This window comes from Homarus americanus, unplaced genomic scaffold (assembly GCF_018991925.1).
Source record: "Homarus americanus isolate GMGI-L3 unplaced genomic scaffold, GMGI_Hamer_2.0 scaffold24523, whole genome shotgun sequence".
Classification (NCBI taxonomy): Eukaryota; Metazoa; Arthropoda; class Malacostraca; order Decapoda; family Nephropidae; genus Homarus; species Homarus americanus.
Window position 1 is genome coordinate 2446120 of NW_024744357.1, and position 121896 is coordinate 2568015.

General features: G+C 41.4%; 3 protein-coding genes and 1 long non-coding RNA gene across 6 annotated transcripts; 3 read left to right on the plus strand and 1 right to left on the minus strand.

The window, feature by feature from the left end:
• The first annotated feature begins 37419 nt into the window (after nucleotides 1-37419).
• Nucleotides 37420-78843, plus strand: LOC121877896. Its single transcript, XM_042383843.1, has 9 exons — nucleotides 37420-37640; nucleotides 59353-59566; nucleotides 70462-70571; nucleotides 71152-71322; nucleotides 73253-73444; nucleotides 73728-73904; nucleotides 74615-74731; nucleotides 75558-75639; nucleotides 77846-78843. The coding sequence occupies exons 1-9, from the start codon at nucleotides 37586-37588 to the stop codon at nucleotides 77943-77945; spliced, it is 1218 nt and encodes a 405-aa protein (XP_042239777.1). The 5' UTR covers nucleotides 37420-37585; the 3' UTR covers nucleotides 77946-78843.
• On the minus strand, nucleotides 67928-91362 carry LOC121877897 (28S ribosomal protein S10, mitochondrial-like). 2 transcript variants are annotated; one of them, XM_042383845.1, is made up of 6 exons: nucleotides 91129-91362; nucleotides 88431-88619; nucleotides 87773-87912; nucleotides 85994-86192; nucleotides 82717-82775; nucleotides 67928-68231 (listed from the first exon to the last, which is right to left on the minus strand). In XM_042383845.1, exons 1-5 carry the CDS (start codon nucleotides 91171-91173, stop codon nucleotides 82719-82721), a joined length of 630 nt encoding a protein of 209 aa, XP_042239779.1. In that variant the 5' UTR covers nucleotides 91174-91362; the 3' UTR covers nucleotides 67928-68231; nucleotides 82717-82718. The 2 variants fall into 2 exon arrangements, with proteins under 2 accessions (XP_042239779.1, XP_042239778.1); XM_042383844.1 differs by lacking the exon at nucleotides 67928-68231 and having other exon boundaries at nucleotides 80555-82775.
• A 3521-nt stretch (nucleotides 91363-94883) lies between these two features.
• On the plus strand, nucleotides 94884-118274 carry LOC121877798 (4-hydroxybutyrate coenzyme A transferase-like). The gene is made up of 9 exons (XM_042383675.1): nucleotides 94884-95221; nucleotides 98666-98818; nucleotides 103132-103280; nucleotides 106551-106646; nucleotides 107153-107336; nucleotides 110066-110281; nucleotides 113347-113484; nucleotides 117333-117461; nucleotides 117772-118274. Exons 1-9 carry the CDS (start codon nucleotides 95041-95043, stop codon nucleotides 117960-117962), a joined length of 1437 nt encoding a protein of 478 aa, XP_042239609.1. The 5' UTR covers nucleotides 94884-95040; the 3' UTR covers nucleotides 117963-118274.
• On the plus strand, nucleotides 103287-104121 carry LOC121877799. Of its 2 annotated transcripts, none has more exons than XR_006091048.1 (3): nucleotides 103287-103490; nucleotides 103862-103981; nucleotides 104012-104027. It is a non-coding gene; the product is annotated as an uncharacterized LOC121877799 (long non-coding RNA). The 2 variants fall into 2 exon arrangements; XR_006091047.1 differs by lacking the exon at nucleotides 104012-104027 and adding an exon at nucleotides 104101-104121 and having other exon boundaries at nucleotides 103296-103490.
• Nucleotides 118275-121896: the final 3622 nt, after the last annotated feature.

Sequence of the window (121896 nt, forward strand, 5' to 3'; positions counted from 1 at the left end):
ATACTGTACAATAAGGACGTAGTTTTTACTTTTGGTTAATACTGTACTTATAATCGTATACCTGTTAAGTAAGTCGATAGTAAGAACAGACCGCGTGACCAGGGACTCTTACTTTTAAAGATTCTTGCACTTATAAGTAGGTATTAAGTGAGCGAGACTGAGCCGTGATGCCGGAACCTCTACTTTAAGTTGATCTCACACTTATAAATATGCACCAAGTGTGTTTATTTAAGTAAGTGTATATCTAAGTAGGTAATTCGAGAGAAAAAAGGGGGCAAGACAGTGTTATTTGTACGTCTATTTATAAGTATCTTTACACTTATAAACAGGCTATGAATGTGTTTTTTCAAGTCCTCAAACTTTACGCTGGGAAGGGAATTGTGTTCACCCATGTCGCCTGTGTGTGTGTTGCAGGGTATTTCACTGTCTGCAACACAACTCCGAGTTTCCTTGCACCGACGGACGTGATATTGCAGAAGCATGTTTGACCTTATTGATTGTCAGGATCATTCGGTCAAAAGTTAAGGTCACTATTGCATCTCCGGGTCAGGAAGTTAAAAAGATTCTTGTTCCTACACTTCTTGAGGGAGTTAATGTGTCTGGTTAAGTCAGGTTAAAGAACACGTTAATACTTCACATATTGTGTAGCCTCTGTGTGGAAATTTGTCACATAAAAAAATACATATATAATTAATTAGTATAGCTTCGAAATGGAATCGGGTAATATAGAGGCAGGGGGAGGGGGGAACTGCGGGAAGGGGAGGGGAAAGGGGAGAGAAAGGGGAAGGGGGAGAGGAAGGGAGGGAGAGAAAGGGGAAGGGGGAGAGGAAGGGGAAGGCATAAATAAGTCTACGATATTTCTTTGGTTTGTGGTTAAAAGTTTTGGTGTAATCTTGTGGAAGAATTTCGGTGTGACGGAAGTATGGACGTACCACACACACACACACACACACACACACACACACACACACACACACACACACACACGAACACCAAAACGGTAGTTCTTATTTCCCAGTAATCTGATTCCTGATTCTATTCCAGATAGCGTGGGATTCCCGGCATTCCCGTTTACTGCAAATTCCCGGGAATATTGTTTTTTTTTAAACCTGGTGTTTATGAGGTGAATTTTCCATTATTATTCTCAATCATTTTATTTATTTTTATCACCAAGTTTTTTTTACCGTTATATCTAATAGTTTATTATTATTATTATTTAGTGTTATTATTCCACTTATTATTTATCGATTTTCTTATCACTTCCTTCACCATCCACCTCCTGCCCGGGCGACCATTATCCCCACTACGACTGTTGCTACTACTACTACCACCACCACTATCATTGCAACAACCACTACTACTACTATTACCATCAATATCACAACCGTCATCACTACCACCACCACTAGCGCCACTATCAGTACCACCATTGCTACTACCACCACTCCTGGTGGTTAAGGTGAGCGAAAGTGGATGCAGGTGGATGTGATGAATATAGGTGGGTACAAGTGGATGTGAGCGGATATAGGTGGATGCGAGCGGATGTAGGTGGGTGTACGTTCGTACCCTGGGTTGGACAGTGGATGCAGGTGGGTGCAGATGGGAATATAAGTGGATGCAGGTGGATAAAGGTGTAGATATAAGTGGATGCAGGTGGGGACATAAGTGGATGCAGATGAGGATATAAGAGGATGCAAGTGGGAATATAAGTGGATGCAGGTGGATAAAGGTGTAGATATAAGTGGATACAGGTGGGGACATAAGTGGATGCAGATGAGGATATAAGAGGACGCAAGTGGGAATATAAGTGGATACAGGTGGATGCAGGTTGGGATGTAAGAGGATGCAAGTGGGGATATATGTGGATGCAATTGGGTGTAGGTTCGTACCCTGGCATGAAAGTGGATTCAGGTGGATGCAGGTGGGGATATAAGTGGGTGCAGGTGGATGTAAGTGGGTGTAGATTCGTACCCTGGGATGACAGTGGATTCAGGTGGATGCAGGTGGGGATATAAGTGGGTGCAGGTGGATGCAGGTGGGTGTAGATTCGTACCTTGGGTTGGACAGTGGGTGCAGGTGGATGCAGGTTCGTACCCTGGGATGGAAGTGGATTCAGGTGGATGCAGGTGGGGACATAAGTGGATGCAGATTGGGATATAAGTGGATGCAAGTGGGTGAAGATTCGTACCGTGGGATGGAGGTGGATGCAGGTGGGGATGGAAGTGGATTCAGGTGGATGCAGGTGGGTGCAGGTTCGTACCCTGTGTTGGACAGTGTCGTGACCCACTCATCTCATCGGCCGATCAATACAACAGCCAAATGCTCGCCCTCGCCTCTTATTACCCCAAAACTACTCCTACATTTATCTCCACACACTCATTAAAACATATTCCAAATTATTATATACTTTCTACTTTCATCCTTATAAACCCATACATACTTTGGTTTATATTCCGACTACCTGTATAGACATTATTTTTTTATCAACTCTCTCTGTAGTAAAACGTATATGTATCTTATGTCTATAGGTTCATCTTTACAGCTAAATTAAATATAAACTTTGGGTTATTTTTTTAATCTTTATATACTTTTTTTATACATTCTTTTTATATGACCAAATTCGTTCATTACTCGAAAACTATATATCCGGGAAGCTTTTCTTCCTATATATTAACGTTTTACTTATATATATATATATATATATATATATATATATAATATATATTTCATTAGCCCAATAAAGCACGCGGACTTCTACATACAATCAACACCTCAACCCGCTAGGATTCGAACTCACGGCCCACAAGCCTATGACTGTGACCGGGGAACGCTAACCGCTGGACCACCAGGATACTAAAAGCAGTCCTAGACTTTGTTATATTTCACACAAAGTCTAGAACTGCTTTTAGTATCCTGGTGGTCCAGCGGTTAGCGTTCCCCGGTCACAGTCATAGGCTTGTGGGCCGTGGGTTCGAATCCTGGCGGGTTGAGGTGTTGATTGTGTGTGTGTGTGTATATATATGTATAATTTTTCATTTTCTTGAATTCACTCTTAAGAACTATTTGCATCAATTGTGAATTCTTTTAAAAAAATCATTAAATATATACTTTATTTTTTTCACTCGTCATTGAAAAAAAACAAAAACAAATATTTTCTTCACGCATTAATAAAAACAAACAATATTCATTACTTCACTGAAAAAAGAAATCTACAACTTTTAAAAATTTATCAAGCACTTTTTCTCTCGATCAGATGAAAATTTATTTAATGATAATTTTTATTCTCAAGTGTAACACCTCAGAAATCTTCACTTAACACGTACAACACTTAAACACTTAATTGATGCTCATCACTTTATGCGCCAAACGGAATTCTAATGCTCCAGTACACTTTATGCCTTGCCTCAATTTCTGATATTAATGCTCCAGTACACTTAATGCCCGTTCTATAACCTTATGCCCCAGTATACTTTATGCCCACAGTTTATAACATTATGCCCCAGTACACTTTAAGCTTATAACTTTATGCCCCAATAAACTTTATGCTTCAACTTAATTTAATGCCCTAGGACATTTTTATACCACCAGCTTATAATTTAATTTAATGCCCCAGTACACTTTATGCCCCTGCTTATTCTTTAATGCCCCAGTTTACTCTTTAATGTCCCAATACACTTTATGCCCCAACTTAATTTAAAGCCCTAGTACACTATATGCCCAAGCTTATAACTTAATGCCTCAGCCATTATATATCATTCTCTTATAATATGTTATGTACCGTCTGTAATATAATGACCGGGTACATTAAATTTATGACTCATCTGTACCTTAACAAACGACTGTAATGCGTTCACGCAGAATTTTTTGTCTCACTTATAATTCAATGTCTGACGAATTATTTTAGGTTTCACGAATGATTTTGCCTCACGAAAAATTTCATCTCTCATTCACATTCTTATTCTTTATCCAAGAAAGATAAATTATCCATAAATTATGTCTCATTTATACACCCCCCGTATCATTATATGTCTCAACCATTAATTATACACACCCCCTTATATTATGTCTCACCCTTTAGCTCTACACAGACCATTATATGTCTCAACCATAGTTTCAGTTCCCCCATTAGTTATACACACCCCCATTATTTTGTCTCGCCCATAATTTCTCTGCCGGAATGCCAACTTTATGTTCCACTTTCGACTTTATGCCTCACTAATCCACGGCTTAACGCACACGCACGCCATTACTGCCCTCATGCACATTAATACGCCTCTAAGATATTATGCCCCAGGCTTACTACTTTGTGCCATATCTGCTACTTTTTGCCCATGTCCACTATTTTATGCCCAACCAGTAACTTTACGGCCCTCCATCAGTAACTTTACGGCCCTCCATCAGTAACTTTAATCCATTCCCCTCCATCTTCGGGCCCTCCATCAGTAACTTTATGGCCCTCCATCAGTAAATATGGCCCTCCATCAGTAACCCTATGGCCTCCATCAGTAACTTTATGGCCCTCCATCAGTAACTTTACGGCCCTCCATCAGTAACTTTACGGCCTCCATCAGTAACTATCAGTAACTTACTCATCAGTAACTTTATGGCCTCCATCATCTTTAACTTTATGGCCCTCCATCAGTAACTTTACGGCCTCCATCAGTAACTTTATGGCCTCCATCAGTAACTTTACGGCCCTCCATCAGTAACTTTACGGGTCCATCAGGCCCTCCATCAGTAACGGTCATCAGTAACTTTATGGCCCTCCATCTGTAACTTATGGCCTCCATCCATCAGTAACTTTACGGCCCTCCATCATAACTTTACGGCCCTCCATCCTGTAACTTTATGGCCTCCATCAGTAACTTTATGGCCCTCCATCAGTAACTTTATGGCCCTCCATCAGCTTTATGGCCCTCCATCAGTTGTGGCCCTCCATCTGTAACTTTATGGCCCTCCATCAGTAACTTTACGGCCCTCCATCAGTAACTTTTCCATCAGTAACTTTATCCATCAGGCCTCCATCAGTAACTTTATGATCCTCCTCCATCAGTAACTTTACGGCCTCCATCAGTAACTTTACGGCCCTCCATCAGTAACTTTACGGCCCTCCATCAGTAACTATGGCCCTCAGTAACATCAGTAACTTTATGGCCCTCCATCCTTTATGGCCTCCATCAGTTTATGGCCCTCCATCAGTAACTTTATGGCCCTCCATCAGTAACTTTATGGCTCTCCATCAGTAACTTTATGGCCCTCCATCAGTAACTTTACGGCCCTCCATCAGTAACTTTATGGCCCTCCATCAGTAACTTTATGGCTCTCCATCAGTAACTTTACATTCACAAAGAAATTGTAAGTAGTAGGAGATTGTGGTAGATGGTGGTGGAGGTGGTAGATGGTGGTTGTGGTCTGGTCCATTATTTTGAGTTGTGGTTGGAAGTGGTGGTGGGTAAACTGTGGTTGAAACTGGTGGTAGGTGGTAGTGTCATGTGGTAGGTGGCTGTGGTAAGTGGTGGTGGTAGGTGAGCTGTGGTTGGATGTGGTGAGAGGAAGGTGGTAGTTAGGTGGGAGGTGAACCATAATAGGTGGTAGTTAGGTGGTAGGTGAACCGTAGTAGGTGGGAGGAAGGCGGTAGTTAGGTGGTGGTAATGCCAGCAGACAGTCACGAAGGAGCAACAGTGCCTTGTAATCTTCCCTCAAGTTATTTGCTCCACAATTTTCTCACCAATTACTTGTCACAGCTTGGCGTTGATCAGCCTTTATCATCACCTTATGGTAGATGAGGTGCCCTGGGACTCTTAGTAGTATGGCACTCTTAATTGCTTGAAATTTTTAGTATGTGACACTCATAGAACTGTGGCACTCTTAGTAGTTTGGCACTCTTAATGATTGGAATTCTTAGTAGCGTGGCATTATAAATAGCTTGGCACCTTTAGAGCTGTGGCACTCTTAGTAGCGTGGCACTCATAGTAGTGTGGCTCTCATAGTAGCGTGGCACTCATAGTAGCGTGGCACTCATAGTAGTGTGGCTCTCATAGTAGTGTGGCACTCTTAAAAGTGTGGCATTCATAGCAGTGTGGCACTCATAATAGTGTGGCACTCATAGTAGCGTGGCACTCATAGTAGTGTGGCACTCAGTGTGGCACTCTTAATAAAGTAGCACTGTAAGAATTGCTGTACTCGTAGTAGTGTGGCACTCTTAATATTGTGGCAATTTTAGAAGTGTGGGACTATAAATATTGTGTCACTCTCAGTAGTGTGACACTCCCAGAAGTGTGGCACTCTTAGTAGTGTGACACTCCCAGAAGTGTGGCACTCTTATTAGTGTAGCACTCTTAGTAATGTGACACTTAGAAGTGAAAATCTTAGTGATGTGGCACTTTTAGAGTTGCACTTTTATTAGTGTGGCACTCTTAGAAGTGTAGCACTTAGTAGTGTGGCACTCTTAGTAATGTGGCGCTCTTAGAAGTGTTGCACTCTTAGCATTGTGGCACTTAGTATCGTGGCACTCTTAGTATTGTGGCACTCTTTAGTAATGTGGTGCTCTCAGTAATGTGGCACTCTTAGTACTGTGACACTCTTAGTATTGTGACACGCTTAGAAATGTGGCGTTTTTATCATTGTGGCGCTCTAAGTAGTGTGGCACTCTTAGTAGTGTGGCACTCTTAGTAGTGTGGCACTCTTAGTAGTGTGGCACTCTTAGTAGTGTGGCACTCTTAGTAGTGTGGCACTCTTAGTAGTGTGGCACTCTTAGTAGTATGACAATCTTATAAATATAGCACTTAGTAGTGTGACACTCTTAGAAGTGTAGCACTCTTAGAAGTATGGCACTCGTAGAAGTATGGCACTCTTAGTAGTGTGGCACTCTTAGTAGTGTGGCACTCTTAGTAGTGTGGCACTCCTAGTAGTCTGGCACTCTAGGTGGTGGCAATATTGGCGGTGCAGTAATCTCCTAGTAGTTTGGCACACTATGTTATGCCATCCATGGTAATAACTTACTATATTATGGCACCCTAGGACGGGGTACACACTAGGGCCTAGGCCATAAAATTCTGGCACTATACCCCACAACATTCTGGCACTATACCCCATAACATTCTGGCACTATACCCCATAACATTCTGGCACTATACCCCATCACATCAGGCACTATACCATTAATAAAACAATTTTGGCATCAAGGAGGCTTCCATGTGGGACCTCGCAGTGTGCTTGTGGCACTTGCGGCAATTACCAATATTATTTTGCAGCACCTAGCAAATATTGCCCGTGGCACCTAGCAGTGTCTTGGGGTACCTGGCAGTACTCCTGTGACGCCTAGTCATGTTAGGGAGCACCTGTCAATTATTACCTGTGGCGCCAAGTAGTGTTCGTGAAGCGGCACTCATGGGGCCCTGGAAGTACCATTTTATCACGTAGAAGTGGTCTTGAAGCCCCTACCTGTAGTCTTTGAGCTCAATAGTGTTCCTTGTGACACCTAGCAGAGTTCCCTGTGGCACCCAGCAGTGTTCCCTGTGGCACCCAGCAGTGTTCCCTGTGGCACCTAGTAGTGTTCTCTGTGGCACCTAGCATTGTTATCTGTGGCACCCATCAGTGTTCTCTGTGGCACCTAGCAGTGTTCTCTGTGGCACCTACCATTGTTATCTGTGGCACCTAGCAGTGTTCTCTGCGGCGCCCAGCAGTGTTCTCTGTGGCACCAGGCAGTGTTCTCTGTGGCACCTAGCAGTGTTCTCTGTGGCACCTAGCAGTGTTCTCTGTGGCACCGTGCAGTGTTCTCTGTGGCACCGTGCAGTGTTCTGTGGCACCTAGCATTGTTCTCTGTGGCACCTAGCAGTGTTCCCCTGTGGCATCTAGCAGTGTTCTCTGTGGCACCTAGCAGTGTTCCCTGTGGCACCTAACAGTGTTCCTGTGGCACCTAACAGTGTGCCCTGTGGCACCTAGCAGTGTTCTCTGTGGCACCGTGCAATGTTCTCTGTGGTACCTAGCATTGTTCTCTGTGCACCTAGCAGTGTTCCTGTGGCACCTAGCAGTGTTCTCCTGTGCAGTGTTCCTGTGGCACCTAGCAGTGTTCTCTGTGGCACCGTGCAATGTTCTCTGTGGCACCTAGCAGTGTTCCCTGTGGCACCTAGCAGTGTTCTCTGTGGCACCGTGCAGTGTTCCCTGTGGCTCCCAGTGTTCCCTGTGGCACCTAACAGTGTTCCCTGTGGCACCTAGCAGTGTTCTCTGTAGCAGTGTTCTCTGTGGCACCTACCATTGTTATCTGTGGCACCTAGCAGTGTTCTCTGTGGCGCCCAGCAGTGTTCTCTGTGGCACCTAGCAGTGTTCTCTGTGCAGTGTTATCTGTGGCACCTAGTATTGTTCTATGTGGCACCTAGCAGTGTTCCTTGTGGCACCTAGCAGTGTTCTCTGTGGCACCTAGCAGTGTTCTCTGTGGCACTGTGCAGTGTTATCTGTGGCACTGTGCAGTGTTGTCTGTGGCACCTAGTATTGTTCTATGTGGCACCTAGCAGTGTTCTGTGGTACCTAGCATTGTTATCTGTGGCACCTAGCATTGTTCTCTGTCATCTAACATTGCCCTCTGCGGCACCTTGGGGTTTTCCCTGTTATATGTAGCAGTAATTTCCGGGGTGCACCTAGGAGTCACCCTGAGGCACCTAGCAGTGTTCGTGAGGCAACTGATAGTGTCCTTAAGAAGCTTACTGATGTTCTGTGGCACCTAGCATTGTTATATGGCACCTGATTTTACTCCATGTGACACCTAACATTGTTATGGCACCTAGCAGTGTTATGTGGTACCTAACAATGTTAGGATGATCTAACAGAGTTAAGAAGCACCTGGTGGCGTTAAGTGGCACCTATGAATATCATGTGTCACCTAGCAATGTTCTTGAGGCACCTTGTCGCCCATACGTGGTCAGCTACGCCTCCCTTGTGTCACTCGGTATGTACTGGTAATATTTGATCGCTTACCAAGTGTCGTCAAGTGTCTCACGGGCCAGACCTGTGTATAATGCAGTGTATGTGTCCTCCTGTTACACCCAGTGTCTTACACCCTACACAGTGTATACCCGTCCTGCGGGGCCGGGACTGGGCACTGTCCACTGCTTGAGCATCACATCTGGTGTGCTGTACTAGTTGATAGTGCCAGAGGGCCTGGCGGCTACCTGGTACTGACCTGAACAAGCACGCACTTTAACCACAGTTTGTGGGGGTCGACTGTGCCCTAGAGGGGCTGCTGCCCGCCACCACTGACCTGCCCCAGACATGTCTTTAAGGTCATTTACTGGTTGACCCAATTACCAGGTGGAGGTAGTGGGTGCCCCCCCGCTTGCCCCCCTCCCCTCCCCCCCCCCCGGGTGCCACATGAAGGTGGGTGGCCCGGGCGTGGCCGTGGGTGACGGGCTGCGGGCGGTAACCACTGTAGGGCGGACAGGACCAAGGGCAGCGCCCCGTGTTGAGGGCTTACCTTGACCAGGTGACGAGGATGAAGGGATCAAGTAACCACTCCAGAAGGACGCCACAACGGGTCGGTAGTTACGCACTATCCACGTGAGCCTTGCAACTTTGCACGGGGCTGGCAAGGCTAGGGTATTGATTGTGGTGCTGCAGTAGCTACTGGATTACGGAGCAGTGCGCCAGCATCAGGCGGTGCTGCCAGCGGGGCCGCTACTGCTTGTGCCTGTTTTATACCCGGAGGCCTACGACGGCCATCACCAAGTGGTCACTGATACACTGTCACACACGGGCGGCACTGCGGGCGTGTAGGTATGGCACTGGCACTGGACTGGAGGCGCGCGCGGCGGGCGTGCTGGCAGGGAGGGCGGGGGCCGTGTGGCGGGGGAGGCGCTGTCAGCCCCGGCCGGGCCGCCACCTGAGCACACACCCCGCGCCGCTATCGATCCACTGCTCCGCGCAACAGCGAACCCCGGCGCCAGGCCCACTACACCCCGCTCCTGCCGCTGCTATGCCGCTGATGCTGCTGCTGCTGCTGCTGCTGCTGTTCCTACTGAAGGTGGTGGTGGTGCTGCTCACTCTCTGCCACACTCCTACAGCTCAACACACTCCTGAGCCTCAACACCTAGCCTAACACTGGGGGACCTGGGGAAGAGGCACTGACCTGGGCTGTGACTCCTGAAGAAGGTGGTGGTGGTAGTGGATGATGGTAGCACAACCTGAAGGGCGGAGAGCGAGGAACTGGCGGGGCAGGCGGAGGGAGGGAGGGACACCAGGGCCCTGGGGACGCTCGCGCCGCCTGCGGGGAAACTGGGTTAATGGTGAACCCCAACGGCGGACACCACCCACCGCCCTCACCACCCAAAGCTCTGAAAACCCACCGTCCTCACCACCCACCCACCCACCTCCGCCTCACCACCCACCCAAATCCCTCAACACACATCCATGCACTCACCCACAAGCCTGAAAACCCTTCGAAACCAAAGCCCTCAAAACCCACCCACAGCAGCCCTCAAATCCCTTCCGCCCACAGCCCTCATCGTCAACCCACCCACAACTCCCAACACACATACACCCACTAATAACCACCCACCCACAGACCTCATCACCCACCCGACAACATTCCGCACTACACACCACAACACTCACCACCCACAACGCTCACTGCCCACCCACAACGCTCACTGCCCACCCACAACACTCACCACCCACATCGCTCACTGCCCACCCACAACACTCACCACCCACCCCACACCGCACTCACCGCCCACCCACAACACTCACCGCCCACCACAACCCACCACCTCTTAACCCCCCATCATCACCCACCCTTAACCCCCCATCACCCACCCTAACCCCCCATCACCCACCTACCCCCATCACCACCCTTAACCCCCATCACCCACCCTTAACCCCATCACCCACCCCTTAACCCCCATCACCCACCCTTAACCCTTACAAACCCGCCCACAACTCAGACATAGTGTTGAGTACAGGTAATAGTTATAACCACCTGAGCTTACCTGTAATTATCTGGTCACAAGCTCTTTAAATCACTGTGTGTGTGTGTGTGTGTGTGTGTGTACGTTCCTGCTAGTGTGGATCTATACACCTATACAATAGACTGGTTCAAGATCTCTCACACACACACACACACACACACACGACCTGGCTTTGAACCCACGTCGCTCGGTGCCATAACCCAAACCACCACACCACCACACCACACCACACCACACCGCAGGAAATCATCAACACCACCTCTATCTACTCGTATCCATAACCTCAGTAGTTTATCCATCACTAGGGCCTCATTAACTCCCATATAACACAGATCATATCCAAACCTGCATGGCAAGGGAAGAAGCCGAAACCAATCAGACACACACACTCCAATGTACTATCAGAGAGGGGAAATTCGTCCCTCTTTGGCCAATATGAAGTGAAAAGCCCCCCCACCCTCAGGAAAAAAAATTACCACATTCAATTTCAGCTCTGTGTTAAAATCTGTGGCTGTACATAGCAACGACACAGAAGAATAAATGTGTTTTATATGAAGTGAGGCTCCAGTTTTGGAATACCACCTCCGCTGGATTTCAGTTCTTTATCTTCAACACACATAATAATAATAATAATAATAATAATAATAATAATAATAATAATAATAATAATAAGAAGAAGATGAAGGATAAAGACGAAGACAATAATAAGAAACAATAAAAATTAGATTTTCAGTGGCTCTATGTCTAGGCCAAATCACACACATATGGATATTTTCTACCACTGTATTAAAGGCACACCAATATGTATACACACAACAATACTTAAGTTCTCTGGTTTATACAAAAGACACTGTATATTCTCTCTTAACATATGAATTACCCAGTTGTATACAAAAGGGTATATGTAAGAGTTTGTGTCTAAACCTGTATAAATAATCACGTCTAGAAATTAATGATATACAAACACATTTTTCAGTCTGTATGTTTGCGTATACATTAAGAGAAGCAATTTCCTGTGTATTATTCTGTTGGGTTGTGTAAAACAGCGCTAGGTAATAATTATGTTTACTGGTACTCAACTAACACGTAACGTAACGTAACGTAACCTAACCTAACCTTACCAAACCAAATCAAACCTAAAAAAAATAAAAACGTAACTTAATCAAACACCAGAAAAACAAACACTATACTTAAAGATGGTTACTACTTAAAACAACAAGTACTGCATTAAGTGTGATTGTTCTTACTTAAGGAATATCACCACTCACAACCACAATTACTTACAATCACTACTACTTACTACAACCACTACTTACAACCACTTCTACTTACAACCACTACTACTTACAACCACTTCTACTTACAACCACTACTACTTACAACCACTACTACTTACAACCACTTCTACTTACAACCACTACTTACAACTACCACTTATAACCACTACTTACAACCACTACTACTTACAACCACTACTACTTACAACCACTACTTACAACTACCACTTATAACCACTACTTACAACCACTTCTACTTACAACCACTACATACAACCACAACTCACAACCACCACTCAACCACAACTTACAACAAGCACTGTATTAAATGAAGTTGTGAATGAAGCACTTTTAAACCCAAGCAGAGAGCAAGTACCAGCGGCGGGTCGTCTTGAAGGCGTTTACTGGGCCAACACCGCACACACTTGTCCCTAACCTACACACAAACCTAACCACAAACTTAACTTAACCTAACCTAACTTAACTTAACCTAACCAAACCTAATCTAATCTACACACAAACTTAACCTAACCAAACCTAATCTACACACAAACTTAACCTAACCAAACCTAACCTAACCAAACCTACACAGTATTTAACAGAGGCCACAGAATTTAGCAGAGGCCACGGTAGTTATTAGAGGTCACAGTAGTTATTAGAGGCCACAGTAGTTATTAGAGGCCACAGTAGTTATTAGAGGCCACAGTAGTTATTAGAGGCCACAGTAGTTATTACAAGCCACAGTAGTTATTAGAGACCACAGTAGTTATTAGAGGCCACAGTAGTTATTAGAGGTCACAGTAGTTATTAGAGGTCACAGTAGTTATTAGAGGTCACAGTAGTTATTAGAGGTCACAGTAGTTATTAGAGGCCACAGTAGTTATTAGAGGTCACAGTAGTTATTAGAGGCCACAGTAGTTATTAGAGGCCACAGTAGTTATTAGAGGTCACAGTAGTTATTAGAGGTCACAGTAGTTATTAGAGGTCACAGTAGTTATTAGAGACCACAGTAGTTATTAGAGGTCACAGTAGTTATTAGAGGCCACAGTAGTTATTAGAGGTCACAGTAGTTATTAGAGGTCACGGTAGTTATTAGAGGTCACAGTAGTTATTAGAGGCCACAGTAGTTATTAGAGGCCACAGTAGTTATTAGAGGCCACAGTAGTTATTAGAGGCCACAGTAGTTATTAGAGGTGACAGTAGTTATTGGAGGTGACAGTAGTTATTGGAGGTGACAGTAGTTATTAGAGGCCACAGTAGTTATTAGAGGCCACAGTAGTTATTAGAGACCACAACAGTTAATAAAGACCACAGCAGTTAACAGACACTAAAGTAATTCATACATAAGACCACAAAAGTTCAGAGTAGACCACAAAAGTTCACACAAAAGTCCATAAAGGCACAAAGTTCCCAAATGGTCCCACAGATGGCATTAAAGGTCCATTAACTCCCAGAAAATTCCATGAACTAACACATCCATAGACGTCCACAAAAGTCTGGTAACATTTAAAGGCGTATATATAAGACCAATAAAGTCCACAGAAGTTGATAGTAATAATAATAATAATTAACGGTTTATTGAAGAAAAAAAACTCTGCAGTCCGAAGGCTGAAAATATACATTGGACATAAATGACTTATTACATACATTGGTGGTTTAACAAAAGCCTTCATTAGAGAAAGGTGAAGGAACATACAGATTAATGTATGTGTTGAACAGCAAACTCGTAGTGTAGTAACTCCCTCCCAAATGGTGTTAGGAGGAACTCACGTGGTGTAGTAGTTCCCTCAGATGTTGTTATGAGGGACGTGGCGTGGTGTAGTAATTCCCTCGCTGATGGTGTTATGAGGGGCCTCACGTGGTGTAGTAGTTACCTCACAGATGGTGTTATGAGGGACCTCACGTGGTGTAGTAATTACCTCACAGATGGTGTTATGAGGGGCCTCACGTGGTGTAATTGCCTCACAGATGGTGTTATGAGGGGCCTCACGTGGTGTGTAGCTCACAGATGGTGTTATGAGGGGCACGTGGTGTAGTAATTCCCTCACAGATGGTGTTATGAGGGGCCTCACGTGGTGTAGTAACTCCCTCACAGATGGTGCTATGAGGGGCATCACGTGGTGTACGAATTCCCTCACAGATGGTGTTATGAGGGGCCTGACGTGGTGTAGTAATTCCCTCACAGATGGTGTTATGAGGGACCTCACGTGGTGTAGTAATTCCCTCACAGATGGTGTTATAAGGGACCTCACGTAGTGTAGTAATTCCCTCACAGATGGTGTTATGAGGGACCTCACGTGGTGTAGTAATTCCTCACAGATGGTGTTATAAGGGACCTCACGTAGTGTTAGTAATTCCCTCACAGGTGGTGTTATGAGGGGCCTGATGTGGTGTAGTAATTCCCTCACAGATGGTGTATGAGGGGCCGGATGTGGTGTAATAATTCCCTCACAGATGGTGTTATGAGGGGCATCACATGGCATAGTAATTCCCTCACGGATGGTGTTATGAGGGGCATCACGTGGCGTAGTAATTCCCTCACAGATTGTGTTATGAGGGACCACGTGGTGTAGTAATTCCCTCACAGATGGTGGTATGAGGGACCTCACGTGGTGTGGTAATTACCTCAACGATGGTGTTATGAGGGGCCTCACGTGGTGTAGTAATTCCCTCACAGATGGTGTTATGAGGGGCCTCACGTGGTGTAGTAACTCCCTCACAGATGGTGTTTTGAGGGGCATCACGTGGTGTACGAATTCCCTCACAGATGGTGTTATGAGGGACTTGACGTGGTCCAGTGTGTGTGTGTGTGTGTGTGTGTGTGCCAATGCATTACGTCTTGACATGAGAGAGAGAGAGAGAGAGAGAGAGAGAGAGAGAGAGAGAGAGATACTTTTGTTAAGGCATCATCAACTTGACCTACAACGTTTACTATGTCTATTATGTCTCAGCTTGTCTAGACGGACCTGACCACTCCCATGAGCTGTACTGATCTGTTTTGACGGACTTGCACACTGTCCTGAATGTAAGGAAGAGCTTAGTATGCCCTTAGCAAAGTTGTTTAACATGTCCTCAAAAACGGGTGTAGTACCAGAATCCTGGAGGATAGCGAATGTAATACCGATTTTCAAGAAGGGAGATAGATCACTATTTTCTAATTACCGTCCAATCAGTTTAACATCAATTGTAGGCAAATTATTAGAAACAATAATTTAAAACTCTATTCCAAATCACCTGGAGAAGCACAAGTTGATCAATGATTCCCAACATGGCTTCACAAGTGGGCGTTCATGTCTAACTAATCTATTAATATTCTTTTCAGCTGTTTTCGAATCAGTGGACGAGGGGCACGACTATGATGTGGTATACCTCGACTATAGCAAAGCCTTCAACAGAGTTCCCCACGAAAGACTAATAAGAAAAGTGGAGGCTCATAGCATTGGAGGAGATATTCTAAAATGGATTAGGGCGTGGTTACAGGACAGGGAACAGCGACTGAGCATTAACGGTACTAAATCCGATTGGAGTAACGTCACTTGTGGAGTACCCAAAGGCTCAGTACTCGGACCATGATTATTATTTTACTATATACATAAACGACACAGATATTGGTCGTGAAAGAAAATATGTTGCTCTATAAGGGGTGACGCACTGTCTTGGAATCCTGGGTGACTTCATGTTGCCATTACTAAAAGGAAATAATTTTCCCTAACATACGTAAATTTGCTGACGACGCTAAAATAGGGTGTGTAATTAAATCTGACGAGGACTCGGCAAAACTACAGGAAGATCTAAGCAAATTTTTCGAATGGTCTGAAAAATGACAGACGAAATTCAATGTGGACAAATGTAAAGTACTCAGTATAGGAGATGTAAACAGAGAAACCAGATATCAGATGAATAACGGTGTTACAGAGAAATCCGACTGTGAGAAAGATTTAGGAGTAATGAGAAGTAGGAATCTTAGTCAAGTAAACAATGTGTATTTGCTCGAAACAAGGCTAATAAAGTACTTGGGTTCATACAAAGGAGTGTTGGTTACAAGACTAGCGAGGTCATCCTAAAACTATATCTTGCGCAGTTCAATTCTGGTCACCGTATTACAGAATGGATATAGAATCCCAAGAAAGAATTCAGAGGAGAATGACAAGACTAATCCCGGACATTAGGAACCTTGAGGACAGAGACAGGTTAAAGCATCTTAATTTGCACTCCCTCGAGAGATGTAGAGTGAGGGGCAATATGATCGAGGTGTATAAATGGAAGTCAGGGCAAAAGAAAGGTGATATAACAAAGGTACTCAAACTATCCAACCAGGAGCGAACTCGTAACAATGGTTTTAAATTATACAAATTCAGATTTAGGCGCGAGATAGGTAAACACTGGTTTGGAAATATAGTAGTGGATGAGTGGAACAAGTTACCAAACATCATCATTAACTCTAATACGCTGGATAGCTTCAAACATAGGTTGGGTGGATATATGAGCAATAGGGGTTGGGTGTTAAACCTGGCTGCCCAATATGGGCCAATAGGCCCGCAGCAGTTTCCTCCATTCTTGTGTACTTATGTATCTAGACGGACGTGACCACTACCCTGACCTGTTCTGACCTGTCTAGATGGGCCTGACCTGATCTGTCTTGACGGACCTGCCACCTTTCCCACCCTGAACTGTCTAAATGGGACATACTCATTGCCCTGACCTGGCTTGGTAGAGATGACCTGGGATGTGACCTGTAATGACAAAGCTAAATGAAGGTGACCTGGTGGATAACAGGTCATCAACACGCACTATCATTCTCGAGCCGGAGTTATGGTGATGTTGTCAGTGTTATGGTATTATGCCTGTGTCAGTGTCACATTAGTGTCAGGTCGATGTCGCAAGTGTGTTATGTCAAGTGTCATATTGGTGTCAGTGCCAAATCAGTGTCATAGTAGTGCCATATCAGTGTCATACCAGTGTCATGGTGGTTGGCATGTCTGTCATACGGTAAACTAGCTCTTTGTAACTGAAGAGGAGGAGAGAAAGTGAGATAATAGAGACAACGACATAAAAGTGAAATAAAGAATGAGAACGAGAGAGAGAAACGCGGATAAAACTTTTGAGAGAGAGAGAGAGAGAGAGAGAGAGAGAGAGAGAGAGAGCCATTGTTGACATCCCGAGCTGTACTCAACACCACAATATTCCAGTCAAGCGAAGCGAATTGTCCGGACAGTGACGCCTGGTGTTTGTGTTGTGGGGAAGAATTGAGAGGAGGTGAGGGGAGGTGAGGAGGGGGAGAGGTGAGGAGGGGGGTGGCGGAGGAGGAGGGAGAAAGAGTAGGGGTTCAAATTCGTCCGGCCATGTAGCAGAGGGGGGAGGGTGAAGGTGAGGAGGAGGAGGGTGAAGGTGGCTGGAGGGGGGTGAGAGAAGAGTGAGGAGGGGGGTGAAGGTGAGGGAGGAGGAGAGTGAAGGTGAGAGGGAGAGAGTGAGGTATATAAATATGACAAACAAACAAATAATAATAATAATAATAATAATAATAATAATAATAATAATAATAATAACAACAACAACAACTACAACCATAACACCCACAGTATATTAAACCTCCATTCATAATCATAACCACAACAATAACAATCGTATATTTCACCCCATTCATAAGTCATCAATGGTAAATAACCTCAGTATATAAACAAAAACAGAGTAAAACGTACCCATTTAGCGGTACTCATTCACCACAACACCACCACCATAATAACAAAGACAATAATAATAATTCTGTAGTCCATTCACAAATCATCAATTGTATAATCATCGTCAATTAAAAACAATAACAATGTTTAAAGTGTCAGTAGTAAACGTCTCCATTCATAATACTAATAATTACAGGAGTATTTTTCTTAAGTAATTCATAAGATTAATCGTTTTCTGGTTCTTTCTCAGCATTACCACTACTATCTGGTATACTGTTTGTCGTCTGGTCAGCGAGGCGACACACACTGGGTTGTTTTCTAGGTACAGTCACAAGGGGGGATCGATCCTGTGGCCCTGACATGACTACACCACACGCTAGGAACCAACTGTGCCACGGAATACACCCCCACCATCCAACACTCACCCACACACTCACCCACACCCACACACCCACCCACACCTCCGTATCTCACATACCTCCTCCTCCACCACACACATCCCTCCCCACACCCCTCCTCTCCCCTCCCCACAGTCGTCTCCTCGCTTTCCCACACACCTACCCTTTCCACAGCCATCGCCTCCCCTCCCACACCTTCACCGCCCCCCTCTCTTCCCCTCACCCAAACTCAAAATACAATTGTCCTCTGTGATACACTGTGACACTCTCCCTGACACACTAACCCTTCTTAACACACTTACCATCCTTGACAGACTCACCCTCCCTAACACACTTACCATCCCTGACAGACTCACCCTCCCTAACACACTTACCATCCCTGACAGACTCACCCTCCTTAACACACTTACCCTCTCTGACGCGCTCACTCATTCATGTCACCCACTTACCCACCAATGTACCATGAACACCCGCCACGGACAATGCTGCCACAGGAAGCCCCCTAAAACGGACACATCACGTACAGGTCTTGTATATTTCAATAAGCTGGGAACTGTATGTCTGTCTGTCCCCAAAATAACTCAAGAACGGGAATGAGGATTTCCATCTAACTTGACAGCTTTGACCAACATGTCATGAGGTCCTCGCGATATAATTTTGGTGCAAATCGCGCTACATTTGACCAAGTTGTGCCATGATTAAGGTTCGCTCAAGGATATACACATAGACATTAAAGAAAACGATGGCATGAGACAGTCTCTAGCAGTGACTACGTTAATTTACAGTAACAGCGTCATTATTTTTAATTTACCCAGCCATGGTAAGCTTGGATGATTTTTAATTACTCTTAATTTTACCAGTAGCCTCAGTAAAGACTATTATTAGTAGTAGTAATAGTGGTGGTAGTAGTGGTGGTAGTAGTGGTGGTAGTAGAAGTAGTAGTGGTAATAGTGTCATATAATAACAGTAATATTATTGTTGACATTATTATTATTATTATTATTATTATTATTATTATTATTATTATTCCTGTAGAGTTCCAGCACAAATCTGACGCCATCTTGGTCATTCTGCCATAGCCTCAGTGAACCAGTTAGTGGTGTTGTCAGGGGCTACAAAGAACAGTTAGTGGTGCTGAGCTACAGTTAAGAACAGTTAGTGGTGTTGTCAGAGCTACAGTTAAGAACAGTTAGTGGTGTTGTCAGAGCAGTTAGGACAGTAATGGTGTTGTCAGAGCTAAGTTAAGAACAAAGTTAGTGGTGTTGTCAGAGCTACAGTTAAGAACAGTAAATGGTGTTATCAGAGCTACAGTTAAGAACAGTAAATGGTGTTATCAGAGCTACAGTTAAGAACAGTTAGTGGTGTTGTCAGAGCTACAGTTAAGAACAGTTAGTGGTGTTGTCAAAGCTACAGTTAAGAACAGTTAGTGGTGTTATCAAAGCTACAGTTAAGAACAGTTATGGTGTTGTCAGAGCCACAGTTGAACAGTAGTGTGTATCAAAGCATAAGACAGTTAAGAACAGTTGTGGTGTTGTCAGAGCTACAGTTAAGAACAGTTAGTGGTGTTGTCAGAGCTACAAAGAACAGTTAGTGGTGTTGTCAGCCAGTTAAGAACAGTTAGTGGTGTTGTCAAAGCTACAGTTAAGAACAGTTAGTGGTGTTGTCCAAAGCTACAGTTAAGAACAGTTAGTGGTGTTATCAAAGCTACAGTTAAGAACAGTTAGTGGTGTTGTCAGAGCTACAGTTAAGAACAGTTAGTGGTTGTCAGAGCTACAGTTAAGAACAGTTAGTGGTGTTGTCAAAAGCTACAGTTAAGAACAGTTAGTGTGTTGTCAAAGCGTTAAGAACAGTTAGTGGTGTTGTCAAAGCCAGTTAAGAACAGTTAGTGGTGTTGTCAGAGCTACAGTTAAGAACAGTTAGTGGTGTTGTCAGAGCTACAGTTAAGAACAGTTAATGGTGTTGTCAGAGCTACAGTTAAGAACAGTTAGTGGTGTTGTCAGAGCTACAGTTAAGAACAGTTAGTGGTGTTGTCAGAGCTACAGTTAAGAACAGTTAGTGGTGTTGTCAGAGCTACAGTTAAGAACAGTTATGGTGTTGTCAGAGCTACAGTTAAGAACAGTTAATGGTGTGTCAGAGCTACAGTTAAGAACAGTTAATGGTGTTGTCAGAGCTACAGTTAAGAACAGTTAATGGTGTTGTCAGAGCTACAGTTAAGAACAGTTAATGGTGTTGTCAGAGCTACAGTTAAGAACAGTTAGTGGTGTTGTCAGAGCTAAGTTAAGAACAGTTATGTGTTGTCAGAGCTACAGTTAAGAACAGTTAGTGGTGTTGTGAGCTACAGTTAAGAACAGTTAGTGGTGTTGTCAGAGCTACAGTTAAGAACAGTTATGGTGTTGTCAGAGCTACAGTTAAGAACAGTTAGTGGTGTTGTCAGAGCTACAGTTAAGAACAGTTAGTGGTGTTGTCAGAGCTACAGTTAAGAACAGTTAGTGGTGTTGTCAGAGCTACAGTTAAGAACAGTTAGTGGTGTGTCAAAGCTACAGTTAAGAACAGTTAATGGTGTCAGAGCTACAGTTAAGAACAGTTAATGGTGTTGTCAGTACAGTTAAGAACAGTTAATGGAGAGCTACAGTTAAGAACAGTAATGGTGTTGTCAGAGCTACAGTTAAGAACAGTTAGTGGTGTTGTCAGGCTAAGTTAAGAACGTAAGGTGTTGTCAGAGCTACAGTTAAGAACAGTTAGTGGTGTTGTCAGAGCTACAGTTAAGAACAGTTAATGGTGTTGTCAAAGCTACAGTTAAGAACAGTTAGTGGTGTTGTCAGAGGTACAGTTAAGAACAGTTAATGGTGTTGTCAGAGCTACAGTTAAGAACAGTTAATGGTGTTGTCAGAGCTACAGTTAAGAACAGTTAGGGTGTTGTCAGAGCTACAGTTAAGAACAGTTAGTGGTGTTGTCAGAGCTACAGTTAAGAAGTAATGGTGTTGTCGAGCTACAGTTAAGAACAGTTAGTGGTGTTGTCAGAGCTACAGTTAAGAACAGTTAGTGGTGTTGTCAGAGCTACAGTTAAGAACAGTTTGTGGTGTTGTCAGAGCTACAGTTAAGAACAGTTTGTGGTGTTGTCAGAGCTACAGTTAAGAACAGTTAATGGTGTTGTCAGAGCTACAGTTAAGAACAGTTTGTGGTGTTGTCAGAGCTACAGTTAAGAACAGTTAATGGTGTTGTCAGAGAGCTACAGTTAAGAACAGTTAGTGGTGTTGTCAGAGCTACAGTTAAGAACAGTTAGTGGTGTTGTCAGAGCTACAGTTAAGAACAGTTAGTGGTGTTGTCAGAGCTACAGTTAAGAACAGTTAGTGGTGTTGTCAGAGCTACAGTTAAGAACAGTTAATGGTGTTGTCAGAGCTACAGTTAAGAACAGTTAATGGTGTTGTCAGAGCTACAGTTAAGAACAGTTAATGGTGTTGTCAGAGCTACAGTTAGGCAGTTGATGGTGTTGTCAAAAGCTACAGTTAAGAACAGTTAATGGTGTTGTCAGGCTACAGTTAAGAACAGTTAATGGTGTTGTCAGAGCTACAGTTAAGAACAGTTAAGTGGTGTTGTCAGAGCTACAGTTAAGAACAGTTAGTGGTGTTGTCAGAGCTACAGTTAAGAACAGTTAATGGTGTTGTCAGAGCTACAGTTAAGAACAGTTAGTGGTGTTGTCAGAGCTACAGTTAAGAACAGTTAATGGTGTTGTCAGAGCTACAGTTAAGAACAGTTAATGGTGTTGTCAGAGCTACAGTTAAGAACAGTTGGTGGTGTTGTCAGAGCTACAGTTAAGAACAGTTAATGGTGTTGTCAGAGCTACAGTTAAGAACAGTTAATGGTGTTGTCAGAGCTACAGTTAAGAACAGTTAATGGTGTTGTCAGAGCTACAGTTCAGGACAGTAAACGGGTCTGCCCCACACGAGTAACTCTACCATGACAGAGTGCCAGTGTAAGCGAACGTTAGCCAGGCTATGCTCCCATGTGTGTTAATAAAAAGAAATGAATAGAAAGCTAGCGAACATTAGCCAAGCGAAGCTTCCGTGTGTGTTAAAAATAATGAATGAAGGGAAGGCGAGCGAACGTTAGTCTGGCGATGCTTCCAAAATGTGGGTATTCGCCAGTTGGAAAGAAGACGAACGATCGTTAGCCTGGCGTAGATAGTTTCCACAAGAAAGTAAACGCTAGACGCTGCTGATTGCTCGTTTTGGTGATGCTTACAGTATGGTGGAGAGAGAGAGAGAGAGAGAGAGAGAGACCAAAACAAAGTAACAATAACGAACATAAAAAGAAAGGAAAACAACAACATAAAATAGGAAAGGTAAAACAAGCAACAAGAGAAACAAAGAAAGAGAAAGTAACACAAAAATACCTAAACTTTCTCCAGCAAAAGATAAAATTCCAAAACACTTTTTTTAAAACTGTTTCCACAAAATAGAGATAAAGTGACCCAGGTGTTGTTCAGGGAGCAGAGAGGAGACAACAAGATCGCCGATAATAATGATGAAACGAGGGAAGGAAGTGCTTAACTGTGTGTGTGTGTGTGTGTTGACAGTCATTTACCCCCAGAGAGAGATTTATAGACAGACAAAAGATCGAAAATAGACAGACACCCATTAGAAAGACAGACAAATTGACATACAGAAAGACAGACAGAGAGAGAGAGAGAGAGATAGAGACACACACACACACACAATAGGCGGAGGTTATTAGTTCACCCAGTGACTCCATCTCTGGCCACCAACATCCTCTTATCTCCTCATATCTGGGTTGACAGCATCCTCTCCTTCCTCTTCTTTCTTCCTTTTTCCTTTTCTCCCTCTTCCTTTCTTCCTTCTACCTTCTTCCTCTCTGCCTCCTTTTCTTCTACCCTCTCCTGCTTCCTAATCTCTCTCTCTCTCTCTCTCTCTGGGGGTAAATGGCTGTCAACACACACACACACACACACACACTTCTACTACTTTGCTGTCACTCTGAATCGAGTATGACGATCATCCAGCTGTGATACAATGATATGAGTTATTAGGGATGTGAGTTTTGAAGTGACCAAAGAGACCGATACGGGACCCGCAGCGTCGTTCACATTCGTTGCACATGTGGAGGGCTCCATCTACTGCGGGAAGGGCGGTGACAGCGTCTTTCCGGCGTTGGCGCTTGTCTGCCTCGGTTTGCAGTCGGGCTAAATCGAAAGAATTGACGCCTTCTCGTGTGGTGCTCCTCCAAGCGTTACGATGTGGAATAATCATCTCCCAGGTGAGGGGGTCGATTTGGCACTTTTTCAGGTTTGTCTTTTGACTATTCTCATACCTTTTCAATTGCCCGCCGGCATTACGTTTCCTGTTCGTTAGGCGACTGTAAAGTAGCTGCTTTGGCAGTCTACTGTCGCCCATGCGGGTAACATGGCCAGTCCAACATAGTTGATAATGGTAGCCTCGATGCTCCTACAGTTGGTGTCAGCAAGAATATTTGCATTTGTTCTCTTGTCTTCCCAGTGAACTCGGAGGATGGAACGTAGACTACGTTGGTGAAAGCTTTCAAGTGCCTTGAGGTGCCTCCTGTATGCGACCCATGTCTCACTGCCATATAGCAGGGTGGGCAGGACCACTGCTCAATATACGTGCAGCTTTGTAGATAATTTCAGCTCCCTAGAGCTGAAGACACGATTTCGGAGTCTGCCAGATACACATCTGATCCGATGCTGAATCTCTTCATCGATGTCTGCGGTGGTGGACAGGTGGGAGCCGAGATACCGAAAGTGGGCAACATTAGAGAGGGTAGTACCGTTAAGCTGGATGGATGGTGAAGGTGTGGCTGAACCAGTGGCAGGTTGAAAGAGAATTTGAGTCTTATGTACATTCACCTCAAGGCCGAAGTGTGCATACGCGTCTGTGTAGGTGTTCAGGATCTCCTGTAGGTCGCGTTCAGTGTGAGCAACAAGGATGAGGTCGTCTGCATACTGAAGTTCAATAATGGAAGCTGCCGACACCTTTGTTCTTGCCTGGAGTTGATGTTCACCCGCTGGCTAAATTGGCACTGGCACGAGTAAGGAAGGCAGCCAAGAAGATGGAAGAGAGAGTTGGTGCCAGTACACACCCTTGTTTAACCCCCGTTTGGATGGGGAAGAACTTTGACTGGGTGCCGTTGTCCAGGACACTGCCATTCATGCCATCGTGGAGTTGCCTCACAATGGCGATGAATTTTGGTGGGCAGCCAAAACGGCTGAGGGTCCACCAGAGGGCTTCCATGTTGACCGAGTCGAAAGCCTTAACACTAACATAATGCTGCCCCTCTAGACGCATTTCACCACCCTACACACACACACACACCTCATTAGCGGCGGGGTACTTCAAGCCACTACAGCTACTAACACCGTAAACAGCGTAGACACGGGGGCCATTACCTTCCTCCTCCGCTGTCAAAAGACGACCACCTCATCTATGACAATGGTCCCTCTCTTAACTCTTATCCTGACCTCCTTCCCAATCCCTCCCTCTCTCTCTCTCATGGCCTCTTACAACCTCTCCTTGGCCTAGTAAACAGTCTCCCTGGCCTACTACACCCTATCTGGCCTCCTAAACCCTCTCCCTGGCCTCCAAAACCCTGTATCTGGCCTCCTACACCTCTCCCTGGCCTCCTACACCCTCTCCTGGCTGGCCTCCCACACCCTCCCTGGCCTCCCCACCCTCCCCTCCTACACCCTCCCTGGCCTCCCACACACCCTCTCCCTGGCCTCCTACACCTCTCCCTGGCCTCCCCACCTCTCCCTGGCCTCCCACACCCTCTCCCTGGCCTCCACACCCTCTCCCTGGCCTCCTACACTCTCCTGGCTTCCTATATCCTCTCCCTGCCAACGCCTCAAGTGAGAAATATCAGCCATCTTGATTCTAAGATTTGTCGCCTGTTTTAGTCAATCTGTCATTTTTAACTGACGTGCCTTCCTTCCTTCCTTCCTTCCTTCGCTTGGCGTAAGTAGATCAAGAGCTAACCTGACCTCACCTAACCTAACTTACTCTAGTCTAACGCTAACATAACCTTACCTCATCTAACCTAACTTAAGCTAACCTAACTTACTCTAATCTAACGCTAACCTAACCTTACCTCACCTAACCTAACTTAAGCTAACCTAACCTAACTTACTCTAATCTAACGCTAACCTAACCTTACCTCATGCCCAAATAGTATTAGTGTGGTTAATCTATAGGTAAAATTAGCTGAGGTGGCGATTCTTCAGGTGATCCTAAGTATCACCTACGCACAGAAATCTGCAACCATAGCCGCCATGCTTGCAAGTGACCGAATTGAATCTAAGATGCGTACTGACGTCATTAGCGCCGTCATTAGCGCCGTCAGCCTCGACCAGTAGGAACAATTGCCGGACAAATACCGGAAGTAAGTAAATATTCGTGACAGGACAAATAACGACTTCGCTAAATTATATAGAACAAAGGTTTTTACAGTTACATGTTTATTAAAATCTTATTACTGTATTACGTTATGGACTCTTCCTGCACACAGGCGACGGGTCGAAGGTTGTACTAAGAAGTTCCGGCCCCCTACAAATGGCAGAAGCCGAGCAAACACTTCAAGCGACGCCCCAAGCTACAGTCTCCGAAATGGCAGTCGTTATCAGGATGAAAATTGTCCAACATAATGTCCTACACTGGTCCCTTAATAGACGTAACGAACTGTCTAACTTATACTATCAATTAGACCCAGACATCATTGTGTTAAACAGTACGGGCATAAAGGACGAAAGTAAGCTGAAAATTTTTGGCTACACTGTACACCAGAGGAACATGACGGGTGAGCTGAACGATGGTGTCGCTGTGGCCATCAGGTAACGGCTGAGTCACAGAGTGTTGCTAGACTTGGAGGATTCAGTTCTAGGAGTGCAGGTGGAGACCACCAGGGGACCTGTTATCATATGCACGATGTACCTACCTCCCAGACGTCCTTATTTACCCGAACAAGACCTCAACTAGCTGCTACGCCACAGAAAACCATACAGGCAAGGCTTTTGTGTGGAATAACAACTAGCACAAAGACAGGCAACGAAGTGTGGTAATAAATGGAGTAAATCCTGAATGGAAAAGGTTCTCAGTGGAGTACCACAAGGCTCCATCCTTGGACCCACCCCGTTTGTGATCCACATAAGTGACATAGATGAAAATATATTGAGCCACATTGTCAAGTTTTTGGACGACACAAAGATATTTGGGAAGGTAGCAAATTAAGACGATGCGGCAACAATGCAGAAAGATCTAAATGAATTGCTCAAATGGTCCCGAGATTGGCAAATTTTCTTTAACATGACGAAATGCAAGACCTACCTTTCTTGTTCTTTTTTTTTTTAACGGGGATTAGCCCACCCGAGCACAGGTCACAACAGGGCTTGGGGGGCGAAACAACAACAACAACAACAACAACAACAACAACAACAACAACAACAATAATAATAATAATAATAATAATAATAATAATAATAATAATAATAATAATGATAATGATAATGATAATGATAATGATAATGATAATGATAATGATAATAATAATAATAATAATAATAATAATAATAATAATAATAATAATAATAACTTGTTAAAACTTTCCTTTGCGTTGTGATAGATCTTTCAGTGAAGGCCGCGGAGCAAGTGGAGGCAGCAGTGAGAGTAGTAAATCAAAATTTGGGAATAAAAAACCGTATTTTCGAACACGAAGATAGGAAAATGATACTTCAATTGTACAAATCTCACATAAGTGCCAGTGTAGATTACTGTACACAGGCATGGAAACCCTGCCTCCAGAGACACCTAACATCCCTAGAAAAGGTGCAACACAGAGTGACTAAGATGATTCCTGAATTTTGTCATCTCGATTATCCAAGTAGAGAGAGGGCCTCTGGACTAACAGCCCTTCAGACACGATAGGGCAGCTCACATACAGACATTTAAAATCCTGAAAGGTATGGTAAATGTGAACCCGGGCCATTTCTGTATGGTGTCACGCACCACCAACACGAGGGGACATAACTACAAGCTGACCAAGTTATCATGCAGAACGAATATAAGGAAATATTTCTTCACACAGAGGGCAGTAGACCTATGGAACGGCCTACCAGCACAACCTGTGGAACCAAGAACAGTACTGGACTTCAAGATCGCCCTTGATAAAATTATCAAGAACAATGGAGGGATCCTACACAGGCCACTGACCTCCTTCCCCAGGCATGGCCTCCTATAGTGGGTGAACATTAGGCCAATAAGGTTAGTTAAACTTAAAAGTGCCTGAAACAACTTACTTTTGCCGCCACATCTTAAAATTTTACTAATAAACTGTATAATGCACTTGTAATCTAAACGTGTTGTCACATTACCAACAAGTCAGACGGTCAATCCCATCACTGTTATTAGTATACTGTATTATACTCCTGGACTTATAATTGACAGGACAGGACGCCAGGCTGTATCATTATTACCGACAGCAAGTGTGACATAAGCTTTAAGTAAGTTTACGATGTAAAACCCTCAGAGAAAACGATTCTATTCATATCCGAGAAATACTGTTGGGTTGACTCAAGTATTTACCAAGTGCCATTATCTCTCGTGTCTTTTAGTATTTATTTCACTTATTCCTAAAGAGAAAAGTTATTATAAAAATCATAACTTTTTTATTTTGTCTACTTAGATAAATAATGAACATCTTCATAATGGTGATCCCATGTTTTGGCCTCTAGGATAACTACAAAATGGCCCATGTTAGACGACTACTACAGAATTAAAGATCAGGTAACCTCCGGCTGTGAAAGGGTTAAAGTGATTAATCATAACCCCTTCACTAGGGGACACCTCTTTAAGATTTTTGGCAAAAGCCAGACGATCTTAGTCGGCACATAAGGGATCCCGTAAACAAGTAGTTAGGTGAAACACGCTGGGCGGCTTGTAATAAAAGGGACGCCCACGATAGCCAGCCGTTAGAGGGGGACTTGAAAGTTGACTTGTGGGGACCTGTGTTTACAAGTGCCTGTCAAGCAACAATTACCCCAATTCGTCACCATTTGCTTCCCTCTGAAGGGGGACCAGATGCCTATACCAAGTGCCAGATAACTCCGCCCATAGAACTGACTTGACTACGCCCACATTTGTCAACGAGACAATCAGTGACAAAAGCGCCTGAGGATTCTTTTAAAGACAGTCCTGATTGGTCACTCAGAATATACTTCTTACTGCTAAGAGATAATGTTAGGTGTACAGTCAGTTTACCTTGGGTGTGGTGTGGTCTGGTGGGACATCTCACGTGGGTAGCAGTACTGGGCGCGGTAAAGCTTGATGGACGTCACTCTGTAATCGTAAGGGTATATAGTGAGTTCTTCCCAGGGAATATCTAGTTTATATATAAGGATAAGACATATAACATTAGGAACGCACATATCTCTCTATATGTCCCTTGACAAATACAATAATAATGAGTTCCCAGTAATAGATGGAGTACAGGTAAACTATATTAAGGTAAAGAAAGAAACAAGCAAACTCGGCTTAATTAATATAACCAGTACACACACGAGTACACAAAGTAAAGACACAGTGTATTACAGTGACTTACCTCGTGCAGTCCTTAGTGTTCACTCTAACACACCGTCACTGTTCACTCACTATCACCGTAATACAGTGTTCACTATCAACGTCACTATCACATACCATAACAAGCTGATTTCACTGTGCACCGCAAAACATAACACGAAACATGACGACATAACGAGAAACATCACTACATAGAGAAACATGACGACATAACGAGAAACATCACTACAAAACAAATATTTTCCCGGGAAGGCGACACCTATTCAGTTGTTCTCACTTTTCTCATGGTAAAGAAAGAACGAAAATATTAACACGAATTAAACATAAAATAATCAAAATCGAAATATATGTATAAACCCATCTTGATCAAATCGACCATTGATTGTACACATACACATTCTACATACTGTACAGGTTCACTTCTGTACAGTCAGGGTCAACAGTTGGTGTGAAGAAGTGAAACTGGGTCACGGGAATGAGTCTCCAAACTTACTGTTGTCTGGGGTCGATACTGCTTCACAGGAACTATTGACGAGTACGTAGTGGCTATCCACGACTTCTGATACGCTGACCAGTGACGCGGGGAAATGTCGCGTTGGCGTATTTTTACTTTAATCAGTATTATGTGATCTATAGTATTTCCTACCCAATCATAACCTCGACCCTTCTTAACATTTACAGTAGTCAAATCACGTCATATTTCTACCATTCATGCACAAGGTCCTGCTTTATCAGGCAATAAAGACAGCGGGTCGAAACTCCATAGCTTCGTAACGCACAGCTAGGAATTCAACTTGAATTACGTGAAGGTTAGCCCTCAGCTTAATTTATTGCACCTTAAGAAGAGTACCGTACCCTAACTTAACCTAACCTAACCTAAAATGAAAGACGTAACTAATACTCTTTAAATTGCCAAACGATATATATGAATACAAAATAATGTCAGGATATATTCGTTAAATTATATCCAGAGAAGTCAACTTTTTTTTTTTTATCCTCTTCGCCACTGATCAGCTCGTTAGCCGCTTAGGCGGTCGGTCACGTCTCTGTTGCGCACTGTTGGTAAGTGCTGGACATGCACTGGCTCCTGAATGTATCTGAACCTGCTCCAGTGTCTTTGATAGAACTCACACTCGGTGCCGTCACAACACTCTCTGGCAGATTGTTCCTAGAGTTCATAACTCTCACTCCGAAAAAGTTACCCCTCACAGTTTCCTGGGCTTGCGGCTTCTTCAACCTTGAGCTGTGACCCCTTGTGGGGGCGAGCGTCCGCCAGCTCCAAGTATGGACACTCGACCCATTAGTGCCCTCTGAGATATTTATACACCTCAATTAAGTCCCCCCTTGCCCGTCTGTAGTATAAGCTAGGCAGTTGCAGGCACTGTAATCTCTCTGGATAACTGAGGTTCCGTAGAGCAGGCACCAGTCTGGTGGCCCTCCTTTGGACATTTTCAATCAACTGACAGTCCCTAGCATATCTCGGGGACCAGACAGGGTGACAGTACTCCAGGCGGGGAAGCACTTCACTCTTGAAGATCGTTACGAGGGACGGACCGTCTAGACATCTGAACGACCCTCTTATAAGACTACTAGTTTAGTTACTTGATTCACCTTCTCACAATGGCCAGAGAACTTCAGTTCATTGTCGACATACACACCCAGGTTCTTTTCCCATTCGGTTTCTATTAAAGCAGTTTCTTCGGCCCGTTGGGACATGTGATACGCCTCCTTACCGTTGGTACGTCCCAGGTGCAGCCTTACATTTCGTGACATTGAATCTTTGCAGCCATTTCTTCGATCACTCTTGCAGCTTGCAGAGATCTTTCAGTAGCTCTTCACTGTCTGTTTGGTTCTTAATTTCTCTGAATAAATTGGCATCGTCCGCAAAGTATTGTATGGAGGAATGTACAGTGTCAGACATGTAATTTATGAAACAAACAAGCAAACAACAGTGGGCCCAATACACTGATCTGTGGTGCCCCGCTTTTCACGGGTACACATGACGATTTCGTGTCATTAATCACCACACACTGCTTGCGATCCTAGAAAAAGTCTCCAATCCACGCTGGGGCACTTCCCCGAATCCCATACCCTTCCAGTTTGATTTTTAGCCTTTCATGGCAAAACCTAGGTATAAGTGTTTATATTGTCAATATTGCCACCCTGTTCCAGAATTCAGGTCCAAACATCTAGTAACTTGAGCAATTGCGTTAAGCAGGAGTGTCCCGGCATAAAACCATGTTGGCAATCCTTTACAAGGTTGTTTCTTAGTAGATGTTCCACCGTGGCATCTTTTATAATGCTCTTAAGAACTTTATAAACTATGCTGGTCAGGCTCACTAACCTATAATTATTCATGGAGTATTGATCTCCTTCTTGAAGATAGGACTCACATAAGCCATTTTCCAATCACTGGGGAACTTTTGTTCATCCAGGCATTTACAGAATAGGATCTTCAGGGGCTCGGCAAGCTCGTTGCATAACTCTCTTAGCATTCTGGGATGCACCATGTCAGAGCCAGGACTCTTATGAACCTTTAGCTTTGAGAACATACAGTAATATGGATCAGCGCTGTGTCAAACCGTCTGTTCTCAAACGCAGGAAGATTGTTCGCATCTTCTCTTGTCAACACCGAGGAAAAGAAATTGTTCAAAGCCTCCGCCTTGCCCAGGTCAGAATCTGTATAATTACCATCTTGAACCCTTAGGTCCAATACACCTACTCGCGTTTTTAATTTCGACCTTGCATAGTGGTAAAACGCCTTTGGGTTTGACTTGACCTCGCTTGCAATCCCCTTCTGGAATTCCTTTTCAGCCCTTCTACACTCTGACTTTGCTTGGTTCCTGGATCTGGCATACATCTTCCCGTCTTGCTCATCATTTGTCCAACCCACGTCTTGAATATTTGTTGTCTTTTCTTCTTAACCTTGTCGACCGCCGCATGCTTCATGTGTAGTGGTTTCCTTGTACTCCTGGAGGCACTGAGTTTGGTCTTGGGTATATATTTATCGATCAAATTGTTCCATATATTTCATAGTTATTCATGAGGTAAAATGTCTATTGTTATTATTATAAATTATGATTTTGTTTCACTTTTATTTTGCTTTTGTAGCATTTTTTTTACAGGATTAGCCCACCCGCACTGACCCACATCAGGCCCTGGGGGGCGAAAATGTAATAATAATAAAAACTAAAAATAAAGAACCATAAAGAAATAAAAAAATAAAAAAAAGATCAATAGTAAGAAACGATATACAGTGTGTATGTTGTGTTGTCCATAGTAAGAGAAACAATTGAGACCTGCAATTGTGTGTAAATGAGGCAGAAAGTCAGATCAGCAACCTGGGACTTGGTCACAGTTTTCGTGATGCCATATGGCAGCAGGGTCTACCATTAGACAACACATTATGCTTCCAATATCTTCCCAGGCGGTAGTACCTCCCTGTTTGACAGCTGCCTACTACCTACAAAGTTTGAAATAAAATACAGATTATATTTATAATTTTTAGTGACTTTTCCCTCCCCTCACACCCTCCCTCCCTCTCTGTTCCCTCCACCATACACCCGCCCTCCCTCTTCCCACCACCACACACCCTCTCTCCCTCTGTTCCCACCACCTCACACCGTCCCTCCATCCCTCTCCCTCTCTCTGTTCCCTCCACCACACACCCTCCCTCCCTCTCTCTGTTCCCACCACCACACACTCTCCCTCCCTTCTGTTCCCTCCACCACACACTCTCCCTCCCCTTCTCTGTTCTCTCCACCCAAATGGGGAAGGAGTGAAGGGAAATGAAAGGGTAGAGGTGGTGACGTTTTCCCTTCCATGGCCGTGATAGAGACAATGTTGTGAAGGCTCAAGTTGGAGAGAGAGAGAGAGAGAGAGAGAGAGAGAGAGAGAGAGAGAGAGAGAGAGAGAGAGAGAGAGAGAGAGAGAGAGAGAGAGAGAGAGAGAGAGAGAGAGAGAGAGAGAGAGAGAGAGAGAGAGAGAGAGAGAGAGAGATACAAAGGGAAAATGAGACAAACAATAGACCAAAGGACACACACAGATATACACAAACAAGAGAAAGAAATGCAAACATAAGAGATTTAAAAATTAACTTTGTGTCGTTAATTTGAGAAAAAAATCTGTATAAACTTGTAAAAGGTTTTATGATTTACTGTGTGTGTAGAGTGAAGGTCACCAGCGCCATCAGGAGTGACAGTTCAGCTCACACCTGCACAACACAACACCTGAATGACGCTAACTAATAAGCCCTTTGTGTCGTCAATGATAATCGTTCACCCCACAGCACACTTCACACCACTACCACTATTATTACTCTTTTAGTAAATGACCTCCAACCTCTCCTTGTAGCCACGCCTTGGCCACCATTTTATTACCTAAATATCCTAATACAAAACTAGCTACCCTAGCTGTGTTGAGTTAGTTAAACCGCCTATCTGTTCGGCATTCAGTGACTGTTGCCTCAGTCAATTTCTGCGACTGTTGTCGGCTTTGGGGCCGAATATCTTGTTCCCCTGAGGCAAAGCAACGCAGACCTAAGCAGAGAGAAGGACGGTCGACATCTCAACCAGGCTGCACCGTAACTTCTGGGCTGCTGCCTTTGTTCGTATAATACCTCGGCCACACCAGCATAGAAGCATCTTGCACTTGGTCCAATCGACCATATAAGTTGTGAAGCTGCCCTGATCCACGTTCTGAATTCTCTGCGCTTATTCCCTGTTCTTGTCGTTCTTGTCCCTCCTGAGTGCAACCTCGAGAGACAGGTCAAGGGGACATGCGGCCATGGGGTAGAATATCCTGATGTCAAAGAAGGATCGCTGTCTCCACGTCCATAATCCTCGAGCACTGACGTCCACACGGGCTTCGTTGGTTGTGTTGGAAGTCCTGTGATGGAGGTTCTCACCGTCAAATAGAAGGAGGGGCGGTTCCACCGTGACGTCATTGAAGATTTCCTTCAGTATATTTGCTGTTAGATCCCTTACTTCGTCATGCCTCCTGCATACAAAGCCCCCCCCCCTTCTTACACACCATGGCGTGGTCAATGTTATAAGATGAGCCAGACACGCATTGAGAGGGCAATGGCATCTGTAAATTCTTATTTATTAAGACTGAAGCCATTTGCTCTTTCCCGGTAACGTTGTTAGCCACCTCAAGTTTTCTAGCAATTACATCATCAGTTGTTGAATTTTATCATTTTGGGTGTGCTGCCGCTCTGTCGTAATGGACCGTCGAATCTTGTTTGATTCGTTGGTATCCACCTCACCTCTACATTCTGAGCTACTGTGTGCTCAGTGAGGGCTGCCGTGAGCTTAACAGAGTTCTGGTGTCCGGTGGCAGCAAGCTCCTCTGGATTAGTCAATCCCATTCCTCCCCGTCTCGGTGGTAGTGCAAGGAGTGACCTTTCTGCTGGGGTGAAGTAATGGCTTTTCATTAGTGTTGGAATAAAAGCAACAGTGATAACTTCTTCCAGAGGGTGAAGGAGAGGTCGGATATCAGGGATAGTGCGCATCAAGTAATTCCAGCGATGCTCGACTCCTTGGGAGAATGCCGCGAACGCCGCATGTGGCTCTGTTTTAGCAATATCAGACAGAGCTTGTATTTCCTTCACCCACTCATCTACCTTTCCCGTTACTTACTCGGTCTTGAAATCATTCGTGTCTATTTCCGCACTTAGGTGTCTTTGGGTGTTCTTTGTTATTTTGACTTCACTTCCGTTGAACACCTCTATAGCCCGGTAATGGTATTTTGGCTTCACAATGAGGAAGAACCTGCTGGTATTTGGGTGGTACCCTATATGTGTACCAATGTGATGTTTTCCGGTCCCACCACTTTTTGATGTCCTCCACTTTTCCTGCTCCTGTTAGGTCATCATATGTCACTTGCTTGACCTCGGTTGTTTCATAGTTTATTGGAGCACAGACAGGCCTAGTGCGTACATTGCCATGGCGACTGGATCCCCCTGCGTTGTTCCCTCAGTTGACTGTCTGACGGTATCTCCTTAGGGCCTTGAAGCTTGTTATATAGAGGTCTGTCGGGTTCCTATAGGTGTTTTCAACATACAATACAAAGCTTGGACACTTGATCTTGATGTTGTACAGTGTAGCCTTGCAATTGATTATGTTGAATGCGTTGGAAACATCAACTTGGAGTACAGCCTCACAATCATGCTGCTCAGATATGTTTCTCGTGGGGTGATTGGCAGCTTCACCCCCAGCCTGATGGCCAGCACAAACTTGCAGGTTCCCTGCAGCTGCCCTGACATCATTTACCACCTCCACTGTGCATTTTCCAGTGATCCGTCTCAGCACTTCCCCCACCCCTATAGGCCTACAACCTGGATTTTTTGCCCGTGGATGAGGTGGCAGGCCGTCAGAGCTTGCAGGTAATGGCAGCAAGAGGTTGCTAGCTTTCTGGCAAGGGCGGCGGTGGCATTGCAGAAATCACTTGCTGAGTCACTAAACCTGTTAGTGCTGAGGATGATTCTCTTCCCAGAGGCGGATTCAGGGGAGGGGGTGGGGAGCCTTAGGGGTTCGAACCCCCCAGTTTTCATTAGAATTCCCAATACTTTTCTTGAATGCAGTATTGTACGCATTTGGAGGGATATAGTCACCCTGGAACCTGATGCCTTCCTCTGCACTTGCTGGGGATGTTTTTCCTTCAGTTGTAGCGCTCTCCGCTGGGTGCCCTTCGCAGAACCCATCACCATACCCGGCCCGCCCTCACCCGGTATTCTCGTACCCTCCTGAAGCGTCCTTTTGCCTCCGGTGGTTATCCATCGCAACCTGTCGCCACCAACAAAACGGGAAATCAACGCAATATTCGCATCACACGGTCCTTCAACTTAAAAAACCCTTAGGACAAGTACCCACTACATAACCCCTTTATCCTGCCCTAAAACAACCTTAAACAAGACTAGAATCCCATAAACCTGCCCTAAACCCCCATAATCAAGTACAGGTCCTATTATCCAACCCTAAAAACCCTTAAACATGAACAGAACCCCTTAAATAATACTACCTACAGGTAGTAGGCAGCTATCAAACAGGGAGGTACTACCGCCTGGGAAGATATTGGAAGCATAATGTGTTGTCTAATGGTAGACCCTGCTGCCATATGGCATCACAAAAATTGTGACCAAGTCCCAGGTTGCTGATCTGACTTTCTGCCTCATTTACACACAATTGCAGGGTCTCAATTGTTTCTCTTACTATGGACAACACAACATACATATACTGTATTGTTCCTCACTATTAATCTTTTAAACAAAATTGTATTGATTTATGGTCCTTTATTATTATTAGTATTAGTATTAGCATTATATTATATTTTTATTTAATATTTATCTAAATTGTTTTATTAATCTTTATTATTATTATTATTACTACTATTATTAATATAATTTCGCCCCCCAGGCCCTGATGTGGGTCATTAACCTGTGCCCTGGTGGGCTAATCCCGTAAAAAAAATCTAACTCTAAAACCCCTTAAATAAGTACAGAACCCCTTTGCCCCCCCCCCCCCACCTTATCAGGGACTGGTGGGGGTCCGTCCAGGATAATAAGAGAATCAAATTCATGTGAAGTTTCTGATTATTTCCTTCCCTTCACAATCATCATAAAACTCTATCTATATGTCTGTCCATCTGTCCGTCCCGTCTGTCTCCCTGTCTGTCTTTGTGTCTGTGTGTCTTTGTCTGTCTGTTCGTCCCGTCTGTCTCTGTCTGTGTTTGTGCTTCCTTTCACCGTCTATCTTTGTGTCTGTCCGTGTGTCTGTGTTGTGTCGTCGTGTCCGTCCGTCTGTAGGTCTGTCTATCTATCATTGTGTGTGTTCGTGTCAGTCTATTTTTGTGTCCATCTGTCTGACTGTCTATCTTTGTGTCCGCCCGCTTGTAGGTATGTGTCTGTCCATCAGTCTATCTTTGTGTCTTCCGTCTGTCTGTCTGTGTGTCTGTGTGTATTTGTCTGTCCCCTGAGAGAAACAAAACCTCAGAAGATTGGTAAAAACAGCCCGAGAAAGTCTAAGGTGGAGGACTGTGGTCGCCAACCCTCAGATATAAGGACGGTACTCCCATTGGTTGATTGGATAGTCCATTATCATTAAATCATTATTATCAGTTATTATTATTATTATTATTATCAGTTTCACAACATCGCCATACTAGTTCGCGGAAGATTATAAACATCGCGTGCGTCATCTTGTCTGGAGTGGATGGACACATTGCCCTCACAGCTGACGGGGACTTGTTACCCGCGCGAGCTAGGAACATGAAGATAATGGACAACGACCCGATTAAAATTGGTGATTTGGCGACTATTTATTTAATGGGATTTTTGTAGAAGAGGTCAATAAAATGCTTATTTTTGTAGCGTTCGGGGATTTACCAAGTGGTGGACATCAGGTGAATTCATACAAGTCGTGTCTATATGTTGATATTGTTAACTTTATGCGTAGCTGGGTGAGAGGTAACCGAGGGTGAGTGAGTGAGGCGCACGCAGTGGGTGAGTGAGGGTGCAGAGGGTGGCGCGCGGCGGGTGACGGTGAGGACGACGGGAGGTAGCTAGCCAGTGTGTGACCGTCCCTCACATTGGGCGGGTTGTTGCTGCCAGCGCTACCAGCACACCACCCTACCCCCCTACACGCTGCACCGACCTACACTAACTCCCTCGTGACCTCCATGGCCTCCCAGCCCCTCGTCCTCCTACTGCTGGCCTCCTCACCGCTGTTCACAGGTAAGGACACCTTTGTCTACAATCACAGAAAACTGAATCGACGGAATATTTTTCGCGGTCTCGCTTCTTCGATCTCCCAACACCCTCCCTCCCCGTCTGGACTAAAGACCTCCACTTGAGGGTGTTATTTTCTCAGAATATCAGTCGATTTGGGGGGACGATGACGCAAAGAGAGAGAGTGTGTGGGTGTGGGGGGATCGTGTGCGCGCTGTCACCTGCGTGTGCTTGACGTAGTGAGGTAAGGAGGTAAGATGAGACGCTCGTGTAGCACTAAGGAGATTACTACAGCCTAGTCGAGGGTTCTTCCCCACACCACTCGAACCTGTGCCTCGTCCGTGATGTACAAACTTCTGGAATTCTCCTGAAACCTCACTTGTTGTTTTATGTCCCATTTTTATGCATCACTTCTATATCTCCAGTTCTTTCACATTCCGTACGTTTTCAGGCCGCTTATTTTAGCGCTTTAAAACATTTAAATAGGGCTAAGTTAGCGGGTGGTTCACGTCGCTTCGGTCTCTCTTACAACTAATCCTGCCTCTCCATCTCCCTCCTCTTCCTCCCTCTCCCCTTCCATCTCTTTGCCTCCCCTCCTCCTTGTGTCTTCACGTTGGGCTATTCTACCCCACTCCAGCACCGACCCTTTTATAATAGTTACATGGAGAGGGCCCGGCCGTGAGGGGAAGAGAGAAATGTAATCCCTGCACCTGAATACAACCGACGGAGGGAAACTGTAGGTGACGTGTTGTATATATTTAGGGAATTTTATAACAAGTTCCAATTGGTTTTCGTCTGGGTTTTTTTCTTAGAGTTATCGGCTGTGTATAGTTCTTTTCAGTTATTTTGAGCGATGTGAGTCTTGCATGTGTTTTAAAATAGATGTCGGATGTGTTTCGGCCATATTGGTGAAGCGTTTGTTGATGCTCAGCTGATGTAAACAAAAACAAAATTTCCCGCGCAAATCTTGGAATTTTGTGGTTTTTTTATTTCAGTTGAGGATTTAATTTCAGGAGTTAATTTGTTAATATATTTTTGTTTTGCCATTTGCTGTCGTAATTGATTTTTTTCTTAAAGTTTATTGATTTATTTTGTATTTCCGCCGGAATTTGTTTTTAAAGATGTTATTTTTACCAACTTCCTGGACAACAACAGTAAAAAAAATAGCGTGTTAGCATACAGCGCGCATTTATTATACTTAGTTTAAATAAGTGCTGGAGTTATATAATTTGTCAACGAGGCACATTATTAAGATAGTTAAAGTTAATGAGACAAGTTATGAAAGTTATCGTTGCTGCCTCGGTAATTGCTCTCTCTCTCTCTCTCTCTCTCTCTATCTCTCTCTATCTCTCTCTCTCTCTCTCTCAGCTGACATATTACAAAGCACAAAGCACCGGATGTCCAAGCGTTAACCCACAAAAATGTCCCAAGTTCTGTGACTTGCTAAACCGCCTCTAATTGGCCCTCAGAAGCAAACCACGTGTTTAGCGTTACCAGTTACAATATATTCATACATAATTGGATAACATTGAGACAGTTTGCTGCATTTGAGTACGAGCGTGTAATAATTGTAAAAACACAGTCAGTCAGTCGGATTCTCACAATATTGTTGTTGTTGACCAGGAAGCTTTTGGCGCCTAGGGTAATTTGCTCTTGCGTAAAATTTGTAAATTAGGTAGTTTTTCATCTCTCTTTGTGCGTATATGTATGTAAGCGTGTTGTGTGTGTGTAAAAATAATAATAATAATAATAATAATAATAATAATAATAATAATTAACGGTTTATTGAAAGCATGGCAGCCGGAAGGCTGAAAATATACAGTTACATAATTGGGGAATGGGTCTCTTGAGTTACAAATAATATACAGGTAACATAAGCGATACAAATATGATATATAATAACTAGGTGGGGAGAAGCTCAAACTACAGGGCATTTCAACATAGTGACAGTGTAAAAAGTAAGATTGACTGGGAGTGAATACACTGGTTGATTACAAGTGTGTGTGTGTGTGTGTGTGTGTGTGTGTGTGTGTGCAGTACAGGAAGCACCAGGTAAGCGAAGGTCCTCATATTTGATAAAGAGTATTCCGGCCCCCTAGAAGCTGCCAAGATCAAAGTGGAATATAATATAACTCTCTCTCTCTCTCTCTCTCTCTCTCTCTCTCCTACCCCCTCTCCTACCCTCTTTCTCTCCTCCTCCCCATCACCTCTTCATTCTCCCACCTCCACCTCCCTCCTTTTCCTCCTATACCTCTCCATCATCCATTATCTCCCTTCTCTCCCTCCCCTCAGCGTTCTATACCCCGGCTCCATAACTCCTGAGCCCAACATGGACCTGAATGGTGTACCTGGTCTTGATGTGAGCAAAAATAGATTAGATTTGGAAGTAAAAGGCTGGGAAGAAACTACTGAAATGTGAGTGAAAGATGATGAAGTGTGTGTATGATTGGTGGTGAAGGATGGTGAAATGTGTGTATGATTGGTGGTGAAGGATGGTGAAGTGTGTGTATGATTGGTGGTGAAGGATGGTGAAGTGTGTGTATGATTGGTGGTGAAGGATGGTGAAGTGTGTGTATGATTGGTGGTGAAGGATGGTGAAGTGTGTGTATGATTGGTGGTGAAAGGATGGTGAAGTGTGTGTATGATTGGTGGTGAAGGATGGTGAAGTGTGTAGATTGGTGGTGAAGGATGGTGAAGTGTGTATGATTGGCGGTGAAGGATGGTGAAGTGTGTGTTGGTGTGGATGGTGAAGGATGGTGTGTGTATGATTGGTGGTGAAGGATGGTGAAGTGGATTGGTGGTGAAGGATGGTGAAGTGTGTGTATGATTGGTGGTGAAGGATGGTGAAGATGATTGGTGGTGAAGGATGGTGAAGTGTGTGTATGATTGGTGGTGAAGGATGGTGAAGTGTGTATGATTGGTGGTTGGTGAAGGATGGTGAAGTGGTGTGTGTATGATTGGTGGTGAAGGATGGTGAAGTGTGTGTATGATTGGTGAAGGATGGTGAAGTGTGTGTATGATGGTGTGAGTGAAGGATGGTGAAGTGTGTGTATGATTGATGGTGAATGTGTGTGTATGATTGGTGGATGGTGAAGTATGATGGTGAAGGATGAAGTGTGTATGATTGGTGGTGAAGGATGGTGAAGTGTGTGTATGATTGGTGGTGAAGTATGATGGTGAAAGTGTGTGTATGATTGGTGGTGTGAAGTGTGTGTATGATTGGTGGTGAAGGATGGTGAAGTGTGTATGATTGGTGGTGAAGGATGGTGAAGTGTGTGTATGATTGGTGGTGAAGGATGGTGAAGTGTGTGTATGATTGGTGGTGAAGGATGGTGAAGTGTGTGTATGATTGGTGGTGAAGGATGGTGAAGTGTGTGTATGATTGGTGGTGAAGGATGGTGAAGTGTGTGTATGATTGGTGGTGAAGGATGGTGAAGTGTGTGTATGATTGGTGGTGAAGGATGGTGAAGTGTGTGTATGATTGGTGGTGAAGGATGGTGAAGTGTGTGTATGATTGGTGAAGGATGGTGGCGGGTATGATTGGTGGTGAAGGATGGTGAAGTGTGTGTATGATTGGTGAAGGATGGTGAAGTGTGTGTATGATTGGTGGTGAAGGATGGTAGAAGTGTGTGTATGATTGGTGGTAGAAGGATGGTGAAGTGTGTGTATGATTGGTGGTGAAGGATGGTGAAGTGTGTGTATGATTGGTGGTGAAGGATGGTGAAGTGTGTATGTAGAAGGATGGTGAAGTGTGTGTATGATTGGTGGTGAAGGATGGTGAAGTGTTGGTGGTGAAGGATGGTGGCGTGTATGATTGGTGGTGAAGGATGGTGAAAGTGTATGATTGGTGGTGAAGAATGGTGAAATGTGTGTATGATTGGTGGTGAAGGATGGTGAAGTGTGTGTATGATTGGTGGTGAAGGATGGTGAAGTGTGTGTATGATTGGTGGTGAAGGATGGTGAAGTGTGTGTATGATTGGTGGTGAAGGATGGTGAAGTGTGTGTATGATTGGTGGTGAAGGATGGTGAAGTGTGTGTATGATTGGTGGTGAGGATGGTGAAGTGTGTGTATGATTGGTGGTGAAGGATGGTGAAGTGTGTGTATGATTGGTGGTGAAGGATGGTGAAGTGTGTGTATGATTGGTGGTGAAGGATGGTAGAGTGTGTATGATTGGTGGTGAAGGATGGTGAAGTGTGTATGATTGGTGAAGGATGGTGAAGTGTGTGTATGATTGGTGGTGAAGGATGGTGAAGTGTGTATGATTGGTGGTGAAGGATGGTGAAGTGTGTGTATGATTGGTGGTGAAGGATGGTGAAGTGTGTGTATGATTGGTGGTGAAGGATGGTGAAGTGTGTGTATGATTGGTGGTGAAGGATGGTGGTGTGTATGATTGGTGGTGAAGGATGGTGAAGTGTGTGTATGATTGGTGGTGAAGTGTGTGTATGATTGGTGGTGAAGGATGGTGAAGTGTGTGTATGATTGGTGGTGAAGGATGGTGAAGTGTGTGTATGATTGGTGGTGAAGGATGGTGAAGTGTGTGTATGATTGGTGGTGAAGGATGGTGAGTGTGTGTATGATTGGTGGTGAAGGATGGTGAAGTGTGTGTATGATTGGTGGTGAAGGATGGTGAAGTGTATGGTGGTGGTGAAGGATGGTGAAGTGTGTGTATGATTGGTGGTGAAGGATGGTGAAGTGTGTATGATTGGTGGTGAAGGATGGTGAAGTGTGTATGATTGGTGGTGAAGGATGGTGAAGTGTGTGTATGATTGGTGGTGAAGGATGGTGGAGTGTGTGTATGATTGGTGGTGAAGGATGGTGAAGTGTGTGTATGATTGGTGGTGAAGGATGAAGTGTGTGTATGATTGGTGGTGAAGGATGGTGATGTGTGTATGATTGGTGGTGAAGGATGGTGAAATGTGTGTATGATTGGTGGTGAAGGATGGTGAATGTATGATTGGTGAAGGATGGTGAAGTGTGTGTATGATTGGTGGTGAAGGATGGTGAAGTGTGTGTATGATTGGTGGTGAAGGATGGTGAAGTGTGTATGATTGGTGGTGAAGGATGGTGAAGTGTGTGATGATTGGTGGTGAAGGATGGTGAAGTGTGTATGATTGGTGGTGAAGGATGGTGAAGTGTGTATGATTGGTGGTGAAGGATGGTGAAGTGTGTGTATGATTGGTGGTGAAGGATGGTGAAGTGTGTGTATGATTGGTGGTGAAGGATGGTGAAGTGTGTGTATGATTGGTGGTGAAGGATGGTGAAGTGTGTGTATGATTGGTGGTGAAGGATGGTGAAGTGTGTATGATTGGTGGTGAAATACGACAATACGAGTGAAACATAAGGAAATAAATGCGTGACATAATATAACACAAGAGTGAAACCAGGAAAAAATAGTTCAAGGATACATATAAAAAAATCACATCACGGCGAGATACATACACTCTCTTACCTCACGGGGGGGGGTGGATATACACAACACGATGTTTTGGTTATTCACGTCAGGTCCAGCACCAGAGGAGGGAATATATATACAGTATATCCCTTTGTGTATTTTTCTGCAGGCGACCCTAAGAACCCAGGGGAGCAGAATCTACTTGTGTGTGTGTGTATGGCCACCCATTGTAGGCGGCCATGCCTGGGGAAGGAGGTCAGTGGCCTGTGTAGGATCCCTCCATTGTTCTTGATAATTTTATCAAGGGCGATCTTGAAGCCCAGTACTGTTCTTGGTTCCACAGGTTGTGCTGGTAGGCCGTTCCGTAGGTCTACTGCCCTCTGTGTGAAGAAATATTTCCTTATATTCGTTCTGCGTGATAACTTGGTCAGCTTGTAGTTATGTCCCCTCGTGTTGGTGGTGCGTGACACCATACAGAAATGGCCCGGGTTGTTAAACCTAATTAGTCCCAGTTTACTTGGGTAATCTAGATAACATAGTTCCGGAATCGCCTTAGTCGCTGTGTGTTGAACCTTTTTCTAGGGATGTTAGGTCTTTCTGTACACAGTTGAAGTAGCATTCCCCTGTCTTCCTAACTCCCAAATTCGATTTATTTCCTCTGCTGCCTCCACTTGCTCCCCCGCCTTCAGTGAATGATCTATCACGACGCCAAGACCTTTCTCCTTATCGACAGTATCCAGGAAACTGTTATTAACAGAATAGTTGTGATCAGGGTTGGTGTAGCCTACGTGTTGGGTCTTGCATTTCGTCATGTTAAAGAGTTTATCAGTCTCGGGACCATTTGAGCAGCTCATTCAGGTCTTTCTGCATTGTTGCCACATCGTCTTGTTACCTTCCGAAATATCTTTGTGTCGCCCACAAACTTGACAATGTGGCTTGATATATTTTCATCTATGTCGTTTATGTAGATCACAAACGGGGTGGGTCCAAGGATGGAGCCTTGTGGTACTCCACTGAGAACCTTTTCCATTCAGGATTTACTCCATTTATTACCACACTTCGTTGCCTGTCTTTGTGTTAGTTGTTATTCCACATAAAAACCTTGCCTGTGATGCCATGTGCCTGGACGTTAGAGGCTAGTCGTGTATGTATGACTTTGTCAAAAGTCTAGGAGTAATCCATGTACAATACGTACACTGGTGAGCCTTGGTCCACGTAGTCTGTTACCGTCTCAAGGAACGTGAGTAAGTTTGCCAGACTGAATTTTCTTTCCATGATACTGTGTTGTGATCCGTTGATAAGACTGTTCAGTCAGGTGTTTGCATACATGTGATGTTAGGCTGATCAGCCTGTAGTTTTCTGATGCACTTCACCTGCCTTTCTTATATACTGGAGTAACATTGGCTAATTTCCAGTCCCTAGGCACTTTATCTTGGTCCAGAACTTTCCTGAATAAGAGTCTGTCTCCTCCTCCAGGTCCTTTATAATGAGGTTGTTTCAGCGTATGTATGTATTCATGTGTTTTGTATGTATGTGAGTGTGGCAGAAACGTCATACCGAGTGATCCAGACCATAAACTGTGGCCTTAATACATATGTATATTTTGTTTCCATAACTATGCTACCAGACTACTGTTACTGGCAGCCCACATAACTCTTCAAGAACTCTTACGTTATGCTTACCGACCCAGAGCCCCATAAAACACTAAAGAGAATATTACATTACCATTCAATGTCTTTTTTCTTTATATAACCCTGATTTGTACCGTAATTTATATATGTACACTCAAAAAACTATCAGTACTTGGGGTGATCAATGAATTCCATAATGAACACTGTGACTCCTGTTCCCTCGGTAAGGTTGTCAAAATCCTTCGTCCATTGTGTCATATTGTTTCATGACAATTTTGTATAGATAGTTTTTTGGTGTGTCTGTACAGTATGGTCGTCCGTCCGTCTAATGGTAAATGCTAAAGGGCAGTTACCATTCAAAAATTTAATAATGGCTTTACGAATCAAAACGAGAGCTGGATCATCTGAAGATTAGCTCTCCCCTTTACCTCATCTGAAGTTTATCCACCCTAATGCTAACCTAACATTACCATAACTTAAGCCTAATAAGTCAAACTTAAGCCGAATAAGTCACCTGGTCCCGATGAGATATTTGCCAGAGTATTAAAGGAATGTAAGGAAGAGCTTAGTATGCCCTTAGCAAAGTTGTTTAACATGTCATTAAAAACAGGTGTAGTACCAGAATCCTGGAGGATAGCGAATGTAATACCGATTTTCAAGAAGGGGATAGATCACTATCCTCTAACTGCAATCAGTCTAACATCAATATGTAGGCAAATTACTGGAAGCAATCATTTCAAACTCTATTCGAAATCACCTGGAAGCACCGATTGATCAATGATTCCCAGCATGGCTTCACAAGCGGACGTTCTTGCCTAACTAATCTATTAACATTCTTTTCATCAGTTTTCGAATCGGTGGACGAGGGCACAATTATGATGTGTATATCTCGACTTTAGCAAAGCCTTCGACAGAGTCCCCACGAAAGACTAATTAGAAAGGTAGAAGCTCATGGCATCAAGGTGACATCCTTAAATGGATTGGGCGTGGTTACAGGACAGGAAACAGCGAGTGAGCAGTAACGGCACTAAGTCCCATTGGAGCAACGTCACAAGTGGAGTTCCCCAGGCTCAGTACTTGGACCATTATTATTTATTATATACATAAACGACATAGATATCGGCATTGACAGCAACATAAGTAAATTTGCTGATGACACTAAAATAGGACGTGTTATCAAATCTGACGAGGACTCCGCAAAACTACAGGAAGATCTAAACAAATTTTTCGAATGGTCTGAAAAATGGCAGATGAAATTCAACGTCGACAAATGTAAAGTACTCAGTATAGGAGATGTAAACAGAAACCAGATACCAGATGAACAACGATGCCATAGAAATCCGACTGCGAAGATTTAGGAGTAATGATAAGTAGGAACCTTAAACAAGTAAACAATGTGTTTTTCTCGTAACAAGGCTAATAAAGTACTTGGGTTCATACAAAGGGTGTAGTTACAAGACTAGCAGGTCATCCTAAAACTGTATCTTGCTCTTGTGAGACCACACCTGGATTACAGTTCAGTTCTGGTCACCGTATTACAGAATGGATATAGAATCCTTGGAAAGAATTCAGAGGAGAATGACAAGACTAATCCGGGCATTAGGAACCTTGAGTATAGAGACAGGTTAAACATCTTAATTTGCTACCTTGAGACGTAGAGCGAGGGGCGACCTGATAGAGGTGTATAAGTGGAAGGCAGGGCTAAACAAAGGGACATTACAAAGGTACTCAAACTATCCAACCGGGAGCGAACTCGTAACAATGGTTTTAAATTAGACAAATTTAGATTTAGGCGTGAAATAGGTAAACACTGGTTTGGAAACAGAGTAGTGGATGAATGGAACAAGTTACCAAATATCATCATTAACTCGAATACGCTGAATTGCTTCAAACATAGGTTGGATGCTCATATGAGCAATAGGGGTTGGGTGTAAACGGGACTGCCCACTATGGGCCAATAGGCCCGCTGCAGTTTCCTCCATTCTTATGTTCTTATAACCTGACATAACCAAATCTAACCAAACACTAACCTAACCTTTTCTAACGCTAACCTGACCTAACCAAACCTAACCTAACCGAACGCTAACCAAACCTAACCTAACCAAACTCGTATCATAACATAATTGTAACCTAGTATATCCAAACCTAACCTAATGTTACCATAACTTGACCTAACCCGCCGAAATCAGACAGAAGAAGTCCCCGGGGAGACAGATTACCACAACACACAGACGGAAACGTTTAATAGAAGTCATATATCAGAATTCTAATGTTCTGTTTGTGGAATCTGAGTTGATGGAAGTTCGTTTGAATGTTGATTAAGTATGAGAATTGGTGGTCTCTCTCTCTCTCTCTCTCTCTCTCTCTCTCTCTCTTTTTTCTGTGTGTTCCTTTCCCAGTAAGCGCCCTAGAGAGAGAAAGGGTTACAGATTGAAAGCTAGAGAAGGAAAGAGCTACAGGGAGAATGAATGACTGAATAAATTAATGAATAAAAAATTAACGGCTGACGCTCAAGATGTTGTAACGAAAGGAAAATCGACCTCAATTTTACGCACGCAAAAAAAAACACACACGCACACATATATACAGTGTCAGTCAGCACCGCCGCCATCACAACCCCCCCACGCCGGTGAGAGTGAGTCACCGTCTGCGTTATGCGGTACAAGTAGTTGGTGTTATTGACCTGGGCCGAGACAGTCACGCTATGAATCACCACTCACAAGTCTCGGGATCACCTGAACATTATTAGTCTTTCTCACCTTCCACCACCTCATGATTGAAGACCCTAACGATACAGGGAGAGGGTTAGGTCCAGCTGTACCCACCACACAGGTATCACCGTGACCAAGCAGGTAAACGATACCCCTGGGTGTAATGCTCACTACCCACTTATTAGTACATATTCCCTTAACCTGTCGCTATCCTCCACTGGGAGTGGGGGGTGTTATAGGAGGTGTTGGTGGTGGGGAAGGTGGTGTTGGTGGTGGAGTGGTTGGTGGTGGTGGGGGAAGTGGTTGGTGGTGGGGGAGTGGTTGGTGGTGAATGAGGTGGTGGTTGTGGTCGTGGTGAACCAGGAGTATGTAACCAGTTGGAACCTAACCAGGAGTGATGATGGAGGCGGGTGAGAGGGAGCAGAGGACTGAGGTGAGGGGAGAGGTGAGGGGGAGGGAGGTGAGGGGGGGGGCGTGGTTGTGGTCGACACGGGTAAATCCCAAACTCAGGATTAAAGGGCCCTCCCCCCCTCCAGGTATCAATAACACCTGGGCACTGATTGGCTTGTACCAGGTGTGAGGAGGGAGGAGTAAGATAATGTTTTGTGTCGTGTCGCACCTGCCATAACACACACACACACACACACACACACACACACACATACACACATACATATACACACACACATACATATACACACACACACACACACACACACACACACACACACACACACACGATCACTTTTATTGATTGAAAAATAATAAGAGAATTACCATAACAAACAACGGTAGATCTAATGTACACTACAACTCTTTCTCACCACACCTGCTGACGGAATAGGGGAGAGGGGTGCAGAGAGGGAGATGGGGAGGGGATGGTGACAGTGTGCTATACGAGTCAAAAAAAACCTGAGAAACAATTATACCAAGTCTTGTTATGTCTAATAGCCAGTCAGTGTCCTTGATCAAAAAGTACCCCGAGATATTACCTGGCAACATAAACCAACAAGTACAAACAAACACAAACAAACAAACAAACGTAAATAAACGAAGTAAACACTGAGAACCCCCCTCTCTCCCCCATAGTGAGGTGGGGGGAGAGAGGTACAATATGAGTCGGTGTGCTTCCCTCTGTCTGTCCGTGTGTGTGTGTGTGTGTCACGTAGTATGTATGTCTAAATGTCAGGTGAGTGTCCGTCTTTCCGTCTCTCTGTCCAGGTGAAACTGTCAATAAACACACCTTTACCTGAGTCATCTCTCATATATGGCTTCATAATTGATTAATTTCATTATTAATGTGTTACCGCCACTAGACCATCGTTTGGTTGGGTTAGGTCAGGTCATTTAAGGTGAGGTCAGGTCAGGTCATTTTAAGGTGAGAGGGCCATTTCGGGGAGGGTGGGGAGGTGAGGTTACTTCAGGTCACGTCATTTTGGTGAGGGGCCATTTCGGGGGGTGGGTGTGAGCATTATGGAGCCAGGCTACCCGTCGAGTTGTCGCTCTGGAACACGGACGGACGCGCGGACAGACAGACAGACAGATAGATAGATAGATAGATAGATAGACAGCAAACAGACACACGTACAGACAGACAGACGTACAGACCGACAGACAGACCTATATGATTCAGGTTTAGGCGCCTGGGAATAAGAGTATTAAGGATGGAATATTAAATTACTGTCACTTTTAATTAACCATTGTCTGTCTGTTAGTGTGTTCCCCTCACACCACCACCACCACCGCTTTTTCCTCCACCCAAACGACTAATCTTACACCGAATCCAACCACCCTGGCCTCACACACCTCAGAGAAAGTTCGGCTCAGTGGTCCAGCGACGTGATACAACACTCACCCTCGCCCCTCCTCCCTCCTTCTTCCCTCCCTCCTTCTTCCTCTCCCTCTCCCTCCCTCCTCCTTCCCCTCTCTCGGAATTGTAGAAAGCACATAAATGTTCTTTGCTCTCGTTTGTTACTGTTATAGTGAACAGAATAACTAATACAAGGCAGGGGTGGGGATGGAGGCATATAACGTCAGCGTGTGATGTCATGTGTAATGCTGCACAGGGGTGTGTAAGTAGTGTCATATGTGGAGAACAAATTAATATACAGGACATATATAACCTCCTCCCACCTCCACCTCTAAACCCCTCCTCCCTCCACCCTCTGAACCCCTCCTCCACCCTCTGAACCCCTCCCTCCCTCCACCCTCTAAACCCCTCCCTCCCTCCACCTCAACCCCCTCCCTCCACCCTCTGAACCTCCCTCCTCCACCCCTCTAAACCTCTCCCCTCCACCCTCTGAAACACCCCCTCCCTCCACCCTCAACCCCCCTCCCCTAGTGTTGGCACGTGAGTGTGATAAGTGGGCAGGGTCCGCCTGAGTTCTGTACTTTATTACTGCATTGCTCTCTCTCTCTCTCTCTCTAAATCAAGAAACTCTCAAAGGTGTAATGACCTACCTTGACCCCATCCAATGACCTACTCTGACCCTCCATCTAAACAACCTCATATGAACCCGGCCAGTGACCCCAGGCTGCGTGTGTGAGAAAGTTAGACACAAGAGAGACCAGAAGGCACTAGTGGGAGGTGGTCAGTGGGTCACCTTATCCACTGACCTTATGCTTGTGTCCTGTGAGACTGATCGTACTGGGAAAGCATTTTATTTGTTTATTCATTCAATTTAACATTTACGTATTTATTCCTTCATTTATTATCTCTGTCTTTATTCAATTATTATCTATGTATTTATTCGTTTATCATTTACGTGTTTATTCGTTAATTTATTATGGTTTTGTTTATCTATTTATTATTTTGGTATTTATTGGTTTATCTTGTACGTAATTATTGTTTACTATTTATTTTCGCATGTATTCGTTATCCGTTTATCACTTACACCTTTATTAATTTATTTCTTCATTACTTTTTTAATTTAATTCGTAAAAGAAAAGTTCATGGGGACGTCCCTTAGAAATGAACTCTGCTATGTAATGTGTATTGAAGCAAAGATTCCTCACTAATTAAGGCTCGCATAAAAAATATGATGGGGAAATTTGGTTAGATTGAGTTAGAATTTATAACAGGAGGTTTTAAAAAGTTTGGTTTAATTATACTTTAAGGAATGATTACTGTGTCATTATTATTATTAGTGGTGGTGGTACTAGTAGTAGTAAGTAATTAGAAGCCATCAAGGGTCGCTTTCATCCCAACACTAGTGAATAGCCATTATTAATCTCAGCAGAAAGGTCACGGATTGCACTACCACCTAGACTGGGAGGAATGGGATTGACTAATCCAGAGGAGCTTGCTGCCACCGGACACCAGAACTCTGTCAAGCTCACGGCAGCCCTCACTGAGCACACAGTAGCTCATAATGCAGAGGTGAGGTGGATACCAACGAATCAAACAAGATTCGACGGTCCATTACGACAGAACGGCAGCACACCCAAAGTGATAAACTTCAACAACTGATGCAATAACTGTCAGTGAACTTGGAAAATAAAGTAGTTATGCCGCAGAAGGTGGGCGCCTCGAACTGGTTAACAACGTTACCGATAAGGGCAAAAGTATCCCGAATAAACCAGAATTCACAGATGCCATTGCCCTCTCAATGCGTGTGTGGCTCATCTTATAACATTGACCACGCCGGGTGTGTAAGAGAGGCTTCGTGTGCATGAGGCATGACGAAGTAAAGTTAACAACAATAGCTGAAGGAAATCTGCCACGACTTCACGGCGTAAGTGACCCTTCCATTGGACGGTGAAAATCAAACACATCCATGAAGCCCGTGTGGACGTCAGTGCTCGAGGATTCTGGACACTGGGACAGCGAGACATAAGGATTTTCGATCCCCTGGCCGCATGTCACCCGCACCTAGCTCTGGATGCTGCACACAGGAGGACCGAGAATGACTCCTCTGGTGTTCATAACCTCTGGTGGGATGGGACCAAGTGCAAGATGCTTCTATGCAAGACTGGCCGAGGTGTTACCCGAACGGAAGCAACAGTCCAGAAGTTACGTTACAGCCTGGTTGAGATGTCAACTGTCCTCTTTGCTTAGGTCTGCAATGCTTTGCCTCAGGGGAACTAGCTCTTCGGCCCCAAAGCCGACAACGGGCGCATATACTGACTATGAGGCTACAGTCACTGAATGCCGCATAGATCTGCGGCTCAACTAACTCAACACAGATAGGGTAACTAGTTTTTATAAGGATATTTAATTTTAAGGAAAAAAATGGAAGGTGCGGCTATTCGGGAGGCCCTTTAAAAAAAAAAAGTAGTAGTAGATGGAATAGGTGCAGGAAAAATTACATTTATTAGTGTATATCAAACTATAGTATACAAGGTATTTAATATACACGACACAGATCATATCCACATTCCCCGCACGTCCCCACAAGAGTTCGGCAATAACTCACGAACCCTTGAGAAGATATCTTTACGTCGTAAGCAAGTGAGTCCATTAAAATCGTTCTCAAATCACGTTTTACGAGAAAGAAATAACCTACGAACCTCTGTGTGTCCATTTTGTTCGGTCTGTTAAGCGAGGCAGTTACGTTCTCACATCAGCAGGCTGCAGACAAAAATTATTTATGAACCTTCGAGAATCCTGATCTCTGTAACCCCTCAATTAATGTGTGTGTGTGTGTGTTTAAAGATTTACTTAACAAAACAGTTTTTCACGACGATTTAATGAATTTCTATATTTAGAGGAATTCCCTCATACCTAACACATATACTCGTATATAATGTACACCTGCTAACACCCTATTGTCCACAAGCTTACCTGTCAACACCAACTCACCCACACACCTGCCAACTCTCTCACCCCACCTGCCAACGCCCAACTCTCTCACCCACACACCTGTCAACACCCATCTCACACACACCTGCAACACAACTCTCTCTGCCACACCTGTCAACACCCAACTCTCACCCACACACCTGTCAACACCCAACTCTCACCACACACACCTGTCAACACCAACTCTCCACCTCAGCCTCTCTCACCCACACCTGCCAACACCCAACTCTACACACACCTGCCAACCTCTGCCCACACACCCAACACCCAACTCACTCACCCCATACCTGCCAACACCCAACTCGCTCACCCCCACACCTGTCCAACAACTCTCTCCCCTGCAACAACTCTCTCACCCACACCTCTCTCACCCCTGTCAACACAACTCTCACCCACCTGTCAACACAACTCTCTCACCCACACACCTGTCAACACAACTCTCACCCACACCTGTCCACCTATCTCACCCACACACCTGTCAACACCCAACTCACCCACACACCTGTCAACACCCAACTCTCTCACCCACACACTGTCAACACCCAACTCCCTCTACACCCCAACACACACCTGTCAACACCAACTCTCCCACACACACCTGTCAACACCCAACTCTCTCACCCACCTGTCAAACTCTCTCCACCACTGTCAACACCCAACTCTCTCACACACCTGTCAACACCAACTCTCTCACTCACACACCTGTCAACATCCAACTCTCTCACTCCACACCTCAACCCACCTACCTTAGTGGTGGAAAAATCTATATGAAAGCAGAAAGACGCCGAGATGTATTCTGGACACACACACACACACACACACACATATATACACACATCATACATATACATACACCACACATACATACATACATACACAGCTGTTCATTTCTATGTATATTATAATTATCTACAGGATCGTTATGGCCAAACAATAATCACATAGAAGTTATCACTATGAGGCAATTATCCCAATTTAGTGTAACATACTTCTACATAACCTGAGGGAAGGTGAAGGAGAGAGACGTGTACTGTAGGTGGGAGGGAAGGAAGGAAGGAGGTAGGCAGGTAGTAGGCAGCTGTCAAACAGGGAGGTACTACCGCCTGGGAAGATATTGGAAGCATAATGTTTTTGTCTAATGGTAGACCCTGCTGCCATATGGCATCACGAAAACTGTGACCAAGTCCCAGGTTGCTGATCTGACTTTCTGCCTCATTTACACAATTGTCAGGTCTCAATTGTTTCTCTTACAAGACAACACAACATACATATATCATTTCTCTCTATTAATATTTATATTTTTTGTTTTGTATTTATTCATGGCTCTTTATTATTACAGGGAGTATTATTATTATTTATAATTTTTATAAACTTTTATTATTACTGTATTTGTATTTTTCTTTATTATAATTATTTTATTTTTTTAATTATTGTTATTTATTTTTATTATTATTATTTTCTTTTATTATTATAATTGTATTTATTAAATATATATATTAATTTTATTACTATTATTATTACCATTATCATCATAATTATTATTATCATTGTTATTGTTATTATTATTTTATTATACTATATTTTCCCCCAGGCTGATGTGGGTCATTAAAATGACCCGTGCGGAAGTGGATAATGCCCTAAAAAAAAGGGAGGGAGGGAATGAGGAGGGAGGAAGTAGAGGAGGTAGGGAGGAATGAGGTAGATAGAGAAGGAGGTAGGGAGAGAAGGAGGAGAGGGGAAGGAATGGGTAGAGAGGGAGGGAAGGAATGAGTAGAGAGGGAGGGAGGAGGGAGTAGAGGAGAGGTGGGAGGGGAGGGAATGAGGAGAGAGGGAGGGAATGAGGTAGAAGGAGGTAGGGAGGGAATGGGAGGTAGAGAAGGAGGCAGGGAAGAAGGAGGAAGGAGGAGAGAGAGAGGAATGAGGAAGAGGAATGAGGAGAGAGGAGGGAGGTAGAGAGGAGGGAGGGAGGTAGAGAAGGAGGGAGGGAGGTAGAAGGAGGGAGGGAGGTAGAGAGGAGGAATGAGGTAGAGAGGAGGGAAGTAGAGGAGGTGGGAAGGAGGGAGGGAGGTAGGGAGAGGAGGGAGGGATGAGGTAGGGAGGGAGTAGGAGGAAGGGATGAGGTAGGTAGAGAGAGGAGATAGGGAGAGAAGGAGGGAGGGAGAGAAGGAAGGGAGGGAATGAGGTGAGGAGGGAGGGAGGGAGGGAGGTAGAGAAGGAGGGAGGGAGGTAGAGAGGGAGGGAGGGAGGTAGGGAGAGAAGTAGAGGAGGTGGGAGGAAGGGAGGGAGGAGGATGAGGTAGGAGGGAGGAGAAGGAGGGAGGAGGTAGAGAGGGAGGGAGGGAGGGAATGAGGTAGAGGGAGGAAGGGGAGGTGGGGAGGAGAGAAGGAGGGAGGGAATGAGGTAGAGGAGGGAGGTAGAGAAGGAGGGAGGAGGGAAGGAATGAGGTAGGGAGAGAAGGGAGGGAGGAGAAGGGAGGGAGGAAATAAGGTAGAGGAGGGAGGTAGGGGGAGAGGAGGGAGGGAGGTAGGAGAGAAGGAGGGAGGTAGGGAGAGGAGGTAGGGAGGTAGGGAGGGAGGGAGGAGGTAGGGAGAGAATGAGGGAGGAGGGAGGGAGGGAGGTAGAGAAGGAGGGAAGGAATGGGAGTAGGTAGAAGGAGATAGGGAGAGAAGGAGGGAGGGAGGGAGAGAAGGAAGGGAGGAATGAGGAGAGAGGGGAGGGAGGGAGGGAGGTAGGTAGAAGGAGGGAGGGAGGTAGAGAGGGAGGGAGGGAAGTAGAGGGAGTGGGAGGGAGGGAGGTAGGGAGAGAGGGAGGGGAATGGGGTAGAGGGAGGAGGTAGAGAAGGAGGGAGGGAAGGAATGAGGTAGGTAGAGAAGGAGGTAGGGAGAGAAGGGAGGGAGGGAGAAAGGGAGGGAGGAATGAGGTAGAGAGGGAGGTAGGGAGAGGAGGGAGGGAGGTAGGGAGAGAAGGAGGGAGGGAATGAGGTACAGAGGGAGGGAGGTAGGGAAGGAGGGAGGGAGGGAGGTAGGGAAGGAGGGAGGGAGGGAGGGAGAGAAGGAGGGAGGAATGAGGTACAGAGGGAGGGAGGTAGGGGAAGGAGGGGAGGATGTAGGGAGGAGGGAGGGATGAGGTACAGAGGGGAGGGAGGTAGGGAGAGGAGGGAGGGAGGGAATGAGGTACAGAGGGAGGGAGGGAGGGGCACCATGGATCAATAAGGCAGTACACAGCGTCAGCCAGGCCGTCACCACCTGTTGTCTACGTTACCTGGCACCGTTGTTTATATTAGCACTCTGTTGTATATATTGGCACCCTGTTGTTTATATTGTTCCTGTTGTTTATGTTATTGGCACCCTGTTGTTTATGTTAGTTGGCACCCTGTTGTTTATGTTAGTTGGCACCCTGTTGTTTATGTTAGTTGGCACCCTGTTGTTTATGTTAGTTGGCACCCTGTTGTTTATGTTAGTTGGCACCCTGTTGTTTGTTTGTTGGCACCTGTTGTTTATGTTGTTGTTTGTTGTTTATGTTAGTTGGCACCCTGTTGTTTATGTTAGTTGGCACCCTGTTGTTTATGTTAGTTGGCACCCTGTTGTTTATGTTAGTTGGCACCTGTTGTTTATGTTTGTTGGCACCCTGTTGTTTATGTTAGTTGGCACCCTGTTGTTTATGTTTGTTGGCACCTGTTGTTTATGTTAGTTGGCACCTGTTGTTTATGTTAGTTGGCACCTGTTGTTTATTAGTTGGCACCCTGTTGTTTATGTTTGTTGGCACCCTGTTGTTTATGTTAGTTGGCACCCTGTTGTTTATGTTAGTTGGCACCCCTGTTGTTTATGTTAGTTGGCACCCTGTTGTTTATGTTAGTTGGCACCCTGTTGTTTGATGTTAGTTGGCACCCTGTTGTTTATGTTAGTTGGCACCCTGTTGTTTATGTTAGTTGGCACCCCTGTTGTTTATGTTAGTTGGCACCCTGTTGTTTATGCTAGTTGGCACCTGTTGTTTATGTTAGTTGGCACCCTGTTGTTTATGTTAGTTGGCATCCCTGTTGTTTATGTTAGTTGGCACCCGTGTTGTTTGTTAGTTGGCACCTGTTGTTTATGTTAGTTGGCACCTTCCTGTTTTTTGTTGTTGGACCCTTGTGTTGGTTGTTTATGTTTGTTGGCACCTGTTGTTTATGTTAGTTGGCACCCTGTTGTTTATGTTAATTGGCACCTGTTGTTTATGTTAGTGGCACCCCTGTTGTTTATGTTGTTGGCACCTGTTGTTTATGCTAGTTGGCACCCTGTTGTTTATGTTAGTTGGCACCTGTTGTTTATGTTAGTTGGCACCCTTGTTGTTTATGTTAGTTGGCACCCCTGTTGTTTATGTTAGTTGGCACCTGTTTGTTTATATTTGTTGGCACCCCTGTTGTTTATGTTAATCTACAATCTGTTGTTGACTCAAATTGGAAAGAGAGAGGGAGAGGGGAGGAAGGGAGAGGCAAGGAGAGAGGGAGGAAGACAGATGGGGAGAGGGGAGTAATTAGAGAGGAAGAGAGGGAAGATGGGGAGAGAGGAAGCATAAAGTAATTACCACACACACACACACACACACACACACACACACACACACACACACACACACACACACACACACACAGAATATGAGAGAAAAAATATTATATTTAAAAGTGCATAAATAAACATATGAAAGGAGAGATATAGGGGAGGGCAGTGGTAAAGGGAGCACTACAAGTGAGAGGGATGGAGAGGGAGGGAGGGGGGAGGACTGGTGTGGTGGAGGCAGTGGTAAGCGTTTTTGACGGGTTAGGTTAATGTTAGGTTAGGGTAAGGTAGCGTTTGCTTAGATTAATTAAATGTTAGGATAGTTAATCTTAATATTAATCTAGGTTAATTAGAATAGGTTAGGTTAGGTTAATTTCACGTTACGGGGAGTTAATCTTTAGGCGAAATAAACTGAAGGGCTATTGTTGAGGTGCTGATGGGTGATGTGTGTGTGTGTGTGTGTGTGTGTGTGTGTCTCTGTTTCTTTACGGTCAATCTGCGTCATATTGGAAAAGGGTTTAGCAATCGTACACTGTGGTCCACTGTGGTACACTATGCTCCTCTGTGGTACACTATGGTCCACTGTGGTACACTGTGATACACTAGGATCCACTGTGGTACACCACAGTCACTGTGGTACACTTTGGTCCACTATGATACACTACGGACCACTGTGGATACCATGACCCACTGTGATACCTCAATACATCACAGTTCACTGCGGTACACTCCGGGCCTTTCCGGTTCACTGCGATACGACAGTCCTGGCCCGGAAGAGATTGATTGTTCAAGATACCTCAACCAGGTGAGGTAATTTCACGGTGAGAGGACGGGCGGCAGAGATGGAGAGATGGAACAAAGAGAGAAAAGAAAGAGGAGAGATAGTGAGTGAATAAGAGAGAGAGAGAGAGAGAGAGAGAGAGAGAGAGAGAGCACTGTGCACCTGTTATAATCAATACTCATTTGCACACATGAATATTCAGAGCAGGTAACCTCCCCTCCAGGTAAAGTGTTAAATAGATAAACAGATGCGTAAATTGACCTCTGTTTTTACCACAGCGTCAGTAACAATAACAACAACACATGATAACGGTAATAGTGGTAATAACAAGTGATGATAATAACAACAATAATAAAATAATAATCATACTGCAATAATAATAATAATAATAATAATAATAATAATAATAATAATAACAATAATACTGCAATAATAATAATAATAATAATAATAATGATGATAATAAAAATAATAATAATCATAGTGCAATAATAATAAATAATAATAATAATTAGTAACCGCCATTCAGGCGGTTAAAGGATTTATTGAAACTTGTGACGTTGGACTCAAACATTATAATTTGGTCAAACCTGTTGAATACATTTCATTTTAGTATTTCACATAAGTCATACATAGGCAATCACATAAATGTTTAATCCAATACAGTATATATATTTACATAACAATCATAGCTATGTAATTAGTTTAATCTTAACACTTACAAAGAGTACTTAAGTTTCCATATTTTTATGTTGTCACAATGATAAACGATGCAATGGACACAGTCTACCTGTGTACACAATAAATACAAGTTAAACTTACGTGTTGAAAGTCTTCAGGAGAAACAGGTTAGGTGTTGGTGGTGTGATGGGGATAGCTAAAGTGAAGCTGGGCACCATATAATCAAGTTGGCCACTTCAAACTCGCTGTGTCAGGCGTATTATACGCAAACAAGCTCACCTCCCAACACCTCAACCTACTCTAGGTCTCTCATCTGCCTCCATCTCAACACTATATACTGTATACAGGCGGGCAGGCACGCCCAATAAACATGACATGAGTTACAGCCTAACATAACGTTTGTTTATGCGTCATCATAATTATGTACCGCTTGCGGTAACAATAATAATAACAGATATAGGTGAACGATACCACATAGCTTATCAAATCCCCCTAACCTAACCTAACCTAATCATACTGTCAAGGTATATGATTAATTTAGGGAAGGTTATGTGGGGTCTATAAGAGCTAGGAACTGTCTCTCTGCATCCCCCTAACATGGCCCTCTGGCATTATCACCCAGCGTCAGAGTCAGAGTGGCCAAATTTTTCCTTCCGTGTGTGTGTGTGTGTGTGTGTGTGTATTAAATTTCTTTCTCTCACATTAACGCTTCATTTGGTTCGGAATTCTCTATCCCATTGAAAGATACGAACACGTTATGGTGTATAGACTCCGTGTACAGTATATTGCCACGCCATCTTTGTGTAGTAGCTTAAACAGATGTATTTCCTCTTTGTGCTTATTCATCTTTATTACTCATTTCTCTTTCCCACCTTTCACCCCCTTCTGGCTATTCACAGACACATTCATGGCGTCTTTTGCCCAACTTCTAATTTATTTATTTATTTTTTACATTTCTTTGTAACCTCTCTTTCTCCTTGCTCTCCTCTCTCTCTCTCTCTCTCTCTCTCTCTCTCTCTCTCTCTCTCTCTCTCTCTATCATTTTAATCACATCTGCTTCCTCTGCATTTATTTTCTCCTCATTCATGCTCGGTTTACTGCATCGTTATTTTTCTCATATATTTTTTACTTATGAGGGAGAGATAAGAAAACACATCACACACATCTACCCTGATCTTCCTGCAGGTGGGGAGGTGGCGGAGGTGTGTTCAGAAGAAGAGCTGAGCTTCGCGTGTGACGGCGGCAGCCAGGGAAGACAAGAGTTGGTTATCAAGGAGGCTTGGCTTTACGGCGCCGCTTATATGACGAAGGAGGACCTTGGGCAGGGAGAGCAGTGCCACGTTCAGAGCTACAACTTACAGTACAAGAAGGGATCGTTCCTGCAGTACATCAACAAAAAGTGAGTACATTGAAGTGACAGGTCTAGCACATGTAATAAAAAGTTTAGTACATGAAGAGTGCTGTTTTAGTCCAATTCAACATAAAGTACAAGAAGGGGTCTTTCTGAAGTATATCTTCAGTACAAGTAAGGAACACTTGTACCGTATAAGATGGGTCTAATTTTTTTTTTTTTTACGGGGATTAGCCCACCCGGGCACAGGTCACTGACCCACATCAGGGCCCGGGGGGCGAAAATGTAATAATAATAATAATTCATAGTAAATAAAATTTAAAATAAAAAATAAAATAAAATATTAATGGTAATAATAACAACACTGTGATAATAATAAATACAAAGAAATGCAAGAATGAAAAAAACCCAGCGAGAAACGCTCTATGTATGTTGTTTTGTCATGTAATAGAAACAATTGAAACCCGACAATTGTGTGTAAATGAGGCAGAAAGTCAGATGAGCAACCTGGGACTTGGTCACAATTTTCGTGATGTCATATGGTAGCAGGGTCTACCATTAGACAACACATTATGCTTCCAATATCTTCCCAGGCGGTAGTACCTCCCTGTTCGGTAGCTGCCTACTACCTCAGAAGTACAGACACAATACAATATACAAAGTCCTCTCTTCCAGTAGTTTAAAACGTTTTGAGTATTAATAGAGTACAGTCCAGTGAGATTTGGACGGGAAGAATTTATTCGGTGGGAAACAGTCTCATATTACAGTATATATGTCCTGTGAGAAAGTATTCGGTAGGATTCCCAGCGTTAGAAAAGTGTCAGGCGTTTTTCCGTCTTGTTTTCCTTGCAGTGCATTGCAGCATTACCAGCACCACTAGACTTATAGTTCCCAAGCGCCATGCGTCACCCCTTCCCACCCATGACGCAGCAATAAAAACTGACACACACACAAACACACACACACACACACACACACTGCAGGGGCGGACCCAGGAATATCAAAAGGGGAGTCCAAGAAGTTGTGGGTGGGGGACCATGGCGAGCACAGCAAGCCCACCAATATCATGGGCATTTCGAGGCCATTTTGAAGCCATGTGCACTTGATATTAGGAGATATTCTGAAGTCAATTGTAATCATATTTTACCATACAAAAGCGCTTGAGTACAAAACTGCATTAAAAAAAATATTGGAATTTTCTGACGAGAAGGGGGATCCGGACTCCAGGACACCCCCCCGATCCGCCTCTGTATGCTGTCGCCGCATACAATAACAGACAGCATAACAACCAGCTGGCCACGACACCAGTATGGGAAAATGAGCCTTTAATGCATAGTTTAATCTGTTGTTGGTTCTCGAGTACACGCATTGCGTAGTCTAATGGTACACTGTTTTACTAGGGAAAGAAGCCTTAAATTAGGGCGAGTTATCATTGTGACACCCCAAAGGAAGACATTCTTGGGGTTTTGGGCGGGCCTTTGGTTTAGACTCGAAGTTTGAATCACGATATATTTCTTTTGTCATTCGAACTTTATTTGACATAGTGTATACCTAGTATTTAAACAATTAAAAATATATTCTCACCAAGAAGCGTGAGAGGTAATAAGATAAATTGCGAGTTTTTATGAAAGGAGAGAGGGCGCGCGTTTAGTGGGAGGAGGGATGTGTGTTGAGGGGTCGTATGGTCCACAATGGTGCAGGTGGCCCGTGAACGCTGGCCTTTATAGCTCTATTATCCCCCGCTCCCCAGACCAAAAACGATTATCCCAGTTTGTCGGTTTATGTCTCCTTGTCCTCCTCTTCCCCTCACCCTGCCTGCTGGCTAATATTGCCTGTCATTGTCGACGAAATAATCTGACTTCTCTCCGCGGCTCAAGTTAGACATGGTAACTCGACAATTTTCGCGCGTGAAGGGAAAAATCATAAAAGTCAGCTGGTGTCGGTTTTGGTAACATCGTTTGGGGGACGGGGATCGTAAATATTGTTGACGTTCATTGTATGGTAGCTGGTTATTGCGACACATTTGCCGAGCGTTGCCATGTTATTAGGTTATTTTGGCGCACAAATTCCCCAGTTGATTGGAGTTTTGCTACCTGAATTTGACCGTATGGTTCGGTATATATTTTTGTTTTATGGTTAAGGAATTTGGCGATGTGATTTAATTTTTAGAGTATGTGACACAGGTGAATGAACCTGATTTTTGTATTAGTGAATTTCAATATTCTCCTTTTTTCTTTTTCTTTTTACGATATGCGAATTTTACGATTATGTTGGTTTCCTTTACAAAAACGGTACGATTATATGACTTCTGACAAAATTAAACAATGTAATTGTTGGCAACTGTAATTAGGATTCTTTAAAAAAAACTGATGGGCCCTTCAACTACGATGCAATAAAATCGGAAATATCATTCATTCAATTTCATCTGATTAGAAAACGTAAAGGATATTTGGTGAATGTTTGTACGATCAAGCACATATACATATATTCACACATGTGTACCTACAGTACATGTACAGTCGGGGTCAAAAGTCTTGAACACTTGACAGTATCTGGCATGTAAGTACCCGAAGATCTTAGGTATTAAGGAGAATTTTATCCCATTTTGTGGTTCAGGTATAATATGTGATGACAAGTAGTGTTATTAGTATATCCCAATCAAATATGTATAACTCAGAAGTAGATGCCAGATATTGCTAAGTGTTCAAGACTTTTGACCCCGACTGTACACATACAGTACATAGATACCAATATTTTACAATCACGAAGGCTTAGACAAACCATTTCTAGCTTTTATTGTTTATATGAATCGTTTATATATGTAGGTCTAGGTGAATCTTATTGTCACAAACCTACACGAATATTTTAGGCAGTTTGGCCAAGGATAACCGACACAACTTATTTCCAGTAAGGGACACTTTAGTTTAAATGTCTACAGCTTCTGTTCCCTAGCATCCACCCCTCCAAGTACTAACCAGACCCAACGTCACAGGTACACACGAATCATTTACTATCACAAGCTTATGCTAATAATACAATAAATTATAGATTTATGGGTCGCATATGATTATGGTCCTGGACCTCAATAATTTCCATTCCAAGTTGTTTCTCATCGTATTCAATAAGTAGAATCTTCCCTATTAGTGTCACAAAGGCCTTTTACATTGAGTTTGACGTCAAACTCCCTACTAACTGTGAACCTAGGCCTAACAAGTCAACATACGAGTCGAGTACCTTGTTAGAGCAGTAAGCGCCTCAAGTCACATAAGCCTATAAGTGTCGACTTACACAATCCCACCACAGTCAACCCTGTGGGCGCCCTATTGAGTGACCAGCGTCCATAACACCACCCTAGGCCTATAGAAATCCGCGCACAGAGAGGACGAATGCAATAAATCTATGGAGATGGTCGCGCACCATTCAGCGGGTCATCACAAACAATGTGCGCTTTATTGTGATTTGAGTTGCCCCAGCCATTCATTGAGAAGGAAAACGGCTTCACTCAAGTGCTCTCTCAGCACGGGTAAACTACTTCATCTTGGCTAACTTGTTCCATTCTACAGTATTGCTGTGCGTAAAGGGGTGTTTCTTCGTTGTTTAAACATATTATTGTTAAGTGGCATTTCCTCATAAGACGCTTTAGCCAGGTAGAGAGGCCTGCCAATACGTTATATTCCTCATTTAATTTTAATTAAAATGGCTTTAAACAAACGGCCTTATTCATTTATTTAATTATTATTTCTTCAAGAAATGGATCCATTCAAGAGCTCCCTTTGTGGACATTTTTACATAATGACCATAAATACCATAATCGGCGATAAGGTCCGTATCTCACCATTTTGTCCTGTACTAACACTGGAAAATGAAGATCATGATAAATTAAAGGAACGACAATTACACTGATATGTGGTAATTTACATGTGAAACTTATTGACTTAACATTATGGGGATACAAACGTAATCATTATCTTGCAAAATCCGATACATTTTTAGCTGCCTTAAGTTTTAATTCGCCTTTCCTGACCTAACTGATGAATGTTTTCCGAGTGAGGAATTATTATATTTACCACGGCACAACCCAATAATCAATACTTGTGACGTGACGTGAAATTAGTATCATAAACTTTACTAAACCAATTTACCTGAACCCATAATTTAAAATATTAAATTAATCTAATATTCTTATTATGCCAAATCGATGGTGAATTTTAAGGAAATAGAGGGTTTAATAAATACGTGATGCAGGATATAGAATGGCAAGGAAAACAATGATCAGATTCTAGAAAATTCTTACGCTATTTATTTTCCTCTTGTTCGCTGGATAAGACATTACGATAGTCAGGGTGCAGTTTTGACGCCTCATTTAGCAGCCTTTTTTTTTTACTTTCTCAGCAATACAATAATTTGGGTCTTTAGTATTATTATTATTATTATTATAAGGAGGGGTCCGACTAATTACCCAAATGAACCCAAATGTAGCCGCAATGAAGTCAAATGATGGTCCTACAAGCGTAAATCGGGCTGTGAATCACTTCTCGATTAGTATTTGGTGTCATAAAGTCACAAAAAATTGGAAAACTTAATTTAATCTGAGTTCATAGATCGAGTGCATGTACCTAACCTAACTCAACTCAGATTAAATTAAGTTTACCAATTTTTTGTGACTTTATGACACCAAATACTAATCGAGAAGTGATTCACAGCCCGATTTACGCTTGTATGACCATCATTTGACTTCATTGTGGCTACATTTGGGTAATTAGTCGGACCGCATAAATTAAAAAAGGAGTATAGGGAAGTCCCTATATTCCTTGATAAGCTACTGTCATCCGTTTGGTCCCAGAAATCTGTTTATGTTTTGTTTTTAATGCTAGAGACTGTTAGTTAATTAATGGAAAATATCCAAGAGGGCCACCAGACTGGTATCCAGGAAGAATATTATGCCTGCAGTTGCCAAGCTTATACCAAGCTATAGGCGGGCAAGGGGTGTCTTATTAGAACCTGCAACAGTCTCGGGTTAAAGAAGCAACACGTTCAGAAAATTGCCAGGGTAATTTTTTGGGGGGAGTGAGAGTTGTGAACTCTTGGAATAATCTGCCTAGTACCAGAGTGTTGTAACGGTACCGAGTGTGAGCTCATTCAAGACCAGACTTGACCAATACTGGCGAGTAAATTTCACTTGTTGCGCAAATCAATAGTTTCTGAGATAAGCCCCCTCCCTCCATCTCAGAATCTAGAGATTTGCTGTAAAAATCAAAGTAAAAAGTGTTCAAAACACATCAAAAACCACTGAAAAAACAGTTTTGAATTTAACCTAATCTAACCTAACCGAACAGGGTGGGGGCACAGTCGTTGAGTGTGTACCACCACATAAGAATATACATAATAAAATTTTAAATATCTCGCTTATGGGTAATTAGCGCCAGAAATGCCACTGAAGAAAAATGTCTTGGAATAGTCAAAATTACTGATTGCAACTATAAAATTCCCGCGATTCGTTTAGTGGCAAACTGGCAACAAGTGAAATAATAGACACAGCGCAGGTACAGATTCATTCACGGCAACAGTGTGTAGAGACGTAATCGACCTCCCAAGCCAATAGCAGGCCGATCAGTGGCGAAGAGTACGAGTTTAAAGTACAACTGGTGTAATGGAGGTAAGTTTGTGGCGGCAGACAGGTCGTATCAACCCACACCACACAAGTCTTAACTTCCAGTGCGGCAAAAGTTAATGCACTCACGCCAACACATCATGCTGGCCAGTATTGTGTTTGGGAGGAGAGTTTTACTTAAAATAATGAGAGCGAGCGAAGCCTATCATATAAACGTAGTGTCGGTAGGAAAGAAACTTCAACTCGCAAGACTTACAAGAATCAATTACTGTATAATTATCACTCAGTAAACACTTGGCACCCTAAAAAAATATCTTAGTGAGGCGTAACGTTAGTTGTAGGAGCATTAATGACCGTACAGTAATGGATACACCCCATTTCGTCACCAATCCGTTTCATCTCCATCCGTTGTCACCAACCCGGTTCGTCACCAAACCCCATTTCGTCACCACTAACAGCCGCTGGTATTCGTGACAAATTGTAAGTTATTATTTTACACGAATAGAAATTACACATGTATACAGACGATTCGAGAAGTATGTTATTATTATACATGAATATTAATTATTTAATAAAGAAAACTATTAAAACATTGGTAAATAAACAAAACACAGAACAAATGAAGAATTATTGTGTTCTTAACTTCTTACTATACATGAATATTAATTGTTTAATAAAGAAAACTATTAACATTGGTAAATAAACAAAATACAGAACTGAAGGTGATTTGACACCAGAGCGCAAACCACCGAGCAGCAAAGAACAATCTCGCTCTACCTTCTTCTTAACAGAGAAGTTTCAATGGTTGATTTGAAATTACAACTTGTGCTGAGCACAAGCTAAAATCGTGTACAAGAAAAGCAAATCATGACAAGCAAGTCCATCTCTAAAAGCTGTGGGATGAATATGAAGAAAAAATATCACCACTTCTAATTTCCTAAAAAAAATTGTCATTGTCTTCTGCCAAGCTTGCATGAGTAAATTTGTTTAAGTGAGATGATTGCAGGCGTATTAAAAAAAACTTTGTCTTTAATAAATTGTTTAGGCGAGATACTTGCACGAGTAATAACGTTTTTACTTTCGTCATTAATAAATTGTCTTAGTGAGATGCTTGCATGATCCAATGTATTGTTATGCCGAGGCATAATTTCGTATACAATTTTGTAAACATTGGTAAATATTACCGGGCCACATAGCCTGTTGCGTCTTTCACATATTGTTTAAGCGAAATGATTGCAGGCGTATTAACAATTTGGTATTTTTTTTTTTTCATTGTTTTTTATTCTTTTCTATCCCAAGCAACAGTTATTTTTGTGTATATGTTGGGTTCAGAAAACGAAAGGCGACCACAACTCGTTGTGGTTTTCAAAATAACCAGAAAGCGAAATTTTGCTTTGGGATTTTACCCTAACCTAACCCAATCCAAATTAACCTAACCTATAGCAAATTCTTGCTTTTGGTTATTTTCCAAACAACCACAACACGTTGTGGTCGTTTTTTTATTTCTGACCCCAACAGATATATATTAATGGGAATGAACGCGGTGACGAAACGGGTAAAGCAGTGGTGACGAAACGCGTTGAAAACAGTGGTAACAAACGGGTTGATAACGAAATGGGTATACCCCACAGTAGTTTAATACAGCGAAATAAGCACTGCAGTCAATAAGTAATTTCATATCGCCTCACTACTAGGTTTTATTTAATTTTTACAAGCGAAGTTAATGACTTCAAATGAACATAAATTACTTCTATGTATGAGAAAGAATAATAATAGTAAATAATAACTGAACTTACTGTTATATTTGCAGGGTGTCATTTCCCCGTTGACCACGACCATCGCAGTGTGTATAGGTCACCATCAGAAACACTACAGAGCGTTGCAGTGTTGACACAAACAAAACAATGTGTATTTCTTTAAAAACACTCGCAGAACTTAAGAGTTTGTTCACTCCAAATCAGTTAACTAAGTAATTGAGTTTTTTTTTAGTTCAACAAACTTATTGACAAATCTTGGCGTACAGTTTGCCTATTGTGAGTAATTCAGTCAGGAGTGGGTGATAGCAGACGCCCACCTGCCAGTCCTGTCTTTGTTGGGTTGAATCGTAAACTGATGACAAGTGACAATGACAAGATCGAACTTCGACAACTACGCTACATGCCAATCAAGGTATATCTAATAAGGAAACTCAACTGACACACATTCCCATTATTTTCAGAAAGGTCTCAAAATATGACTACACCGCCACCTTTTACCGAGGAGGTGTACTACTCAGGGAGACAGTATAGAGAACCAACTGGGTAGACTAAAATAAATATAATTTAAAATACTCATAGGAAACCGAGTCCAAGAAAAGTTATAGAAAACGACTATTGTTTCACCATTAACTATTTTTGTCATCGCTACAGCCATTAAATTATATATATATATATATATATATATATATATATATATATATATATATATATATATATATATATATATATATATATATATATATATATATAGAAATAAGTAGATGCCATATAGTATAGAAATGTAATATAGTATAGATAACAGACAATAAACTTTTGTGAGCAGAGCAGAGAAAGCGTATTTAAACATAGAATTGAGATAATCAATGAAAATGGAATTGTTTTGTCTTATAATTTAGTACAATATCCATAATAATACTGGAGTCATTTAATATTTTATGAATGATATGAATTACAGGCATATCCTTTGTGAGATAAATCAAGGGACAAGTAAAGATTCATAAATTTGTTAAAATATTTATTATGCAATAACATAATTACATATATAAATAAAACCTGGCATTTTATTCCACCAAAATGCTCGTCAACATTCTACAGTTTAAACCAATTTTCACATGTACTAATAGGTTGACCATGTTCACCCTGCTTTAAAATCTCCAAGTCTTAATTTTTTCAGTTATCAAAATTCTGGCATGTAACTAATACAGTACTGAACTCACGATACATTCAAGCCTGTCCAAATCTAAGTCCAAGGAGGCCCAATCTGTCATTTCAGATATCTTCATAAAAAAGTATAACCTGAAGATATGTGCCCACCCTGGCACAGGTCACTGACCCACATCGGGTCCTGGGGGGACAAAAAAATATATAATAATAATAATAATAATAATAATAATAATAATAATAATAATAATAATAATAATAATAATAATAATAATAATAAAAATAATTCATAATAAAAAATAAAAATAATTAAATAACAATAAAAATAATAATAATAATAAAGACATACCAAAAAAATATAGAGTGAGAAACAATATACAGTATGTATGTTGTGTTGTCAATAGTAATAGAAACAATTGAGACCCTGCAATTGTGTGTAAATGAGGCAGAAAGTCAGATGAACAACCTGGGACTTGGTCACAATTTTCGTGATGCCATATGGCAGCAGGGTCTATCATTAGACAACACATTATGCTTCCAATATCTTTTCTTTATTTCATTGATAATGATACGTTTTTCAGTTAGCTAGTTAACTTACAGCTGATGTATGTATCGCTCACTTGCAGTGTCCAGGCCAAGGAAGTTGATAGACGTAGGAAAGTTGTTATACAGACTGTGACACGACCAAACATCACAAGGTTTCCTCCTGTATTAACATTGGACAATAAAGTTCATAGAGAACAAACTAACCGCCCAAACGGCGAGTGAACTGATAAATGATATATTAATCCCAGTAGTTGCGGAAAAAATATGGCACAAAAAAGGAGTACTGAACTGTACACACTGAAGTAATTGAAGTAAAATTCGTTGTTACCTGAGTTTGTACTCTACTTTTCATATTTTAGTATTCTATACAGGTGATCCTAAAATACATAGCATTATTATATCAATAAACTGTAAACAATCTCTAAGCTGGTCACTCACACACATACAGCACTAGTCATCAGAATATCCCTGACGTATTGATCAAGGTACAGTTTTGTATATCTGTTAAATTAAGAGTAATCGGTAATGAACTGCATCAAACAGAGATGCCAAGTCTTAAGTTAAGCCAATTATAAAGAAAAAATTATTTTTTTTTATGGGGAATAGCCCACCTTACACAGGTCATCGACCCACCATTGGACTTGGGGTGCGAAAAAATAAGAGAAAAAAAAAAAGAGGAAAAAATAGTATGTTTAATCGACACCACGAAGATGCTGGAAAACCAAAGTGAGACACATTGTAAGAGGATGGAAACACAGAAGAAGGCAGAGCTTTCCACAGTTTAGCTGTGTGAGGGTCAGAACCAGGAAATATGTTAAACATGCAATACCGACTGACTGCTTCCACAATTATTTTCGAGGCAGTTTTGGGCATCCCGATAAAATATGACTTAACCGTCGTGATACCCATGAGTTTCTCTTCTCTACTATATTGTGTTAGGTTAATGCGTCAGGTGAGAGACGTCACTGGGAGGGACTACTGTATGTCAAGACACTTTGGTGGACATAGACCAATCAGTGCACGTCATGGTGGGCAGGGACCAATCAGTGCACGTCATGGTGAGCAGGGACCAATCAGTGCACGTCATGGTGGGCAGTGATCAATCGATGCACATCATAGTGGGTAGGGACCAATCAGTGCATGTCATGGTGGGCAGGGACCATCTATTGTACATCATGATGGGCAGGGACCAATCACTGCACGTCATGGTGGACACAGACCAATCAGTGCATATTGTGGTAAGCAGGGACCAATCAGTGTACAGTACATCATGCCCACTTAAAAGTGGATTCTATCAAATTTCAGGTCGAAGTTACAATGTGAGAGGATGAGGGAGAGTAACTCACCTCCCAGCATGGCCGAGACCCTACTCACGCCTCTTTACCTACCTATACTGTACATATTAATGTTCATTATCTTGCTAAATAAGGACAAAGTCAAGTTTTAAATTGGCTTACATAATGCTCCAAAAGTTACTGTGCCTTTATTAAATGAAAAAGGTTACAAGTGCTGGCATTGTTCTTGAGGGATCTTTGCAAGTGGTGTATTACAAGAATCCACTATGGAACAAACCTGATATCTGCCACTGGCAGAATTCACTTGCTTTTCATTAATTATTAATAAAGTGTTGTAGATTGACTAAACTTTGCTTCCACAGAGGAGTCTGCCCCATTATTCAATCACAAAACCACACGTCATATTGCTGGGAAGGGCCAAGTGTGACATTTCCATAATGAAAAGATTATTGTACAGTACAGTACAATACAGCATACTTAGCTGTGATGTACAGTAGTATCATATCTCACTTTGACCACAATATACAGTACAGTACAGTTCTTTATGGTAATAACAGATGTATGACTTCACAGGTGCGGAGGCCAGACTGAGTGTAAGTTCAATATACAGAGCGATGTCCCTTCAGCGCATGAGGATGTGTGGAAGAACACCGTATTGTGGACCGTCTACCACTGTGTCCAGAGTGAGTCAGTCATTGAGGGGAACGGACTAACGCCCGGAGTTTAAAACACCGTCTTCCATTGAAGAGGGTCGTCGTGTTTCAACCAGAGTTTAAAAATCAACTAATTTCAATATTAAAAATTAATTGTATTGGAATTAGTTAATTTTACTGCTACACCACACCACATTCTTTTTAAAACTCGGGTTGAAACACAACGACCCTCTTCAACGGAAGACGGTGTTTAAACCTCCGGGCGTTAGTACTTGAGTGCCTATGGTTGTCAGTGTTAAATTAGATATGTGTGTGTGCATATGTGTCTGTTTTCTGTTGCCATAAATATATTTTGACTATTTAATAATTCTCATTAATAAACTTTTCATGACAGTCAAAGCAACTTGTTTCAGTCCAAATAAATAATCCTAGTACAGGTACAGTACTGTATAAATTATAATGGAAAAGCCTGCATTCATTTACTGTACATAAAGTGTACAGTATTTGGTATTAACTGTCCTAGTACAGTGTACAGTAAATATAAAAAGGTCTCGCATCTGTGATCTGGTGCGACTCGAGGGAGTCTTTAATAATTGTTCCGTTACTGCAGAGTCAGACTTCCATCGTGTGTGTGGCACTGAAAAACATGCTCAGTCTGGGTGGATGCAGAGCATCGGGTACCCTCAGTACTACCTGGGTGAACCCGGAGTGTGCACCGTCACCATCCGTGTGGATGAGGGCCAGCATATCCAGCTCACCATCACTGACCTCAGTCTCAGGGGTAATTATTATTTTCTGTAAAATTTGAATTTATTTACTTACTAATTACAGTACTGACTCAAGCTACAGTACTGTACTTAGATTCATTCTGGTTAAATGCAAATAGGTCTTTAGATCCAGACCTTTTATTATAAGTACAGTACTGTACTGTATCTCAAAAAAGCTCCAGAGGGTATCTGCTAGGATGGGTCCGATGACTTCCAAAATGCTACATGCAACTCGTGATGTCCCGGGAGGGTTGGTAAGCGTGGCTCTGTGGCATACTAATCCTACTACATTTGGTAACCAAGCATTATATTAATTACAGTATGCTAAAATTAATACACATTGCATTACTTATATTAAACTACTATATACCAAAGTAAACGTATGTCCCAATATCTATCATTAGTGGTCTTATAATATTTCACACAGTGTGGACACATACTTTTTTGAGGTACTGTACAGTTACAGTACAGGTAAATAAGTCCTTTGTGGTAATAATTATAAAGTGAATGAGTTATTGATTTTACATTTTTACAACAAACAGATACATAAATAGCTACATACAGGTACAGTACAGAATTCTGTATACAGTATTTTACTACCACATTTAATACTGTTACTCTGCCCATTAATTTTTTGACTTGGGAAGTAAACTATTACCTTCACAAGGAACAGTATTGTAACTTCAACAGCTTCTGTGCAGTGATAATGAAAAATATGAGTGATTTTTTTTCTTCAGAGTTTCAAAATTAATACAGTTCTGTATAGGTGTATGATTTTGGACTTTGCTTATTAACCACTGTGTACCCTGATTTCAAGTGACTTTTCATTATTTGAAATTACAGAACTGTACACCACTGAACTTGGGTCATTGGTTTAGAGAAGGCACACATACAGCCCTCTCCTGTTGGTGTTCTCCACTGGTCTTAATATTTCTTTTAATCTATCATTTCTCCAAATTACCATCTTACTACAGAAGTGAAAGGATGATAAAGATAACAGATAGAAGTAGAAGTTGATACATTTACTACACAGATATTAATGATTACACAGAAGAATGATTAAGTACATGTAAGCTGTTTGGGTTAATATGCTTTTCAGTTTTATAATGTGCAGCACACAGAACTTTATCACTGTTATATTACACTGAACATAAGTCTAATACTGTACAGTTGAATAAATTAGTTAATTCTGCAAAATTTTGCAAGATAGAACTTATACAGGTATACTCATATGAATTACTGTGCTCTGCTTTATTTTCGTAAGAAAGAACTTTAAACATCCAATTAGGTAGGATTTAAGGAATATTGATTGATAAAATAGCCAGATGGACAATAGGAATACTGTACAGTACAGTACAGTACAGTATATAAAGTAGAATAGATAGGCTTCTTGTAGAGCATCTTATGTTCTGTGTACAGTACATTATTTGCCACTACGTACGTATATATATCTCACTTAATATACACCATACAACTGTTAATGTGGTGGTAGTTTTCATCAATAAATCATAGTGTTACAGGTCAAGTAATTTCTTGTATTGTACAGTTGTGGAAGTGTGTTCCTACACCCCCTGTGGTAACCTTCATCTCCAAATGGCCAACCTATATGACCTACAGCAAACCTATCCACCAATCATGTCTATTGTGACATGACCAATACCCATTCATTCATAAATAGTGATACTGCAGTGTTGCTGTTTGGAGACACAGGGGGCATAGAAACACATTTCTGCAACTATACCATAAAACAGTAGTCTGTATTTTGAATGTTTCCTAAAGACTCTGCAACAGTATTTTTTTTATTCTCAGGTCTTTGACTTTGTTATGTTTTCAGAGCTTGTTAATTCTTTAGAAGTACTGTACTGTACTGGCACTTTTGAGAAACAAAAGACCAGCTGTTAATATTTATTAATATGAATCTTACAGACAAGTTGTCTTTGACAGATATCATTCAACCTAATGAAGAAAGTTGTCGAGACAGCGTGACAGTGACAGAGGGAAGCAAGCAGCTGCTGCAGAAGTGTGGGGAGACCAACAAGCCTCTCAAGATAAAGTCTGAAGGCCCTGAACTTAATGTTACTCTTACAGCAACATCGAATGTATATCCAAAACGGGGATATATTGGTTATTTCCAAGGTAGAGATCATTGGTCAGGGCCTCCCTTAAGGGGTGTAGGAAGACTTCTACAGTACAGTACGGGGTATAGACATATTTCAAAACCCAGTCAACTGAATAAAGATTTAAAGCTTTACAATCACAATGAAATTTTTTTTTCTAGATCACATAAAATTTATATACGGGTACGTATTTCAATGGCTGGAGGTCCAAGTTTAGTTTCTATCATCAAGCTAAGTCATACAAAATTTAATGAATATTTTCAATATTTAAAAGTTTTGAAACTTCACTTTTCACTCTACAGCTATTGGATGCGAGACGCCTGCCACACCTGTAGATGGATACATGGCTTATCGAAATGCTACACACGCTGAGTACTGGTGCTGCGTACGTCATGTATTTCCTGACACACATGCCCGACGGCGTCTTCTCAAGTGTAACCGAGCACACACCTGGAACGACACACTTCCTGATTGTGCTGGTGTGTACCCTAACTTTCAGTACTGTATTGCATCATAACCAGATACAAATTTCACAAGATCCAGTTGCTTTTTTTTTTGCAGTCCATACTGTAGAAGAGCTCATTGAGGATCACTTTGAAGGTAGCAAGTAACTCACATTAGACTTGAACAATACATTATTTGGTGGTACTGTACGTATTTCTTTAACCCTTAGACTGCAACGTCCCTCATATCAGAACAGCCAATTTTTTTAAGGTGTGTGCTAATTATAGTACTAATCATAAAGTGTGCTACAAGTCACAGTAGACCTCCTCACTATGGGGCTCTCAGTAGCCCTTGTGTCCTCATGGAAGACGCACGTTCGTCGCCGCTAGTGCCCCCCGTTACCCTCCAGCTCCTCCCTCCTTACCCCCTAGTAATTTGGCCCCAACTCAGTCACTTAAACACTCCACCACAGCTGAACAAATGTACATAAATTATCTACATTGTATTTTAATTTTTTATTCTTCTGCATGTATATATTTAACTTTAAAATTATAAAACATGTTCTTAACAGTCATCATATTTTCGTTCATTACATACATGCAGGTAGCCAGGTCTTCCCATAGTCAATGTCTAGGGGTTAATTAAGAAAGTAGAAACAGTGTTGTTTCATGTGGGAGTGAAACACAGTACAGTACAGTACAGTGTACAGTATACTTAAACTCACTAATGGTGTTGTATCCCACAGACCTTGAGGAGCTATTTCAGGATGGCAACATCACCGAAACACAGTATCAAAACATGGTTAATGGAAGCTCAGGCTACGCAATGGCGGAAATGTTACGTCAGGCTCACTTGGTCTACGGTAAGTGTGTGTGTTTATCCCTTATCCAAAATTCAGTTTATGAAGAGTTATGTCAAAGTAGGAAAAATGAGTTAAGATGTAACTTAATTAATATGTATACTGTAAGATAGTGTTTAATTGCATTTTTAATTTGGAACACTGACATACTATCAGTGAATGAGTTTAAAGTGTCACTCCTTTGATAGAAGAGGAAGCAGTACCATTATTGCTAGTAAAAGTACAGTACAGAACTCTCATGATAAATTAAATCATGATAACTGTTAGTATAAATATTTGTGATGTTTAATAATTAAAAAAATATCCCATTGAAAATTATCAACAAGTCTCTTTCATTGTATGCCAAAAAACAGTGTAATAATTTCAAGCTTGTCTCTGAGCAGTCATCTTTCTTCAGTCATGATACTGTACTTCTGCCTTCTCCTCTAAACCTCTCAACATGTGCTTAATTTAGTTCGATTTTTTATTTTATTTATAATTTTCACCACTTAACGGTTCTTTGTTATGACCTTCATTGTCCGTTAGTACAGGCAGTACCTCACACCAACAATAATCTCATTTACACACACACATTCTTCCTTGGGTACAAACTTTTACTGTTAACCCACATAACATTCTTAATAACGTTGTGAACTCAACTGCCTCACCCTATTTGTCCTCTCACTGTAAGCCAGCATAGGTCATACCCTCCCCTTCCCTCCACGCTGTCATTTCCCATAGTAATCCAAATAAGATGTGAATGATCAAAGTATTTCCAATCATGAATATCTACAATATCTTGTGTTCCTCCATGTATACAGATGATATTTATATTATCGTTTTGCAACAGATTTGGTGGTGCCAACCGTGATAATGTCTGTACTGGTTCTTGGGAATGTCGCCATAGTCTTTCTGATCATTTATTGCCGCAGGTGAGTACAATACAACACTATCAGAGTACAGCACATGACTTACAACTGTTGCTGTGTTTTGAACTATTGTAAGTACATTAACTTTTAATATCCGTTACATTAGCAATACTCGAGTATTTTGTTTGTTTGGGAGTAAATAATTCTCCCCTGCCACATAATTTGTTTCACATACCTGTACAGTATTTTCATTTACTGTAATGAATCTGTTGTGCAGAAAAGTGGAAGTGAAGTAAAAGTGGTGACATTAAGAAACTTCTTCAGTGTCAGTATCTGTGTCTCTCTATATACAGTCATGCGCCGCTTTACGTCTGTCCGAACAACGTCCGATCGCATATACGTCTGTGGCCCATAAAAATAATAAGAAAATAATGCGGATAAAAAAAATCCGTTCAGACAACGGGATGTAGCGGACGTAAGTGGCCTTAGAGCGGGCGCGCTCACGCATGCATCAAGTGTTCTTAAACAAAATAAGATTCTGCTGCCAGGCGTATGATGATACAGTACAGTAACTATACTGTATATCCATAATATGTTTTGATAGATATAAGAAATGCCTATGTTACTGGTTTGTGTTTTTTGGCTAATGTAGTGTACAGTACAGTACTTTTAATGTCATTTCCTTACTTATGAAATAAAAAGTTTTTAAACTGAATAACAGTGTATGCTTGGTTTGGCCTCATCGGCAATGTAGACTTATGTTATTTTATTAGCCTTAACCTCTGTGTTTCATTAGTTGTGTACATTATCTAGTGAATTTAGTCAATATTGTACAGTACAAGTACACTGCAATATTCCACATACATGTAAGTATAAATACAAAGTTCACAATGTGATGTTCGAACAACGTCCAAGTTGGTTAACGTCACGTTTCCAAGAACGTATCTACGACGTTAAGCGACGCATGACTGTATAGCACTTCAGGGTGGTAAGTTCACCTTGAATCTTCCCCACATATATATACTAGTAACTGATCATCTCCACATCATATTAAAAGGCTGCACCAATACTTTAATGATCTTTTTGTTTCACCCTTAAATGGTGAGTAATGATTCCTAATCTGCCTCCATACATGCCAAAACTAGAATGTAACAAACATGAAACATCAACTTACGTTGGCTGCTCTCCTTACAATTGATATAAATTGATGTTGGCTGCCATCCCAACATTTAACATACAGTCTCTCCTCCAGTTACGGTGGGGTTCTGTTCCGACTACCAGGTCGTAAGTTGAACCGACGAAAATAATACGTAGTACAGGTAATAATTGTAAAACTTTTACCTTGTTAATACACAAACTGAGCGGGATACGGCGTGGATGCTGTACATACTCGGCAGCATGCCAGCCGAAGTTGTCATAAGGCGTCGTTAGACATTATGACCAAACGTCTGGGCTCGAAAATACTCTAATGTAAAATATTTTAATATAATATAACGACAATGACCGTCGTAAGTCCGGGTTGTCATAAGTCGAGGAGAGACTGTATATTGATGTTTGCCACTGAATAAGGGTTACCTATTACATCAGCAAAATAATTACCACTTGCTAGCAGTAAGAAGCAAATGCCTGTGAAAGGATGGCGGTGATCAGAGGTGGCCGCTAAAGGAACCAAACAAACTAGGAAGCAGAAAATGAAAAATCACAAGTAGGGGAAAAAATATAAGATACTCAAGTTGTTGTACGAGCAAAGTATAAATGTTCTCAAACTGCCTTTTCATCCAACACCTTTAATATATTCTGTTTAATCTTCATTTTTCTCCAACTTGAGTACTGTACAGGGTGTTTGAAAGGGCAGTTCTGTTATTGTGGTTGTTTCCTTATCTTAAAAACATATGCTGTACCTGTAACAACCTTTACCCAAAAATTACAATTTAACATTAAAAATATCCTACAACAGCTGATCCTACCTTCCAGTTTCTCCCTAACAACCACCTGTTAACTATTAAGACTGTTTTACAATGTGACACTTATTGATACAGTATTTAACTTGTCAAGAACACAGATGCAGTACTGTACTCCCAATATCATATAAGAACTTTCCGATGATTCACTGAATATGTGACCTGTGCATTTTAAGTAATCTGGAATATCACCTTAATCAGACAAGACAGATAGAGTTATAAAACTCATCTTTGTAGGGACAGTATATGTTAACAGTTACTAAGTTATGTAGGTACAGTATATGTTAACAGTTACTTGGTCTTTTCAGGGGTGTGATTGAGGAAGGAGCTAACTGTGAAGAACTCGAGTCAATCAAGGCTAATCCTGAACCCACTGATGTCGTAGACAGTAAACCGTGTGAAGTGTAGTGCGTCGTTGTTTGGCGGGGCATTATTGAGGGGAAGGTTAAGTTTAATGAGTTGGTGAGCAAGGCTCACAAGTTGTGTGGAGTCATTGGTGAAACTTGTGGCTTTTATAACATAGCCAAAGATGATTTCTGACAAGACTCAAGTTCTCAAGGAGGCAAGTGCTTGAAACTGCCACTGCTGCACAAGAAACATGCAAACTACTGTCTTTTACTTTCACAGCTGCATAAATATATTTTGTATACAGGGGGTTCATGGAAGACATCTTACTTTAACTGAGACATACTCTAAGAGCTAGTAACAAGACACACACAGCAACAGGAGAAGTTACTCAGATATACACCACAAGAATAATTAGTGAGATAAGCACCAAACCCAATTTGCTTCTAGAGGGAGAGAAAGAATTACTGTGACATATGAACCTTGAGGAAAGGAGAAACTTGTTTTAGAAGTGTATATTTTAGTCAACACTACCTGGAATCACTCACTTTCCATTTTGACAATTAACTAAATGAATCTCAGATACTCTAGTCTAATGTGTGTGCCAAATAGCTCTAAAGCTGTAAAAATGTTTTGTTTTTTTAAATATTATTCCTATTCCATAAGTGACTCATCTTCCATCAATGGCATTGTAATGACTTGAAAATAGAGCAGATCATATATAAAAAGTTGTAAATATTTTTTTCTGCCTCTTTTTGAGAAAGAAACAAATGTTCAGTGCTGTACAGTATATACTGCAGTTTGTCAAAACTATAAATATTTTAATTCTAAGTATAATGTAAATGATGTAGATTAATCATTTAATGATGCTTCAAAAGTTCATTTATCAAACTTGACAACAATAAAAGAACAAGATTTATCCCATGAATCAAGCACTGTACACTAGTACACAAATGAGGACTTCCAGTAACCAGACACCTCAACCCTTGAATCAAATTATGAACAGAATGGAATGCATTTGTTCCCTTAACATTTCATACACACGAACTCTTCACCATAGATTACACTCATTAATACAGAAATAATAAATATCAAGAATTTTCAGAGCTTTACAATAATGCTGGATGATATTAAACTCAGTTAATGAGAAATTTAAGATCACATCCACTAAAATACAGAATGAGACAAGGAAACTCAGATAAGTGAGAGGTTTAACATCAAACTTATCCAGTTCCTTTGGTGATGTGTTGAATAAAGCCACAGATACAGTGCCTATTGCCTGATAATTGTACAAGGGGACACCTATTTTTATTTGGCATTTATCCTTAAGTGCAGTACAGTAGAATGGTACTTAACAGGCTTATACTGCACTTACAAAATTGCAGGTCTATGGACGCTTCAGTGGTGTGTTTTTTAAGTATTAATCGAGATATAGTTTGTTATGAAGTGAAGTGTGTACTTACTGGTAGCTGATGAAATAGTCGAGTGTTTGTGTGTCCTCTTGTGGAACATAGTGCTGGTAGCTTAGATATGTAAGTCACTTATTGTCTCTAGTTTACATATAGAGAAACATGTCTACATCACTAATTTGTCATATTATTTTGTGGTAAAAGAGCTATTTATGCATTACAACTGTATGTACTGTATATGATAAATTACCGAAAAAATTAATGCATCATAACATTCAGTGACTCTTCATAGCTTGACAGACTGTACAGTTGTGGAAAATTTTGTTCTTGAAAATGCTTGATACAGGAGTGTGTGACTGTTGGTCTGAGTTATGTCTTATAATCAAAGATGACACATGTCACTTCTAATAACTGAAGTACAGAAAGTGAAAGATGTTACCTGAATTAATGACAGCTATCACTTTCTATACCTTATGAGACATATTATTTCTTTAAACCGGAGCAAAATAGAAGGTCACATATAATAAGTAAAATACACGAGATGTTATATATAATACTTGAAGTAAATAACTGATGTCACTTCCAGTAACTGAAGTCAATCAGAGGATCAAAACTGTTTCATTTATCTTTGTACTGTGTAGTGTTCAGATGATGCTGTGTTGTATCATGTCTACCTTCAAAAATATATGAATCTACTGTACTTCAGAACTCATGATACTGTTCATAATACCACAATCTTATTGTACTTTCAGGCATTTCTCACTCCTTAACATGTGAGGTGCTTAATGTGAAGTTTATCTGAATATTTCTTGAGTATTTTGTGTACAATTTATAAAGGTTTATTCAGATTAATTAGGTATTATTTATATCATTAAGGGAGTTGTCTCAGTATTTAGTCATGTTATAATTTATAAACACAAGTAAAAGTAATACTGTACTGTAGTCCAGGGGCAGATCCAGGAATATCAAAAGGGGGAGGGTGGGGGTGGAAGATGGAGTGCACAGCAAGCCCACCCAGCTTTTTTTTTTTTTTTTTGGTGTGTATGTGTGTGTGTGTGTAGGCATTAAAGAATAAGTATTGGATTCCCCCTGTAGTCATAACAGTCATAAAGTAGAAAACCTTGAAATGTAACCTTCATGTATGAGTTTACTGTGATGGAGTTTTAATTCTATATTATATAAGGCCAATGACATTCCAGACTACAATATAGATCAGAGATGAAAGCCGCCACCTGAACCTCCATATGGAAACAACAGTCAGAGTATTAAGTAATGAAACCTTTATTTCCTGATATTTCATAACAATGTGCAGTACAGTACTGTAATTTATGAAGCAACTGTTATAATCAGAAAATAACTCGCCTATCTTCTCACTGAACTGTACCTGGTGTTAGTGATTTTTGTTTTGTTGTTAAGTTATATTTATGACGAATTATTATTGTTTGTTATGTTAAGTCTTTAGCTTAAGTTGTCATATGCATAAACTGAAAAGGAACAATTGAAGGAAAGCATTCACCATGTTAAGGCCTGCTGACAAATGTTAAGACTCTTCAGATATAGTACAGTCTAGGTTATTTTTTGTCTCCCATTCTGCTTTACTGGATGGCTGTAAGTGTATGTGTGTGCCAAAGATAATTTGCATAATAAGAAAGGTCATTGCGACAATAATCATGTTGTATCATTAACCCATAACTAAAGCTAAAAAACAAACACAGCTTCACTCTTACAAGCCATGTTGTTTGGAGGTTACAATCAACAACTACAGGTATACACACTCACTCATATCCCAATGTGTAGTGTGCAGGTAAACAATTAACAACTATCCCAGTGTGTACTGTGGAGGTTACAATCAACAACTATCCCAGTGTGTACTGTGGAGGTTACAATCAACTACTTAACACACGCTCCCTCACATACTGTCATCAGTGCTACTAAGCTGCCCAACCAGTTGAGTCCTCAGGTGTTTCCTTATCCAAGACATCCAGGTGGTTTACACATCATCACGTACATTATCATCCAACAGCAAAATAACACAATACAACCATTAACTTTAAGCTATAACATCTGTGAGAGTTAACTAATGCACCACAACTCCACAATGCACTAATGTAAGAAAGATGAAAAAAATCTTTAACTGGCAGCTCAGGATTCTCCCTCCATATACACAAATGGACATGAAACTTTCTCTAATAATGGCTCCTATTAAGGTGTTAATAATTTGGAAACGTGACATTAATTCACTATGAATATAATAACTTTGAGACTTAGAACTTTTCAACACATGAAACTAAAAAACTATGAATAACCGCTGAATATACTGTACTGTACTGTACTATTTTGAAGAAACAGCCTTGTCATTATCATAGCATAAATAAAACATTCTGCAGCTTTTGAACTACTATTTATTCCATCTCCGTATGCACAATATGTACATATTTATACACTATATATATAAAAAACCTTTTTCATGGGACTTCTTCCTCCACAGATAAACAGTATAAAGTTCTCAATATGGACACTGGCAAAAATGCCACCATATAATATGGTACAGGTTGGACCTCAATAATCTGGGGAGCTTGGGACCAGACTGGTTCCAGATTTGCGAAAATTCTGAACCATCAAAGCCGAGGTTAAAAAAAAAAGAGGCAAAATAATGCACAAAATGTACTATTACTGGTACCAATACAACTTACATAAGCATAACTCTAGCCCAGGCTTACTGGACCTCTATATGACAAAGTGTACACAGTCGATGAACCAACACCATATTCTGCACACAATGCCCTGACTCATGTACCACTGTCTAATTTGTTCAGTATAGACACCTTTTCTAAAATAGTTTGTCACATGCTTATGTTTTGCCACATTACAACCATTTTCACTGCTTGCTGGTCTCTTAGGAGGCATACTTAGGGGTCAATTGTAAGTATTTAAAGGTAAAATAGTGGCAAGACCCACTGGAAGTGAGCTATGACAGACGTAAACTAACGACAGCCAGGTTCAAACACCGTCCCGAACCATCGAAGCTGCCGGACTATTGGGTCCCGGATTAGTGGAGTCCAACCTGTACTGTACTGTAATTCCAATAAACCTTGTTTAGCTGAACTAATAACAACTTTTCCAATCTACTATATTACATGAAACTGTTTGTTGTGTTTTTATTACTATGGAATAAAATAACTGTATGTAACTGCTTAGATGATGCTACTATAAATTAATCTATGATACTGTACTATAAAAATGGCAAAAAAATTACAGTTAATTATTAAGTAAATTGAGAAATTAATAGCATCATCATTCATATAGTACTGTGCAGTACAGTATAGTTATAGGACTTTGAATGAGTTTCACCATCAATATCTTATGAGTGTGTGTTACATTGGCAATATGTACATTTTAAACTTCTTAGCAATGAACTAACTTACTGTTAGACAACTACTTCTGATGATGGCTTGACGTGTTCTGGAAGTTTATGCAGTTCGTGCTGTGAAGGAGACAAGGAAGGACTTTTAATATTAAGAAATAATACCATTTTACTGCAGACATAATCAATATTCAAAACACACTTCACATAACCTCAACTGTATACAAGCTGAGGATATGGGGAATTATGTGTAGCTTACCTCTACCCACTACTTCACCCCTTTACTGCCACTTTCCACACTTTTCTTGCATCACTCTCCACTACCCCCTCCCTTCTTCAGGTGTTCTGTTTCCTTGGATCTACCCAGTAAAAAGAAGTTGGGGAGGGGAAAAGAAATAAAGATGAGAGACAGATAGATGCTGATAGCTCTAATATTCACACTTGTCCTCACCAGGCTTTGTGTTAACTTCCTGGGCAGTTTACATTATACAGAATTATACAGTATATATATAATAATATGATACTGTATCTGCTCCTTTGTACTGATGCATGTTAATAAAGGTGATCATACAAATGTAATGTACAGGACAGGAGACATCACCTCTGCTAATAAAGGTGTTATGGGCCTTGAAAACAGGAGAGGGGGTGTCACTTCTCTAAACAGGAACACCTGCAGTACAGTTCTGTTTACAAATTTGTTTTTGAGCTTTTCAAGAACTGTATGTACATTAATATTTTTTTCTGGTATTAACACTGAGGGAGAGAGAGTGCATCTAATAACAGTAGTCTCAGTACTGTATACCTAATATACCATTTTATGTGTAATCTACCTTAATTTAGCAAATATTGTACAAACTTATATCTTCAGTTAAAAGAAAAAAATTAACATGGAAACCTCAGAGAATCCAGGACCAGGGAAGGTGAATGAAATGATTGGTATTATTCATGAAACACAAAACAGAGAGGGTACAGTAATTATATGCATCACAAAGAACAATTAAATGTTATGTGACGCACCACTGGTAAGTTACTTATGGGTAAAATTGTATCAACGGGATTTTCAAAATCTGGTGTTACTTGGAAGTAATCAGAGTGTGCCAACACTTATCCAGAATGACAAGGGATTTGGGTCAACACAAGTAGCAAGTCTGAGTAAGTGAAAGGACTTAGTGTCTGTTGAATCCAAGAGCCATGCATCATACCAGCATTCTGTCCCAGATAATACTGCATTTTACCTCTTTGTCACTTTTTTCTTTTATTCTAATTATAAAATTTCGTTATTTTTCAATGAAACCTTCAAATTGCCTCTAAATATATAATCTGATGTCTCCCTACACAACTCTCAACACTCAATGTAGTACTGTACTGATGTTAAATTACCTCCAGTTGTACTGCGCACATCATTGTCATTCCTAAAAACCCCATTTAATTCATATTACGCGATATAACATTCAAATCCACCGCACTTGTAGAACCTCAGAAAACGGGAAACATTGATAAAGGATAACTCACCTACTCATTGTTACTAGACCATGTGTTGTATTGTACCCAGGTACAGTTATATCATATTAATTGTATGTGTTCATAGCATTAAGGAGAACTCAGGTTATCCATAAGATGAATGTTAAAGTCCAGTTGAGCCGGACTAGTGTACTGTAGGACTAAGTGTGGATCATGGTTTGAAGGTCATACTATTTACGTCTGTGAGCGTGTAGCGAACATAACTTCCACAGACATCATATGAAAATACATGAGAACAATGATCTGGAAAAAGGATAAATGTATCAGAACTATGTGAGGTGTTGGAAGTGACCCAGAAACTATACTTGAAAGGAAATATCTTGTATGAGTCGGTATGAACTTAATACACCTCGTATCCTCACGTGACATATACCCACGACAGGTACAGTGATCAGAGAATCTTATGTCTGTGTTCAAATAGTGCAATGTGTGAGAGGAGGATCCCTCATTACAGTTTTAAGTGAAGTTGATACACCCCCGCCATGAACCTTCAGCCTTTGTTTTAAGGCGCGCCATGTACCGGCCTCGGGTGTGCAGCGTTGATATTATAACCCAATGAATTTACCCACGAACTAGCAAACCAAGACCTTACCTTAGGGTGTAATTTAGGATTAAAATATGCGTTTATACGGCATGAGTGACAATATACCGAAAAGTGTTCAGGCGAGAACCGTAAGAAATAAAAGTAAAAATTAAAGATTGGAAACTGTAGGCCTACTCGGTGAGGAGCGGCGGGCACTGCCCTCAGTATCCCCCGTTCTACCGTCGCCTCAGATCAGTGTCCTAGCGGGCTATATTCCGCCCTATAATTAAGGTTTATATAGAAGTTATTACAGTTTAAAGCTTTGCCAGATATATAAGTGTAATAGTAATGTGTTAGGGGGTGTGATAACCGCCCGTCAGGCATTATTTCTCAGTATCCCCCGTTCTACCGTCGCCTCAGGTTCCATGCGGTCGGAGTGCCTTGCCGCCCGGCAGCCATTATCCCTGAGCGTCCCAACAGGTGGTGACTACTCCCAGCTATGCCAATCCACTGTGAACCTGTGGATTTCCAGCACACCACTCCAAATGAGTAGTCACAAATAAGGAGACCGTGAGAAACTCTGTGGTCGTCACTTGGAGCGACCTATAATACCAGGCGTAGAAATAGTGCTGGTATGTCTCTGGGTGAAGCCCTCGTCTCTGCCCACCGAGGGCGGTGTGCGAATGAGGTGCCTGGTGTGTATACCTAAGAGTCACAAGGAGTCCCATACTTGCAGGTATGGAGTGTAACATGTGTGTTGAGATGGTGCTACTATGTATGATAACCGACGGTGCTATATTCCATACAGGTGGAGCAGTCTGATGTGTTAAGGGATAGTGTAAGAAGGAATGACCGAGGTAAGGTGGTTACAGATTGTTATGCAATAAGTAGGTGGATGACACGCCATTAATGTAAGAGTCTGGGGCCCATCTGGGTAACCAACATTTTCGTTGTTCTTCTGAGGAAGGCCAATTCATGTATATGTTTTTTACCAGTATGCTTTATAAGGAATAAATTAATTAAGACATGTTATGGTTTCACCTTTCTTTCCCCTTATTGATCTGGTCAATGGAAAACCTAGCCCAATGCCTAGTCCACTCTGCCCGCTACCTAACGAGCTACATGCTGTCCAGAGGGGGTCTGGTGGCAGCGACCCTTAGAAATTAAGATTAGAGTTAAGTATTTACCCTTAGTATTAACGACCCCAGAATCTGGCAGTATACAGTATCAATACAAAATGTAAAACTTCATTGGTCAGCGGAATAAAAGCTTGTCAAAGATGCCTCAAACTTACTTTGGTGACCTTCATGGCTACCCCTTCTGGCAGGTTTCTCTGGATGTAATCGAGGAAGGTGTCTGCCGTGGAGCCCGTCAGTCTCGCAAACTTCATTACCAAGAAATGTGTCCGCACTTCATACTGCACACGATGATGTTTATAAATGTGAACTGATTTAAGTAAAGTCCAGCGCTTGATGTGTTTCTTTGGCCACAAACTAGGAAAATGAAAATATGTGAGAAATGGGAGTCTTTAAAATACTGTACCCAGGTACCCTAAATATCCCCACCATTGTGAACTATATAGTACATACAGGAGATGAGTCAAGGGGTAAAACTATTGATTTATGTAAGAAACTTATTTTTATCCACTACAGAGTTCAAACACCCTTAATACCACAAGCACATGTTCATTATGTTGGCAAAAACTAAGTTTCAAATCAATCCAAAATACAGACGTACAGTGGAGTCGCAATAATTTGTGGGTTAGGTAACACAAGACATTGTGAAGTAAAGTTTAATTGATTTAAATGGAAATTATTAGTTTGGTACCAGAGTATAAAAAAACCTATAATCTTTCCCAAAACTGCTGTAATAAACACTAAACATCATACATAATATATACATACAGTAACAGTAATATCTCTGACAGCCGGAATTGGAATTTTCTTGGAAAACCGTTCCCAAAGCCAGAATTTTCTGGAAAATTATGGCTTTGGGAATGGTTTTCCGAGGGGCACATTTTCCGGAAAATTCCGAGAAAATTTTCCCGATACCCAGAAAATTCTGGGGATGGGAGAGTTTTTTCCGGGTTTGAGAGATGAAAATCGGGTGCATTTTCCGGAAATTCTAAGAAAACTTTTCCGGTACACGCATAATTCCAGGGATGGAGGATAGTTTTCAGGATTCGAGAGTAATGGGCAATTTCTGGAACTTTCAAGAACATTTTTCTGTTACCCGGAAAATTCCGGGAATGAGACTTTTTTCCGACTGAGAGAGTCGTCTCGTTACCCGGAAATCTCTCATTCCCGGAAGTGCTCTGCATCAACTGTTCCAGCTAATGGAGATATCACTGTACTGAAATTATATTTACACAATTTATATGGTTTCTTGTGTAAATAAAGACTGTGACAGTCAGTACTCAGCATCAAATTAAGATTATTTGGCTGAAAATAAAAAAAGTACTGTAGTAATAGAGTTGCCAGTAAATTTAACATAATTATTGCGACTCCAGTGTCCCATGAGTATTAAGGTGAGGCTGACAGGAAGCCTTTTGCTAGATCTGCACTTGATTCAATTAAATGTAACAAGAACAAAAAGACATACAATAAGCCAACCCAATCTGCTGATTTTCAATTTGATTTACTTATCCATGGACGATTGAACTACTGTGTGGCAAAGAAAAAAAATGATAGGCAAGAGATAGGTAAACATTGATTTGGAAACAGAGTAGTGGATGAGTGGAACAAGTTACCAAACATCATCATTAACTCGAGTAGTGGATGAGTGGAACAAGTTACCAAACATCATCATTAACTTGAACACACTGGATAGCTTCAAATATAGGTTGGATGGATACTGCATATGAGCAATAGAGGTTGGATGTAAATAGGGCTGCCTAGTATGAACCAATAGGCCCTCTGCAGTTTCCTCTATTCTTATGCTCTGATATTCTTAATCTACACAAAACCCACACCCTCTGTGGTAAAAAACCTGAGCCTATAGAAATGTAACGCCAGTGATTGGGAGGGATTTACTGTACTGTAGATGGAAATAAAGGAAAACAAAGAGATCATACACATCCTCCACTGGAATACTGAGATGACCAGCAGCTGTGGAGACAAATGTATTGTAGGAGCGCAGCACTGCAGGCTCATGACCTCGACACTCAACTTCTATTTGGCTGTATAGTCGGTCTGGTTCTCCAACAGTTAGTTCCTGTAAACAACAAACAAATCACATTTTCTAAAAGCTATATAAGGCATACAGTATACACAGTGTCTCATTAAAATGCATATACTGTATACAGGTTGTCAGTATAAGGCATATATACAAGGTTTCTCATTATAAGGTATAATGTATATACAGGATGTCTCATATAAACAGGATGTCTGATAGGATGCATACCATAGGATTTTTTTCTTCCTTTTCAGGTGATGGAATCATAGGGGAAAGAGTCAGTTCAATTATCATGTATGGAAAGCCAGATGCTACACACCAATCAGTTACAAAAGAAAATTATAAAAAACATTCAGGTAAGAACACTGACCACACAGGTGTCGGATGATTAAGTGGTTGAACAGACAATTAAAAAATAAAAATTAATTAATTCTCCTAAGGTATGTGACTTATGAGACATCTTGTACATTTACTAACCACTTCCTACAGTATCACAAAATAATTTACAGGTGAAAGTAACACATCAAATTTATTTTTGCAGTTGTGGCAATACTTACACTTGAAGGCTGAGAATACGACAAATTCGATGTGTGGAATAATCTTGGCGAGGAGCCAGTTTGAGGTAACCAACTGGAGCCTGATGATGGACTGGCACTTGTGTTCTCAGCTAACCGGGCACAACACACCGGTGTTGTACGTGACAGTCCTCTTGGTACTACATGCTGGCCAAACACACTTCCAATGCCCTGTGGATTCACCAAACTTAATTAGTATACTCCACTAAACATACACTCATGGCTTAGACTATCTGATGGGCTGAGCAGCTTTTATCCAATACAGATTATTATGTGATAAGGTATATACATTAACAACAAAAATGTCAAACCAAATATTAATATCTTCTCCCCAACATTTTTTGGAAGGGGCTGGTTAAGTTTGATTACTTAAAAGGAAAAAAATAAAAAAGAGACAAACAACTCAAACCAAATTCCTGAAACTGTGTGACCACATTTTATCAACAGCAGCTACAGTAGCTATGCCTGAACTCAGAATCACCAAACTGTTCTACCCATACCTGGAATTGCTGAGGTAAAAAAAAAAAAATAATACTAAAATAACAGTTAATAAATATATACAAGGACCACATAAAGGTTGAGCATTCCCAGCTTATTTCACCTGATGACTAAACACCCAAACAATAACCTAATCTAATCTTACCTAACCCCCAAATCAGGCAATGTAAGTTGGAGTTCTTAATTTTCATGTGATTCTAACAGATTGATGTGTGAAATTTGGGCAAATTTGGGCTTAAATGTAATTAGCGCCAGAAATACCATTGAAGAAAACTGTCTTAGAATAGTTAAAATTAATGATTGCAACTATAAAATTACCAAGATTCGTTTAGTGGCAACAAGTGAAATAATACCAAGTAACCTACCTAACCTTACCTAACTTACCAGAAAAAACTTTTAAAGCCCCTCTAACGACACTGACTGGATTCTCGTTTCCATTTACTGGCTAATATGGTGGACTTCACAGCTGACGAGTTATTTGTTTTGATGTTTATATTCTAACTATATTTTCATCAGTGAGTTGTGATAGAATAATAATTTTTATGGAAAGTGCTTCGTTTGGTAGATAATTACTGGTAAGCGAAGAGGCGCACATTACTTTGTCTTTCTTGGCGGAGATGCGGCGGTAAACAGTCACTCATCTCCGATCAACGCCGGTCGCCTGTGTATAATGCCGGGGATCGGAGGGTGGAGTCTCACGGCTAGGAGTTTAGGTAAGGTTGGGTAGGTTTCATTGGCTAGGTTGGTGAGGTCTTCTAACAACGCTTCTGCCGCTTGCTTTTCTTATCAACTAAGGTTGTGTTTGGTTTAATTTAGAAATAACCACCTTTTAACACATTTACCATGACTACAACCTTGTCCACTATAAAATACAGTGAAATTGCGGAGTTGTTACATTCGTTTTCTATGAGAAATCAGCGACTACAAAGTTGTAAATAATTACTCATTAATCTATTTAATAAATTGTATAATTAACGTTTCCACAAAGTTTTGTCTAATTCTATTAACTACTGGTGTTAGCCTATTTACAATAAAGGTTTTATTTTACATAGCGCACCCCAAAGTTATAAACTACTGAAACATTTAGATCTCCCTATTCTGGGTATTTTGAACCCCATATTCAGAGCCGTCCCAAGGGTATGGCAACCGGTGCGACTGCCCCGGGTCCTGCGGCCCTTACCCCACCCAACACCAGAATTACTGACCGCGTTAAGCTGACCTCACCTTACCACCCAGATTTATGGGGACCACCTGAAGGATTAGTGACCAGCACAGTTAGGCAATGCATCTGCTGACATGAGGTCAAAGGTAAGATTAAGCCACCCCATCTTACCACCCAGACTGAGAACAATGTCATTCTTTATTGTGCTCTCTGTCGAAGAGGAGTGAGGAAGTTGACAGCGGTTCACCTGTCAGTGTTGTCGAAACTCTGAATCTCCAGTTGTCCGCGATTTGTGTTTTGTGAAATTGTTGGTATACATTATTTTACTATCGTACACAGCCCTCGTTTTGTATTATACCATTTCCAGCAGAGATAGAGACAGATACAGAAAATACATCTGGGGTGCAGAGAAAAGGCAGAAAAAAGGAAGAGAGAAGAAATGAAAGGTTCCCTAGAAAAATATGTGTTTCCAGAAACACCAGAAACTAGTGACAACAAGGACCTGAGTGGGTCTGTTCAAGCTGAGGAGAGTACTGAAAAAAATACTAAGGCTTTTAAAATGGACAGTTGTACCCACGCTAACGGTCATGCTGATGATCTATGTGATCCAGCCAACTGGCCTCATTACTGGACACTACGAAAATTGATAATTTGGTATAAGAGGGACCTGTTAAGGTATCTAGTGAAAATTATGTATTTAAAAAAAATGGTGAAAACCGACACTTTTCAGAAGACTTTTACATACGAAGATTGACCTGTATATAAAAGATGTTATAAGGAACAATTTCCGCCCAAAATGAAGGTCAGATCGTTTAATCACACCAAAATACACTGGACAAACATATTGGTCTACCCCGAGGGACTCAGGTACTACAGTGAAAATTTACCATGGTGGCACAAGTCCATGTGCCATAATCCAGAATTTCCAAACTGCACTGTTAGTCTAGATATTGGCAAAAGGATCCAGAAGTACGTACTGCACATATTAAACAAATAAATACGAGTTTTGAGAACACTTACACCTTGTTTTGTGCCAATGTTTAACAGTGATCTGGTGATATTCATTTCTTCCCCTGTTCCTCCAGACGTCTTTTACACAAAGGTGTCTCGTCACTTTCACTGCATACGTTTCCTGGTTGTCTGTTAATTATTATCTCTTTGTTTTCCTAATACTGTAAACTGTATAAGAGTTAAGTCCTGGGCCTCAGTGTGTCCGGCAGACTACACCATCGTGTTGGGTAACTACCACGAACAATACCACGATTTCTTTCTTTTTTGCTTCATTAGAGGCAAAAGAGTTAAACTAATTTTACAAAAATAATTAAACTATTTAATCTTAATTTTAATTACGCCTAATAAGATCTAAAACCATATGTCGTCTAAAATGTAGGTTATATTTTATTCGTGGCAGCGTTTAAACATCATATTTTATAACAACACTACTGAGCGAGTATCCTCTTCACCACTGATCGGCTCGTTAGCCGTTGGGCGGTCAGTCACGACTCTTGTTACACAGTATTAGCAAGTACTGAGAATGCACTGGCTCCTGAATGCATCTGAACCTGCTCCAGCACTTGTAGAGTCTAGTTTTGAAAGAGCTCACACTCGGTGCCGTCACAACACTCCCTGGCAGATTGTCCCAAGAGTTCACAACTCTCACTCCGATAAAGTTACCCCTCACAGTTTTCTGGACTTGCGGCTTCTTCAACCTTGAGCTGTGACCCCTTGTGGGGCGAGCGTCCGCCATCTCCAGGTATGGACACTCGACTGAGTAGTGCCATTTGAGATGTGTATACACCTCAATTAGGTCCCCCCTTGCCCGTCTGTAGTTTAAGCTAGGCAATTTCAGGCGCTCTAATCTCTCAGGGTAGCTGAGGTGCCGGAGTCTCAGGGTAGCTTAGGTGCCTGAGTCTCAGGGTGGCTGAGGTGCCGAAGACTCAGGGTAGCTGAGGTGCCGAAGTCTCAGGGTAGTTGAGGTGCCGAAGTCTCAGCGTAGCTAAGGTGCCAAAGAAACTCTTACAACATTTTTGGCGAATAAATAGACAGATGCTTATCATTAAAATCGAGTAACAGCTTCACTTTGGTTTAACTTGTACTATACCTAGACTGTACAAATATACAGAAATAGGTAAACCAAGTAAATCACTTTAACCTGGATAGCCCAATAAAACAGTACTATATAATTATATCCTGTTGCTTTTAGTTGTAACTTCTGCCAACAGGTGTGAAAATCACCTATTTGATTCCACGTTATAAACGGACTGGTTGAACCAATTTCTAAAGCAATAAAAGGTGGCATAAGGTATAGTTTACTCTGGCTACTAAATGTTTCCTCCTGTACTGACAATAAAATTCATAACAAAGTAACAAATGATAAATAAAAATAAAAATGAAAGGTATTTTACTGTACACGTAATACTGTATTATAGATACCTTAGGCTATATTGTGCTTTATTCTTCATGTGCAGGACGGCATCGTTATATTATATATATATATATATATATATATATATATATATATATATATATATATATATATATATATATATATATATATATATATATATATATATATATATATATATATATATATTGTTCTAACTGGCTATGTAGTAACGTCTACTTGTTAGCTCTGTATGTACTGTTCTAACTGGCTATGCAGTAACGTCTACTTGTTAGCTTACAGAGCTAACTGGCTATGTGCAAACTGTATTAACTGTATTACTGTACTCTGTATTTATTTTAGTTTCTGCTGCATATCTGCTGTCTTATCAGTCGTTTCCGCTCTGTTATCTAATATTTTAGACAGCAGCTCACACCTCTACATATAATGAACAGTAAGACTCACACACACACACACACACATACAGTATATATATATATATATATATATATATATATATATATATATATATATATATATATATATATATATATATAATTAATTACTCGGTTCACAACAGTAAAAAAATCGAAGTTTTCTAAGTTTTAACAGTTCACAGATATCTTGATCTTAGGTGATTTTTTTCAGTGATCTATATTTTCATTTCAATCATTACATCGCTGGGATTCAATAATTTTTATTTGATCAATAAAACTGGTTTTATTTGAGATGAATATAGTAGGTAGTAGGCAGCTATCAAACAGGGAAGTATTGTAGTGGATTTCTCCCCTACAAACGCTGTTTGTCGCTGTGTAGCCGACCCCACGAATTCCACAGTGTGTGCCTCTTTCTACCTACACCAACCAGCCAGCAACACCTCCTCCTCCTCCTCCGCCTGCCTGGCGGTCCTCGCTCCCGCCGGCGAGCATGGCGACCCACAAGCTGGTCCTCCTCTGAGCATCCTCACCAACCAGCTCTCTCTACATCACGCCATGTAACCATGCTGCCTTCCCAGCACCAAGCTGCATTGTACACATCCATATAAATATGTACAGAGAGCACATTGTGAGTTTCCTTTCTCCATCCCATCCTGAGTGTGAGCCAAACATCTCATACCCCACAGTACCACCGCCTGGGAAGATATTGGAAGCATAATGTGTTGTCTAATGGTAGACCCTGCTGCCATATGGCATCACGAACATTGTGACCAAGTCCCAGGTTGCTGATCTGACTTTCTGCCTCATGTACACACAATTGCAGGTCTCAATTGTTTCTCTTACTTTGACAACACAACATACATACTGTATATTGTTTCTCACTCGTTTTTGTATTCATTTATGGTTATTATTATTATTTAATTATAATTTTTATCTATTTTTATTAATTATTATTATTATTATTATTATTATTATTATTATTATTATTATTATTATTATTATTATTATTATTATTATTATTATTATTATCATTATTATTATTGGCCCCCAGGCCCTGATGTGGGTCAGTGACCTGTGCTCGGATGGGCTAATCCCCGTAAAAAAAAATTGTTGATCCAAAAGGACAACAACAACAATAATACAAATAATAATTATCATAATAATTCAGTGCAATTGTCATACAGGTTTACGATTAGATATGCATGTATATAAACTATGCAGTTATACAATTCATCATGAATATTATCAATAATATATATATATATATATATATATATATATATATATATATATATATATATATATATATATATATATATATATATATATATATATAATAGGTATACGGTTTATGTAGGCTGTGGGAATATACTGTACAGTTTTCTGTGCCTAGAGCCCTAGACAGTACAAATACATCTATGATAAATAGTAGATGGTCCAGTTGAGTTTTAAATTTGGTTATTATTCACAAATGTATACATACTTTTCGCATGTATATCTAATACCACTTTCAAAGGTGACCCCCAAACCTCATGTATGGCTGACAAGTTGCGCGCGCACTTATCACTCGTTGACAGTGCTCCCTCAACCTTATCTATATTTACTTCTTATTTAATCATAAAACCAGTGCTACCATTATGGCGTAGCGAAATAATTGATGGTAGAGAGATAATTATAGAAATATGGCATTAAGTAATGATTAAAATAACATAGGCCAATGTCTAATGTTAAAAGAGCAACCACGAGGAGGACACATTGAAATGAAATTATTGGTTTCAAGATGACACAGGCAAAACAAATAAATTTATAAAAAAAAATTAACTAGAAATTTCAAGTTTAAATAGCCAAAGCTCTTTAAAATGAAGAATAAATAATAATGACTTGGCGATCCCGTTCGTGTATTTTCTTCAACATTAGCGACCTTACCACCCCAGGCCCCCAGCTGTTCAACTTATCGATCAACAGCCAGCCACAGCCAGTCGAGGCTGGGCACGAGCGGGAGTCCTAAGTCTGATCATTCGCTCAAGCGTGAATGCTGTTTAACGCGAAATAGTCCGTCCATTTAAAGTATCAAGTGGTAAACAAAACATCCTTAGATAGGATATTAGTACCATGGCCTCTACAGCCGGGCACTTGATAAAGTGTTTATTAAAACCTACAAATTTACGGGGTTGGCGGGGGTGTACCGGTAAACTGAGGTCCTATTATACATACTCCCATGAGCCATTCCACCCTCTGAAGCGGGTACCCGCTTGGAAGACTGCAGAGGAGGCTGTGTCTGTCATTAAATCTGGTAAGTATATTATAATAATGAACTGCGACACGTCCTATTTTATTTATCAATTGTTTACCTATTTATGGAATGGGATATTTTTGGCATGTTTGGGATATTTGTTTTTTGTAAAAATTGAACATTATGGCATTAAATTTTGGGTAATGGCAAAGTTATTGAAGTTTCGGGCAAATACAGTACCTACAGTATACTGTACAGTATATAGAAACCGCCCGCTACTCGACCCAGCAACGATATATACTGTATATATATATATATATATATATATATATATATATATATATATATATATATATATATATATATATATATATATATATATATATATATATATATATATATATATATATATATATATATATATATATTTTAATTCTCTCTATACTGGTGACAACTGTTATTTGTGCATATACACCACTTTTAGTTATGGCCCTTCTCCTTCATTAGGTTAGGTTGGTTTGGTTTTTAGATTAGGTATTTTTTCTAGGTATCGCTAACTTTCATCCCGGGAGTCACTAACCATTGTCACCACCTGCTTATACCAGATAATTTAGATATAGTTCTGCTACACTACCAAACTTATACTGCTCAACGTTGGGTTAGTTATAAACACCTGGTGATTTTGATTGACCTCAAGTCGTTTTTCACCACATTGTTTTGTCTTCCTTTTGATTATGAAAATTAATCACCGGACACATTATGTGTTGGTTAGAACAGTTGAGGAACTTGAGGGTTGTCTGAGACTGGTTCTGGCTACACTTATTAAAACAGTAAAACATTTGAAGACCATTTGAACAATAATACATGTATAAAATACCCTGTAGTATAAAACATCGTAACGTCTAAAAACACTGTACAGTAAGTAGATGTGTTCGTTGTGCCGTGTGCCGTATTTGAAACCAACTGTTGCTATTACCGGTATGACTAAGTAAAAAACATAATTGTTCCATTTGAATGCCAAACAACAAAATATAAGTAGCGCGAGAAGAGGTTGGATTATACTGGAACTCTTGTGAAGAATAAATAAATGAATAATTGTACAGTAATACCCACAGTACTGCTCCATCTACTGTACTGTCGACCTCGGGCCAAGAAGTCAAAAAGCTGGCTAACACGGTGTGTACAATGTACTGTAATTAGAAAATGCTTGGTATTCTAGGAGACAGTTACACAGAAGCTAGAGCCTAAATTGAACAAAAAATACACAACTTGCATAATACTTATGGCAAAAGATATCCAATTAGTTTATGCTGTATTGAAGTAGGGTTTGTTTAACGGAAACAAAAGTTGAGAATTATTATGTGAAGAAAGCATGTAGTTTGGACCTGTAGAATTCATATATAACGTTTGGGGTATGCAGCGTGCCTGAAGCACCAATTCCTTACTACACCCTCTGTAGTCTTGCTCTTTCCGATCAAGTGTAAAACTGGGTCCTGCGGGATTTGTGCAATCTCGCTTTAGGTGCAATGAGGAATTCAACTGTACCTTCTAACTCAAACTGTAATGACTTTCCTAACTGCAGTAAATCAAATAACATCCAGGAAATTTGAGTAGTAATTTTCTGCATGCAGATACTAATATTTAAAGAGCATTTTACTTCATAGTCCCCCCTTTCTTGCTGGCAGATAATACACTTGTTCCAATCCATTTTGTTAGATTGATAGTTTTGTAGAAAGGAAAAAAAAGTTATGGATATGCAGCCATGACTCAATCATCAGTAAAACGGGAAAGTAACACCATATTTATTAATTGAAGGGAATCGGATTCTAACAACATTTCAATCATGCATCTACAATATTGTTCCTGAGTCCAGTACCAGTAATTGTCGTTTTTATTTGGAGGGCTCACGCGCACTCAGGCGGGTCACATTTTTTTCCTGCTCTGAGGATTACTTACTGTCCATCATTTTATGCCAAACGTTGATTTTCCGGTTGTTTTGATAATAAACATTATTTGTGCACACCTACACTTTCTTTATAGAAATAATATACATATCTAGAAATTCCCCTACTATTTAGAGGAAATGGAAATAGTGAAACAAATATATAATGAACATGAAAGCTTAATTTAAAATACTGTATCTTAGGTACAGCTACATAAATGCACGGAGTATGTGATAACAGGAAGCCGAATTCTTTTGAACCCTGCAAAGTGCAAATATTTAGGTCACTCCTTAATTTTAAGACTTGCAGAAACGGAAATTCTTAATGACAGCTCATCCTGTCTTAATTTCACTGCTCGCGGTGTAATAACGGCCATGTATTGTATACGTCCAAACCTCTATTCTGTTTTTGTCTACCCTCGCCCTTAACGTACACACCCAGACACACATATACTGTATAATTATACAGTATGTGGTTACATTTTGTTCATTTCTTTGTATGGCATGTTAAACTAAAACAATTCGATAAAGAAGGTGAAGAGAGTGGTACTACACTAATCCTTGCTTCACCTTTCATGGCTTGTATTGCAGGCTTCATTTTGACGAGTGACACAGACACTTGGCTGTCCTCTTGCGCCAGGCAGCCCAGCGAGACGGCGACTATCATCTTGCGCAAGTCTTTTACATCTGAGCCAACATTTCTATCCATTTATAAATATGATCACAGCTGAAGTAATGCAATTTGTTTCCCAAACTGTACATTAATTGCATCATTTTGTTAAGTAATGAGTAGTTATATAACGTTAAAATACAGTTGCCGGACATTAGGTTAGGGTTTGAGAAGATATTTTATTAGTATGTTCAGTAATGTATACTCAGTAAGTACAGTAAATGGGTCGACAGTTTTCAGAACTGGGAAATAATGAACGGTTTGACAAGATAAACTGATGGTAGCAGTTATCACCAGCTTTACTTTAATATGAGAATGCATTTAGATGGCTAAGTTAAGACATCACATAATTATGTAAAATCAAAGCGGCCCCAAAATTACACTGTGACTTCACCGTACCAAACGTGCAGTGTGTCATCTCCAGTTCAAAGAAACGTTGCCTGATGAATCTCCGAGCCAAGGAGCAGTGATGCAGGTAACGTTGTTTTCCTCGTGATGAAATTTATCCCATTAGATTTTTGTCGGAGATAATTTTGAAAAATAGCATTAAAATAGTGACGGTACTTGTGTTGTAGCTTTGATGTTAGAAATATTTGTTTGTGTTGAAGGTTGTCACGTAAACTCAACAATCTGTGTGTGTAGCCTTGATATAATGCGTCAATAAGTCTGTATTTTCGTGTACTGTTTTATCATTATATTGGGGAATTTAATTTTCAGTTGTATTGTCCCTATACAAAATACGTTATAAATAAAATTAGTACAGTAGTTTAATATTTGAAATAAAAAATATTAATACCGGTACTTATTTCCTGAAATAATAACTATGTTATTGTATTTTATCTGCTATTTTATTAGTAATGTTTTGTTAATATATTTAATTACTTCATTGTAGGTGATGTGGTGTTTGTGCACGGAGCGGCTGCCACACCTCTTAAACTGGTGGGGGCGATGGCTGAATACGGAAAGAAGCAGCAGCTGAGTAATGTAACAGTCTGCCACATACACACGGAGGGGTCAGCAGTCTACGCCCAGGCCGACTGTGAAGGTAAAATTTATATCACTAGTTAGGTTTGGCTATTATTTTTTTGTCATGTTATAGCTAGATTAAATTTTGTTAGGTTAATTTTTTGAATTATGTTTGGTTTGAATATAAATCGGTTAGTTATTATTTCTTGGTTAGTTAAGGTCACGTTATGGTATGTTCAAGTTTAATTGGTTAATTTAGGTTAAACTTTAAGTTACATTTTGTTTCGTTTTCTCAACTCACAAGAAAGCCAACATGCTAGCTCTTAGCGGAGAAGACAACACGCTAACTATGGCATCTCACTGGTAAAGCTTGTGTTCCTTAACTTATGGGTAATCCATCAGAAAGACTGATGGAATTTTTACTTTGTGCGAGATACTTGCATGCAAGTGCTGACGGCCTCGCGAGGGGGAAGACTGGCATACTTGTGGCTGTTGACACGGGGCGCCTACTCTCACGGGTTAGTTGGCACCAAGATGTGCTCTGTTATAACATGGCTCATAATTGCAATTTCGTTTGGTTTAAAAAGAATGAAAACTTAGTTACCAAACTGGAGTGTCTCGATTCTCCAGTTTTTCCTTAAAAACTGATTAGCAAGAGGAAACCAAATCAGTGACAGCATCAACATCCAGCTCCACTCTGCTTGATTTTGTGTACCTCAAGCCTCCAAGTGTTCCCAATATTTTTTTTCCAAACAATTACAAATCTGAAATTTTAATTTCCTTTTATCGTGGCGTTTGCTGTTCTGCACTGATCCTGTCATGTGTTTTGTATAATGTTCATTACTACTTCCCAAGCTCACCTAAGCCTCCCCCACCTGGTCTTCCTCCCTAAATGCCACACAACGTAAACACCTAGAAAATGTGCAAAAGAGGGCATGCAAGATTATTCTCTCCCCTTCCTACTCCACATATCAAGAAGCGCTCAACACACTGACCCTTTCAACTGTCACTGACCATCACCACGACCTCATCTGCAAATTTGGTAAGAAGCTTCTACACCATCCTCGACACCGGCTCCTACTACCACCTGAGATCCCTAGCCTGAGAATTGCTGTTCGACACCACAACCGCATCCAGCCCATACGTGCACGAACTGATCGCTATAAGAACAGCCCAGTCCCAACCATTGTAAAAATTATCAATAACTTGTAATAAGCCAGTGTATTCACTCCCAGTAAATACTACTTCTTGCACTGTCACTATGTTGAAATGCACTGTAGTTTGAGCTTTTCCCCATCTAGTTATTATATATCTTATTTGTATCACTTATGTTACTTGTATATTATTTGCAATTCGAAACCCATTCCCCAAATATGTAACTGTATATTTTCAGCCTTCTGGCTGCCAAGCTCTTTCAATAAACCGTTAATTATTATTATTATCATTATTATTATGTCCACGAGGAGAATGAGAGACAGCCACCACAATGGAATGGCATGTCGATGGAGAATGCAGACATATGGGTTAAAGAAACTTACTCAGAAGTTGTCAGGTGGTCGCCAGCTAACCTGTTTGAACCACCCAAGTGTGCGGCCACCAAAGAAATGATTCGGGAGATGATTCGTCTCATAACTGAGTACACTCAGGACTGCTTCCTTGTCCCTTTAGCTCTTCAAATACTGGCAATAATACTACATCTATTCTGTCAGAGGACACACACAAAGACTAAGCACAAAGAAAATGCGGCAGCAATGAAGAGAAGATTGACATTGTGGCAGAATGGGGCCCTTGATGATCTCCTATGTGAAGCAAGAACACTGCAGGAGAGACTAAAATTTACAGGTGACGGAAAGCAAAACACTGATGACGTTGCAAGAAAGTTTGGAAACAAAATGCGTGTGGGAAAAGTGTCTTTGGCGGTAAGATCTCTCACAGAGGAATCCTCCGGTGGGGTTCTGCCAATAAACAGAGAGACATTAAAACAGCTGAAAGAAAAACATCCCCCTGCAAGTGAAGACGAAGGTATTAGGTTCCAGGGTGACTATTTCCCACCAAATGCTGTCCTGTTCGAGAAAATAACAGGAGGGATGGTGTGGAAAAAGGCACTGAAGACTCGAGGAGGAGCCGACCCTTCAGGTCTGGATGCAAACGGTTGGAGAGTCATCCTCAGCACTAACAAGTTTGGCCATGTAGCAAGTGATCTCTGCACTGCCATTGCCGTCCTTGCAAGAAAGCTGGCATCCTCTTGCTGCCATCACCTCCACGCTCTGACGGCCTGCCGCCTCATTCCTCTGGATAAGAATCCAGGATGTAGACCAATAGGAGTGGGGGAAGTGCTGAGGCGGATCATCGGAAAATGCATAATGGAGGTGGTAAAGGATGATATCAGAGCAGCGGCAGGGAACCTGCAAGTTTGTGCTGGCCACCAGGCTGGAGGGGAAGCTGCCATTCACTCCATGAGAACGATATTTGAGCAGCCTGATTGTGAGGCAGTTCTCCTGGTGGATGCTTCCAACGCATTCAACATACTTAACCGCAAGTGTCCAAGCTTTGCAATGTATGTTGAAAACTCCTATAGGAATCCATCAGACCTCTATATAGTAAACAACAAGGCCCTAAGAGGTGATACCATCATACAGTCAACCGAGGGAACAACACAGGGGGACCCTATTTTAATGGCAATGTACCTGAACCTGCTCCAGTGTTGGTCAAGTCTAGTCTTGAAAGAGTTCACACTCGGTGCCGTCATAACACTCTGGTAGATTGTTCCAAGAGTTCACAACTCTCATTCCGAAAAAGTTTGCCCTCACAGTTTTCTGGACTTGCGGCTTCTTCAATCTTGAGCTGTGACCCCTTGTGGGGCGAGCGTCCACCAGCTCCAAGTAAGGACACTCGACTGAGTAGTGCCCTCTGAGATGCTTATACACCTTAATTAGATCACCCCTTGCCCGTCTGTTGCTGTAACCAGCCCGATCTTGTTTGCTGTTGGGATACACTCTGTGGTTGAATGAGTTTTTCCATGCTGTCCTGACAAAGGCAGCATTTATTCCAGTTAGTTTGCTGTCTTTGGTTGGTTTGTTCTGTCATTTTTCCAGACTACTTAACCAATGGTTCAAGGCAGAAAGTTTATTCTTTTACCACGTCTTACCATTATGCACTTTGGTGTATGGGATACAACTAGGTTCATTCATGTGCCATACACCTAGCCCGATCGTTCATCCAGTGCCATTTAAATCCCGTGCGATCTGTACACTGCCCGGATAACTATAACCCCCATTATCCTTGACTTGGCTCTCCCGCGCTGCAGGCACATCTTGTCAATTCAGGCGCGACTATATAACCTCTTAGGGGGGGGGGGGGTAGATTAGACAGCATTTAGGATAATAACTTTCAATTCAAGTTAACTGACATTGAACCCCATGCTGAGTTTAACAGTGAATATCGCCAGTGTGCCCTGGTAGTGCAAACATTTACTCTTCTTAGTCTATTGATATGATATATGACTGCAAGGCCGTCCAAATAACAGTAGAAATTTATTTTCACTGTGCTCCATCAGGTTGGAGTTAGACTTACTTCCTCACACCCAGCCATTTGGCTGTGTGCTACCCTCATCTAGTTTAGCCAGTGAGCCAACACGATGTTCCAGGGTGTGGACGTCGCTGTGCACAAGCGACTTCTAGGAGCCATGGGTGTCGAGTCGGGCGAGTAGTGAGGACCAGTGTACTGTAGGTACAGTCCATCCTGACGGGATGTGGTTGGCTACATAAACAAAAGTACTACCTCTACTACTGCTTCCCCTTCACCATTTGTCCAATATTGCATAAAATTTTGCCTCATATTTTCTAATTTGTCCGAAAAATGGTACAAGTATGGATAGAAGACATCCAGGGTTGGCAAAATCAGTTTCAACGTGGTTTAAAACATTGGAATTGACACTAATGTCACTTAAATCGAACACCTTGACGAAAAGATGCATTTTCAAGTCAGATGGCGGCCATCTTGAAAAATAGGTTTTCATGTGCTAGCATTTTTTTCATAAAAGGCGACCCAAGGCGAGTATTCATGCCAACTTTCATACCTGTATCACCATTTGAATGATTCGGCCCAAAAACTACTTTTTCCTGCTGCACTACCTGCATTGTCGATAAACATGCTGAACTGTATACCTACATTGTCTTTATAACTGTCAAACCAATTTTAAACTTGTATGATGACTTTACAAAATAATGAATAATTTCTTATTATTATTCACAGGCGGATCTTGCAAGGCTACGTAGTTGTTTACAATATGTTCCCAAACAGCTACGATTATGAGAAATTTGCTGTTAATGTATCAAATGTAACAGTATATTATAATGAATTGAATAATTATCGTTTCAATTCTTTCAACAGGTATTTTCAGGAGCAATTCCTTCTTTATCGGGCCTAACTGTCGCGCGGCCATTAGTGAAGGACGGGGCGATTTTGTGCCAATATTCCTTTCAGAAATTCCACTACTCTTCCATCGACACATCATTGATATTGACGTAGCACTCGTCCAGGTAAATGGCGTTGATGTGGCACTTGTTCAGGTGAAGTGTGTTGATGTGGCACGTGTTCAGGTGAGGTGTGTTGATGTGGCACTTGTTCAGGTGAAGTGTGTTGATGTGGCACTTGTTCAGGTGAGGTGTGTTGACGTGGCACGTGTTCAGGTGAGGTGTGTTGATGTGGCACTTGTTCAGGTGAGGTGTGTTGATGTGGCACTTGTTCAGGTGAAGTGTGTTGATGTGACACTTGTTCAGGTGAGGTGTGTTGATGTGGCACTTGTTCAGGAGAGGTGTGTTGATGTGGCACTTATTCAGGGGTGGGGTGTGTTGATGTGGCACGTGTTCAGGTGAGGTGTTGATGGTGTTCAGTGAGTGTGTTGATGGCACTTGTTCAGGTGAGGTGTGTTGATGTGGCACTTGTTCAGGTGAGGTGTGTTGACGTGGCACTTGTTCCAGGTGAAGTGTGTTGATGTAGCTTGTTCAGGTGAGGTGTGTTGATGTGGCACTTGGTGAGGTGTGTTGATGTGGCACTTGTTCAGGTGAGGTGTGTTGACGTGGTGTGTTCAGGTGAAGTGTGTTGATGTGCACTTGTTCAGGTGAAGTGTGTTGATGTGGCACTTGTTCAGGTGAGGTGTGTTGATGTGGCACTTGTTCAGGTGAGGTGTGTTGATGTGGCACTTGTTCAGGTGAAGTGTGTTGATGTGGCACTTGTTCAGGTAAGAGGTGCATTGATCGCACTTGTTCAGGTGAAGTGTGTTGATGGCACTTGTTCAGGTGAGGTGTGTTGATGTGGCACTTGTTCAATTCAAGGTGTGTTGATGTGGCACTTGTTCAGGTGAAGTGTGTTGATGTGGAACTTGTTCAGGTGAGGTGTGTTGACGTGGCACGTGTTCAGGTGAGGTGTGTTGATGTGGCACTTGTTCAGGTGAAGTGTGTTGATGTGGCACTTGTTCAGGTGAGGTGTGTTGATGTGGCATTTGTTCAGGTGAGGTGTGTTGATGTGGCACTTGTTCAGGTGAGGTGTGTTGATGTGGCACTTGTTCAGGTGAAGTGTGTTGATGTGGAATTGTTCTGGGTAAGTGTGTTGATGTAGCACTTGTTCCAGAGGTGGGGTGTGTTGATGTGGCACTTGTTCCCAGGTGAGATTTGATGTGGCACTTGTTCCAGGTGAGGGTGTGTTGATGTGGCACTTGTTCAGGTGAAGTGTGTTGATGTAGCACTTGTTCAGGTGAAGTGTGTTGATGTGGGCATTCCAGGTGAGGTGTGTTGGCGTGTACGTGTTCCAGGTGAGGTGTGTTGATGTAGCACTTGTTCAGGTGAAGTGTGTTGATGTGGCACTTGTTCAGGTGAGGTGTGTTGATGTGGCATTTTGTTCCAGGTGAGGTGTGTTGATGTGGCACTTGTTCAGGTGAGGTGTGTTGACGTGGCACTTGTTCAGGTGAAGTGTGTTGATGTGGCACTTGTTCAGGTGAGGTGTGTTGATGTGGCACTTGTTCAGGTGAGGTGTGTTGATGTGGCACTTGTTCAGGTGAGGTGTGTTGATGTGGCACTTGTTCAGGTGAAGTGTGTTGATGTGGCACTTTGTTAAAAAAATAGATTACGGTAACAATACTAACAACAGTTATGACAATACAGTTTTTACCCACAAAAATAATTAACATCGACTGTAAAACCAATGATACAGTACAGTACAGTAGTGATAAATAATACAGTAATTATAATTTAAAAATATTTGATCGTTACCGACTGGATGGTAATAAGATGGAAATAAATAATGAAAGTTTTATAATAGTTCATATATTTTGTTTTTTGCAAAGATATTAATTTTAAAATAGCAGTAAAATATTACTCGTAGTTAAGGCACCTCAAGGATTCAAGGATATTTTAGTGTTACTGTACAGATCATATTGATGAGTTTGCTGTTAAAATTAAATATTTGCTATAATAGAAAATGTGGGATGTATGAGGAGGGGTTGTCAAATTTTTTTATCATGTACTGTATTTCTTTTCCTTTCCTTAGAATTGATTTTGGACTGGGTAGTGTGTCATTGTAGCTGTGTCCCGTGTGTGTGTGGCATCCTAGCTCAGCGCCGTTATGGATTGTGTCATTTCACTCGTGTTTTTTATATGGTGATGAATAGAGAAGGCTACTTTAGAATTAGTGGCCATCTTTACTTAGAATTTTAATTGCTATATGCCTCTAATATTTATTCATCAGAACCATGATTTATGTTCACTAGTTATGACTCACTGGGAAGATTGCATGTTCTCTATCAAGTTAATGATAGTCATTGTATTCTGTAATACTTTGCATCTTTCTTATACATTCATTTTTTTCTGGGCACACTACATAATGAGCTACAATGCTATTTTTCAAGTTGTGTGTGTATCAGTTTTACTCCATTGATTATGTAATTAGGGTAGAAGAGATGCAGTAAACCACACAGTTAATTGTTCACATAAGACGATCGATATTTATTCCACAAAACTGACATGCAAGTTCACTTTGGTTTATCATTATACCTGCATAGTGCAGGTACACAGTCAGTGGTAAGCAATAAGTTCTCTTGATTAAGCAAATTTCCATGAGATTAAATATAACCTGTGGTGATGGCATCCCCACCTTGTTATTCAGCACTGTTATAACACACAAACTTGACTACTTTCCTGGGAAAGGTTAACTGTTATAAAGAGCTTTAGGGGTTATATCACTTATTGACTGATAGGAGTCAACGTTAATGAGACCTTCACCTCTTGTGACACAGGAACCACCGAGATGTTCTTTATGGCTGATTAACCCTTCAAACTTGACTCTTTATATGTACACTACAGTAGTTTATTGATTGTATTTATATTTCAAGTAATAAATACTTGCATGGTAGATGATTTCCAAAAATTATAAATTATTTAAATGAATATTCAATGTTTACAGATGTCTCTGGTGTATACTGTACTGTATAGGCATAGGTATACTGTAAATCATACAGTATCACGTTCATGCCCTTTTCAAGTGTAAATGGTTTATACACTGTAACCAGGTACAAGGTTATATAAACCATTTACAGTACTGTATATATGTACAGTGCAATACATGCTTTCTAATTTATAAAGGCAAAAATATATACCTGCACAGTAAAAGTTTCATAACTGATGTATCTAGGTGTAGATATTGATCGTTGTTGATTTTTACATTATACTGTACCCATATGTACACACTGTTGCTTTCAACAAGATGTGTGCAGGGTAATATTTTATCATTAATTAACTCTGTTTCTGTTTTTTCAGGTATCACCACCAGACAAACATGGCTTCTGTTCCTTGGGCACCAGTGTGGACTGTGCACGGGCGGCCGTCCAGAATGCCAAGCACATCATTGGCCAGGTAACATCACTTTATCCCTGTTTGCTCCCGGTCAGCTTACTAACTGATCGGGTGGTCAGCCGGTCATCTGCTACACACTATTACCTGTAGCAAGTGCTGTACTGGGCACAAACAGGCTCTTAAATGTACTGTACCAGATCATGTGGCAGCATTGCCCTTGTCTAGTCTTCGGTTGTTATAAGCATAATTAGTGTATATTGAATATTATTCCTGATAAGATCTCAGACAGGACTAAATTAGTACATTTGAGGAATATGTGACCTTATATAACACTTCTAGAGTTACCACAACATTGAATCGCTGGCTGCATCAGTCAGCTCTAACGGCTAACAAGCCGATCAGTGGTGAAGAGGATAAAAGTAAAGTAAAATACTAATTCAGATTGACCAGTTTACTGACTCACTCCCTGACCAGAAGAACTTATTTATAAACACTGTTGATTCAGTTTATAATCAGTTTTTAGTCACCCTTGTTTATGTAATAATAATTGGTGTTTGTGTGTGTAGGTCAATCCATGTATGCCACGCACATTTGGTGATGGTGTGATCCACAAGAGTCACTTTGACGCCATGGTGGATGGGATCTGTAACTTGCCTGAGCACGAGCCTAAGGAGCGGTCAGATGTTGAGAACGAGATTGGTCGACTGATTGCTGAGGAACTGGTGGTGAATGGGGCAACCTTGCAGATGGGTATGTGAGAAAATACAGTACATCATTATTTTTAGGTGTTTTTAGTACCGTATACTGTAAAGTATATAATTTTTTGTAATTTTTTATTTTTATTCATACTTTCTTGCTCAATGAATTTGCTGTGCATTTACAGTACTGTATTGTATATCCAAAACTTCTTGACAACTGTGACATATCCCTTAAGTATGATGCCATAACCTGTTGACAAAGTTGTAAAGTAACTAAATAAATTTACTTGAGTATGGAGGCAAGTAAATTTTTTTAGTATTTTTAAGAAGTACGTACTCAAATTTGCTAGTAATTTTACTTGAGTATGGTTTCTTAATATGCTTTTGCTTCAATACAATTGAAAAACTAAAATTGTTACTATTTACATGTAAACTAATAACATATACTTTTATAAGAATAATTTTAAAAAGAATTATTTAATTATTAACCATAGTAAAAGAATTGTGTGGGTGGAGGGTATGGTGTGGGTGGAGTCGTGATGGGTACGGTGTGGGGAGACACCACGTGGTCATATACCTAGAGGTCTTGTGAGGTGACATCAGGTCAAGTCAAGTGGCAGTGACCATGACAGCAGACTTTCCCTTTGATCTTCTTGTGTTCATTAGCACCTTGACCATCCACCTCACCTAGCCTACCCTCTTATCCCCCCCATTCTTCATCGAGTCCCCTCTCTTCTACTCCACCTTTCCTTCAGGGGGCTTGGCCTTCCAGTTTGATGTCGGTTACTTTTTGCATATACTGTACCTGACTTACCTGTACCTAAAATGAATTTCAAAGAGGCTGTGATTCTAAAGTGCTTTACATAATTCCATCTTAGATATAAAGCCTGTATCTATACATATGTGCGAGACTGAGTGTATTTAAAATTCTGCTTAAATAACTAAGTATCAATGCCCCCTCCTCCCCAGCACCCGCCAGATGTTAAGTGGTGCAAAAAATTCAGCCACTCATCAATTAGAATAAAAAAGTGACGTCACCACACCCCAGTTAGAGGAACAGCTTGATAGCTAGATGGCATAACCATTAACCAGAGGATGGAATGGAGCGGAGCTACTGAGGTCTTTCCCGACATTATGTGACTTAATCTCTCATGCTTAACACCCCACTACCTGAATCTGCTGCTTGTGAGCATCTGTTTAGTCATGCTGGGCTTATTGTTTATTATTTAATGCGAACAGAGACAACTTTATGTCTACGGACCATGTGTCCACGTTGACTCATATTTCAACTCGTATTTTTAAGCAGATACAGTATACATAACTTTATTTATTTATTTTTACTCAGTTACACGCACACACCATCCTAAATACATACTGTGAAAAAAGGTAAAAGAAATAATTGTCCTCAGGGCAAACACGTAATGGGAGGAGAGCGCAGAGTGTAGCTGGTGGGGAGAGTTGCTGGGGAATCGGCATCCCAGCTGATCTTCGTTACTATGGTAGAGCAGGGAGTGTATGCAAATGGTGACTGTGTTAAACTGCAATTTGGGAATCAATAGATACACTACTTTGAATTTCTTCAAAGCCATTCATCCCCTGCACTCTCACTTGGCTGGCTCTAAAGGTCCTGTCTAGCATAAATAACAGCACCCCTCTTGCAAGTTGCCCGAGAAAGGTTCGTAAATGAGTCACATCCCTCTACATTGAACTCGCAGTCCTCCGGGTTGATACTCCTACTGTATTCTTATACATCAGTTCAACAACACCTACTATATTGGGTTGATGTGTCTTGAGTAAAGTTTCAAACTCCGTCCTCTTGTCAAGGAAAGTGTCAGTATTTGCGTACTGTACATGATTCTCAAGCTGTCAATAGTCCCCGTTAGTGACTCCAAGCTTGGTAGTGGCTCTGGCCTTCTTCCATTCTCAGCAGTTGCCTTGTTTACTAATGTTACGAGTTGGGGATTTAGAATATAGTTAAAAGTCTACCCAGATCCCAACAGGCAACAAAAAAAACAAAACAAAGACAATCGGACTATAAAAGGGTAGACAAAGGATGCGAGTTTTTGTTGTGTATAATAAAGTACCATAATTTCCTTAACAAATTATTCAGCTATCTATAATTTACCCTTAACCATACTTAACCTAAACATTAACAGTATATACATATTTATACAACATACAATAATTTGAAGCAAGTGGACGTGGGGGAGGCAATATAAGATTACAAATACTTAAGTACGGAGCTGAGATGGCTGACGAGTAAGGCTGAGTATTGTAGAAGACGGTAGGTAGTCACTGTGCTGTAGGTTTCCAGGATAGGTGGTCCTGTGGTCACTTCCCAGAGTGAACTGCTCTCTCCTCGAATTGGAGCAGACAAAGAAGACTTTGAGGAGGTGACGCAACAACCAGGATATGGAGAAGGGAAACCCGGGAGTGGTAACTAAGACTAGTCATACTCGTGTTTCGTCCCTAGATGGCGTTGCTCGTGGTGCTGGGTAGGTAGATCATGACAATTGGTGGCGGGGTTCATAACACTAAACTCACTGTATTTTCTGGGGTGTGGCCAGAAATTACACTGTTTACAGGGTATGCACCTCCTACTGGGTGAGGGGGGTGGTCCACTGGGTCCTGGTGATGTTATATTAGGCAATACTGTTGTGTGTTAAATTCTTTGAATGCATCCTAGTATTATCCGCATTGTTGTTGTTTTACGGCCATTTTACATATTTACGTGTGTGTTTTACAATGAGTATTTGATCGTAATCACAACATGCATTACAGGAATTGGCAACATTCCTGATGCTGTATTGGCATCCCTGAGGGGTCACAAGGATCTAGGGATCCACTCTGAGATGTTCAGTGATGGAGTGGTGGACCTGGTGGAGGCCGGCTGCATCACCAACACGCACAAGAAATACCACCCGGGCAAGATTGTGGGCAGTTTCCTCGTGGGAACACGGAAACTTTTTGACTTTGTTGATAATAATCCATTTGTTGGTGAGTGTGTTGTATTTGTCTGTTCTAGTGAAGTACAGTAGGGGGCAGGGAAAAAACACTTTTATTTGAGTTGCAGGCTGCACTTTTCAGGCATCGTTTGTATGGCTGTAACAAACACCTGTGCAAAATTTAATGCCATTTCATGCATACTTACCCTGCCGCATCGCGAACGACTTTTTGTCAACTTTTAGTGTACAGTATACCAAAAATTAGGTGTCATTTAATGTTTTCCAGGATAATGATAAATTTTACATGGGTGACATCGATTTAATTCACATGTTATTTTACAGGTACACCGTATAGAAAATCATTACAAGTTCATATTGAAATTCTTTTTTGTGCGGAACCTTGGCATCATTTTCCTAGACAATAATCTTTGCCTAATATATCCATCTCTCGATTCGTATCCCGTCACTTCAGTGCAAGCTTCAGTCATCACTTTTATGCCTCTCTCGACCGCCTGAGTGCTGTTTGGCCACTTGGGCACCACTAATGGTGTCTCAAGAATGTCATTAACCTGTAGATTTGACAGAGAAGCAATGTAAGGAGGCTCAGTCTTGAGTTCATTCCTCCAGTTAATCATGGAATGATAGTTTTTTGCTTGCCACTTTAGTTTTGGAGTCACCACCTTTCTCATGTTGACTACAGGAGGCACATCCTCATTCCCATCTCCATCTTTACCCTCCTCATCAGTATAGTTTAACAAATTCTCGTCAACAGCAGCATCAGAATCTTCCTCCTCCTCTTCAGATCTGCCAGTGCATTCTTCCTTTGCTGATTCTCCTCTCTAATTTTTCTTATCATTGAGACAGCTTTTTCTCTAACAGTCATGTCCTCATCTGCACACATACCAAGAAGAAGTTGATCTGTGTGGGCGAAGTATGCATTTCTCTGGACAGCCTTCTTCACTATCGTCTCCTCCTCACTATTCAGGTGTTTCATATATAGCAGGGACTGGAATACGTTCCTTGAGCCGTGTGTTACGTAAGGGTGTATCTTGATGTAAAACCACATTGGAGCACTGAACTTTATTATTGTAATGACAATTCTTTTCAACTCATGGCTGGGTCTTGATGTTGCTACATACAGCCTGAGGATTCTACTCCATAAGGTGTTCCACCTTGACACACAGGGAGGACCTGGCTCAATAGCAGCCAAGTCATCTTCAACAACACCTGTGATAACTCCTTTACAAATCCTATACAGGTATTTCTGATCCCAGGACAGATCTTTCTCCACTTCATCATTAAACACAGGGAAATCAGGGAAACTGACTGGCTGGAAGGCGACAACTGGAAGCTCAGACAAAGACTCCTTGATCTGCTTTCCAATGGGACCACGCCAATGCTCAGGACCACTTGGTTTACCATCATAGTGATAAAAAACTGCGCGGAAAGGCAGCTCATTTCCGTGAAGCTGACATATGAAATAATGGAGCGGGTGACCAAGTAACATTTCAAGATGATGAATGACTCCATTTTCTGATCCTACATTTACATTGGTTCCATCACAACCAACACACACAATGGGCTGCTGGGTTAGATTTTTCTCCACTAGAAACTCGTGAATAGTTTTGGCAATCTACTTTCCGTGTCCAGTCTTGGGAGTCACATGTGTGAGATATTCATTGCCAGGCTCAACCATGATGACATAATGATCTTTCACCATCATCCTCGAACTCCATTTCTCGGTCTTCTCATTCTTTATCATCACACGAGTGGCGGTCTTCTTACCATCAAAATAGAGTGACGTCAAATTATCTAAACTAGCCATCTCAATTTCTTGCCTCTTAAACAAGACAACTTAAATGAAATAAGAGATATGAAAAAAAAGTTGATAAACACTGAACAGAACATTGCACCGCCACAGCGGCTGTTTGGCTAGTACTGTAGGTAAATTTAAAAATTTCAGTAGAAAATGCGGCAGACTAAACCTCGACATATCAGTTTCAAATTTGGCATGGAGTCTTAGATATGTATAAGGAACAATGCCTGAAGAGTGCAGCTTTGAGCAAAATTTCACTGCCCCCTAAAGTACAGTATATATTCTAGTAATTATCTGGTTTATTTTCTATTATTATGGCACCCATAGGTCATAAATACACTGTATATACCGACAAACCTCACATTTTTTCAATGCTTATTCAGTTTTTCTTTTTCAGCATTGGTCAGCTCATCATTGAAATATATCCAGTACAGTAAATGCTTTAATTCAGTAGACTGGTATTATTTTGATCACATTGTAGTGATTATCAAAATGATTGAGGTTTATATTCACCTTATACCTGCTGGAAATCCAGTGTTGCTTTGGTTCCTCGAGTAGTCTAGTATAACAAATTATTTCATGAGAACTAAACATGGTTAATTTAACCTTTTGAAGAAATTGTAAATATGTTGTCAGGTAGGCGTGCGTGCGTGTGCGTGTGTGTGTGTGTGTGTGTGTGTGTGTGTGTTAATAATAATAATAATGATCAACGATTTATTGAAAAAGTTCAGCAGCCCGTAGGCTGAAAATATACATTAGACAAAAATTACTTTTTACATACAAGTACATGGGTGGGTGGGTTGTTTAACAAAAGCTTTAATTACTAAAAGGAGAAGGAACATGAATTGGACATAAAAATTATTATACGTACTGTAGTTTGCAGTTGATGGCCGGACTGGTCTCTTGCCCTACTGTGTGTGTGTGTGTGTGCATGCAGGGGCAGATCCAGGAATATCAAAAGGGGGGGTCCAAGAAGTGGATGGGGGAACATGTTCATTTTGAAGCCATGTACACTTGATATTAGGAGATATTCTAAGGTCAATAGTAAATACTTTTTACAATACAAAAATGCCTGAGTACAATACAAAAATGCCTGAGTACAATACTGCATTAAAGAAAAAGTATTGGAATTTTCTGATAAAGGAGTGGGGTCCGGACCCCCAGGACACCCCCCCCACCCTGGATCTGCCTCTGGTGTGCATACATGCATGTGTGTGTCTGTGTTTTATCAGGAAATGTAATTACTGTATTAACTTTTTCCAACAATCAAAGTTAATGGTTGTTTTTGTTCTTTCCTACAGTAATGTGTGATGTGTCCTTCGTCAACAGTATTCCTATTATTGCTCAGAACCCGAAAGTCACCGCCATCAACTCCTGCATTGAGGTCGATCTAACGGGCCAGGTTGTGTCAGACTCCATTGGTACCAGGATGTATTCAGGTCAGAGCCAAGATGTGTTTTAGAGCCTGGAGGTACTCAGAGATAGCATGTACTTAGTGAGGATTTACTCAGAGATGGGATACATACAAGATACCCTTTGAAAATATAATCTGAATAGCAGCAATTTCAACCCCGATGTTTAGATTGAGAGTTTTCTCCTTATATTCCTAGCAATAATATTTCTGGGGAAGGTGACATCAGAGCTGTAACTTATAAATACCTAAATGTACTGACATAATAAGCTTACACTAACTTTGTTGTAGTATTAATATGTCAAGACACAAATATTTGCAACTACCTGTACTAATCATTAAGCATCAAAAGACAGGGATGATTAGTGGAATACAATATACAACAAGCTTGCAGAATAAGTGAAAATATGCAAGTCCATGAGTGATGCATTATGTCTCCTCAAAGATAAGACTCTTTACTCTATATTGTACAGGGTGTCTCATAGGTCCTAGATCATAACAAAAGAATGAAGAGGGGTAACAATATTAACACCATCAGAAAATTTCAATACTTTTTCTCTGATGAAGTAATGTACTCAGGCATTTTTGTTTAGTAAAAAGTACTGTACAGTTGGTCCTCACATTACGCGGTTAATGTAACCCGGAGGGTCCCGCGGAAAGTGAGGAACGTGGAAAGTGAACAACATAACATATAGGATTAATTGAAATGGAGTCCAGGCCGATCCCCAAACTCCACTTTTTGATGACACACAACTATGTTGTAGTAAAAATTTTATCTTAACTTTATGATGGTATGAAAAAACAAGTAATATAGAAGAGGTTAGGTTAGGAAAGATAAAGGTTAACATAGGAAAAATAAAGAATAGGTTAAAAAACTAAAAATTTTGTGTAACACTTACGGTAGTAGAAGAGATGGGTCGGCATACGGGGATGGAGGCTGGTTCCGAGGCAGAGGGCAGATTACTGGCCCTCAGGTGAATCACCATTACTAGGTGAATCATCATCACTGTCACTTACAGTTGTCAGGGCTTCCCTGACAAATCCCTCAAAGTCAACTTCACTGTCACTATCACTGGCTTGGGCTGGCTGTGGTGGGTTGCGGGTGAAGAAATCTGTTATGCTTTGCTGACGGCTGGCGTTGATGTTGTCGTGATACACCTTGATGTACGGCTCCATAGCCTGCACCAGCCGGTTATGGAAGACTTCATAGCGGTCATCGTCATTGTCGCGGGAAAGGAAGGACTTCATCTTCTCTGCACACTCCATGGCACCCTTAATATCACTATGACTTAAATTGTGTTCTTCGGAGACTGACGCACCTTCTTCCTCCTCTTCACTGACGTGTTCTTCTTCCATCATCTCGTCGGCAGTCACTTCAGGATCTCTGATCACCTCCAGGATGTCGTCGTTGGTGGTCTCGGAGAAGCCTGGAACTGTAACAGTCTGCGCAGCTTCTCTGGCAAGGTCCACTGCTACTGCAACAGTCTGAACCTCACCAGTCACAGATTGACTCCTCCTCTCACCTGGTATTCCATGCAACACATGTCTCCATGCGTGACGAATTGTAGCAATAGACAGCTGATCCCATGACTCCACCAAGATGTCCACAGCTTTCTTGATGTTAAATATTCTCCAGAATTGTTTGAAGAGTATTTTTTGCTGTTCTAACCGTTGTTCCTCATCTTCGTCGCTCTTGCTATCGGTGGTGGTGTCACTCAGGTCACGCAACTCTTCCCTGGTGTTGGTGTAGTCGTTCAGGAGCTGGAATTTTTTTGTTGAGAATGCAGCTTGCACATTGCAAATCAACTCCTGGTCCATGGGCTGTAATATAGACGTAGTGTTGGGAGGAAGGAAGACCACTTTTACGTTGGGGTGACGATCTAACAGTAGGGGCGAGTGTCCTGGTGCGTTGTCCAGCAGCAACAAAATATTAAATGGGACATTCTGTTGCTCACAGAATTTCTTTACATCGGGAACAAAACAGTCATCAAACCAGGAGAGGGACAGTGTAGAGAACATCCATGCCTTACGTGCTGTCAGCCAGTGGACATTTAGCTTGGTCATGTCCATGGTTTTGTAGGCGTGCGGCTTGCGGGCTGTGTGGATCACCGATAACTTGAGCTTACAGGTACCGGAGGCATTGGTGGCAAACAGGACGGTGATGCGTTCCTTCTGCATTTTCCGGCCCCGAATCCTGCTGGCATTCTTCACAATGTAGGACTTGGAAGGTAGTTTTCTCCAGAAAAGACCAGATTCGTCCATGTTAAACACCTGGTCGTCACTGTACTGTCCTTCCTCCATAATCTCACGTAAAAACGGAGGAAATTCCCGAGCCGCAGCACGATCAGCACTCGCTTCTTCACCACCAATGTTTATATTGGTGATCTTGTTCCGGATCTTAAACCTCTGTAACCACCCAGAGGAAGCAGTAAAGGGTTTGGGCTCTGTAATTCCCATCTTTCGTGCCACTGCCATGTACAGTTCACGTGCGTAGTCCTTCACAGAGCGCGTGTCGACCGCCATGTTCCGTCGCGCCTGACGCACCAAGTACCTCACAAGTAATTTTTCTGTCTTGAGAAGCACCTGGTTGTGAAAATACTTGATCATAGAAGCACCTGCAGACTTTGTGATTTTCATGTGCTCTTTGATCTTGGCTGCATCCTTCTTGATCGTGCGAATCGTAGATTCGTTGACGCCATGCTGGCGCGCGAGATCAACTTGCCGTGTTCCTTTCTCCAAATCTTGAATAATTTGGTACTTCACCTCGTAGCTTAAGGAACGTCGTGTCCTCTTTGGCTTAGTGCCGCTGGGTCCAGGTAAGGAAAGGTTTTTCTCTGGGGGTGGTGGTCCGGCGGAAGCCATTTTACGGAACAATGGATGCGCGTTAACACGGAGTGGCCTTGAGGGATGAGACTGTCGCGGCTAGGTCAAGCGTCGTCTCTCCTCCCTCCCTCCCCCGGGTGGACACGTCATAATACTTTAAGCCAATTACAGCTAGCAGCAGAGGAGGGTAGGGATGCATGGCCAATCACAGGTCTTGTACGTCATATGACGTCAGTGATAACGCAAGAAAGACACACTGCGCAACCTTACCGCGCCGCTTGCCCAAGCGGAGGGAGGAGGAGGAAGAGGCAGGCAGGCGGGCAGGCGGGTGGCGCGTGGCGCGTGGGGATAATCTAAAAATAGCGTCGCGCCGGACACTCTCCGTGTAATGGCGTTCGCGACCGCGGAATGTGAAAATGTTAGGTTCTGGCAAGGCACCGCGGTAACGGTGAAACGCGGAATGCGGGACCGCTTAATGTGAGCACCAACTGTAATTACAATAGACCTCAGAATATCTCCTAATATGAAGTGCACAAGGCTTCAAAATGGTCTCAGCCCCCCTTGATATTCCTGAATCTGCCCCTGGGATGACTCCCTCCCCTAATCCTACCCCCATCTCTAGCTGTTGCTGAAATGGCGAGCAGGCATACCAACTAATGATGATGCACTGAGGATCATTTCAGCTAGGCTTTCAAACTGCAGCGACGGAAAATCTAATGATACTTTTTTAGGTTAAGTTAGAATATGATATAGTAAGTTACAGTACATTAAATTAGGTTAAGTTAGAGTTGGGTATGTTTGATAAAACTAAATTGAATTATGTTACAGTACTTGAAATAGATTACATTGTTAAAAATAAATTAAATGTGAAATTTGGTTCCATTACAGTAGGTTATGCCATGTTGTGTTGGAAGCTGTTACATTAAATTAGGTTAAATTATGTTAAAATAGATTGAATAATGTGAAATTTGGTTCCATTGTTTTTAGTTATATTTTGTGAACTTAGTTTATGTTAGATTAGGTTAAGTTACACTCCACCTGCTACACCCACAGGTGTTGGAGGGCAAGTAGACTTTATCCGAGGGGCAGCAGTGTGCAGTGATGGTCAGGGAAAGCCCATCTTGGCCATGCCCTCTGTCACTTCCAGGGGCGAGTCCAAGATTGTGCCTTTCCTTAAACAAGGTTTGTATGAAGGAGAATTTGTGAAATATCCTGTTATTATGTTTTGGGATTAACATATCAAAAATAATGTTTAGGAGCTAACAAGACCAAAAATTAGGTGTTCAAGGGATAATATCTAACAGATTAATTTCTCAGAAATTTTGTTTCAAGAAAAGCTCAGTAACATTCATCATCTGACTCCTTTGCATTGCTTCATTTCACACTGAAATGTACTAATTAATAACTACTGTACTATATTTGTTATATCATCTAACAGTCTTGGCTTATCTAAGAGATTTTTATATCATCTAACACCTTTGAATCATTGCAGGAGCAGGTGTGGTGACCACCCGGGCACATGTACACTACATGGTGACAGAGTGGGGAATTGCTTATTTGTTTGGTAAGAACCTCCGCCAGAGAGCCTATGAGCTCATCAGAATATCTCACCCTGATCACCGAGAGTCTCTGGAAAAGGCAGCATTTGAGCGGCTTAACTGTATGCCCACCAAGGAATTGTAGTTCTGTGGTCTGAATATTAAGATACATTTAGGTAAATGATACAGGAATCAAGGGCATTGTAGTTAACTGATTCAGAATTTAACAGAAATGATTCAGAGGTTAACAGTCTATAAATTAAATGATTCAGAGTTTAACAAAATTTTAGTTAATTTGCTTAAAGTTCAAGGGACCTATAGCTAAATTTGTTGTACTGTATATGATCCAGAGTTCGAGGGATTACCAGTGAAATGATTGAGGGTTCAAGGGACTTTTAACCAAAAAAAAAAAAAATCCTATATAGTTTGGGGAGAAGTACATATAAATTTTAATAAACACGACAAAATATAATAAATATATTAGGGCAGTCAATAAGTGCTGTCTGCTGTTCCTGAAAAGAAAACTGGGGGTTGTTTTTTTAACGTACATTTTTTTTTACTACTGTGCATCAAAATAAAAGAAGCAGATATGAGTAATGCATTTATTACAGAAATGAAATACTTACTGTTAGATGTCAAAGGGAGATGCTATGAGAGTAAACCAATGTAGTATAAGGATATAATATTTATTTTTTAATGTATTGTGACAGGGAGCATGTCTGAGTGGATCAAGATACGCTATGTTAATCTTAGTTTTTATGACACTTTGAATATTACAGAGCAGGCCAGGGAGGTAAAAGATATGTATTATTTTTATTTCTGGACTGTCTTTTGAATATCTTTTGATACTACTGAAATCATTCATCAAGAAAATTAATTGGTGAAAGTTCAGTACTGTGCAGTATTCCCTGACAATTGTCAAATATGAATACAATCTGATAGTTGTGTGCCAATACAGTTAACCCTCACTTTACGCGGTTAATGTAACCCGGAGGGTCCCGCGTAAAGTGAGAAACGCGTAAAGTGAATAACATAACATATGGGATTAATTGAAATGGAGTCCGGGCCGATCCCCAAACTCCACTTTTTGACGACACACAACTATGTTGTAGTAAAAATAATATCTTAACTTTATGATGGTATGCACACACAATTAATAATTAAGAGAAATATCAATAATATTAGGTTTTTTAACACTTACATTAGTAGAAAAAATGGCTGGGCACACGGGGATGGGTGGTTGGTTCCGAGGCAGAGGGCAGATTATTGGCCCTCACCTGTGTCACTTGTATCAATTGTATCACTATCCACCACAGAGGCTTGCAGGGCCTCTTTGTCAAACTCCCCAAAGTCCATATAAGTCCATATCCTCACCATAATTATCACTATCACTGACTTGGGCCGGCTGTGGTGGGTGGCGGGTGAAGAACTGGTAATGTTTTGATGACTGGGCGACCTTGTGCGCACCATGTTCGCGCAGCTTACACAACATGGCGGATGGCGGGAGGTTTGGATCCAAAAATGGCGCGGCTCGCCAGCCGCTCTCCGCGTAAAGGGGTACACGCACCGCGGAATGTGAGCATCCTGGGTTCCGGCAGGGCACCGCGTAAACGTGGAAACGCGGAATGTGGGACCGCGTAAAGTGAGGGTTAACTGTAGTCATAACTGCCAGCTTCCAGTGTTAGGTGAGGCATCAACTATATACAGTACTGTAATATTGTCTCAACTGGACACTCTAGTCATTTGTGATCCAGATCAGGTGAATGCCAAGTAAATGATAATCTATTTTTAGCTTTGTCGGTCACTCCTCAAGAATGACTGACAGGAACTTCGATCAGGCTGCACTGTGGTTTGTAACCCAAGTTTTCTGATTTTTGTTGATACTTGTACTGTACAGGTATAGCCATGAATCTGCTTGATCAGATTTAAGTTCAATTTTGTATCGTATTTATAATGTTTGATTGGCCTGGACAAAGTGATGATACTGTAGGTCTTAGTTAATAAGAGACATGTGAGGTTAAAATTGCAGCAGATCAAAACATCATCACTTAAGAGCTCTCTCAGTGGCAGGTTGACCTGCCTTTACCTAATAATACACTGTACTCTACTGTATTTATGAAGAGTATGAATGAATTTTGAAACCTCTTTAATGCCTGTATTGGAGATTTAGTACAGTGTATTTGTACTACCTTGAAGAGAATACCCAGTACAGATCCTGTATTTCTTTTGAAGGACCACTGATCTTTTGCGAGTTATTTTAATTTCATAATGTTTTAAAACTTTATGGATACTGTATTAAGAGGAATATTGTATTTTGAGAAGATACAAAATACATGTGGAAGAAAACTGATACTGTACTGAGAAATTATGGGTATCTTTGTATAAGAAAATGTGAGGCTGTCTATGTACAGTACAGTATATGTAAAGTTTGTTTCTATGAAAATTACAAATCTATCTGTAGATGAGGAATGTACAGTCAAGAAAAAAAAAATTCTGCACCTGTGGGTCTGACCGCCTTTGCAACGATCACTGACTCTAGCCATATTTATTTTGTAAGGTTGGTACTTCAGATTGTGCAATACATATTGTAACCAATACCATGTATTCTGCATATCACCTATAGTTAATACATAGTAAGTGGCAACTCTAGAAGGCAGTGCTACCTACATACAGGTAAATCTCGAGATACGATATCCCGAGATGCGATATTTTACCATAATGATGGTTATAAATTGACATCATCTTGCTATATACGGTGAAAACAACTTGCTTTAACTATATCCATTAATAGCCATCAATATCCAATGGTTGGATTTTTTCCTCTGGTGCATTCTCCTATTAATCACCATATTTTTATACATCAAGTCAGTGACATTTTATAAGGAAACAATACCCTATGCACCAGCAATCTTTACCTTCACTTGTCAGCCTACCCACGTGCCGCCACACGACCAACCCGCTCACTACAGCCCTCCCCATGGTTCGTTGTTTATCGCAAACCTGCCATTGCATTGCTCCATGATTATTGGTCAGCATTGTACATTGAGCTTCTTTTTTTTTTTACAGTGAGAGGACAGCACTAATATTTAGATTGAACTGTGTTATGGTGACTGTTAAGTGATACCGGTATTTTCTGTATTTTTGTGACTAAGGTGTGTTGACTGTTGTTTTGAAAATGTGAGCAGTGTCGGCCGCTATCATTATTTTTGTTATCGTCATTTGCTCTGTTTTTGTGATAAGTGCTTTTGCTCTGTTTTTGTAACTGAAGTGAGCAGTGTAACTTTGAAAATGTCTGGGAAGGCCAAGGCATTCAAGACAACCATGCCTCTGAGGTGAAGCTTGACATTGTTAAGCAGCATGAGACTCCCCAGAGGCTGTGTGGGAGTCTCCACTCTACCTACACGAATCCTTTTAGCCTTGAAGGGGAACATGTGATGTGTACAGTATTTGGGACTGGCTGGGAACATATCCCACTGAACCCCATGTTACAATGCTCCCAATCTACAATATTTCACCTAGTGATGGGTTTTCAAGAAGGTAACCCCATCATATCTCGAGGTTTACCTGTATTCCATAACTCATGGGTGTTGTTCAGAATTCTTGGTCCAGTGTGTCATATTGTATCACACCTTAAAGGTGCAGACAATTTTCCTATTGACTGTGCATATCATATATATCTACTCAATTTTTAATGAAGTGAGAATGAGCTGACACATTTCAACATAAAAAACAATGTTGTATGCTGTCTGGAGTGGGGCAGACACTTGAGGCTTTCTGAGTCACAAAAATCAGTTTTCCCTAAAATCATTGATAAAATAGAGAGTTTAAGTATTTTTAAGTTTGAAAAGTATTGATAGTGAAAAAAAAAATCACTGGATGATACACTGTACGGTCTCTGCTAATCTGAAAATCAATCAAGGGCAGTAACTGGAGTAAAAATTGATAGAAATGTTGATGGTCAAACTCAATGTAGATCCCAATGATGTGAAGCAGCACACTAAGATGTATTTTGATTCACATGGATTATGGGTAGAGGGACGGGTAATGCTCTAGCTACCCCTGATGTTCTCTTATGTCAG

Coding starts and splice junctions, on each gene's coding strand:
- LOC121877896 (XM_042383843.1), top strand. CDS start 37,586: ATGGCCTCCCAGCCCCTCGTCCTCCTACTGCTGGCCTCCTCACCGCTG. Junction 73,445..73,727: donor ATATATTGGTTATTTCCAAG/GTAGAGATCATT, acceptor TTCACTCTACAG/CTATTGGATGCGAGACGCCT. Junction 75,640..77,845: donor CTGATCATTTATTGCCGCAG/GTGAGTACAATA, acceptor TGGTCTTTTCAG/GGGTGTGATTGAGGAAGGAG.
- LOC121877897 (XM_042383845.1), bottom strand. CDS start 91,173: ATGAATATCACCAGATCACTGTTAAACATTGGCACAAAACAAGGT. Junction 86,193..87,772: donor AGTATTCCAGTGGAGGATGT/GTATGATCTCTT, acceptor TCATTTTCCTAG/TTTGTGGCCAAAGAAACACA. Junction 82,776..85,993: donor TAGCCATGAAGGTCACCAAA/GTAAGTTTGAGG, acceptor TCTCCTTCACAG/CACGAACTGCATAAACTTCC.
- LOC121877798 (XM_042383675.1), top strand. CDS start 95,041: ATGGCCTCTACAGCCGGGCACTTGATAAAGTGTTTATTAAAACCTACA. Junction 95,222..98,665: donor TGTGTCTGTCATTAAATCTG/GTAAGTATATTA, acceptor ACTTCATTGTAG/GTGATGTGGTGTTTGTGCAC. Junction 110,282..113,346: donor TGATAATAATCCATTTGTTG/GTGAGTGTGTTG, acceptor TCTTTCCTACAG/TAATGTGTGATGTGTCCTTC.